This window comes from Cucumis sativus, chromosome 3 (assembly GCF_000004075.3).
Source record: "Cucumis sativus cultivar 9930 chromosome 3, Cucumber_9930_V3, whole genome shotgun sequence".
Lineage (NCBI taxonomy): Eukaryota > Viridiplantae > Streptophyta > Magnoliopsida > Cucurbitales > Cucurbitaceae > Cucumis > Cucumis sativus.
The window spans coordinates 1000944-1123825 of NC_026657.2; the positions used below are offsets into that span (position 1 = coordinate 1000944).

The 122882-nt window shown below is 29.9% G+C and overlaps 9 protein-coding genes across 19 annotated transcripts; 2 read left to right on the plus strand and 7 right to left on the minus strand.

Annotated features, from left to right (window-relative positions):
• Positions 1–586: 586 nt before the first annotated feature.
• On the minus strand, positions 587–5324 carry LOC101206874. 2 transcript variants are annotated; one of them, XR_004215587.1, is made up of 4 exons: positions 4645–5324; positions 2294–3432; positions 918–1123; positions 587–759 (listed from the first exon to the last, which is right to left on the minus strand). XR_004215587.1 is itself a non-coding variant. In XM_004146056.3 (3 exons), exons 1-3 carry the CDS (start codon positions 5045–5047, stop codon positions 1049–1051), a joined length of 1617 nt encoding a protein of 538 aa, XP_004146104.1. In that variant the 5' UTR covers positions 5048–5324; the 3' UTR covers positions 588–1048. The 2 variants fall into 2 exon arrangements, 1 of the variants encoding a protein (XP_004146104.1); XM_004146056.3 differs by having other exon boundaries at positions 588–1123.
• Positions 5325–6687: 1363 nt separating this feature from the next.
• On the plus strand, positions 6688–11612 carry LOC101206627 (bZIP transcription factor 16). Its single transcript, XM_004146055.3, has 13 exons — positions 6688–7065; positions 7326–7508; positions 7884–7940; positions 8062–8136; positions 8750–8839; positions 8956–9015; positions 9093–9262; positions 9646–9700; positions 10107–10149; positions 10229–10494; positions 10572–10649; positions 10744–10869; positions 11135–11612. Exons 2-13 carry the CDS (start codon positions 7437–7439, stop codon positions 11258–11260), a joined length of 1218 nt encoding a protein of 405 aa, XP_004146103.1. The 5' UTR covers positions 6688–7065; positions 7326–7436; the 3' UTR covers positions 11261–11612.
• A 218-nt stretch (positions 11613–11830) lies between these two features.
• Positions 11831–16475, minus strand: LOC101206393 (alpha/beta hydrolase domain-containing protein 17B). The gene is made up of 5 exons (XM_004146054.3): positions 15822–16475; positions 13887–13923; positions 13143–13379; positions 13014–13061; positions 11831–12633 (listed from the first exon to the last, which is right to left on the minus strand). The coding sequence occupies exons 1-5, from the start codon at positions 16142–16144 to the stop codon at positions 12106–12108; spliced, it is 1173 nt and encodes a 390-aa protein (XP_004146102.1). The 5' UTR covers positions 16145–16475; the 3' UTR covers positions 11831–12105.
• A 17247-nt stretch (positions 16476–33722) lies between these two features.
• On the minus strand, positions 33723–36127 carry LOC101204006 (dolichyl-diphosphooligosaccharide--protein glycosyltransferase subunit DAD1). 2 transcript variants are annotated; one of them, XM_004150618.3, is made up of 5 exons: positions 35900–36127; positions 35779–35826; positions 34589–34676; positions 34454–34497; positions 33723–34024 (listed from the first exon to the last, which is right to left on the minus strand). In XM_004150618.3, exons 1-5 carry the CDS (start codon positions 35981–35983, stop codon positions 33941–33943), a joined length of 348 nt encoding a protein of 115 aa, XP_004150666.1. In that variant the 5' UTR covers positions 35984–36127; the 3' UTR covers positions 33723–33940. The 2 variants fall into 2 exon arrangements, with proteins under 2 accessions (XP_004150666.1, XP_031737487.1); XM_031881627.1 differs by lacking the exon at positions 35779–35826 and having other exon boundaries at positions 35900–36072.
• Positions 36128–37184: 1057 nt separating this feature from the next.
• On the minus strand, positions 37185–43863 carry LOC101203762. Of its 3 annotated transcripts, none has more exons than XM_031883612.1 (6): positions 43740–43863; positions 43383–43468; positions 40606–41048; positions 40411–40509; positions 38816–38927; positions 37185–37464 (listed from the first exon to the last, which is right to left on the minus strand). In XM_031883612.1, the coding sequence occupies exons 2-6, from the start codon at positions 43463–43465 to the stop codon at positions 37425–37427; spliced, it is 777 nt and encodes a 258-aa protein (XP_031739472.1). In that variant the 5' UTR covers positions 43466–43468; positions 43740–43863; the 3' UTR covers positions 37185–37424. The 3 variants fall into 3 exon arrangements, with proteins under 3 accessions (XP_031739472.1, XP_004150665.1, XP_031739471.1); XM_004150617.3 differs by having other exon boundaries at positions 37185–37396; positions 43614–43773; XM_031883611.1 differs by having other exon boundaries at positions 43614–43773.
• Positions 43864–48776: 4913 nt separating this feature from the next.
• On the plus strand, positions 48777–56387 carry LOC101203515 (inactive poly [ADP-ribose] polymerase RCD1). 4 transcript variants are annotated; one of them, XM_031882760.1, is made up of 9 exons: positions 48777–48937; positions 50109–50137; positions 50374–51661; positions 52423–52664; positions 53152–53243; positions 53446–53631; positions 53716–53808; positions 56021–56090; positions 56295–56387. In XM_031882760.1, the coding sequence occupies exons 3-8, from the start codon at positions 50496–50498 to the stop codon at positions 56045–56047; spliced, it is 1806 nt and encodes a 601-aa protein (XP_031738620.1). In that variant the 5' UTR covers positions 48777–48937; positions 50109–50137; positions 50374–50495; the 3' UTR covers positions 56048–56090; positions 56295–56387. The 4 variants fall into 4 exon arrangements, with proteins under 4 accessions (XP_031738620.1, XP_004150664.1, XP_031738619.1 ...); XM_004150616.3 differs by having other exon boundaries at positions 56021–56385; XM_031882759.1 differs by lacking the exons at positions 56021–56090; positions 56295–56387 and adding an exon at positions 53945–54740.
• A 463-nt stretch (positions 56388–56850) lies between these two features.
• Positions 56851–62674, minus strand: LOC101203272 (probable inactive shikimate kinase like 2, chloroplastic). Its single transcript, XM_004150615.3, has 9 exons — positions 62364–62674; positions 61526–61716; positions 61249–61443; positions 60414–60475; positions 59202–59268; positions 58999–59117; positions 58185–58361; positions 57223–57385; positions 56851–57017 (listed from the first exon to the last, which is right to left on the minus strand). Exons 1-8 carry the CDS (start codon positions 62595–62597, stop codon positions 57276–57278), a joined length of 1155 nt encoding a protein of 384 aa, XP_004150663.1. The 5' UTR covers positions 62598–62674; the 3' UTR covers positions 56851–57017; positions 57223–57275.
• Positions 62675–76892: 14218 nt separating this feature from the next.
• Positions 76893–82189, minus strand: LOC101204405 (probable transcription factor KAN2). Of its 2 annotated transcripts, none has more exons than XM_004150620.3 (6): positions 81133–82189; positions 80076–80152; positions 79045–79096; positions 78693–78906; positions 78186–78252; positions 76893–77568 (listed from the first exon to the last, which is right to left on the minus strand). In XM_004150620.3, the coding sequence occupies exons 1-6, from the start codon at positions 81740–81742 to the stop codon at positions 77452–77454; spliced, it is 1137 nt and encodes a 378-aa protein (XP_004150668.1). In that variant the 5' UTR covers positions 81743–82189; the 3' UTR covers positions 76893–77451. The 2 variants fall into 2 exon arrangements, with proteins under 2 accessions (XP_004150668.1, XP_011650330.1); XM_011652028.2 differs by having other exon boundaries at positions 78186–78249; positions 81133–82187.
• Positions 82190–95078: 12889 nt separating this feature from the next.
• On the minus strand, positions 95079–103491 carry LOC101211852 (lysine-specific demethylase JMJ706). Of its 3 annotated transcripts, none has more exons than XM_011652030.2 (11): positions 103022–103491; positions 101542–101929; positions 100123–100279; positions 99831–100050; positions 99366–99419; positions 99197–99276; positions 98750–99027; positions 98248–98643; positions 97567–97976; positions 97195–97434; positions 95079–96265 (listed from the first exon to the last, which is right to left on the minus strand). In XM_011652030.2, the coding sequence occupies exons 1-11, from the start codon at positions 103022–103024 to the stop codon at positions 95879–95881; spliced, it is 2613 nt and encodes an 870-aa protein (XP_011650332.1). In that variant the 5' UTR covers positions 103025–103491; the 3' UTR covers positions 95079–95878. The 3 variants fall into 3 exon arrangements, with proteins under 3 accessions (XP_011650332.1, XP_011650333.1, XP_031738647.1); XM_011652031.2 differs by having other exon boundaries at positions 95079–96262; positions 103022–103490; XM_031882787.1 differs by lacking the exon at positions 103022–103491 and adding an exon at positions 102704–102849.
• Between the last annotated feature and the right edge of the window lie 19391 nt (positions 103492–122882).

The following is a 122882-nucleotide window of genomic DNA, read 5'->3' on the forward strand; positions in this document are numbered from 1 at the left end:
ACCCCAACTTGAACTCGAAAAAAAGTACACTTGAGTGCTAAAATAACCATTTTCTACCTTTACACTTTCCATTCTACTTCCCAGCTTCATCTTTCACAATTTACTTCTTTCTTTGTAACTACCTTCCTTTTTGACAAAAGGATTTAACCAGCTGAAGAAAAACATCAATGGGATCAAGCCTTATGTGATGGAAGGGTTGGAAGGAAGAGAGAATGGTCGGTTTAGTAGAGGGCTGTTTGGAGTATTGAGTTGGTTTACTATAGTATGTGAGTTATAAGTGTTGTCGTCGAGGTACAAACTATTTTAGTTTGGATCAAATAAGGAGGGAGAATAGTTACAAAATGGTAAACACCATAGACAACGAGGATTTTCAAATAGTCTAATTGTTATAATAACCAAGAACTCCAACTATTGTAATAGGAGACCCAAACATTGAATGAGTAGTCCACTCCTCCCAAGGCAAGTTAGAGGCTCAAACGCCCCCTTAGAATCTAATTTTTAATCCTGTGGATCATATTATTCCATAAATGCTATATCTACTAATTGCGATGTACGAGTAAGAAATTTTAATCACCTAGCACAAGAGAAACCGGAACCAATAATTTTTGCGAACCAGATTCAGAATTGAATTGAGTCTATTTACAAACAATACAAAAACTAAACATATTTGTTCTACCGAAAAAGGAAGCAAAAGTGGTAACTGACCTGAGCTTCTAAGTTCTAATCCTCATATATTCCTGATCAGCAACATATTACAATCTAAGAACAATAATACAATTCAATGGTAATTCGTTAGTTAGCATATGAGTAATTGTATTCTATGAGAAAGAAATATGTTTAACGAAAGGCTATAAGTTAACTTGATAGCATGTAATGTACAACGAACTTGTGGCATATTGCATCATTTCTTGCCTTACCAATACACGTTCGATCTTGTGCTTGTATCTGTTGGTAAAATTAAGCTTGTCGGTAGCTACAACGGTTTCAGAAGGTAGATCCGGTCTACTTTCACTGCTGAATATATCTCATACTAACAAAGCTTCGTTCTTCATTCCCTCTTAGCAAACAGCCATTTCATCCAAGAAGCCATACAATACTTTGATAAGTGTTCGGGTAGATCCTTCTACAAGAAAGCAATATAATCAGTACACTGCAGAACTTCGTTTCCTTTTATTAGGGAACTAATTCCATTGAATTCATGAAGTATGTGAAGGAAGGAAACACAAAAGAAAAAATGAAACTATTTTTGTCTTCAAGTAAAGGATCGCATGCAATCAAGCATTTCAAAATAACCATAAACCAAATACAGTTGATCATTATTTTCTTTTTATTTCACTTCTTAAAAAATGAAAAACATATAAAAGGCAGTACAAAAGATCCACCCACGTCAAACAGAGCCCAAACATAAACATCAGGGAATGCCAAACAAGAAAATTAAAAAAAGGATTTTCAAATATTTAGAACAAGAAAGAAAGGATAATGTTAGGATACTAACAATAATTTAGACCGAAAGGACTGTATAAATGGCTTAAACAGAGGCGGTACTCTGGTTTACTTTATTTATATATAAAGCCAAATGATCCAGATTCACAAGATGAAAAGAAATAACAAGAAACAACAAGGAAAAATGCAGAAAAGATCATACCAGCCTCTTGGTTTTAAGAGACCCTGGTGGCTGCTGTAGCCCTACCTCCTAAAAGATAAAAAATACCCTAGCTACTCCAACCTAATAATCCTATTTATAGACTCACATATTCCTCAGCCCAGTGGGCCCTACCACTCAGAACGTCCTTCCAATCATTTCTCCATAATAATTCCCTGTGCAGTTACTTTTCTACCCTTCCTCCTATAAGTATGGATAATTGGGGGTCTTACAGATAAACAGGGAGCTCTTGTGATACCAACACCCAGAGGGAAGATATTGAATATCACTGTAAACCAATCCTCCCCTCAACAACTCTCGTACCTAAATATCTTCATGTTCCTGTCAAGGCATTGCTTCAAGATAACCCCCCCGTAGGAATTCTCTTTAGTTGATTTTTTTTTTCCTATTAAGAACTAAGAATTGAATACAGAACCTTGATTTAAATTATGAAAGTTACACAAGCAACAACTAAGGTAGACCCTAAAACCAAAGAAATAAAATGATTCCCCTGAAAATTTATTAAGCAAACACATTCGACTGGGACATTAGAACTTAGTAGTGTGTGCCCTCATACCATGACCATGTACTTTAAACTACAATGAGATACAGAAATGTGGTCAAATGTAGGTTGACAACCAAAGTACTTACAGCATTCCATGGTACAGTGTAGTCATCAGTGGAAAGCAACCAACTTCCAGTGTTTAACTTCAAGTCCATCCTATCATTTTTAATATCAAAGTCCAACAGCTCGTCATCACAGCTATCCTGGCTGTCAAAGTTCCCTTTTCTTCTTTTTCTACCTTTCCCCCCCTTTTTTCGCTTCTTAGATTGAGCTCGTGCTCTATTATACAGTTCAAACCCATCATCTTCTGACGAGCAACTGTGATCCAACAACAAATATTCATTAGATTTTCGGAATCCTATGCCGTTATCAACAAACAAGGACTCCCATAACTCAGGAGTCTGGCATTCCTCTGACATTCTATAGTGAAGAACCCAAGACTGAAGCCCTAGCCATTTTATCATCTCTATTGTCTTTTTCCTCCCGTCACACTCCTTTAACAATGGGAACAAACAATGACAGTTGCTTGAGATCGATGAAATTTTGTGGACAATAGCCTTGATTTCATCCAATTGTTCTTCCCCATCTTCATCACGTAAAAGGCGTAGAAGTTGGCGTCCTTGATTAATGACAGCATTTAATAGTAAAATCTGATCAATAGATTCAGAGTCACCATACTTGGTAAGTATGACCTCAAACATGAAAGACGAATTACCAAAATCCTTGGTTTCTATTCTAGGCCTAAGAAGTTTGCATAACATTTTTAGGAAGTTGCAGAAATCAGCCTCTTCAAGAGTAACAAGGAGATGTTGACACAGTGAAGAAAATGACTCATGCGTCAGGAACTCATTAATGACTTCCCAAACATCTTTTGGATCATCTTTAAGCATCAGATCAACAAAATATTTCACAAAGAATTTCGTGTCAAGAAACAAAATTTCACCATCTTTTAGTGACTCAGCAAATTCATTGGAAGACCAAAACTCTGGTACATTCTGAATGAAATTCTTCACAGTTTGATGCACATCCAGATCAAGAAAATAATGGGGCTTTGTTGCAACCACGGCAGGTGACTGCCCATGTTTCCCCTTCCACTCAAGCTCCTCCCAACAAATGTCTCTATTTACAAAAGCAAACTGTGCCAAGGCCTTGGCACCTTTTCCATGATCTGATGCACCATTTGTGGCAAAATTGGAAAACCACTGAGATATTCGTCTTGGGTTTCCTGCAGAATCAAGAGTGATAGCATTATCAGGAATTTCCATGGAAAGTGAAAACAAATCATTGAAGACAGAACTAGAGAAAACACTCCATTTATGATTGGGCAGTATGCTGTGCCATTAATACACAAACTCCTCTGTCAAGGAAAGCAGTTGTAATATCTTAAATTAAGGTTAAAATCTGTTGATAAAGAAGAAAACTAAACACAAGATAAATTACAAGATGGGAATAACCATAAAAGGAACGAAACATAGCAACGGCATTTCCACAATAGACAAACCATACATACTCTGAATCTATTAGCCAAATTCGTGTGAAACTATATTTTAGAGAGGCTTTGGTAAACAATTTACGTCGATAAAGCACAAGCACACTTGTTTTAATAAGAATTTACTTCCATTGATAGATGAAAATACAGAGGGGAAAAAGCCCAAAGCCAAAGGAGTTAAACATTTCTCCAATTGGTTATGAGAAACATGAGGTCGTACAAATCGAAAAAATAACATTTGAATATTTCTCCATGTCAGTTGGCACTTTCACAATAGTTATATGCTTGTTAAACAAAAATAGACATGTGTCAGATGCTGGTTTGACAATTGAAATCCAAATCTGATACTTGTTGGAACCAAACACTTGATAAGCACAAGAAACAATGAACATTCGTGAATATTTTAGAATGAACTACATTAAATACATAACCAGTGTTGATTTTAAATTCTTTATGTTAAGTAGTTATTTCATTTTAAAACTGATAACATAAAGTGTTAAATCATAAATGCACAATTATCCCAAACTACAACAAGCTTTTAGCAAGAGAATGGTTGAGATGTATCAAAATAATATACACTTAAAAAATGTACATCCTAATTACATGTACAAGGCTCTAAGCTTTGTCGTCTCCATGTCTCATAAGTCATATCTATGCCCATGCTCTTAAATCTACATAAATACATAGCGGGTCCTTAAGAACAAGGTTCAGGGTATTATTTTCCAGCCAGAGAATATTGTTTAAAAAATAAATGCCTTGCCAAACACAGAAAATCAAATCAAATCTAGAAAGATATACTCGAAATAGCAAAATGTGATTTGGGTTCTCTTTCTTAGTGTTCATCTACTAAACCAACTTGAAAGAATGAAGATTTGATAAAGTGTTCTTACTACCAGCTAGAATTTCTATCGCTAAATTTGACGATGAGTAAGCAAACAGAACAGTCACCTTCGAAAAACTTTTCCATTATGTAGCTTCTCTTAGCAATGAGAATCCCTGCCTCCCTTGATCTCTTTTCAAATAACATTTGCAGTAATTGAGAAGCAAAGGCCCACTTCAATGGCTTCCGTCTCAGTAATGTCATAAACAGGTCCCGCTGATGCTGGGGACTGATCGATGTCACACTGGCTATGGTATTAGAAAGCCATAATCGAACCTCCGACCGTCCTCCACAAGTCAGCAACTTCCATAAAACAGATTCTAATTCACTTAACAGAGAAATTCTCAACTTCTCAGAGCTAACATCCTGTTCGTCATTGAAGGTGGACTCTTGTAGAAACAGATCGATCATTCTATACCTATACAACTTCCTATTGAACGCTTTCTTTCTCGATTGAGAACCAAAACTCATACGAAAATGAATTCAAGCAGGAATCAAAGACAGGAACGATAACTGGTTGATCAAAGTGTGGCAATCCATTGGTATAGTAAGGATTTAACGACAGAATCTCAAATTCATACCGATTCTAGCGTGAAATCGTAGCTAAATTTCTTGATTTTCCAATCGCTGCTTCCTGAAATTTCAAAATCGCCGGGACCAGCTTCAGCAATACTATTCCACTTTCCAACTTCCTTCTGTTTCCCAGCTCTATTCTTTTGTATATCCTTCCAACAATTTAGAGAAATTATTTTAAAGCAAAACTTTTATAGCTATAGAATTTTTGTTTTTTGGGTTTTCTCAAAAATGAAAAAAGAAAAGACAAAATATCTTTTACAGTTTTCTTTTTGAGGTTTCAAATCATATATTTCCATATTAGTACATACAAATGTCAATTGAACAAATGTTTGAATAATATAACTACAGATACTTATAGACATCGATGTATATATACATTAGATCAGTATCTCTCTATGTTTATTGGTGATGTTTATTATATTAAATTGACAAAAAGCTTATAAGTTATTTTGATGTTATAATTGATATAATTTACATGTGAGAGGTGAGAAGTTCGATCCTCTTTTTCGTTGTAATTGTACTAACAAGATTTTAGTTATTTTAAAATATAGCAAAATTAATCAAAATATTTACAAACATTGCAAAATATCATTGATAGATACCATATTGCTATCGTCTATCAATGTTGTTAGAAACCGATGGTATCTATGACTCTATACCACTAGTAGACAGTGAAATTTTGCTATATTCCTAAAGTATTTTTAATAATGTTATCATTAAGAGGAAAAACTCCATCGTACGTTGTCTCAAATATTTATCTACAATTTGTAATTTTGTATTTTGCACTATAATAAATCCTATATACAAACATGATTAACCATTTTAATTTAAATGAAAAAAATCTATCGCTTATAGATCATGTTGTAAATATTTGTCTATCATCCATAAACCATAAAAATCTATCACTATAGAATTCTATCAATATATTTGAAGTTTATCACCGTTAGATTTTAGTGCGTATATATATAGTTTTGTTTACAATGTTGCCAATGTAATTTGACTATCCTATAATTTCGGGATAATTGCAAATTTAGCAATTAAATTCAAAATAATTAAGTATATAACAACATTTTAAAAAATTTACAAATATAACAATATCTGTCCAATTCTATCAATTATAGAAGTCTATCATGCATAGACCGTATTGTAAATATTGAAGTATCATTGATAGACCATATCAGTCTATCGTCAATATAAGTTTGCTATAGTTTTGCTATATTTACAAAATTTTTAAATATTACAATATAATTTAGGGATGATTGTAAATTTAGCAATTAAATGCAAAATAATTAAGTATATAGCACCATTTTAAGAAAATGCAAATATAACAAAGTTTGTCAAATTCTATAAATGATAAAATAATAGACTATATTATATATATTGGTCTATACAAATTTACAAGCGATACAAGTCTACCAAGTTTATCAACCATAATTCTGGATTCGTATGAAAACGGATGGGCAGCCCAATGTATTAGGCCCAACAAAATTGAACTGGGCTTCGGCCCAGGAATATCGGTCATGCCGAAGGAATGAGAGAGGGAGAGAGAGAATGGAGTGGCGTGGCTTGCCCTGAGGCTGAAGGGCGAGACGGCGATTTCGCAACTTTTCCTGAGAGAGAAAGAGAAAGAGAAAGAACAGTAACTCCGTACGACGACTCTCATCGTCAAATCTCTTGTAATTTCCACTTCTGATCTTTTCATTTCCCAGACACAAAATCGAAAGCTTCAATCTTTCTTTCAATTTCTGTCTCCCTTCATTCATCTCAACTTTGTTTCTCTTCAATTCTTCGCTCCGCTGTTCTTACTCATCCTCTAATTCCTACCTCCTTTCGTCATTTGATCACCTTTCGAGGCTCAGAATCGAGTCTCGAATTCTTCTCCTCCAGGGGTTTTTTTGAAGTTTCGACTTTTGGTAAGTGAAATGCTCCTTCTTGTTTAAATTTGAATTGTGAGTGATGTCGTGTTTTTGTTTATTCCCCCATTTTTGTTAGGGTTTTTGGTTTTGTTCGTTATTGTTTAGCTTCATGCATGTTGGAAATGGATAGTGTGCTTGTTTTCCTAGCAACTTCGCAGCTCAAACGGAATTCTGAATTGTGGGAATTATTTTGTTTTTATCTTCTCATTCGATTTGTACCGGACTTTAAAATTTGAAGTTGTTGATTTTTGTTAAAGGAAATTCATCACCGTTAGGTTGCGGCTCGTTCAGTTTAGAGTGTTGCAGAGATTAGGATTCGTGTTGTTGGAAAGGCTTGGAGGATGGCTGGAAGATGGTGAAGCAGAACCATGAGTGGCAGTGAGATGGAGAAACCACCAAAAGACAGGGAGACGAAGACACCGCCTCCTACTACTACACAGGTTTATTTTAGGCTTATTTTGGAGTTTTATTTTATTTGTTAAGTGAAATATGTGTGTGTATTTTATTGTGTTCCTATAACGACCAAGTTATTCTTAAATAAAAATATGGGCTGAGAGACAAGTAAATATCAAGATCAAATTAGTGTTGAGTGTTAAATGGAACCATTTTTCTTCCTCTGCAGAACTGTTCTATTAAAAAAAACTTAGAATTTGTATGACAGAAACAAGCGTATGAGCAAACAGTTTGCTAGAAGCATACCTCAAATTAGTATATGTGTTCAAAGGAACCTGATCACGGATCCAGTTTGTAAAACAACTTAAATTTTCTATCAAGTATCACAACATGGGCCTCAGTCTATAAAGTTTGTTTTACAGGAGCAGACTACAACCACTAGTGCTGGCACGGTTAATCCTGATTGGTCGGGTTTTCAGGTTACACTTTGGCAAAAGCTTTTAGTTTAATAATCTTGTATTTTGGGATGGCATTGTGGTTAGATTGTTACATATATACATATAAGTATATACACATGTATTTATTTTTTTTGGTTTTCAGGCATATTCACCTATTCCTCCGCATGGTTTCTTGGCGTCAAGCCCCCAGGCTCACCCATATATGTGGGGAGTTCAGGTACATGTACCACCACTGGAATGATAGATCAGTTTTTAGTCCTCCTCCTCCTATTCATCTTCTTCTTATTATTAGTATTATTAGTATTTTAGTTAAGGCACTAGTAACGTACTTGTGGATCATGGCGTTAAGGCTGTGTCTCTTAAATGAACTTTTCTGGAAACTTTATGCTATTGCTACACGTGACATGTCAATGCTCGATCATGAAGCTTTTTTGTCCTGGCTTTACTGAGTTATAGTGAAGTTTTGATTTTAACAAAAGGGTTGCAATGGATGTTTAGATCAGTCAATGAATATAGAGAATACAATATCCTTCATCATCTGTAAATTGGCTCTTGCTTCTTTATTTTCCTTCTCCTGATTTATTGAGCTACCTTTGTAACTTTTTGTAAGGATAATTTGCTTTAGTTTTTGTCTTAAATTCCATTTGGTAGCATTTCAGATGTTTATCTCTGTGGGTTGGAAATTAGAAAGCGCTTCTTTAATTTCTAACTTTTAGTTCAGAGCATTGGAATTGGCTGATTCATGGCTTCCAGAAATCTTCTCTTTTCCTTTTTCCTTTTAGGAAAGAAGTGCATCGTGTGTTTATCTAAACATGAGTTTTTACTTGCAGCATATTATGCCTCCTTATGGCACGCCTCCACATCCATATGTTGCAATGTATCCACCTGGTGGCATATATGCTCACCCTTCCATGCCCCCGGTATTTCTTGGCATGATGGTTTTATATTTTTTTTAAATTACGTTCAAAACTTCTATATTATGCTTTGTCTGACGCTTCTGCTTTAATTGTATGCTACATTCCAACATGTATAACAGGGATCATATCCTTTTAGCCCATTTGCAATGCCTTCTCCGAATGGCGTCACTGAGGCCTCTGTGAGTTTCCTCTTTATTTTATAATGATGTATAATTGTCTTTAAGCGGGTAAAAATGACATGTGAAGACGTATATAGGGTAATACAGCAGGAAGTTTGGAGGGAGACGTTAAGCCACCTGAAGTAAAGGAAAAGTTGCCAATTAAAAGATCGAAAGGAAGTTTGGGCAGTTTGAACATGATTACAGGGAAGAACAATGAGCTGGGTAAAACATCTGGAACATCTGCCAACGGAGCATACTCTAAGAGGTTGTTTAACTTTTCTATAAATTTCTTATCATTTCCTAAAGAAGAAGAGAAGAAAAAGAAAATACAAAAGAGAAAACGAAAACTGTTTCTTTGAAGTTTCATACCTAAATTATCAAAATAATGTCATAACCACTCGGGCCTTTTTCTGTGCTTTTGTTTTTTTGGGTGGGAGAGGAAACTCTGCAATTGAGTGAACATTTATCATGGTTGTGAGGACTGACTAACATGGGAAATTCTAGATTTTTAATGCAGTGGTGATTGAACAAGAATATAGATGGTTCATAAAAACTTCACTTTCTTCAGAACTGTAGTCCTACAAATTTTTTGATGGGTCATTGGACCCTTTGGACCTTTGGTGATTTTAATCTGACCTGGTTTTGTAGTGCTGAGAGTGGCAGTGAAGGTACAAGTGAAGGAAGTGATGCCAATTCTCAAAATGTAAGTAGTGGTCATTGCTTATCTATTGACATTTTCCTCTCTAATGGATCAATTTATTTATTTTTGGATGTGGCTTAGATAGATTCTGTTTCTGTAGTTGAGTCAAATGTTGTTATGGGTTTTTTTTAGACTGTCAGAAGAAATGAAGTATAAGTAGTCAACCCCCTGATTTCTTTCAACTGAGGAAACCTGAGAATGAAAGTTAGAGAGTTCGTATAAGTCGAGTTGGAATGTTAAACTAGATTGATTGAGGGGGAAAATGAAATGAGAGAGTGGAAAGTATGTTGATACTGCTTATTACTTGGATAGTTGTGATGCCAAATTTGTTTGGTTGCCATTTTTTTCCAACTGTTTTTCCAGTCTTTCTTTCTAGATAAATTGATTGTGTAGTATTTTAATTTTGTAGGAATCACAACCTAAGTTAGGTTCCAGGCAAGACAGTTTGGAAGGTTTGGTTCTTTTTTCTTTGGTCTTGACAATATCTCATGTCAGACATGGTAAAAAAAAAAATGCATCTTCCTGTTGCAGTTGAAGTATCTCAGAACGGTAACTCAGTGCATGGTACTCAAAATGGAGGATCTAATACTCAGGCTATGGCTGTCATCCCATTGGCAACTGCTGGGGCCCCAGGAGTTGTTCCCGGTCCAACAACCAACTTAAATATTGGAATGGACTATTGGGGCGCATCATCCGCTATCCCTGCAATGCGTGGGAAGGTTCAATCAACTCCAGTTGCTGGAGGACTAGTTACCACTGGATCTCGGGATAGCATACAGTCACAGCTTTGGCTGCAGGTAAGCTCTAATATAATTCAAAATCTTGGACTTCAAAGTCGAAAAAAAAAAGAATAATGATCAAATTTTGGATTTAGGATGAGAGAGAGCTTAAAAGACAGAGAAGAAAGCAATCAAATAGAGAATCTGCACGACGATCCCGGTTACGCAAGCAGGTATTGAAAAGCTTCTGGAAACTATTAATCTCGTTGGTAAACCTGGTTTCTCGTGTTCTCCTATAACCATTGGTCCTGAACTCATGTTTTTCAGGCAGAATGTGATGAATTAGCCCACCGAGCAGAAGCCTTACAAGAAGAAAATGCCAGTCTTAGGTCTGAAGTTAACCGGATAAGGAGTGAATATGAACAGCTACTTTCGGAGAACGCTTCTCTGAAGGTAATACTGAAAATATTTATTTTCCTATTTCTCAATTTATTCTCAGTCAACATGTCGTCTCACCCTGACCATCACACTTCATTACTAATTACTTTATGATGTTGATATCTATATATATATAAATAATTAATTACTTTATGTACATAGTATATATACAAAATGGAGCAAGCTGTTCTTTGAATAATATTGTAATCTATTTCATCGTACATGCAGTTACCCCCCCTCCCCCCATCCCCATCTTATAGGCTAGATTTTGTTTATGCAGGAAAGACTCGGAGAAGTTTCGGGAAACGAAGAACTAAGGACCAGCAGGAATGGCCAGCGTACAAATAATGAAACCACCACAAAAACTACAGAGTCAGAGGTCGTGCAAGTTGGTAACAAGAATTGAATCTTCCCTCCCTGCTTGCTGCTGCATTTTTTAGGCGCATAACCTTAACTAATTTGTCAACAACCCCAAAATTTTAGTTCTCATGGCTTGTAGTGTAGTTGAGTTATTATGTAAGCTGCTGACCTGTTATAGTTTTAGGACTATTTACTCCTGTGATCAATTAATTATATCTCTATGATGGGGTGTATCCTTAACTTGTCAAAGCCCCCAAAGATTAGATATTTGGTGTGTGAAAGTATTCTTGTAGCATGTACACTTTCACTTTAGCTTCTGTACTAAAACCATCCACATTAATTGTTAACTTGGAGAAAAAAATTAATATATCTGGCGAAGGCTTTACTTGTTTGTACTTTTCTTATCTGTATTTGTGGTTTTTCTTCTTGAAATTTGGTTGACCATCCTGATTTGACACAATTATTTTTTCAGTGTTTTTCTTGTTGGACACAAATGTTGTAGGAGCAACCATTTTTGTTTTTGTTTTTATTCTCATTTCATCCAATAGACTGATTAAGATTCATGTAAGATCAAACAAAGGAGTGGTGGGCGAACTCAAGCATAGCTCAACAAACAAGGAAATCAATATGCCACCATGATCCTACGATCACGATTTGATGATATAAATGATGACATTGGGATATTGAGAAGGGCTAGTTTTCACATTCTGAAGATAACAAATTGAAAGGAATAATATAATTAAATAAAATCTTCTTCCCCCCAAAGAATTTATCTGATAAAAATACTCTCTTCCTCTTGTTCTATAAAGCTACTGCACAATTTTAGAAAGGGGTGTTAATAAAAGCAAAGCATTCTATACAAACCCACCATTGAAAAATCCTTCCCTTTTCTCACTCATTGGACGACCTTCTTTCACAACAGCAGCTCCATTGAAAACAGCTGCTACAACAACAGTCACTGCTGCATCTCCATTGCAAACAACTAGTGCAGCAGCAGCATTTCCAACTAAAGCAATTAGTGGACGGGCAGCTGAAGCAGCACCTCAGCGTCGGGCATTTCGGGCATCTAGGTTTACAGGATGCAGGACATTTCAACCGTACTGAGCAGCAACTCGCACAGCTTGGTCTCGAGCATTTTGGTTGCCAACATTTGACTTTGCAGCACCATCCATGACAAGAAACTGAACAACAACAGGATCTTTTTTGCAGGTCAAGAGTTTGTCGAATTCTTTTAAGGCGAATTTTTGTGGTTATGTTCTCCATTTCGTGAATGAACTTGCAAAGATGGCGGATATAGTCAGGATAAAGTTCTAAGTTGCAGTGTCCTCCTCCTTTTATCCATAGAGGGTCGTATGGTTCTCTCGACATTTTCCATAATCCATTTCCATGGAGCCAATTGACAACATCATCTTCGGTGCCCTGCGAATTACATTCGAAAACATCAAAAGTCACAAATTTATACAGCAATTGGATGGTGGAATCCAAAAACTCCATTCTTACATCCTAGATGAAACTCATCGACATTGATACAACAATTGATTGGGTAATTAGAGCCATTTTATGATATGTTACCACAAAGTCAGTGATTAAGTGACAGGAAAAGGAATAGTTATCCATACATATATTCACGTACGCCGAAACGCACCCGACAATCTAATCAAACATCCGGTTCGAAACCACTGGGAACAAGTTCGAGTTGAAGCAAAGTGAAAAATGTTGTTAATTGCTTTATGTTTAAGTTAATTTCCTAGTATATTCATGAAAGATATCCAAAAGAGAGAATGAGAGAATGAACTTACATGTATTACAAGCACAGGACACTTCACCTTCTTAATTTTATTAATGTTCTGCAAGAAAAGAGAGAACTCACAAGCTTAATGCACAGATGAAAGTATCAAATCCATAAATGTCGAAGATAGGCATGTTACCTTATAAATATCAAAGCAAAAGGTGAACTTAACGTGACATAGAACTCGTAGACCTGAAAGGATCGCGCTATGCAGGACGACACCCCTCAACCTCGGCAATTTAGAAGCCAAATGCAATGTTGGTCCACTTCCAACAGACTGTCCATACAAGATCAAATCTTCTTGGCTAACTCCGTACTCGGTTTCAAGGCACTCGTACACTGCTTCGATATCAGCATACGTATTCGATTCGCTAGGCTGGATTTCACAAATAACGTTAATTCAACTAGCCAACAGCGACTGCAATTTAAGTTTTTGGTAGACAGCATAGAGCAATGATAAAAAACTGAACGAGAGCTAGCTAATTCAGCCTTCTAACAATGATCCAACCTTTTTTGTAACGAGCGCCAATGAATCATCGTCACAAAAGGCTCGAATAAAATGCTAAGGAGTTCAAATTCATCAAAATTTCATTCACAAGCAGCCTAGATTACTGCCCTTGTATTTTGGGTTAATCTCATGCCCTCGTCAAACCGCAATTTTTTTGACGTGACGCAGAAATGTTAAGTCTTACCCTTTCATTTCTAGATTTTGTTTGTAACAGGTTTTAAACACTTTATCACAACTTCAACAAATTGAAATCAATGTAGAGATTAACCCCTAAACACTAAACTCACAAACAGTCAAATCTAAGGCATAAACTGTTTACTTAAATGATAGAGTCAAATACAACAGATTGGGGTGTAGAGTGAAACAGCAACATACCTTACCAGTTGAAGCTCCATAGCCAGAATAGTCGTATCTGCATAAAAAGATTACAAAAAGTTTAGATACGAAAACATGTAAGCATGTAACAGGCGAAAACAACCAAATCCATCGAAATAGTACCAAAAAAAGCTCAACAAAATCCATAGCAAATGAAAACAGGTCCGAGATTATGGTATAATGTCTTAGTGCAACATTTTTTTGCAACAACCATGACTGCTTAAGGCAACTTACGCACACTTGGACTAATTATCTCAAAGGTCCAACGATCATAACATACAACATTCGACTCCAAGAAACTAGTAGAATTCAATATTCTGAGTAAACAACCAGAAAAACGCACATCTCGTTCTTCCGACTACTCGACCAAAACTATGGTTGTTACATGTAAACCAACAAATAGGACAATTACATAAATGTCAGTAAGTTTATAAAACAAAATTTCTAGAAAACAAAAGTTGAGTAATTGAAATTTATTCCAAAAGAGAAAAAAATCATATTATATGGAAAAGGAAAGCAAATCTTGAGAGAAAAGAAGAATGGAAAAGGAAGTAAAAAGCAAAAGTTTCACAGAACTCCATCAAAAGAAAAAAAAAATCACATTTTGCAACTAAAAGAGGAGAGAAAATGGGTGCTTTTTTTCAGGGGAAAAGGTAAGAAAGAAGGTTAAAAAAATGACCTGAAAAAGAAACCAACTTTGGAACTATTAAACTAACCCTTCTCTTGTTTCACTTTACACTTTCCACTCAATCATCTATGTGGTAAATAATTGATGTAAAAATGTAAAATCTTCAAACACAAATGCAAAAACAACAGTAAATTTCAAAATCCCATTCGGATGAAACATTCAAAAGTAAAAGGAAAAAGAGAGGATTGAACCCAGTAATAACTAAAGCCTTCTAATTTCTATTTTCTTTTTTTAAATGACAGAGAAAGAGAAGCCACGGCCAAAAATAGAAACAAAGTTCCATAAATCAGAATAAAGTGAAAGAGAAGATTGAACCCATGAGATTGAAACCAATTTCATAAAATAAAAAAGATAAAAAAAAATCCTTGTAAGTATCAAACATGGCAGAGAAAGAGAAACAATAGCCACACAAAAGAAAAAGTTAAGAAAACCCTCCAGTTCTCAAAGTAATAAAACTCCAAAAAAAGCTTCAACAAAAACAGAGCTCCATTAATCAGAAGGAACTTAAAAGAGAGGGTGAGAATAGAAACCAATTCCTAAAATGTAATAATACAAAATAATAATGAAAACAACATAAACAAAGCTTCATAAATCAGAACAAAATTAAGAAGACTAAGTGAAAGGAAGGGTAATTTTATTTATTTATTTATTTTGTAAATAAATAAATCCCAACTCCTTCGAAGTAATAAAAAAAGCCCAAAAAAACATTTTAAAAAAACTCAATTAATCAGAAGAAATAAAAACAGAGTAAATAATATGAACTCCAAAAACTTCATTAAAAAAGCAGAGCTCCATTAATTAGAACAAAATTAAGAGCAAAACTAATTTAATTTATTTTAAAAAAACACAACTCCCTCAACATGCTAAAAAAAACCCAAAAATATCTTTTAATCTCAATTAATCCTAAAAAATATGATAATTAAGAAGAAAGTAAAATAAAAAAAATAAAAAAACCATATCCTTCAATATACTTTTAGAAAAAGAAAAAGAAAAAGAAACCACAATTCCTTCCATGTAATAGAAACTCAAAAAAGTTTTTAAAAAAAACAGAGCTCCAATTACTCAATACCCATAAGAACCTTAAACAGAGAGAATAACACATAAAGTAAAAACCCCAACTCCTTGAAAATGGAGGGGAAAAACAGTAGCAAATGTTTGAGTGAGGGGAAAAAACCACCAAGTAACCAAAAACCTTCTCTAAACCTCAAATTTCCACCCAAAGAACTAGAGAGAGAGAGAGAACAAACCCCATAAGATTAACTCTAAGATTAACTTTAAGCTGAAGAAAAAGATCATAGAGTTGACCAAGATCAGCGGCATTTCCATGTGAATAAAGCAGAGTTAGTCTCGCACAAGGATTCTTCAAGTAAAATCCCACTATCTTATTCCCACGTTTGGTATCTATCATCAATACATCCAACAAACTATCCTCCACTGCCGTCCCGGCCGCCGCCGACACCACCGTCAGCCTCCGCTCCCCTTCCCCTTCTCCTTTTCTGATCTGATACGTCGCCGGCGACGGCGGAAAGAAGGCAAATTTTGAAGCCAATTGAGAGAACATGCAACCCATTCACCACTGAAACACCTTATTGAACTTAAACTCATGAGATTCATTCACAACATTTTTTGGTTTTTTTTCTTTTTTTTTTTTTTTTGGAGGAGAGGGTGGTGAAAGTTTTGAAAAAAAACAGAGAAGGAGAGAGAAAATGGGGTTTAGACAGAGAGAAATAGAGAGAGAGAGAGAGATGAGTAATGGAGAAATGAAATGAAATGGGTTTTGAAAATGAAGGAAATGGGATTTGGATGTTTAGCTATATTTGTGTAAGATCATTGTTTGTAATGTAAAGTTTTCAGATTTCTAAACACAGAAAGAGAGAGAAAGAGAGAGAGAGAGAGAGAAAGCAGAGTGGCAGAAGAACACAGAGCCATTATATTATTAAACTAATTAAGCAAACTCTTGTTTTCCTTTTTTAATTTTAATTTGCATTTTTCTAATTGGTGCTTTCCTTCTTGATTTGGGTTAAACAACCCAATTCGACCCAACTACTCGAGACTATAATAACCCCTCTCCGTTATAGTAAATACTATTTAAAAATTTTCTCTAAGTCTACGTCTTAGTTCTCAATACAAAGAGATCCTTCTACAACCAGATTGGATTTCATAATCTTACTCGACTACTTTATTCTTCTTTCTCTGATTAAGCTCTTAGAGTTGTCCGATTTACGGACGTTGGCGCTAAAGAAAGAGTCTGAGTATAGGAATTTTTCTTGAACAAGAGTTCAATAAGTAACTTATTGAAGTTTTCCGATAAAGAAACCACTAAGTGGATTATCCGTTTAAAGTTTAAAGAAAGAGAGGAAAAATTTATGAACATGAAAAAAAAATTAGATTGTTTAAAACAAAAAAATTAAAAAGATTTTAGAATTATGTTAATAAATTTTACTATATTTTGTAAATAGTTTCACTATTTTATTGTTTTTTAAAACGTCTCCATTTATTATTTGTTACTATTTTTGCTAACTCTTTATTATTTTTTATTCTTTGCTATATTATTTACTATTTTCTTCTTTAACTGAATTAGTTTATACTTCAAATATATATTATAATTTAAATTAAAATAATTTACACTTAAAACACGTAAGGTTATAATTTAATTATAATAACCTATGACCAAAGTAACTCAATTCTTGTCCTAAACGTTTTTTTAGTATTTTCTTTTAATTTTATTAAGATGGTGGATTAAACCTTAAACCGAGCTTACTTACTTTGTCATTTGAGGTATTAAATATTGATATTGGGAAAACTATTGAATTCTCAGTTTAATAAACAATATAGATAAAAATATGAATAATATCCAAATAAATTAGATTAAACGATGAATTATGCAGATAAAGTTATAATTTAATTCCTAATAAAAATATTGGTTTCTATCGATAAAATTATTTATGAATTTTTTATCACATTGTATAAATCATTTATAAAGGTTATGATTAAATTGTAAATTTCTATAAATCACAGACATAGATATTGTTATTTGTTGTAAATACAACAAATTCTTAATAACTTTTAATTTCAGAATACAATATAAGCCTATTGATTCATTGTTTTTTCTTAATATAAACTTTTACTAAATTGTTACAAATAAACTTTTACTAAATTGTTACAAATAAACTTTTACTAAATTGTTACAAATTTTAAATTACAACATTTCCTAATTGTCATATAGATATTTTACCTGACATATTTAAATTATAATTAATAAGATTTAACCAAACACAAGTGTCAATTTGAATCTAAATCCAAATAATTATGGTTAAATTAGTCATTTAACCTTTATTATTTTAAGCTTTTCAAATTAATTTGGAATCCAACCCGTTTATTTAATTCACTCTTTTTATTTAAACAATGTTCTTGTCTACCTATAAAGTTAATAAAACAAAACAAAATTTATTTATTATATATATATATACACATTTTTTTTTACAAAACCCAACTGAATTATTTATATTATAAATGGTAATAAAACAAAAAAAAAAGTGTAATTTTTTAAATATGTATTTAAAAGTGAAGAGAGAGAAAAATAAATTTGTTTGTGCATGACTTCATTGCTTTGTCAGTTCCACAGACATTAGGTCAAAATATATATATATATATATATATGTATGTATATGTTTCTCTCTCTATCTACTAAAAGCCAAAATTTGAAGTTAAAATTATTATTTATTTATTACCCCAACTTGATTTGATTATTTATTTATTTAGAGTTAAATCTTAAACTCATTTTTGGATCTGGATTTGAAAAGGTTTGAATTTGTATAGGTTAAGTATAAAAAGCAATAGACTGACCCATCTCATATTAATGTACACATTATTAGATATTCAAATTTATTAGTAGCTTCTGATTATATTATCATAATTTTGGAAATATTTGATTTCCAAACTCATTTACTAACTGTGCCAACGCACATGAAAAACTAGCGCTAATTGGTTTAATTGATTTGTGGTGAAAGAATTTAAATTTTGATCGTATTTTGTTTATATAAGCACGAACGAATTTAACATGGGTCTGTACTTTGTGTCATTTTAATTTTACATTATTTACAATGACAGTAAACGTTAAATTTATAATATAATAAATGTAAGTAAATTTGAACCAATTTTTTTTAATTACTAACGTGTTATATTTTAATTGAATTGGACTTGTTTTATCGTTAGAGTGAGTTATCATAATTTTTCATTCTTTATCTATGATTACTCAATAATTTATAAATGGTGTTATGACTATTTAATTTATCTCTAGATTTGTTTGAAGCCATTAGGAAGAAAAAAACGAGATGTTAAAAAAAATACATAAAACTTTTTTTTGAATGTTGTAAGGAAGCTAAGACATTAGAACGATTAAATTCGTTTATGTTTGTAAGCTTTTATAGTTTAAAAATAATTTAGGACGGAAGTTATTTAATTTAGAGATTTTTTCAAAATATAAAAAGAAATTGCCCTCCATAGAATAAACCAATAGTGATAAATTTTATTTTAGTTGATTTTTATATTGAGTGTAAATATTTTATCAAATATTCTATTTATTACTATTTTTTTTGCATGATAAAGAACGCGAAAAAATCACACGTATCTCAATCTCTCTTTTTCTCTTCTTCATTCTAAAGAAAATGGAAGGCGTGTAATGCAATTTTGAACGGACAAATTGAGTTCTCTGTTTAACCTCTCTAAAAGGAAAGAAAAATTGTTTGTTATTTCAAATCTAATTCTGGTTCCGACAACTCAAAACCTCGAAATACTAATATGATAGAAGATGCTTCAAGTGGTTGTGTTAGTGATTACAAACTTGGAGAATTGTAGATTCAAGGACGGAAATGGAAGTAGTTGATTCCATAATTATTTTATGTTTATATATTTGTCAATGTACTTGTATTTCTAATTCTCAAATTAATATTGAAAAATGTTTTGTAAATGTTTCCGCTGCGTTAAGGCTATTATGCATTTAAAATGAACAGTTTTCAAAAAAAGCTATCACAAGCTTAGCTTAAGTATATTTCCGACAAGAAGTCTCGAGTTCAAATTCTCAATCTCTTAAAAAAAACCATTTAAAAAATTATATATAGAGAGAGTAAAAGAAACTATTTAAAAAATTATATATATATATAGAGTAAAAATTTGTAAAGACTCCTAATAAACGATAGGTTGATAGACTTGTGTTTATTATTTTCGAACATTGATAAATTTTTATTAGTGTTTATTAAAGGTCTATCGATATCTATATCAATGTTAACTTTGTATTACCTTTTATTAGTACAATTAATTTCTTGAAAATTATTCTAAATTATCTTTACAAGTTGCAAACAAATTAAATGTTAAATGTAATATTTAAAAATGAGAAACAATTCTCATAACTAAGGGGTGAAAGTTGAATTTTTGTAGAAGCAAATTAAACTTAGTATTATTCTTAAAGAATATATATAATATGAAGGGAAGGGAAGGCATGGGTTTGTTTCTAAGATGCTATGAATGTTTTTGTTGATGATTTTGTATGATTAGTTTTTATTTTTCATGCATAATGGAGACATAATCATTTCATTTTCAACATTTTTCTTCCCATACATTATCATACAAAACAATATCATATTTATAATATATGCTCTCTTCCACCCTCCTATATACTTTTCATTTTAATGTTTTTTAAATGCCCTAATGAATTTATACTTTTGTTTTTATGTGACAAATAAATCAAAACTTAAATAAATAAATCATAAGGTTGTAATTGCTACCCTTCTTTTTCCTTTTAGTTTCCTTTCTCTAGTGTAATGGTATTTATTTGGATTTTTTTTTTTCAATTATAGAGTAGTGGATGGAGGTCTAACTTTACCGTTTGAATATCGAGATTGATAGAGCATACTCATTATAATTGAATTATATTCATGCTGACTTAAATATTTTATCGTATAACTATTAAAATATTCAACTTAAAAGATAAATTTTTAAAAAGTTAAAATAAAATAAACAAAACATATATTATTGACCAAAATATCACATGTTCAGTATTATCTCACCACTACGTGTTATTGAATTAAAAAAAAAAAACCGTACATATAGAGCTTTCATTTGAACATAGCAAAATTTTAGATTTTGTCGTTAAAATAGCAAACGCTTTTCTTGAAATTGAAACCACCCTACATAGAAAATGAAAAAGAGAGAAATTGCGTATAAGTGTATATAGAGTTCTTGAGTTATTATTGATAGTAAATTTTCCCTTTATAGATTATAGATTAGTTTGTATTCAACTTTTATTTAAAGAAATTTGAATTAATTATTTTTACATTTGAAACTTTTATAATTTTAATTTTAACTCGTTCGAACGACATGCATTAAACATGTTTCACAACGTTAAAAATAAAATGGACTTTGTATAGATAGAATATCTTTGTAGGAATAAAATACATACTAAAACTATTTCAAAAAACAATTAATGTATAAACTAATTAGACTAACGATGCTTTTCCAATCACGATTTGTCCTAAATTTAGATCATATTCATAATTAATTATTTCATAACGTGTAGTTTTAATAAGTATCTAATTTGCATTGATTCGGATATAAACTAAATTTCCGCTAAAAGAATTATTTGATTTTTTTAATATTTAATTATCGCATAAATTAATTTTGAATAATTTTTTTGAATCATATTCTACTTTAAATTTATATTATAAAACCTAATTATAATTTTTATTTATAATGCATCTCTAACCAATTTGAATCTTTTTAATGTGAATCATACGAATTATTTATATTATATTAAAACATCAATACGAATTATTTATATTATATTAAAATATCAATATTTGGATGAAAATTTATTACTATCAATCAAACTTTGCCTTCCTTTATAACAATCCTAAATTTCAATTTTTTTTTTAAGTTTAGTTACGAATTCTATTTATATTTTAATTTGTTAAATACCATGTTTGATTTGGGAATATATTTTAAAATAATATAAGCTTTGAGATAGTTAATGTAAGTACATGGGCCATAGTTTTCTTACGGATGAAAACATTTAAAAGGCCATTTAATTTTTTATTATCAAGAATATTAAAATTAAATGTCATTGAAAATAGTCAGATGCCATTTTATTAGGGATTTGAATCCGTATTTGAATATTTAATGCATAAAATAAATACTAAAATAGAAAAAAAAAAATAAGAGGTATTTTTAAAAGTAACAAAATAAATTAAAATATTTAGAAGGTATAGCAAAATTTCTATCACTATAACATATAAATGACTCTAAGTGATAGAATTTGTTATAGGGGTAGATATTTTGTAAAATTTGTTATTTTTTAAAATATTTCAAAAATTAAATATAACAACAAAATAGATGAGTGATTAACTATAACTTTTTTAAAAAATAGAAAAATTAACTAACTATTTACCTTTCACATAGAAAAACTATAAAAAATAAATTTTATTATACTTGATTTTTATATGAATTGTAAATATTTTGGTAAATTATATAAGATGACGAAAACATTTAGAAAAAAATAGCTCATGAGACTTTTTTTCTTTTGCCTATTGTGAATATCACTAATGTTAATGTGTCTGACTCCTCCAATTTAATTATAAGAGGAATCGTTGGAGCATCAATATATGAAGAATCTGAGCAAAATTCTTTGCACTGCTCCGTGGGTCGCAAAGTTTCAATAATGGAACTGTTTTTTATCCATATTCATGAACCAAATCCCCATATTCATTAGGCGAAGCGAAGCGATTTCCAAGCGCAAAGAATATTGCGAGGAGTGCAAGTAAAGAAATCCATATTTATATGTGGATAATAGATGTTATCTAAAGAATATTTGTTATCGACTTTTAAATTTGATACTTTTATAATTTAAAAAATGTAGTTATATAGACTTTATTGTCATATCACTAATTACTGATCATATTTGTCATGTTCACAATATAAAAAAATAGGTGTCATCAGATGTTTTTCCTAAATGTTTTGGTTATCTGGTGTAATTTCTCACAATAATATCTATTTTTTTTAATATAATAAAATGAACCTAGATGTTTTTAAATGGAGCAAGATGTAAATATTTTTTTACTTTTATATTTTGGTAATTTAAATAAATAGTATGGTAAAAGGTGGGACCAAGAAAATAGTGGAAGCAGAAGTTTACGTGTAGTGGGAAACTTTGCTGTGAGGCGCAGTGTACAATCACTACAGCGTAAACGGCAAACGCTTCGCATTGGATCCTCTTCCTTCATCCTTTCAATCTTCGCCGTCCATTTTCTATTTTACTTAAAATCCTTCAATCATATCTATTTTATTTTAAATATTTTAAATCATAAAAATTACAAATATATATATATAACAAAATATCTTAATCTATGACGGTTTGAATTATATTTTAAAGTACTTAATTTATAAAATAAATTATTTTGAAAAGAAAACAAAACTAAAGTTTTGGAAACACTCGAAATACATTTTTAAATATATTTTAACTATTTTTATAAAAAATAGTTCAATCAAATTTGAGTTTCTTAAAAAAAATCTTTTAAATAATTTAAATCGAATTATAAACCGACCCTTAGATATATTAAAATAAACTACTATGATAAATATAGATAGTAGACGAAATTTTAACTCAGTGTTTTAAGTGGACACAACCACTATACCAAAGACATCATATAATAAAAACAAAGCATTGTTTAAAATATATTGTAATTTAACACTTTCAAATTAATATTAAAAATATAAAAATAAAAAATACGAGGGAACATGTATCTCCTGCCCGTTGTAGATCCGCCCGTAGATACGGTAGGTTATCTAAATTGCAATCTTTCTTTATATTTATAAATAGTGGAGATTTTGTATTTTATATTGTCTTCCATAAATTACATTATGCCCTATTTTTTAAAAGAAAAAACGAGTATCATTAATTTTCATTACTATTTTGTTCTATGATATATTCTATTAGTAAGAATAATGGCTAGCGATCATTTATTATATAGGTTGCCCTATCCTCTAAAAAATTATATAATATATATATTATTAGGTTACTTTATAAATTTCCAAAGTTTATATTTAATTTCTTTTTTATCTAAGAAATTTATATTATAGATTTTGGAGATGGGTTATAAATAAGTATATGATTTATGGATTGTGTGGCTAGTACTAATTTCACTATTTAAATACTATAAAATTTAAAAGTTAATCGATAGTTTATATTAAAAAAAAATTGAATTGCTAAATAAAACTTCTAATTATGTATGGACAAATATGTTAAACAATATATTTTAAAATTTAAAAATCTATCGAACACAAATACAATGTACTTTTGAAAGTTTAGAAAAAAAATAAACAAAGATGAACAAGTTCTACGTGTATATTGTAACGAAACGTTTAATGAGCTATACAAAACTCTTAATTACAATAAAAGAAACTGAACTATTACTTAATTGACCTAATGAGATCGAGATGTGCTTTTGTAAAATAATTTGACATGACAATTGTTTCACATGTATTGTACTTATTCGAAATCAAGCATAATCACTCAATGAAATTTTCTATAGCCATCTTCAATCATTAAATAATCATTTAATATTAATGTACAATGCTATTGTTCTTGACACGACGTAACACTAGTGAATAACACACATTTGAAAGATTGAGCAAAAAAAAGAAAAAAACACAGCTAATTGAAATATATGTCTCACGTGAAGTATTTTAATACTGCAAAAGTATCATTTTTTTCGATACTATTACATAAGTACATTTTTTCGATATCGCAAAAGTCTATGTCTCACATGAAGTATTTTTAATACCGCAAAAGTATCATTTTCTTAATACTATTGCATAAGTACAATATTTTATTTGTTGGAACCAATCGATTTTATGTTTTATAAACACATTTAAAAACTTGATAGACTTAATATGCATTTCCAAATAATACGAACTAACAATCAACGATAATGAAACGAGTTACATTCCTTTTGTAACCAATTTGTTTTTCTCAAAAAACTATTGCCAACTTAATCAATCGGGCAACTCTCTCGTCTCGCGTGTCATTCATCATATTATTATTAATAATAATAAAGCTACCAAAGTACAAGAACATAGGTACTACTCTATATTAATTGCAGTCATACTAACATTATTTGAGAATGATATAGAGTTCATCAACATCAAACAATTATTATTGGTCAATGAATTTATTCGTAATATCAGTTGATACAATAGGTATTATTCATATTTATTGTGATTTAAAGTTGTGTTAATTTAGTGGTAGGAGTTGGGGAAGTGTTGAGTACGAATTCGAATCTGATTTGATTTGATGGTTGAACTGTACAATCAATGAACGATTGATAGAAGGGAACTGTATGAGCTTATGGTGTGAGTACACCGCACTGAATCCGGCCCTCCCCGCTTCGTGTCTTCTTTATCCCCCGCCAATTATATCCGGGCCCCACGCGCTTCTCTTCGCGTGCTTCCAATACGCCAAAACCAACGAAATAAAGTGAGAAGAAAAAAAACTCCATAAACCCATCAAAATGGAAAATTTAATAATAATAATAATTATTATTATTGTTAATATCCATTGGAAGTATAAAATATTGGATTTTTTTAATTCTTGAGTTCGAATTTTGTATATCTTTATGTTATTTTATTTTATTCTACTACATGATTGAGTTAACGAGTTAACGAGTTAGCTATAATAGAAGATTTAGAAGATAGATTATTTTAGTTTGAATTACAATATTAAGTGTTTGTGATGTTGATTGTTTTAATTTTAAATAGAATAGTAAACACGATACCAAATAATTAGAAAAAAAAACCATGAATGTTAAATAGTAAAAATTGTAATAAATAGTAAATACGGTAGCAAATGAGGCACTTTGAAATAGTGTTTACTTACGTAATTAGAATTTTTTACCTAATATTTATGGTAATTAAATATGGTTATTATAGCATTGCGTAATTATATTTTCAAAAAAACCATTTATAAAGATAAATATTTTATTTTGAAGATACAAATATTCACTTTTATGATTAGTAAACTAGAATTGAGAAGATAAAAATTGTAAATTAAACATCATTCTCTTTAATATAATTATATATAATGTGACTTGAAAGAAATGAATTTTGTTAAAGGATAAATAATATTGGGTATTAGACAAAAATCATCCGTTGGTGATAATGTAATATTTGAATGACATGTTCTTGATTGTAAATATATTAGCATAACACAATTTAATAATCTATCAAACTTTTGTTGACTAATTAAGTGAGATTTCTAAGTTTCCTTTCATTTTTAGTTCTACTTGTTTTTTTTCTTTAATTACCAAGAACAACAATAGTAATAAAAAAAATATTAAAATATCATTTTGGTTTTTATACTTTAAAGTTGTTCAATTTTAGTTATTGTACTTTCAAACGTTAAATTTACAGTCTTTAAGACTTTTAATAAATCTTAAATTTAGTCTTCACTGTTATTTTATTATAGATATTTTCTGTACTGTATTAACATTTTCACTACAAAATTTAAAAATATACTCATTTATTGGGTTTATTGCATGAAAATTGTACGATTGTTTAATTAATTCCAATAAAAAATAAGTTTAAGAGACTAAATTAAAAATTTAGTAAGAGAATAACTAAAATAGAACATTTAAAGGACAGTTTGAGACAATGATTATCTAGGATTATAATAATCATCTCTTACTACAGTAAATATTATTTCAAAGTTTGCAACTATTCAATAAACACTATTTACTATTTTCTACGATTTGACATTTATAATATTTTTTAATTTTTGTTACAATATTAATATTTATTTATCAAACTAAAATAATCTTTAACACCCTACACTTATTTTTATAATTCAAACTAAAACAATTTATACGTTAAAGGGAAGCTATAATAATTTTGTTATTGCCTTCCAACGTAATATTTTTAACCATGGAAGGGAAGGAGAGGACCCGGGCGGCGGGGAGTGAGGGTGACGGCACGTGGAAGTCACGCAGCCGTGAGAAGTCAGTAGTAGTACGTCTACGTGTACATATTCATTTTGTTTTTTGACTTAAAACGCATTGGGCGTGGTGGGGTCCAAGCGGTCAAATCAACGGTAGTGATTCTCTTTGGGTTTTGTTCATCTGACGGCTACAACGAGGCCCTACATGCCTGCTCTTCACAGAACCCGCTAACGTGTCTTCTTATTATCTCAACTTAGACTATCCCAACCCTTCCAAATATTGGCTAAAATTCACTTTTTTAAAATAACCCCTTTTTTTTTACTAATTTAGTCCCAAAAATTCAATCCAAAATGTTAATTCTTTTATAATAATCTTTATAACATAACATTTATCGCATAAATAAATTGGTAAATTTATAACTACCTCATAGAATAACAAAAAAAAAATATTGACTAAGTCACCCTATACTAAAATTTAAAAGTACGTGACTATGTATTTTATGTTTATATTGTAATATGCTTTTGTAAAATTATATGAAAGAAAAACATCTTTAACCTATGGATAATTGTGAATTGTTGGTATACTTTGATATATTTATCGATGTATGTGTAATTAAAAGGTTAAATATCGATATTAAAGATCAATAGTTATATATTCGTAAAATTAAAATACCAATATTAATATTTTCACACAATCTCAAATTTGGATTTTAATATTAGTAATTAGCAACAATGACCACTAACATCAATCACCTAAACTAAAGAGATGGAAGTTTATAGATAAGACTGAAACAAAGTGTGGAAGGATATAAATAAATATAATCTACAAAATATGAAAAAGAGAGTAAGTAAATAACAAAAGAAAGATAATTAAGAGAAACACCTTTAGTTAAAGCAAAGGACAAATGAGACAAAATCTTTTTGACTTAAGAATCATTAGAGTGCATAAGACATTATTATGCAAATCTTAAATAAAGGGAGAAAATGGTTAAAGGAAGTTGGTTATATTTGACTTCTTTGTTTCTATTTTTCTTTTTATAAAAAAAGTAGCTTTAATTAGTATACATTCTTTGATAATTCCTCTTTTTTTGTTAATGGGTTCACATTAAACCTTTTGGACTTTTCTACTCTAACACAGAATTTCAGATATTTTCCTGACAAATATCGATAGACTATATTAGTATCTATCACGAGTAGATTCTCAAAATTTTGATACATTTTATAAAAATTTTAACAGCCATCTCATATTTCAATTATAGCAATTATCTTGGATTTTTTTTAAAAATAATGTAAAATTTGAAACATATTTCAAAAATAGGGTAGTTGCAAAACTATTTTCAAAAATAGGTGTTTTGAGGTGAAGTCGTGGACGGGGTACACGACTTCCATGCAGTGGCCCCCACATACTTCTATTTTTTCCTTATTTTTATATTTATACTACACTGGGCCCCACATTTTTTAATTTTCTCATTATTTATATACGTGGGTCCCACACACTTCACTTTTTCTCATTATTTATATATACATACTCACATATAATATAATATATATATTATACATTTAAATTCTAAAAATATCTTTCTTTATTAAATTAATTTATTTTTTTATTTTTTTCTTTATATATATTTAAATATCACAATCTTCAATCTTCAATTTTTCTTATTAAATTCATTTTTCTAATTTAATTTAATTCTTTCTTAATCAAAATTATACATATATTTTTTTTCCAATTTTCAATTTTTTTAAAAAAAATCTCATATATTAACAAAACATGTTATTAAAAATATATTAAACAAATTAAAAGAGTAATAATAATAATTGAGATAAGTTAAAATTACTAAAAAAAATAATAATAATAACACTTGAAGCCACACACATTGATAATTGAATAAAAAGAAATTCATGTTTATGGTAAAAGGAAAAAAACAAGAATTAGTTCGATTACAAATTAAATTTAAAAACTTAATGGATAATTTTGAATTGCAAATTTATTGTTATTATTATTTTTAGAGTACGTTTCAACTTCTTTCAATTACTATTATTATTTTTATTTGTTTAATGTATTTTTTAATAACATATTTGGTTAATATATGTGTTTTTTTAAACAGAAAATTAGAAAAAGATATATATAATTTTGGTTAAGAAATAATTAAATTAAATTAGAAAAGATGAATTAATAAGAAAATTTGAAGATTGAGATATTAAATAAATAAATATATATATATATATATATATATATAAATTATTATTATTATTACACTTTTAATTTGTTTAATATATTTTTAATAACATGTTTGGTTAATATATGAGATTTTTTTAAAAAAAATTGAAAATTGGAAAAAAAATATATGTATAATTTTGATTAAGAAAGAATTAAATTAAATTAGAAAAATGAATTTAATAAGAAAAATTGAAGATTGAAGATTGTGATATTTAAATATATATAAAGAAAAAAATAAAAAAAATAAATTAATTTAATAAAGAAAGATATTTTTAGAATTTGAATGTATAATATATATATTATATTATATGTGAGTATGTATATATAAATAATGAGAAAAAATGAAGTGTGTGGGACCCACGTATATAAATAATGAGAAAATTAAAAAATGTGGGGCCCAGTGTAGTATAAATATAAAAATAAGGAAAAAATAGAGTATGTGGGGGCCACTACATGGAAGTCGTGTACCCCGTCCACGACTTCACCTCAAAACACCTATTTTTGAAAATAGTTTTGTAACTACCCTATTTTTGAAATATGTTTCAAATTTTACATTATTTTAAAAAAAAATCCCAATTATCTTACATACTTTTATTTATTTAATTAATTAATTGACTTTTTAAATAAATTTAATAAATTATTGAAGGTTGTTTTAAATAAATAAATAAATATATATATATATATATATATATTGATAATTACCTTTTTAAAATCTAAATTTGTATTTATTGCTTGATTAAATGACGAGTTGTGTTATTAAAATTTGAATTTATGTCGATTTGATTAGTGAAATTTGTGTTGGTTTATTAGATACAAATAGACATAATTATAAGAAGAACTAAAAAGCCATACAAAAAGGAGAAAGTTGAGATACTTTATAAGTTTACTTTTCAAACCAAATATGGTAAAAAAAAAAAAGAAAGATTATTTTTCGAGAATTGCATGTTTAAAAATTATCGACCATTCTATTAATAATCAAAATTAGTACACGTTTTCTACGTTCACACAATGAATTTTTGTTGGTAAGTATCGTCTAGTGTTGTTACATTTCATATAATAATTATTATTAAATAACATTAATGTTCCTAAAAATGAATGAGAAGTACAATATATGTGTTATTTTAATATTCTCTAAATGTAATTGGGTGTGTTGATTCAAATTACATACTTCACAGTTATCACTAACATATCCTATCCATGTTAGTTGAATTAATATGAACAACATAAATAAAACGACACTAATGAAACTCTTAAAAAGTTAAGAATTATCTTTTGAAATAAACTACAAAATACAGGAGTATATTTCACAATCTTCAACATGAAAAATTTTAATTAGTGGTTTCGGTTGATAAGTTTTTATATGGATGACTAAAGTTCAGTTTCTCTAATAACGTTAAATCACTTGAATTCTAATAACAATGCTACGTACTTACGTCATAAAGTACCATCTAATGTCAAATTGCCCATTCACTATCATCAGTGACACCCATTACTAACTGACAAAACCCTAACTGTATTTTTACGTTTTAAAAAAATTAATTATGTTTTTATAAAAATTACGTCTCCCTTAAAACCGGGTGTTGGTTCTCATCAATTCACAAAGTATACGAACACGAATCATAGGTTAGTTTGATGATACGTTAGGAGAAGTATTCTAATAGGACATAAACAAAAGGTTAGTTTTCAAAATCGAGATATTTCGATAAAAGCGTAGTGAGAAATGTGTCGATAATAAGGAAGGATTAGAAATAAATAAAAAGCAAATAAATAGAAAGGGAAATAGGGAAATAGATTTTCTTGGGAAACCTAAAAGGGGGAATTGATTTTTCTTGGGAAACTAACACAATTTAAAACAACGGTGTTTAAAGCAAAGCAGCCACGGCACGCCTTCTCATTAAGATTTATGATCATATGGTCATGGACTCATGGTAATGGTCATGGTGTGGTCCATTTTTAATTCATTTTCCTCCATCAATTTTAATAATTAATAATTTCTTTATTTCTTTATTAAATTATAACTTCTTTTTTAATGTTTGAAAAAATTTCAAACAAATCCCTAGATTTTTCAAGATTAGAGGTTAAAAAGTGGTATCAGAGTCATGCATCTAACTTAACCATGTTAGTATGATTCTCAGGTGTCAAACAAAGATATAGTAGAAGAATCTTGAAAGTCTAAAAAATAGGTTGTGATGAGATTCATGGTTAGACTCTCTATTGGATAGACAGTGTGCTATGAAAAGAGGAGTTTACTTGGATATAGCTTGACAGATGAATGACTATATGAGGGGAGGATTATAATGCGACCAAAGTCCTAGATGGTTAGATAAGGGATGGTTTTGAACATGTAAAGGATGATACTAAAAATAAAGCTATGAAAGTGTATATCTAAAGTGGACAATATCATATCACTGTGGAGATATTTAGAGGGTTTGTTTAGTATGTGACGTTATTGTAAATACTTTGTTTATAATAAGATATTTGAAAATAGTTATAAATGAACAATACAAATGTGAAAGGTTAGGATTTGTAATTTTTCTAATTTAAAATTTAAAAGAAGAAAAAAGGAAAAGGGTAAAGAGAATGTGAGATTATTCCAAAGTAAGTTTAGTGCATGAAAGCATTATTTAATTAATTAGGGGGGAAACAAAAGAAAGAGTGGAAGAGTGATCCACGTGGAGAACGACGTCGTTTATGCATGTGTTATCTGATTGTTTAATGTTAACGCAACTCTCTTGTCTTTTTGTTGTGTAAATCTACCTTTTCTCTGATGCCCACTACACCTATTAATTCTTTTTTAGTATATATTATTTAAATATTTAATTATCGACCTTGGAAATGATAATCGGTAAAAAAAAATATTTATTATGTATTTATTATTAGTGTATATATTTTTATTTATATGTTAATGTATCGAAAATGAATCAAATTATTTAAAAATATAGCGAAATATCGTGTTTGTATGGTATGAGTAAATCATGCCTAAAATTGAAGAAGACGTGATAAAGGGAGATGAGTTGTTTAGTCGTGTGTTTATAGTAAAGTATAAAAGATCAATATAGTGTGAAATTAATAATTTTTTAAAAAAGATTTGTTTGTTCATAATTAGATTTAATTTTTTATTTATTGTTTTTGTAATTTTTCATAAATTTTAATTAGTAACGAAATTAAGATGATACCGTTTCGTTGACATCAACATTTGAAATCCCTATTCGGTTCACATTGAAAAAAGTTGATAACGGATGTGATCAGCTAAATTCATCTTGCTAACTCACTCCTCTTGGAAACATCCTTACAAAAAGTTTAAAAATTAAAATAATATTGATTTAAAAGCATGAAAAATAAACAATGTTAAGTACCAAATGCATATTTAAAAAATGATAGAAAACAGAGAAAAAGGAGAGTTGTGTATTAATCTTTGTTCAGTGAATAAACTTGTAAAGGAAGAGAGAGAAGTGGTGGATGGAACAGTGGATTTGGCTGTGAAGATTCTCACCTCTCTCTCTCTCTCCCTTCCAATGAATCTCTTTATTTTTCAGTGATAATTTAAACCACCAAGAATTTTACACGTGTCATTTTGATTTTGAAAATTTTCTGCAAAGGAAATGTAACTACAAGTAAAAAAATTATAATATATATATATATATATATATACACACATAAACAATAAAATAAACTATTTACAAAATAGGACAACTTTTTACTATATTATAATTTTTTTCCATATAATGTGAAGTTTTCATGTTTTGGTTGGAAAGAACATACGAAAGAAATAGGTTAAAATAATTATTTTTTATTCCACTTTGATCGAGGTGTATTTAAAGATGTTTCAATTTGAGTACTTGTAAATAAATTTGAGATAGTTTACTTGGTACTAAATACTAGCAATGGTACTATCAAATTAATATTCACGAGTTATCAACCAATGGGCTGCAGCAAGGCCCAAGAACTGATGCAAAGTTAGACCATTAACCTTTAGATTTGAAAAATAAAATAAATTTTTTCTATTTAATATTCATTCTTTTATTCTTCGCTACTATTTTTTTATAAAACTAAAATACGCTACACACCAAACACATATCAATATAATCTAAATTAAAATAATCTACGCCACAAACACAATCTATTCTAATCAAACTATAATAATCGAAGATAATAATAACTCACTCATGGCCCCAAACACTCTATTTGAAATTATAATATCTTGCTACAATATACCCTATTTCAAAATCCACATTTATTACGATTTTTACTATTTTATTCTTTACCTTTGTATTTTACTATTCCCTTCCCGAACAAAAATAATTTACACCTCAAACAGATTATAATTAATAACCAACTCTGGCCTTAAACACCCAATACTATATAGTTCAACCATCCGTCCCAATGGCAACCATAATTTTCTTTGCCCACATTAAATATAAATTAACCAATCATGTAACATGTAACGACCTATAATGTAAATTAGTAAATCATATGCAAAGATAAATACCAAATTAGAGGGGGAAACAAAAACCTATTGAAATAAAACCTCAAGAACTTAATTCGCAAATATATCTTCTAGCACTTACAAGATTTTAAACCTGCTGTCTTCAATCATGATTTGTTTACTTTTTTTTTCTTTTTTGGGGTGAGCATATAGTTTGGAAAATGGAACAAACCAAACCGAAGGCAGTCGGTTGATGAAGATAAGGGACTAGTATCTGCTCATTTTTTTTAAAGAATAAAATCGACCAATCGATTGACGACCAGTTTATACTCTTTGATGATCTACTCTTTGATGGTCGAGATCAATTTGAACATTTCCTAAACTAACACTAATCGGCTCTGCAGCAGTTTGCTTTGAAAACAGACTCTGACCAACCTTTGCACACCCATACTTTTTCTTACTTTTATGTTATGTTCATTATTTAAGTGAGAGTATAAAAGTAGTTTCTCACCTTTGCAATATAATGGCCAGAAAACTGTTGACGTATTTGATTTACTGGAAAAACATGGTGTAGAAAATAACTCAGAACGTCATTATAACTAAGATGTAGCAATTCTCTCTTTTTCTCTTTCTAAAATGCTAAGTTTGATGGGGAATTTCTAGCATAAGCTATTTCCTGGGCTGAAATAAATTCTCCAAAAGGAAACAAGAAAAGAAGTAGAATCCAAAATGAGGTATTTTAACCAAGGAAGTTGATAATCACCAAATGGAGAACCAAGTTGCACAGGACGAAATCTGCAAAAGCTCGCTCCGGTGCCAAATCCTGAAAATTTAAAAGGACGATACGTTAGCCACTTCAAAATGTTATATGCTGTAACCAGATCTGGATTCTATGATAGGAACTTCACTTATTATTAGTTTTTCAGATGATAAATGGAGGGTCGAGGAGGCAGTGCAGAAAGAGTAATGCTTGATCAGACAATTTGCTTTCTAAAAGATTAATGCCTTTCATTTTAAATTGTGTGAGTGATAAGCACTTGAAATGAATTAGTATAAAATTTAATTGTTTGAATGTTCGTTAGAAATGAAAAGAAAATAGGGATTTTACCTAAACCCTTTCCTAATATGTAAATGAAATATGAAAAGAACAGAATTCAAATTCCCATTTTGATTTCAAATCTCTTCTAATCTCGTGGGAAAAAATACCAGGTAAAGAAACTTGGGTGAAAGTTCAAAGGCATGAAGAAATTACCTTGAATTCCTTGTTTTCTTTATTAACTTGGATCCGGAGACAAACTGCAAATTAAGAATTGGATCAGAATAAGAACTGTTCTTCCGTTTTACATTATTTTTGTGCTTTGGTCATGAAGATACACATTCTGCTTACCAGCAAGGACAGCTGTCCCGATACAAGAAAGAACACCTGAGAGGAAAGAGTTGAATGGGAAAGATCCTACAATTGCCATGTATGCTACCTGTTTACAAGGACTTATCAGTTTCTAATTCAAAACATATTTAAAAACTTGAAGACATATTTTGAAAGAGTGCCAAAACGATGAGCAAGATGAAGGCACCACACCTCCTCAGAACACCCCAAACCTCTTAAAATTTTTATTTTATTGTTGCACCCTACCAAAAAAATTTCTTTGAACTTTGTGCTTAAGTCTCACAAAACTATTTCGCTTTAGGTAGGTGTCACCGTTCAAGACCATAAACTCAACAACATTCAAATGTTAACGCCAACAATACAGACACCAAAATTATGATACAACAAAGATCAAATGCCAATAATTGAGTGCCTTGACTCTTGAGATTATGGGGCATGACATAAATTACTAAAATCTCCCACTCCTAGATTAAAAATTTTAGTCCAAAAGCCGATAATCTCTCTTTGTAGAGCACCTTTTGTGGGTAAAAATTTGGCTGTAAGCGAAACAAACTCAAGTATTCAATTAAAAGACAGAGTTCTAACTCACCAAGAAAATCAGAGCGAGTGAACTAATCTTTTATAATGAAGATTCAATTACAGCTTTATAAAAAGGAAGGGACCAAATGTTGAATTGAACAGACGAAATATATAATAGGTGCAATTATGCTAAGGGTGTCAAAATAACAACACAACATTCCCCCACAAACGGGCTCAACAAGTAAGGCTGATGACTATCTTCGATCCTTGATAGAAAAGAAATTCTCAAGATGTTTAGATTTAGGCAACTATTGCTTTCCTCTTCACGAAACACTTATTTTTGTAATTATAAGCTTGCATTACACTGTTAGAACTGGGGAAATTTCTGCAAGCTGGATTCCCATTCTTTTGTGTCCTTCCATTTCCAATGAATGTTTGCTTGTAGAAAACAATGATATACACATGACAATGAAATTTAGCTGTACACAGGCGATATCCTAACAATAAATCAAAGTCACCCTCGAATCACATTACAATGCTCTCTCCAAAGGTAGTAATCAAGAGAGAGAGGAAAATTGGATGGAAATCCATTCCAAAAAAGAACCAGCAACAAAAAATTGCAACAACCATCAAGGAAATGGCACCAGAAGAAGGATCTAAAACACACAAACCTGGATCAGAGCGGTGAACACAGCATAAATCACATAAAGATCAATGATCTGCGAAGAAGACGAACTAGGTCAAAGTTTTCCACCGTGAATCTAGAGAGAGAGAGTGAAAAGATATAGATACCTTGAGAGTTGTTGGAGTGGCAGCATAAGCTGAAAAAAGTGATTGGAAAAGAGCTTGAGCGTCCTTGCTCGTGGATCTCGCCATGGCTGAGAAGTATGGAGCTCTGTAATCTCAGGAAACGAAGAAGAACAAATGAAAATTTCTCGTCCAAAAATCAAAATCCTAAGGAAACCTCAATAGTTTTTTGTGAGTGAAAAGTCTTTTGTACCCTTATATTAAAACCCAGCCCTAATGCCTAATTATCTGAATAAATCTCCTCGATTCTTCTCCGTCAAGCTGCAATGCGGACGTGGCGGAAACTTACTCCACGGCGAACGGGCGGACGACAAGTCGGAAGCTCGTGGGCCTTTCGATGAATAAGAAAGGATATAGCATATTTTTTAGGGGTTATTTTGAAAAAAAAAGAAGTTATTTATAACATTAGATTCATAAATTGATTAACTTAATTTGTTTATGAATTAAATAGGAGAGTAAAAAGACTAAATCCTTACCCTTTTAAAGTTGGGTTAAAAGCACTTTGTTGTTACAAAATTGAAACTTGACAGCTAAATCGTTTCAAATCAAAATATAGAATTAAATTTTAGTAACCAAAAGTGATTTTATTAAATTGTTGCTCATATAAAAATTTAATGTCATATTATATTTTATATGACTTTTTAAAAATCTGCTCATTATGTTTGTCATTTGGTTGATAAGAGATATTATGACTCTTGCTTCCTTAGTTGGTTTTTGGATGTTGTCAAGAATAACTTTGTTCCTCCTTTGCCCTCTCGAGTCGCAATTGTGAGACATTGAAGATTAACCCATCCCCTTTAAATTGTAATTTGTGAATTGTGGGATTTCAATTTTATTTGACCAAATATTCTATTTAATTCTTTTTGTATGAAATGTTAGAGTTAGAGAAATGTTGTTAAACTATTTAAATCCTACAACTTTTAAAATTCTAAAATTTATTGTAAAGCTATAAATTTGACATGTTTTTTCTTTTTTAACTATTGAAAGTTTAAAACTTCTGAAATTATAAAATTATAAATATGATTGTTTAGAGAAAATTTTGAAATAAAAAACTTATGTGTGAAAGAAATCTAACTTTTCATACATTCCCGTTCATAGGATAAAGCTCCACTCTGATTTTTTTTCACGTGAGAGTAGGAAAATTGCAACATCTGACTTCTCGGTCGAGAGTATACACCTTAAGCAATTGAGATATCCTCAAGTTAACGATTATGGGTTGGTGACGTTTTGCATTAGTGAATGATAGATATTTTACGAAAGAGACAAGATATAAAAATACTGCAAAATTCAAACTCATTTAGACAAAAGTTAGGCTTTCCTTTGTACAAGCAAAGTTCGGTGAAAGGAGATTTATAGAGTTGTAGCATAGCCACACATATATCATGAATGTGAAAAGCGGGAAAAATTGGTAACACGAGCTAAGCAAGAATGAGGAAACATGGTTTTCACTAGTTCTTGGCATGAGATTGCTCCATAAGGTATCTGCAACAACAGATCCAGTTTTGAGAAATTAAGGCCTTGCATTTCGGCATAGCAATGGGAGTTGATTGCTAGCAAAATCTCAAAGAACAAACAAATACTTCAATCAAAGATTTAAGTTGGCAGCTCAAGAAAACAAAGAAGTGAAAGAAAACTGTGCGGCCTAGGAGATAATAGGATTATTTTTGGGGTTATCTTAACATATTAGTAATATTATTAGCTAGTAAGTTCCTCAGGATTTTTGGATTATAAATATAGGGTGTCAGAATTTGCGGTGTGTGAATTATCTCGGTAGAAATTTTCATGTTCTCGAAAAGCGCTATATTGTAATTTAAATGGATATTGCAATATACATTTCGATCTTTTATTATTTTTTGTGTTCTTTGTTGTTCTTGAATTTGTTAAGTGGTATTTTAAGAGAACATAAATCTTTGAAATGATAGATATATCTATGCCTATGTTTGCAGCATTGTGAAGCTGAGATGTACAATTCCACATGCAAATTCCGAACAAATCAATATAAACAGAAAACGGGGACGGGGACGAGGATGCTAAGGGATGGAGGTTGAAGAGGGTAGGAGCCTAAAGCTCAAGATCTGCCTTTTTGGCCATTTCTGAGAGCATTCTTAGGAGGTAAAGGGGCATGAACTGGGTATAAAGCGATTTGAAGCCCAAAATTTCCAAGACAGTGAAGTTTTATCTTTAGTCGGTGATGTATTGAAGCCTTAATACTGCTGAGAGCTTCAGAAGAGGCTCTCCAGTCGGACCTTAGGGCTGTCGTGTAGTAGGGAAGAGGAAACCATTGACCGCCTTCTGTTGCATTGTATGTTTGCTATGGGTTCAGGTAGATGAATTTTGCTATGTGCTTACCCTACAGAGTTGAGGATTGGCTAATGGCTAATGGAATCCCTGACAGGATGGAATTTTAGAAGGAAAGCCAAGGTGCGGTAGAAATGGCTGTGAGTACCACCACTGCAGTTTTTTTTTTTTTTTTTTGATATTAGCGAGTGTTTGATCCAACGCGCACCTCGACTAATTTTACGGAAAAACTAGCATAACCCTACAAAATTTAGGTGTCAAGGAAACTCGTAGGAAATTAATTCTTAGGTAGGTGGCTACTACGGATGGGTCCCATGATCTTTTAGTTATTGAGATTGTCTCCTTACGTTAATAGTATTCTTTTCACAAGGAGTTCTTTTGTAATTACAGTCTCTCAATAGTTGTTAGAAATTGGAAGGAATTTTTGGATTAGTTTTCTCTTTTCGGTGGGGGTTATCTTATCTCTACTCCAGCCTTAAAGTATGTGGCCTTCTTGCTAATTTTTTCTTTCTTAAATACATATACAAAGTAAGAAACATCCATGAACAAAAAAGATAGGTAGCATGCAAGTCTTGAGAGAGAGTGAAACTATGCAAAACTTACTTGCCAGTGTGGAAGCCTGCAGAATACCAAGCATTTAAAACAGTAGCAAGGTCTGTTTGAGAGCTATCACCACTTCGACGCATTATCCCATCATCCCTATCACTCTCTTTCCCTATATGAACAGATCCAAAAGGAAAAAAAATGTCACAAGGTATTAAAGCATGCAAGCTAAAGGCCAACCGCATACGTTTTAGTATAATTACAGACATGAGAAGCAAGGCCATATGGATGAGGCAGAGTGTTAAAAAGGATAAGATGAAAACATACAGCTCGTAACCTGATGGGAAGTTCATGTTTCCTGTCATCACTAGTTACAAAAACTTATACATTTGAACCATTAAACATGAAGTCCCTGTAATCTTATCTAAAGCTAAAGAAAAATTATATAGAAACAAACTGTGCAAGATGATCATTTTGAAAGTAGACGGTGGCATGCAGCAACATACGTGTTCCAACATCGTAGGATGAGCATCAAGTGGTTTGTTGTCCATGTTCACCATATAATCATTTAGCAAATATGACACTACAAAAAATCCCCTGAACTATAGTTGGTGACTATAGAGTTTATCGGTGAAACTGAAAGGGAACGTAACTAAACAAGGATAGAAGGAGGGCAGACCTATAAAAACAACAGCCGAGAAGGAACCAAACAAGGACAAACCTAGCAACCTAGAAAGGGACTCAAATCCAACAGGTAATTGCAAAGTCCTTAGATACCGAACATCCAAAGGGAGGCATCCGCACCCTTTTGGTTCTTTAGTTCTTATTGTGTGGATTGAAATAATAATAATATATATCAAACACAAAATAAATATCTCTCAAGATACATTCTATCATCTTTCCTTTTGTAGAGTTTTTGCAGAGAAGAGAAGAGTTGTTATAATTCTTTTTATCAGCTTTCTTTTGCTTTGCATTGTTTCTTTTAGGCCTTCGGGAGGTCTTTTACTTTTGCCTCTAGTTTGTTTTTTTTTAATGAATGTCATGATTCTTAAGGAAAAATTAAAAAAAAAAAAAGAAGATAATAACTTCTATCTCCTTGCAGTAAAATAATAGTACTAAATTGTATGTAGATTCTATGGGTTAAATTCAAATATATGACTAGAAAATCAATTAAACTGAATCTAAATACAACTAACTTGGATGTTATACAAAAATATAATTTAAAAGACCAACAAATTTTCGTGGGTATTCCATCCGATGCCTGCAAGCTTTCTTCGGGAGTTACATTTGAAGGGAACCATAAGAGTTCTTGGATAAGAGTAAATCTTCTAATAAATTTATGCTCCAGGTAACTTAAGGCATTAATTTGTTTACTTTATCCTAGATGTTTTATACTTACATATCTTCAATAATTAATTCCTTCCCTAACAGTGTTCTTTAAGCTTCTCCAGAGTGGGGATTCACTCCACTCGACTCCTCTCTCCTTTTCTTAAGGAAGTTTATAATGTCTTAACTTGTTAAGCTATGTACAATAAATTTTGTTGCTTGTACATAACATCTATGTCATCAACATAGATTAAAAAAATCTTCGATTAAAGAGTAAAAAGAAATTCAGATAATCTGAAAAAAATTCGGTTCCATAAAATCATGCCTACCTTTATTTACAGTCTCCATGGAAGAAGATATGGCTCTTGTTGCAGAATCCATTGCAGTTTTGATAATGTCACCATCATCAAGGGACGTACTTTGAGGACCTGTAGCCAATGAAGGAATAATGATTAATGGGGAGACAGTGTTGACAACAACAAGCACTCCAAACAAGGAACAAATGGAGAATCGAGATCACATACCAACAACAATTGGATAACTAGTGGGCAAATAGGAGGGCATTGCTGGGTAGTAAGAAGGCTGGCTTGCAGAGACTGGGTGTTCTTGATTAGCAGCATATGCTCCCCATTGAGTTCCAACGTTAGAACCTGCATTGACATTCTGGTAGTTCCAACCACCAGCACCACATTGATAAAGCTGTTCTAGAATCTTCTGTCTCTTCTCTTCAAGCTCATAATACTGCTTGAGTAGACGGTTATACTCTTCACCTTTTAAATTTAAATTGGAGTCCTCAACGGGCTCTTCTTGTGTCTCTTCCACTTCCACATGTAGAGCATCTGAAAAATCTGTACAAGCCATAGATGGTTCTACACCGATGTTTTCCTTAGCTTCTAAGGTACTTGTAGTCTCTTCGACTCCAAACTCAACATTGTTTTCTCCAATATAGCTCTCTTCATCTACACTCCTGTTCTTTTGAGATGCAAGAATTTGAGAGAGTAATAAAATATTAACCATGATAACTTTAAAGAAGACACTCAGGACTAATTATACGTTGTTTTCCCTGTATTTTCCCTAATGGAAATTATTCAAGGGAAGTTACAGTATATCCCACAGAACAAAAAGGGGACTAGCTACAGCAATTCATCAAAATAAGCTACAATTTATTAATGAGAAAAAGATACGACTGCTCTTCATTGATGAAAAGGAGATATCACTACTCAGAAAAATAAAAGAACTGCGTCTAGGGGCCAGACCTCACAATAAGACTTAGGGAGATTGATAAAAAGAATAACCCAAAAACTATAGGACTCATTCCATAACTTACCTGAATCCGAAATCTAGTGTCCTTTGAGATTAGTCAAACAAATCCATAGAGCATATATGACAAGTATCAAAATAAAAGATTACACACAAGGATCTTTTAAAATTCATGTCAATTACAGGCTGGGCATTTTTCTAATTGAAGATCAGTGTGTTTTCTCTTTGTGATGGAACAACTGTCCACTAGGGTTGAGTAACTTGGTAGCTTACAAGAGTAGTAACTTTGAATGAATGCATTCAAATCCTGCCTCATAATATTATCTTTTTGTCCATAAATATATAAGAAAAAAATTCTTCCGCAAGACAAAATAGACAGCCTAAAGAACAACCAAACGGACAAAACAAAAGGCTAAAGCACCTCTTTCGATAATGAACTAAAGAAACTCTCAATCTGTCATATAGTAGGCTTATTAAAACTCAATCTTCGTTGATCACACAGCCCTTGTTTTTACAGATATGGTCACCAACCACCTCGCCTGCAATAAGATGTAGTCTACAGTTTATTTGTCACTGATAAACACAAACTGGTTTCTTAGAAATAATCATTGGAGGGCCTTCTTTGGCCAATCAATAGAAGTTAGAAAGTCAGGGTGTCAACAAAACTGGCGGGATTGGGAATCATCCCCATTTTCATCCCTGCAAAATTAAAATCCTTTGTAGAAAGAGGCAAGATTGAGTTCGGAATGGAGACTCCCTAGATGAATTTGAGACGGGCTCTTGATGAAGAGATTCCCAACTAAACTTCCCAAATGAAGCTTTTCCACCTTTTCTAGGTAAAATTCATTCAAAACCTACTTGCAAAGATGAAAGTCAATGACTTTAGAATGTTTACAAAAGTCTTTTAAGAGAGGTTTCATGCTAAAGGCGAAGCATTCTCTTACCAGATCCATTTATCCCGTATTATTCACCTAAAGTTTCACATAAAAAGAAATCCAAGTTCTAAGAGACTTGAATCTCTTCCTCTTATCTCATTTATGAGAAACATAACAAAAAAAGATCTTATGATGCTTCATCAAAGCCTTCTTTTGACTCATTTGGAACGGACAGAATAGTCGTATTTTTAACAATAGGGAATTTGAGTTCAACCACTTCTTTGATCACCTTTGGATCTTTCAGTAACTTGGTGTAAATTCACCCAAGACTTTCGTGATTACAACCTTACTTCTCTTATTTCACTATGGCATAGTATCATGTAATCCCACACGGCTAATTCTTTAGTAATTTCATCAGATCAATTAAATTATTTACATGTTTCTCACAACAAAACAAAGGGAAAAAAAAACATAGACAGAAACAACTTTTGAAAAACAACTAAATAGGAAGGCTTGTACTATCTGCCAGTGTAGATATTTGTAACGTAGACAAGAAAGTTTCATGTCCTTACCACATGTCCTCCTAAAAGTATATGTTCTTTCCATTTCCAATAGCCAGCTTATCTCTAGTACTAGTAACAAGGTATTCATCTTTAATTAGACATACATTATGGTCTCTTGTAGTATTTGAAAGTAACAGGATTGATCCACAAACCACGTCTAAAAAACTCCATAATTAGTAGCCAAACCGTAAACTTCAAAGTATTCACAAACAAATAACCAATTTGCAAAAGGAATTCCACCCATCCAAACACTCATAAACATTATCCAATAACAAGAAATAACTAAGTTATAAATCAAGCGAAAAACAATAACAACAAGCAACCAAGCTTTCACTTCCATTTCAACTCAAAGGGTCAAACAAAACAAGAACGTTCGCGGTTACCGTGATGACAAAACTTCGAAAAAATGTCAACGTAATCATAAATGATAAGGTACCCTCGACCAAAATCTCAGAAGTTTGAATCAAATTCTAAAGAATTTTCAGAATTTTATATAATTATAATGAGATTTCAACCACCATAAGTATTAATTACAATAGAAGATACCAAAAAGAAAAAATAAAGAAAGAAAGAAAAAGACTCAATAGTAAAAAAGCTATGGACCTTTTCAGTTCGTCGCTCTTGCCGCAACCATTAACAACTCCTCCTCCCTCGGATGAAACACGGGGGACTTCATGTCCATGCATTATCTAAAAAACGGTAATATCTGATCAGATATAACCCAGAAATTAAAGAAAAAAAAAATCCAAAGAAACTCAACAAAAAGCAAGACTGTTGATTAGAACAGCACAAAAGAAAAAAAAATTAGCATCCGGGTAAAAAGAGATAGAAAACCTTATACTTCCACATAGCTTCATCCATGGCTTTGACAATCATGGAATCATCCCAATACATTTTGTCTAGCCCCATATCCTTGATTAAATTCTTAGAGTAAAACGATTGTAAGTAAGAGAGAAAAACCTGAAGGAAATGTGTTCCCGCCTCGGCTGGCCGCGACCTGTTGATACGGAACTGTACGTTGCAATGCGCTATGACTGTTTTCGGATCGGGTCGATCCGGCCCCGACTATTTAATATTGTTAGGGTATTTAACTGACCTAAAATGGTATAGTATATTAAGATATTGACCTAAATTTCTCAAAAGTTCCAAAAAAAAAAAAAAAAAAAAAAAAAAAAAAAAAACTAAATTGACTAATATTTTATAGAGTACAAATAATCAATTTATTCATATTTATTATTAATATTATATTTAAAACATAAAAAACAATTTATAGGTCTAAATAATCAATTTATCTATATTTATTATTAATATTATATTTAAAAAATAAAAAATGAAAGTCAACCATGATTAAAATTTACATTTATTGGATATTATGAATAAGTATAAGTGATTAATTCTATTATGTTAATAATAATAAAAATTGTCTCTTAGCTAATTTTTTTTGTGATTTTGTTAAAAAATTCTTTGCTCCTAATCTCTCTCACTTTACAATTTCTCTCTCCATTCATTCTTTATTTCGTTTTTCATATATTCCACGTAATTATAGTATATATTGAATAATACAATGTATATTTTAGTTGTTATCTTGTACATGTAATGTGGAGAAGTACTGAATATGTTTGCGATGTATGAACTTTGATAAAAGAATTGAAAATTTAGGGAATTATATGAAAAATTGGTTGAATGAAAAATTGGTTTATGAATAGTATATATGAAATAATACATTGTATACTTTATGAATGAAATGCTATGCTATCAATTTGTTAAACTAGTTTATAAATAGTATGTATAAAATATATGTATTATGCAGTAGTATGAATATATGTAATAATTTAAAAAAATTACTGATACGTTACATAATATGTGTATGCAATGGTATATAATTTTAGTAAGAAAAAATTACATAACTAAAAAAAAAGTTGTGTATGTATTATTGAATATATGGTGTAGTATATATATGAATAAAAAAATGCATAACGAATATATAATTCATGTATGAAGTGGTATATCGAACATGATAGGAAGATAAACTGAAAAATATAAAATTAAACAAAATATGAGGAATATGACTGTAATATATGCAGACGTTGTCGAAAGAAAAGATCAAAAAAATTGAAGGATGAAGTCGTTGCCAACGACTGATGGAAGCACTCAGGTTATTAACATGATATAAATAATATGAAGTCGTTGCGACCGGAAGAAAAGACGTAAAAAGTTGAACGATGAAAACATTGCCGGCAACGAATGAAAGCACTAAATATAGTTATACTTAATTATTGAATTATTTCATATTAAAAAAATTGTTTTATACTTAATTAAAAAACTAATTCAAATTTATTTACACAAGAAAGTGAGACATTAAATAAATGCATAAATAAGGAAATTATCATTTCATAATGAAGAAGGAAATAATTTAAATTTAATTTTGAAAATCATAAATAATTAATAATAGTGATAGGGTTAAAATTGTCCAAACAAATATACAAAATCCTGATCAATAAAATAAATTTTAATTCAACACATTTGTGAAATTTAATCATCAAATTAGGTCTTTTATCTAAATCTTTCATATTTTTAATACATACTAAATATTATATTGGGTTTGTTAAAATTATATATATATATATATATATATATATATATATAATACACTTTTAAAAATAGTAAAATAAATTAAAATATTTATATACTATAGCAAAAAAATTTATTATATAAATTATATTATTCTATTACTATAGTATATCAATGACTATCAACATAAAATTTGTTATAGATGGTAAATATTCTAGAAAATTTACTATTTTTGAAAAAAAATTATAAAAAAACCACGATGAAATAGAATAATTTCAAAAAGAGAAAAAGTCCACGATTCACAATAAAAAATATAAAAATATTCCATTATTAATTGCTATTCATAGTGAAATATATTTGGTAAATTTTCGTTTAGATTTGAATATTGCATTTTTTTCTTAAATTTTATGGTCGAGGCAAATCTAAATTTTAAAATTTTATCCAACTATTGTTTTTTTTTTTCTTTAACGTTATGGGACATTTTTCTTAAATGTTATCTATAGCATATTTACCATAAAATGTTAAAAACATAACTGCTATTGTAACACGTAAATTATGGCTATTATCGAGTTATTTCCATAAAAATCAACTTCGGGATGATTTCTACAACATTTAGACTAAAATTCAATAATTTGAACCATTTGTTAACCAAAATGGTATTTCAATCCATATATATCTTTACGGGGCTATTTAAAAAAATATAATGACAAAATATTTAAATCATTTTAAAAACGGAAAAAAACAATAATTTAATAATTTTGAAAACGAAAAAAAGATACTAACCAAATTGTATATTGTTAGCCAATCCATAGTATATTTGTATTATCTAAACGATTTTATAAGAAAATGATTTTTTTCAAATAAATAAATCTGAAATATTAAGAAAAATACGAGAAAAACAAAAGGTCAATTCTTAAATATTTAATAAAATAATAGACTTATTAATTATATTATCGTAAATATATTTAAATATTTGATTATATGTATGAAAATTAGCTCTTTTTATATAATTATATCTTCAAATACTAAGAAATTAGAGATATTGTTTCCCATTGGTTAAAGAAAATGTGAGCACAAAATAGGTGGAGAATATAATATAATTACGACGTTTAAATTTGACCTTTCTTTTTGTTTTTTTTATCTGTTATTCAAATTAATTAATCACGATGGGTGTGACTTTATTTTGGCTAAAGTATTAATTCAAATTTTGAACAAACACACCTACTCTCGTGGGATCCAATTTTATAGAATTTTTCACAGATTGAATATTCAAAATTCACACAACTATTCAATTTTAGAAAAAAGTAGAGTTGTTTTAAATGAGAAGACCCAATCAATAAAAATAGTTGTTAGTGATAGATAAAAAGTAGTCTATCGACCCAATCGATAATAGTTTGATATATTTATAAATGTTTTGAAATTGACTCATCAACCTTTGAGATAGCAATTAGTGTACTTGTCTATTGAACTATACGTTAGCTCTTGATTGACACGTTTTGACTCTGGTATTGTGCAAAATGGATATATTTGTTTTTGTTCGAAGTTTCAATACATAATTATTTGAATAGTTAAATATCATATGGATCATGTGCTATAGTTTTTTTTTTTATTTGTTAATTTTAGTCCATGTATTTTGTGCAAAAATGAATGAAAGTTTAATTATTGGTATTCTCTCTTTTCTTAATTGTTTATAAGAAAAAAACAAAACGTTTTTCATTCAATTGTAAATTTGAAGGTTACAAAATATATTTTAGTCAACCACCGTTCTTTGTTTTTGTTTTTAATTACTCCTTAACTAAGGGAATCAAAGTAACTCATGTTAAAAAAAAAAACTATTAATTTTTTTACAATTGTAGGTTACTTATGCTCTTCACTATTTTTCTTCATAACAATCCTGTCTATAAATTCATTGGGAAGTTGCAAAGCAAAATAGGAAAGGAAAACTCATAATATTTACCAAGATCAAAATGGGAAAGACAAGCAACTCAACTGGAGCACTATTACTGGTGGTGATGCTCTCGCTACTTGTGGTAGACTCATTGGCCTTAGTTCATCCTTCTATAATAGACGACAATGGCATATCATCGATATGGAGTGGTTGGATAGATAAAGATAGAGCACCTATTCTAGCATCGTGTTTGTACCTGATGAAGAGTGATAAATGCCAAGTGGAACTTTATAATTATTACTTTAATAAAAGCAAGAAGGAAGTGGATCTAAGTTGTTGCGTATATGTTAATTACATTGGCGAGGAATGTGCTGCATCATTTGAGTCTTGGTTCTCATCTCTTGGTTTCAAAGCCTTAAAGCCTAATCCAATGAAGCTTTACAACAATTGTTTTAAGAGACTGACTGTTCCAGCACCACCGACACTTTAAGCCTTACGTTTATTTTATGTTTTTAGATTATTTGATCAATAAATGTAAGCTAATAACTATCTGAGACTAATTTAATGTCACCCTTTAAGAATAATCTTTTATTATCTTCTTTGTGACCACCTCACATTTAAATGTAGAATGTATTTTAGCCCATATGGAGTTGCCTAACCATATATGGCGAATTTTAAATCATCTAAAATATACAACATTCTTATTTTGGTTCACAATTTAGATCATTGTATTTCAACAGTAGGCACAAAGAAACACAACGACAATGTTTATTGTAAGAACACAATTCATTTAAATTTGGAAAGAGACGAAATGCCACAATATAAACCGACTGTTGTACATCACACATTTCAATTCCTTTCTTCCTTTCGAACTAAACTTACTGATTATTAGTTGGTAAATAAGCCATTACGTACAATTTAGTTTTTGTCAATCCAACTATGCTTATTTGAAAATTTTGACAAATTTTTGTTGTGATTAACTTTATGTACATTGATAGAATATGTCACCACTTTATACGTGCGTGACATTGGGTACATTTTATATCTAAAGTCATTCTTTGGTCTTTTTTATTATGTTAAATTATTTAAAGTGAGAAACACATCTATATATATTTATAAGTACAACAAAATTTCAGAACCTATAAATGATAGACCGACATAATAGACACCAATAGGGTCAACTAGTATCTATCGATATTTATTACGGATGGATTATGAAAAATTGTTATTTTGATTCATTTGAACTACATTAGACAACAACACTTTAGTTTAATTAAGTAATTAATATTTTTTTCAAGAATGGTTCATTATGGTTAAACCACATACTTAGTTGATGAACTTTTAGGTATATATATATTTATTAGAGACCAAGTAAAGTTTGTGAACTAAAAACTAAAAACGAAAAGTCGAGGGACTAAATAAAAATAAATGCGAAACTTGAAGGACTAAAAATAAAATGTCTAGGGACTTAAATAATGACCTCGCCGACTTATGGGGAGTAGTACGACGCCGTTTTGGTTTCATATATATGCCATTTTCATAATTTGTCGTAATAACCTTTTTTTTTTCCTTTTTTTTCCTTTTTTTTTTTCTTCTCTTTCCTCTCGTGTGTTCTTCGTCCCATGACCTGCTCATCTACTGCAAATTGAAATCCATCACATGTTATGTTAATTTTTTTTGTTACATGTGAAAGTTGATGGTAAGATTTTAGTTCTATTGTCTTCTGTTAATTTTTCTGAAGTTTCTATTTGTGTTTCGGTTGTGATTTCAGGTTTTAATCATCCTGTTTATGGCAGCATCTAGATTTTTGGGTTTGGAGTATTAATTATGCAGTCAAAGATGATAAAATCCTGCAGATGATTCTGATCTGTTCGGTCTGAGCTGTTTTGATTAATTTTTTATTGCAATTTTAGGTTATCTTTTGTGATTTTTTGTTTGGTTTGAGATTTTGAGTTGAATGATTGGTTAGGGTATTCCTAACTTAGGTTTAGCAATTTTCATTAATTATTGAATTTTTCAGCTCATAGCAAGGTTTTAGCATCAGTATAGGATGGGAATCTGGGATGAAATTTATCTTGGGAGGAGAAGGATTATTTTGACTGTCAATTTTAAAATTAGTGTAACATCAATTGTTGAAGTTCTGCTTGTGTTATATTGGTTTTTTTCCTCTTTATTTTTTCACTTTTCGATGAATCAATCAACTTTAAGACTTTTAGTGGCACCTGGTCTTTTGCTGTAACAACACAATTCCGTTTTGTCTTCCCCTTCCTTCTTATCTTCTTTTTAGTAATGCCTTCTCATCGAAGATTTAGCATAGATTTCCTCCAACACTAATCTATGGACTTGCTCTTTTGAAACCCACATGAATGGATATACTATTTTTTATATTTCCATTTTAATGATTTATTTTTTCAAGAGCCCTACCTGAATGGCTTGGTTGATTCTTGCTGTGCTCAAATATTTATGGTTCTCCTAGTGATAAGTGTTCTACATATGATTTATTTGGATGCTCGTCATAAAACTTATGTTTCAAAGGTTTTAGGACAGAGTTTAGCATCTTAATTTTGATTGGAAGATCATGCATGTCGTAGAAGCCAAATTTTTAGAAAATTAGTAGCTTTCATTTTGGCTCAGAGTACTAAATATGTACAAGCTTTGTAGTCTAATGATATGATTATCACGGTTTTTTAATTGCTTGGAGGTATCTAAAATTTTTCTGCATGTCATGGTTGTATTATGTATTATTGGAAAACCAGTATTCGTCCTTTGATACCCTTCTGAAATATAAATTTGTTTTAAACTGGAATCGCATTATTTTCTAACTTTATAGCTTTATTTTTGTTGGCCTTTTCCTCTATATTGCTTTACAGTCTGGCAGCTTGCTTCTCGACACTTCCTGGTATGTTCTAACTCTCCGAGCTAAAGTTCTTGTACACACACCATAATTACATAGTAAACTTGGTAGATGAGCGACCAATATGAGTTTTAAGCTCAAGTCCTCATACATGAAGATGGGAAAATAAACTAGTATCACGTTTCTTAATTTTTCTCCCTGACGCTTGCCCACATAATATAGTCTAGTATTTATGACTGTTCAATGTTGACTCATTCAATAGCCATATTTTCACTTTCCAGGGTTTTCCAAGTTCTTCGCATGGCTTTCTTCACAAGTCCCGTGACTGTTTAGGGCGTGCTCTGGATTTGTGACACACTTTTTGATTTGAAGTTGGATTTAGGTCTTAGTGTAGTCAGTAAAAATGGAAGACAAGATCGCAAAGGTATTGGGTAGCCAGAGAGTTTCACTTGCCTTAAAAAGGAAGCGATCAGCACAGTTTGGTGCATATTCACCAGAACCAGTCTGCATGGCACAGCGGCCTACCATGACTCCATTAAATAGGGTGGAAAAGAGACAGAAGCTAGGTGGATGTAGTGGAGTACTTCCAAACACTGAAACTCGTTTTAGACACTTGTACAGAGGTTATTCAAATTTTAGGAAAAGTGGGACACCGAAACACATTATGTTATATGAAAATGATGAGTGGATTAAATTTCCCCGTGATCTTCTTGATTTGGTTGTGGATGATCTACAAGCAAAGAAAGCATCCCTGGAAATTAAGTTTAATGAACAGCACTGTGTGCTAGATTTTTTGCATATGTTTTTCTTGGACTTAAATACAGGGTTGCAACAACCTCTTGCATGGATTGATGCAGCAGGGCGCTGCTTCTTTCCTGAGATTTCTGGTGCAGATACAAGTGAATGCTGCCATTCTAATAATTTTGAAAATGAAGAACCACAGGTTGAAGAAGCTCATGAGTCTGACATAATCAAGTTGCAGTTGGAAATTGAAATAAGTGGAATTGCGCAATCGAGTTTGAAGGTGTGTAGTGGGGAGTCGAATGATTGCATCAAGGGGTCCCAAACTGATGAAGAACTTGCTTATGACCGTGGTATTGAAGAAATTGAGGATAGTTGTGGTAGAATACCTATTGAAAAAGCGTATGACGTTGTACCTGAACATAAAGAGTTGGATGAGAATCTCATCTCTGGGATTCAAGAACTTAAAGAGCTGGATGTGAACCTCATTTCTGGGATTAAATTTTCAAACGGAAGATTGGATACTAGTACAGTGGAAAAAATATTTCGTGATAGAATGATGAGATCACTCGATAGTATAGAGATACTTAATATAAAACACTGCAATGACACTTTAATGCAATCTCAATTAGAGCTTTTCAATAAGCAAATAGAAATGACCAAACTGTACAGAGGGGATGCGAATGTTCGTTTTGCTTGGCTTGCTGTTTCTGAAACAGAATTATCTAACTTGATGATGCATGGAATTGGGCATTCTGCTGTTTCTTCAATCAAATCTATGTATGGCACAGGTGTTCACCTCACAGCCATCAATTGCTCAAATGTCAGGTGGTTAGACTTTTTGATGTATACCGAATGAGAAAATTTTATTAATGTTTCAAAGTTGGGAATACAAGAAGACAAATACTCTGTTTATGATTGAAAGGGAAACTAATCTTAATCCTAATTAATAAAAGAAATTAGTCCTAATCCGAATAAATTGAGAATTTAAAACAATACCCTGGTTCCTACTACATCAAAGTGCTTGAAAACACATTTTAAGCATATAGAAAATAATTAGAAACAAGCTGAATTCTATACTTGTGTTGAATAGAAAACTAAAACTTCGCCACTTAATGGTCATTCTACTTGATTAGATGATTCCAACCTCTTAACATTTTGAATGGCTTGGAGGACCCCACGATTCAAGTGCTCAAATTTGCCTTTTCATGAGGAATGCAAAGTTTTGTAGCATGCTAGCTTTTGTGTTCGTGTCCTAATTTTTTTTTTTTTAATATAAAAGATGATATCGACACTATCCATGTTGTGTTTGTGTCTCGTGTCCATTTCCATGCTTCATTGCCAACCATAAATTTTACCGAGAGCAGATGGCCGCCATGGTATACATGTTCTTTGTCATATTTGCCATTGGGTCTGCATAACCTGTACAACTCAGTAAAATTTCCTCCTTATTATACATCCACTTTCCCTATATTTTTTGCTTATTGTTCATCTGGTCATGACAATTTCATATAATGTTTCTATGTTGACTGGTATTTCTCATGATTTTTTTGTCCTTTCAGAAGGTCTGATCTTATGTTTATTTACAGTGCAAGTCATTGTGATATTGATGATAACGGGGTGCAGCATCTGGTATTTTGCCGTGTAATATTGGGAAACATGGAACTTCTTCGCTCTGGAAGCAGACAATTCTATCCAAGTAGCAAGGATTTTGACAGTGGAGTGGACAACCTTACAAAACCAACATATTACGTTATATGGAGAATGAATATGAACACCCACATCTATCCCGAATCTGTTGTTACCTTTAAGGTTGCTCCCAATCCCAAAGGTGATAATCTTCTTTGGGTGCACTGTTTGTTGGAAGAGTCCGTGACTTAAGTCTTGTTTTCCTCTATTAGTTGTACAAAGTCTTGCCACAAGTGCTAAATCATCATAGGTTGACCTAGTGGTAAAAATGGTTATATGGTCTCAATATTTAACTAAGAGGTCATGAGTTCAATCCATGGTGGCCACCTACCCAGGAATTAATTTCCTACGAGTTTCCTTGACACCCAAATGTTGTAGGGTCAGACGGGTTGTCCCGAGAGATTAGTCGAGGTGCGTGTAAACTGGCTCGAACACACACACACATATATATATATATATAAAAAGTCTGCCCCAAGTGCTAGGACAGCCATATTTTGCCTACAGATGTTACTGCACTGATGGTTGGAAATGAAATTGTTGATTACAGTTTGTTATTTGAAGTAGTCGGAATCTAATGAATACTCATAATGTTATTCTGAGCACTTATTGATGTTGATCCATTTGTGCAGTTGAAAGCCGGACTAACGATGTTTTGGGGATCACTGCATCTCGTCAAGGGTCTCCCAACCAAATACAGTTGGAATCTTCTGTAGTTAATGCGGTAAGCCTTCACATTTGTCAATTGGTTTATGTCTGTTGCAATGCAGGCATTCATTATAAAGGTTTGAAATATGGGCCATGGGACACGTTTATTGTTTGCCTGAAGATGGCATTTGGTGAATTGTGCCAAAAATATGAAACCTTTATTTATGTTTGATCTTTTCACACGTGGCTTAACTTGCAAATATTAAACTATCATGTAGGTTTGTGGCGATGGTCAACCTTCAGATGTTTGTCGATCTAATGAAAGAGCAGTTAGTGTGGGTTCCAACTCTGTGAAAACACCCAAGTCTCCATGGATGTCTTTCTCCATGTTGTTTGCTGCCATCTCTAATAAGGTCCCTTCTAAAGATATGGAGCTTATCAATATGCAATACGAACAATTCAGGGTAATTTATGCCACATCATTTCGTTTCATGGTTCTTTTTCTCCATGTCTTTTCTTGTTATTTATATATGTATACTGTTTTCTAGGCTAAGAAGATGAATCGTGATGATTTTGTACGAATGCTGAGACTGACAGTTGGAGATTCTTTGTTGTGGACTACAATATCAAGTCTTTGCAAGGTCTTCTGCTTCCTCCATTCTTTTTCTTATAAAAACTTTCTTCTGATTTTCAATTCCCTAAATTCATTCTACTTTTTTGAAACTTCAACCTCAGTATAAATGAAAAGTCAGTGTACTGTTTCTCTTTTCGTACTAGAAAGGAAACATTTCAATGTTAACGGAAAAAAAAATCAAAGACAAAAACACCCAAGTAGCGCAGACAACGACTGACCAAACCAGAAAAGGAAGACCTCCCAAGAAATACTGAAGGTTAGATAGAACAAGAAGGAACAAGACGTCCTTGGGAGAAACAAATAACAAGAAAGCAAGGCTGTCTAACCAAAGAGAGAATCTAAATCGAATCCATCAATATTCCTCTTTGACCTCTGTACTTAAAAATTCAACGTTTCTTTTTCATGTCTTGAAAAGGAAACCACAAGGCCTTAATGTTATGTAGAAACTAAAAATAAACATTCAACTATAAGATGTAAACTAAATTTAACAGAGAAGATGAACTCAGTCCTATTCAATCAAAGAAACGTGAACTAGTTGCTGAGTTTTTCTTGTCCCCAATAATGGGGGGGTTGATATTCAACTTCCTGGTCGAAAAACTCTCTAATTGTTCAATTTGTCTCAGTGATAGTTGACTAGATTCTAGAGTCTCAAGCGTTCATCTTCTTGGAGAAAGAGAAAATCTTCTTCAGGCGTGGCCCATTCATGTTGATTCTACTGGTCCTTATTTGGGCCTATATGAAGTCCTTCGGTCAGTTGATTTCAATTGGTGAGGATCATGTATAACCTTGACTCTTTGTTGGAAACCACACACACACAAAAAGAAGAAAAAAAACAATTTATACTCCTAAACTTTTAGGGTTGTATCAATTATTACTTCAAACCAATAATTGTATCAACTCAAACACTAAATTTTACCAGTGAATTCAGTTTAGACCCTATGTTAGTGACTTAATAACTGTTTTTGCTTGATTCTATTAAAATCAACTAAAAACCACCAAAGTAAAAAGCACGTTCACTCCTGTTCTAACTTTTTGATTGTTTAAAAAAATTTGGCTTCCCAAAATTCTAGTTAAGTAGCAAGAAAAATATTCACATTGGAAGATGAAAATCCACTTGCACAACTAAATTAAATGTGCGTTTAAAAATAATCACTATATTCATTTATGTTCAACATCTCTCGAATATTTTGTTGATTTCTGCATTTAAAAGTAGACCTTATACATGCCCTCGACTTATAAATTAACAGCTTTAAATGAAATCTTAGTGGAGGGTCTAAATTGGTTCATTTGCAAAAATAATTTAAGGTTTTACTTATACAATAATGATTAATTCGAGGCTTTAATTGACGTTTAGGATATATATTTCCCTCTCTGCCCCGGTTGAACTATATACAAATCCACATTGAATATTGATATTAACGAATGAAATTGATGTTATATCTGTAACAACTTGATTTACCTCATTTTGTGTTGTCCCTTGCTGCAGTTTCCGGGCGATGACGTTTTGTTTATTGTATAGTCTAATATGCATCACCTATGAGTTCAGCTCTATGCTTGTAGAAATGAGATGAGACTATTGATTTGTCTTTGCATTTTCCCTATGCTAATCTTTTTTGTTATTAAATTACAAATCGATGCTTTAAACTCTTGACAGTCTCGATTTTTAGTCCCCAAACTTTATCAAGTTTCATTCACATTCTTGAGCTTTTAGTTTTGTTTCCACCTAGTTCTTGTCATTGACATCATTATTCAAATTTTTGTCATGACACATTGTTTGTATTAATGAGTGGTGATTTGGCCCAATAGTTGGATAAAATAAGGGCACGTGAGCTACACAAATACGAAATTTAGTATTTGGTTGCTCATAGTGTCCAACCAACTAACTTTTTCATGCTACGTGCTCTACATTGTGTCAAATTATCACTCATTTGTTTGATTAATGTGCGTCTGACTAAAAGTAACAGTGTTAAGCTAGGACTAATGTAGAGCCAACATCAAAACTTCGATGATGTTATTGGAACTTCTTGAAGATTGGGGACTAAGATTGTGATAATCATCAAAAGTTTGAGCAGTTTAATTTGTAATTTGACCAAAGAAAAATAACTTCATTTGGTCCTTTCTTTGAAAATTTGATTCCGTCGTTGTGTAAGAAATCTGCTTTTGGTAGGTATGTCCAATGTTTTTTTTTTCTTTCTATTGAAACGTCCTCTTTGCTGCAGGTGCCGCCGAGATCAAATAGCCCATAACGAAAGGATTTTGAACGAATGAGGATTGAAAGTGCTTTTAACGGTAACGGTTATGTGATGCTTTTGGTTAGAATGCGTCGGCTTAAAATTGTGAATATGCTCGTCATTTCTCAAGAACTTATGATTTTCTGTTTTGGACTCTTGAAATGTACTTTGTTGTGGTTTATTTACTTCAAACATTATGTTTCTAAGTTTTTATTTATATGTAAAAGGCTTTGGATTTTTGAATGTTTACTGTATTGGTCAGGTTATCAGGAAGTTGTTGGCAATGATACGGGCAATGTACTTTGTGATTTCACATCATATTTGAAATGGAAGTTATTGAAGTTCATATTAAATACCTCTTCTCTTATCCATCTTTTTTTATCTCAAAGTGCTTTGTCAACATGCCATGTGACACGTTCTCCAAAGATCTTCAATTTGTTTTCAGCAAATTCAATTGATAAATTTGAATTTTGCAATCGTGAAGTTCAAAGATCTTTAAAGCTAAATTTGTTTAGAAACCAAATGAACACAATATTTTATATATAATTTGTCAAGTTCAAGACTCAATGAAGATTTAGTTACAATGTTGTGGCTAAAATGGTTCTTGACATCTGAGTAACAAATTGGAAATTTTCAAGTGTTATTTGATATAAATTGATTGATAAAATATCTTATTGTAATGAAAAAAATGTTTAGAAAATATTTTAAAACATATTTATAAACTTTAATCGATACCTATCATTTATAAAATATTTTTTTACTATATTTTTTGAAAATATTTTGGCTGGTTAAGTTATTTTAAAAAATCTTCCAAATAATTTCCGATTGAAGTGTGAATCTTAATATGGAAAAAAAAAAAAGGTAATTAGGGGATTAAGTTTATAGAAAACTAAACTAATGGACACAAATCTCGAAATTAAATACATAATTTAGTCGAATTTAAATCTCAGTGAAGGATGCAGTCCGCAATGTTGCGAGCGAAGACCTGAACGTGTAGAGAAAACAGGTAATGTTAGTAATTTCTTTTTTAACAATTTAATTCCACCCAACGAACAGTAATTAAAAAGGAATAACAATAAATACAAAAACGGGACTCTTCGTTCTTCCATTTTAAAACGATCAAATTATGAATTTAAGGAACACTTTTCTTGCGCTGAGGTACAATTGAAGATGGAAGAGATGGAAATCACCTGAAATTTTGTTACTTTCTGCAAACTTCTTAATGGCAAAAGAAAAGTTGTTTTCAGGTACTGATGTTGTTTGCTATTCCATCGGAAGCAGGATCCCAACCTGGAGGTTTGATGTTTGGCCAATCGCCACGGCATCCCAACCGGATATAAAGACTTTTCTTATCTACAATAACATAGCACAGCAAAGCAAATCGCTCAATCAAAATATACACAACTTATTTTAGAAAATCGACAGTATCGGTGTTGCCAACTTTAATATGAAATCAGATCACAAGATCGAAAGTTATTTATTTAGGTGGTTCTACTACATAAAAGGAATTCATGGCTACAATTGGTATATCACATGGTTGATGGATGCATTGTTGAAATCGGGTTAAAAGTATGAAATGGATTACAAATCTGGAAAGATGTGCAGCACCTAGAAAGATGATGATGAGTTATTTCTAGGCTGCCCCATCAAAACAATGTTGTGAACTAAACATTCTTGTTGGTTGAGAGTGTTTTGAGTCATAACTAACACCACAAAGTTCAAGCCAAACAATGGCAACAGCCTAAAAACTTTGCTAAGAGATTATATTTAGAAATAAAACTACACTCACACTTCAATACTCTTCTGCTTTTGAGCTTGAAATTTTGTGGAGGATTCAACAAGTGAAAGATTAATACTAATTAGCTTACATGATGCGCTCAAGTACTATCTTTAAGTCACCAATCAATTCAAAAATTTAAGTTGAAGGGGGTCAAGCTAAATTTAGGTACATTAAAATTTTATCTTATCAGTCAATATGAGAACATAGTGGTGAGGATCATAATTTTGATGGAATCAAATCTTTAGGGAATTGGAAAACGCTTTTTGAACTAACAACTTTGATATATATATGTATATACACACAGACACTCCTAACTATATCTTTGACATGTAGAAAAGCGTTTCTGTATGAATTTGAGATTGCAATTTGTACCTGGGAGGCTTTTGTCTGAGAGAATAAGTTGCTTAAGGGCACTTAAAGCTGCCTGAGCCACTACTTTGGAATGAGCATCATCCCAACCCTGAAGTTTAACTACGACTTCAGCATTTGAGTAAGCTAGCTGACTGTCTTGCATGTGTCTCTTAGCTTCTTCCTTAGCTGCACTTTCATCTGCATTTAGAGCACCAACAAGAAAAGTTTCGTGTGTCAGTGCCATTTTGAGTCCCCAACTCATTTATTTGTACGTTGTCCTTTTGCTTCTCATTTCTGGTCGATTGTTTTGGAAGCTTTTTGTTGGTCTCTAATGTGTTCTGATGACATCTTTAATCTCCTTGCGTCTACATTGGTGGGTTGTTTTTTTGATGGGATTAAGAAAATGGTTTGATTGGCAATAACACATGCTTTGCTTTGGAGTCTTTGGTGCAAGCACAATGGTTGTCTTTTCAAGGATTACTTTTCGTCTTTTGATTTGTTTTGTTCTAACTACTTTCTATCGGTGCAAAAATAAGTCCCTTTTACTCATTCTAGTGTATCTTATTTAGTTTCCAAATAGAGATGTTTGTTGTAATCACCCATAGGCGTTGGGGTTTTCCCTACTTCATTTGTCAATGAAATATTTCTTATTCCAGAAAAGTTCCAAGAGGATGTACAGTAAAAGGAATCTAGAAATGGACCTCATGCTATCTTGTAGATAGAAAGTTCTGCAAGACTTTGAAACTGGGTTTCCATCAACTAGTGGGAAAGAAAGGCTAAAATCAAGATGAACATGAAAACTTTGGAACTAAATGGAAAAGGTATGGAAGCTAACCTGTGGCCTCAGTTTGTGAAAGCCAGACAGTGAATCCTGCATATAGATGTCTCCACGTATCTGTTCTTCCTGCAGCTCCCAGTCGACCTCCTAACGTTGCAACAACAGCACGGACATGGCTGTGTAATCAACAGGAAAAACATACATCCTCCAGTTCAATTAATCAACCAAATGCTTAAAGACAGGGTAAGTATTTAAAATACCTGCTCAAACTTTCTATTACAGTGTTTTCTACTTGTGCTACAGCATCAGAGCCTTCAGCAAGCATCCCTGGAATTGATTAGTCATTAACACACTGCAAAATCGGGGATAAAAGTCATTTTAAGCATGTAACACAATTTTGGTTCTCTGGTCTGAGTTAGCACTATCAAATTTTGAGGTAAATGGTAAATCATAGGGACTTGGTGTTAAGTCTCCCATTGTAAATATGCATGCGAGGAAGGGTGAAAGGAAACCAAGGATTACTAGTATTTCTATCACTAGAATCCTTTTTGTCATTTTTCATATTTTTAGTTCTTACTTTGTTTTCCAATTCACCATAAATATGTAGAAAGATAAAGAAATCCTCAATTATCCACTTTAGGGAAAAACCTTCGTGGCTTTACTTTGGAACCACCCAAAACGCCTCATATCAATGAAGATAATTGTCCTTATTAAAGTTTATGTTTAAAATGATATTGTCCAAAATGCATAGCTCACATCATCACAAACCTTATTAAAGGCTGTTTAAAATGATACCTTCTTCTTACGTTTATATATATAATCCTCAGCAGCTCTATTATCTTTTAAAATATGATATAGAATATGTCGCCTCCCAACAAACTGTGATAGTACTGCTAAGGGATATATTGGGAATGCTACTAGGATAGTAGTAAGGGCATAATGGTAATTAACTAGTGATGATTTGGTTATAAACAAGGGGAGTTAGACGCCTTATAGGGGAGAATGATTTTGGTATTGTAGAGTGTAGGACTTTAGAGAGGAACAGGGCCAAGAGGAACAGGGCCATTCAAGAAAAGGAAGTTGCATGAGGAGGCAGCACAATAGCACTTCCTTCTGGACTCTTTGTTCAAATTTATTTTTTCAATCTATGATTAACTCTATTTTTTACTACTAAAAGTTAGGGATCTTTTTATGCGAGTTTCTGTACTTCCCTTTTGACTTTGTGGCCCTCCTTCCAGGTGGAGGTCTTCCGTTCTACACTTTTCTAAGAGAGGAGAAACAGAGATCAGGCACACAACATTCTGATCTCAAAAATCATTATATAGACCAAACTATAAAATTGTTAGAAGTTAAGGGAATCCATCACCTCTCTAGAAAAACTCCCCGAGGTGATTATTGGGAAAAGAGACAAAAGTTTATAAGACCCTGACAGTGATTAGTGCCACAGCATGTCTAGGGTAAATAGTACTTACATGAATCAATAGTCTGCTTGGAGAGTGTTTCCAGCAATTCTTTTGTACTCAATGGAGTATACCTAAGAATCATGCCAAAAAAAAATTCCCAGATGAAAGTTTGATAAAATTAGCAGGAATAGTTCTAAAAAGGGCTAGTGTTTTTAAAAGTTTGAGGCACACTACCACAATAGCCCTCCAATGCTTATGTGTGTGGCAAAAATAAAATGGAGGCATTTTTTTTCTATGAGCTCACAAAAGACAATATGTATGTATGTGTGTATGCACGTACATATGTATATACTGTTATGCAAAATAATAAGATGATGCAAAATTTAAGCAATTATAGTTTTTTATTTGCGATTGTGAGGAGAAGAGGACCTTTAAGAATCTTCCTGAATTTCTTCCTCCAGAATCAAGTTGATTATATCAATTTAACCCTAAATTGTCGTGAGTGAATAAACTTAGATCATTGGCTAGTGATTTATAACTATTTTCACTTCATTTCATTGAGAAAGTAAAGTGAGGCATTGAGGCCGTGCCTTGGGCCTAAGTACACGGTTCAGTGTACATTTTCAAACAATAAGGAGGGCATTAATTTCTCAGTTTTTAACGCTGGTAATCGAAAAGGGGAAGTTAATGTTCTTTTTGCCTATGATAACTGATGAAGTATCTGGCAATAAAATATTTTCATGGTTTAAGTTGTGACATTACAAGGCTACAATTCAGTTGAAAATCATTACCTGGCAATCATGAATCATTTGTTTCAGATAAACTGACATTTTACGTGATGACCAATATTGATTTAGACCATTGGGAAATGAAATGACCTGAGATAGAGAAAAAAACGCCATACCCAAGTCCAACTGCGAGTTCATGAGCAACTTTTTGGTTAATATCTGTCGAATCCCCTATCAAAAATATAGAAGTTCCTTTTAGAAGCTGTGCAAATCCTGCTGTTAGGGATTCCCAAGACTCTACAATATCGGGCCATTTCAAGTCCGGATCATGCTTCTTTAAATTTATGACTAGTTGATCTTCATCAATATACCTGTTCAACATAGAAAATGCCATATTTAGACATTGAAATTCATACTGGTTGTAGGAGGTCATCTACCATGACAACAACAAACCATATAGTTTCTGCAGGTTTTATTTTCTCAAATAGTTGCTTTGTTTCCAGAAGAGTTATGATAGACCCCGGGCGTTGTACTCTAATAGTCAAAGAGGTATCATTTGCATCCACATAAACATCTTTAGAACTACGAATGTCTTGAGTCCCAAGTTGTAACCTCAGTTCCACTTCAGAAGAACTATCGGTAAACTGCACAAACTTTCGTCCAGTAAGTATGGGGTAAAAGGCAACTCCAGATGCAGGGTGAATAGGAAAATCGTCCTTACCGAGTGTAAGCAAGAAATATGAAGTGCTAAGGCCTATATGATATAAGAACTCATCATCTGATGGCCACAACACATGCAACCATAACAATTATTATAACTCCTCGTGCCATTTCTTATCTTATTCTAGGGGGTTATGATAATTGAAGAATATATAAACCAATTTGTTTCAAACATTATGTGCCTTAAATTGATGCAAATGGATTGTTTGTTCATTTTCCAATAAACTATTTACTTGTGTACAAATTCTCACCAGCTTCAACGAGACATCTGCATGCAAAACTTCAACTCTCTAACCTCTAGTACCTCAACTTATGCTGATCAAATACGCTGTTTCTAAAGACAGCGAACGGAAAAGAGAAGCATATTCCTCTTCCATTCACAAAATTCTAGTCTAGATGCAATCCTTCTCGCTTTACGAAGGAAATACGAAAGGTTATCCTAGAAATACTTCATAAGAATCTGAACGCAGCTAGTACATACGATGGACTACAAAGAAATTCAACGATATAAAAGAAGCCAGAGCCACATACAATTTACAATCCTTTTTTCTTTTTTTTGCAGAAGAAGTACCTCGTAATCCAAAGTGCGAACTGGAGCGGTGCTGGAGGAACAATTACGAGTGAAACGGGAACTGAAACGAGTATTTGAAGGCGAGAGGCTGAAGCAGGAAGTAAGAGCGGTGGAAATGGAAGCAAATGCGACGCCACTGGAGCTAGAAGAGAAGATCGGCGAAGAAAATTGGAGGTTTCTGATAGGGTTTTGAGAAGAAAAACACAAAGCGCTGGTAAAGCTCGTCGAAGCCATTAGAGAGAGCTTCGCGCGATGAAAAGGGAAAAAAATGGATAAGGAGATTGGTGAAGGCGGGATCGCCCGACGATGGCCGGAATCTTTTGAATCTCATATTGGGCCCTATAAGGCCCATTATTAACTCATTTTTCAGCCCAATCTTAACATTTACTGGATCATCGATGGCCCAACTTCTTATCTTTCCTAAAAGGGGAAATTTCTCTCTTTGAACTTAAAAGCCTTTTTAGTCCTTAACCATTAACACATACATCTACGCATACAACAAACATCTATTACGATTTGGTATTTTACAAAAAAATCGAACCTCAAACCTCGTGGCTAATTACTCATTTCTGGTTACACGACATTGATTGAATAACAATAACACAAAATTTTAGTTGGTTTAAGCATACATATATCATTGATCAAAATATACGATACACGCGTTTTAAATACAAAGAAAGATATGAATTTTGAGAACTTAAAACGAGTTTAGTTTGCAATTAGCTTTCTATGTGTCACGTGGATGAGGTATCTTTTATTGGTATAAGTTTTGAATATTTTATGTTAGTTTAAGTTCAATTTAATAAAGTAATACTTTCTACAAATAGGCATGGCCCATAATAGTTGGCATTTTATTGAATGTCAAACGTGGTCCATAGTCCCTTTAATGTGGATTATCTATCACTCAATAATTTTATTAACTAATGTATGTTTTCTCATACACTCATTTTCCACATCTTTCAATTATTCTTTCTATTACTATAAAGTTTGATATGACCACCAAACAATTATATATCATTTCGATTTTGGTTTCGTTGGTCAAATTTGAACAATTTCTAAATCGAATGGTTTTATCTATATTATCGTATACTCTTGAGTTTAACCATTGATTTCCACTTTGTCGTAGAAAACAAGTAATGAGTTATTAAGCCACTATTATGAATATAATGTAAATAATAAGTAGTTTAAAATTATTTCCATTGACGAAATTGACATTTTATCGACGTTTTCATTGAAAGTATTTTTATACAATTGAGACTTCAACATTTTCATCATATTGTATGTTTTACACGTCGAATACACATACCAAAATAATGTTTTTAACGTAAAGTTGAACCAATCAAAACCCTATTGTTGGATAACGACATTTGATAATAGATGTTGTTTTATTTGTTGAATGTTAGCATGGTGGATGTATATGTACCCAACAAGTTAACTTTATACATGAATAGTAAATGGACAATTATACCAAGTCCCCATGCCATATTTTTTAAGAACATATAATAAACTTTTTAAGTCCAACAATATAATAGGAAATAAACTAATGTTTAGTTTGCTTAATGGCATCAATTTTACTCTTAATCCAAGTCAGGAGTATGATATTAATAATTTTTAACATAATTAAACATCCTACATAAATTCTCTATTTTGGTTGAATTATAAGTTTAATATCAAAACTTTACAAGTTCATGTCTAAAAAAACCATATGTACTTTGAAAACTATACACAATAAACCTCAAACAAAATTTGATCACAATAAAAGATTAATCGATCATATAATTATGTCCACTTTGACCTAAATTTTCAACTTATTCTTACGAAACTTTATGAATTTTATATACAAAAAAAAAAATCTCACCAAATAGATAATGTACTAAAAATATATCCAAAGCTAAAATTAATTGAAAATCTAAAAATTTTAGTATAAATTTTGTTCAAAATTCATAGATTGATGTACTACAAAGCTCGAACATTTATGAAACATATTTGAACGGTAAAAAACTAAATAAACTCAAATTCTAAAAGTTTAGATTAAACTTGAAATTTAGAAAATCATTATATAATTTTGTTTAGAAACAAAGCGTATTTTATCTCAATTTTTTACTATAGTTATTTTTAAAATAAAATACTTGAATATTTTAATCAAATTTATGCATCAAAGAGAAACAAAAAATATATATATATAGTTTTCGAAAACATTGATACGTTATGAAATGTAAGTGATGTTTAGCGAATTAAAACGAAAAATCAAAATGGTTATTATATAGTTTATTTCAAGTTATTAATAATAAGAGAGTTATTATTGTTATTTTTTTTTTAAGAAAAAGAAGGAAGAAGTGTGTCCCAAATAGATGAGGTGTGGCAGAAATGAGAGAAGAGGAGTGATAATATATACAATTCAGCACATGTCACATCATCCATCCTCTTTTCATACTATGCATTTTCCAAAAGCTAGTCATTATGAATGAATGATTCACTGCAGACTTTGGGATATAATTTTTATACTCATTATTATTATTATTATTATTTCTTTCTTTCTTTATTTAATCTCATTTTTTTATTTTTAAATTATAATTCCATGTCAGTGTCAGAGTGTGTCACAGGTTCTGACAACTTATATATATTTTTATTTATTTATTTTCCATCCACCCCTCTTCATTTTGGGATTTTCAAATTCATCCCTCTTGCCTCTTTTCCATCTTCTATTGTTATTCTAGTCTTTAATCAATCTATTAATAACATCAAGTTTGAGTTTTTTTCTTTTATTATAATGCTTATAATCAATGCATGAAAAGTAAATTTATGAGTGTATTTTTATATGTTTATACGATAGATGATCACCAAAAAGGGTGTTGGGTTTTGAATTTATGATCTCATAAATACTTTAAAGAAAATGATAGGAAAAAATTCCAACCATAATTTTAGTATGAATACATAGGAGAAGCATGTGAAAATAATATCTAATTTAGGCTATTTATTTTAAAAGATTGTAAACCTAACAAAATCTATTAGAATCAACCAACGATAGAGGTCGATTGCTGAGATAACGATACCCATTTTTTTAGAGAGAGAGAAAACCTAACACAAAAAATCAAAGACATATTCTGACATGTTCGAAGAAGGTGCTTTCTGGAGCTAATTAAAATAGGTATGGAATTTGCTATCATACCATAAATCAGTAAAACCATATTGTAAAAAGAAAAAGAGTTGTCACAATTATTTACCATAAAGTTAGGCAACGTACTAAAAAAACGTTGAATTTGATAGCTATATAAAGAGCTTTCAGTACACGAAAAAAGCTAGCTTATCAATAATAGTCCAATTGAAAAAGGTCAACCGATGTTAAAAAGAGAAGAAATCTACCTCATTCATCCACATTTCGTTCAAACCCCCCAATAGATGCAGCAGTACAATACAAAATCATATTTGGACCAAGGAAGAAATAAAAGAGAAAAAAGAGGTACTTAAAAGTAACTTACACATCTAATCCCTAAATAATTTGTTAAAATACCATCTTAATCTTCAACATACATCATAGCTTTCATCAACAAAATAAACAAATATATTTTTAAAATTCATAGTACAGATAATATAAATAACAGAAAATTATTTTAAGTGTACTGAATTTAAAGTTTACTAAAATTTAATCGATGAGCGGATCTGATTTTCCAACCAAATCGTCATCACAATTGACTATGAAGTTTTTGAAAAATTTTAACAAATCGATCGACAATAATCGAACTCTTCTTTATCTTTGAAGGATTGATTCAATCATGCTGGTCGTAATTGGTTTAAAGTCGAAAGAAAATGTTATTTTAATTTATAATGATAAGAGGAGGAGTGAAAAAAGAAAAATGAAAAAAAAAAAAAATAGCCCGCCTTGAATGCCGGGTAGAAAAGGAAATGACTGCCCGAAAGGACAGGACTAAGAAGGAATGGTCGCAATCAGTTTCTCTCGTAGGCATAGGAGTTGCCCGAGCTGCCCGAAAGTAAAGGGGGGAAAGGACAAAGGAGCGACACTGGTGCTAGAGTGACAGGGCGGTCAGCGAGGCGTCAATCATAAAGCAATGGATTACAAAATGATTTCGAAATAATAAATAAAATAAAATAAATATAAAGAACCTCGATTGTCTCGCAGTACTTTTTTCTTTCTCTCTCTTTTTTAATATATACAAAATTTTAATTATTAATTATAATTGTTTTGCTTTTTACCATTCTCGACGCTGATTGGCGGTGACGCTGGACGCTGTGTCTTTGACCGTGTCGCTTAGCCACTGCGCCTCTTTACGAGATGTCACTTTCACACGTGCGAACCATTTCAAAGCGTGTGTATACTTCAAAAAAAAAAAGAAAAAACTTTATTATTATTATTTCTGAAATTAAAAATAAAAAAATGTATTTTTGTGACCGTGGGGAAGAATAATAAAGCCTTTGGCCCCCGCGAGAATATCGCCTTATAATGCGTTGTGTTATGTGTTATGACAATTTTACAATTTTAACTTTTTTTCCTTTCCCATCTTTTGTTTTTTTATTTGTTTTCAACCCTTGTCCTCTTTCCCCCATCACTTTTTCTTTCAACCTTCAACCTTCAAACAGATAACATTATAATTATTATACACAAACTTGAAATTTGAGTCAAAAAGTTATTAGGGTTTAAGATATTTTTTTTAATAATTTATAACATTTATTGTAAAGAAAAACACTTAATTGAATATATTTGAATAATGTGGTTGGAAATGATGAGGTAAGAAGAAGAATTGTGGCTAGAAATTATCTCTCTCTCTCTCTCAAAATGTTCACTACAATAAATAGGAAGGAGAAATGTGTCATTATAATAAATATTTTATGAGAAACTCGCCACTAACAATAAATACGTACGAGACAAACTATATGCTTAACGAAACCTTGTCATTACAATAAATATATACTTATGAGGTAGCTCAACCTTTGTAATACGTAATTTTTCTTTTTCTTTTTCACTATACAACAAACAATTAACAAATGTAGGGTTTAGCAATTTAAATCGCGAAATTGTTAGCATAAGAGTAAATAAAAATCAACGCAGTGTGTCTAGTGTGTCTCTTTAGTGTTACTATTAAATTCGATCTTTTTTTGAAAGAGTGAGTGTCGAGTTGAGCTTCAGAAGATTAGGATATTATGTTAGTGAAACATAAGAGTTTGTTTCAAAATTAATTGATGGTATGAGGATCAATTAATAAATCTTTAATGAACGTGAAGGTGTTGTTTATAACTTGTCTTTTCAACGTGCGATCTTCAACTTTTGTTATATAACTAATTGCGCCTTAATTAAAGCTTAAGTTGATGAGTTGTAGAAATTTAAATATATAAACATTTTAGCTAGCCATCTTCACCGGTGAGTTAATAAGTTACAAGGTGCCTAACAAGTGGACATCAATATTAATTAAGGGAGAAATGACATTACATGGTTTGAGAACCTCTTTGGCTTAGCTAGTTCGGGAAAAATATTTTAACAAAATAAGTCATTTTTTATAACTCTTTCAATAGAAATAAAATGTAAAATAACCTTAGAAATAAGTGTTTTAAGCTATTTGAAGTGGTTGTCGGAGACTTTAATTTTTCTCAAAATAATTTATTTTAGAAAACTAAACGCCTCAAAGGCAATATCAAACACATTCTAAACATATGGGCACCCCAACTTTGACAGTATGTTAACTTCATCACCATAAAAAGCATAAAGCAATTGCTCATGTAACATTTAAGTTAGGGTGAGTATGATAGACCGATAAACTGAACTGATGGATTGAACCAAATTCGATTAATCGTAGAACCAAATTAGAAAAAAAAATAAAAAAGTTAAACTGATCGATCAATTTTTACTCCTTGATGGTCGAGGTTAGCTTGAACTTTTACTAAATTGACCATAGTTGATTTTGTGATGATTTGGTCAAAAAGTGAAGTTCCACCGATCCATTATCAGCCCTAATTAATAACAATAACTCATCTATTCAGTGAATTCTCCCCTAAGTAATTTTTTTTAAAAAATAATTTGTTGATATATTCATAATCATACATGCTATTTTATTTTATTTTCTTCATTTAACTTTTTCAAATATTTATTTTCAAAATAGTCATAGTAGACATGTGGAGGAATGTGAATTATTGAAGGAATGAAGTATAGGTCGACAAAATATCATATTCAAGTTGATTGCGGAATTACATTATTTGTATAGGTAGGGTGATAAATAAAGGCTTTTTGTTATCATCTTTTGTAAAGTCACAATCAAACCATTGAGTTCATCCTCTTCATAATCTTTCATATATATGTATATGCAAGTTGATGGAATTTTCAAGGAATATATAAAAGCTTCACCAAATCTACAACTTTTGGTATCTAAAATTTAAATTAGGCTATATTTATTGAAATTTTTATAAGATTTAATTTGTTTTCATCTTTTTTTTTCACGTAGAACAATTTAAATGACAGACTCAAAAGCTTAAGTATGTCACGACTTCAATAAATCACTTCTAATAGAAAATCCTAAAAATACTTTTTCATTTCAAGAATAAGACCTACTTAAAAACAATAAATTTAAATACTAAACTAAATGAATTTGGATCTCATTTGCAACAAAAAACGATTTATTCATGATGAACTTTCTGATATAAATCTATAACTAAAACGTAATGGATTGAAACGTTACTTTAAATAACGAGACGGAAATTAAAGAAAAACTAAAATATAACATTTGTAATTCTATATGTGTTTGGTTTGTAATAACATTTAAACCTATATAATTTTTTAAAAATATTTATGGATTAATTTATTTACCATAGGATAAAAAATGTAAAAAAGAGAGAAAATGTATAAGAAAATACAAAATGAAGGGGAAAAAAAGGAAGTAAATAAAACAACTTTTCTTATGAGTTCAAGAATGGGAAAAAGTCTATTTTAGTGAAATTCCAAGCCCTAGATAGAGGAAGGAAAGAGCATAAGAAAGATTTCCACTTTTAAAAACAAGACAAATATATTACATTAGAAAGGAGTAGGAGAAGTTTTTCACCAAATAACTTTAATTGAATAACTTCAAATCAATCGTTTTTCTTTTCTAATTTTTATTTTCCTAAATGCAAGTTATATATAAATATATATATCATCTAAGTATAAAATGATTAATTTTAAAAGAATATTAAAATAACAAAATAAATTAATTCTCGAAACACCATAGACTCTCTACAACCATATTAGTCTCTCTACAACCATATTGTTTAATTAAAAATGCCCTAAACGGTCGGTAGGTACACTAAAATATTTCGATTAAATGAACATTTTTTTATTTATCATTGCAGATAAAAAAAGTCATAATTGAATTTTTCCTAAGCTGATCTTGTTTAAAGAAAAATAAAAGTAATCAAATATAGTAACTTTATTTTAATATCCTTCTTATTTTTATCTAAAAATATTTGTTTAGCAATATATACCATAATTAACCTACAATGTTTATCAAATATAGGTTTTACCAATAAAATAAAAAGAATTTAATTATCTTATATATATAATTTCAAATATTTGCAAATTTTCAAATATATATTATAATACAATATGTAAATAATTTATTATGCATTAGTTATATTATTAGGAAATTTACAATTGAACTAATTTAAATTAGGTTAAAAGTAATATTTAATTTGTAAGAAAAGAAATAAGTTTTAGCACAAAATTAAAATTGATATATAGCACTAGAAGGGAAGCAACCATTTATTTAACAACAATAATTTATTAGAAGAGAAAAAAGAAAAAAGAAAAGAAAGAAAAGGGAGGTGGAGTTGGGTGAAATCAAGGACGGTAGGGTTCAGCAGAAGACGTCGCTTTCTCAGATCTGACGGCAGACAGGGACTGAACGGCACGAAAATCAAGTGAGTTTGATGAAGCCACGTGTAAAGGAAGTGGACCCGGTTAAAGGGCAAATGTAATGATGGTTAAATAATTTGACATTCTCTTCTGCGAATGAATGTTATTGACTGACGTTGGTGTGTTTTGTAAAAAGGCATTTCCGAAACAAAGCTGTAAAAATCAAATAAAATCATACTTATAAATTATATTTAAAATTAATTCTGCAACCATACGGAGATGACGCTCCACCTGAACCTGTACGACGTCGCTTTGATGCGTCTCCTAATTTTTTTTTATTACATATATATATATTTGGGAATTGTCAGTTTTTGTCTGCTCTATACTCCAAAATGCCTAAACATTTATAAATTAAAATTATAAAAAATTATCTATTTTCTTTTTTCAAATATTTAATGCTGCCTAATATTTTGGGTAATATTGGGTTCTTTTTTATGTCTAAAATAGCATTAATATCTCAGTAGAACAAAAATTAAATTAAATTACGAAGACTAAATAGGACTATATTTCCAATTTAATAATAATAAAAAACAATAGCTAAACTTTTAAGGTATTTTTAAAAATACAACCAAACGACAAAATATTTACATGATATAAAACAAGCTCAAAACCGGAAAAGATCTACATACTCATAAAGAAAAGTAGAAAAATACAAAAAGATGTTATATGATTAATTGACATCTCACACATGTAATATATTTAGGAAACGACCGTTTAGATATAATCACCCGAATCTAATCAAATAACAATTTAAAAACGGACGGTATAGAAAAAAAAAAGGCAAAAAAAGAAGAAAGATGATGGAAAAAAAAAGGTAAAACTGAATTATTTTGAAAAAAAATACTCAATTTAATAGATTTTTTATGTTTGTTATACGGATCATAATCGGACTGTTATATTATGAAAATGTAATTAATAACTAATGGATGTGATTTATAACGTTGGAGAAATATATGAAATTTTGAAATGAGAATTTAAAATTTTGAAAATGGTGAATGTAAAATTGATATGAAATAATGTGATAGTAGATTTTATGATTAATAAAATAATGTTGGGTCCTACATTTCATTAATATGATGATGTTATGTACAAATTTTAAAATCACAAATAATTTTGTAATTTTGTGTTGTGGGGTTCAAGGAAGGCTGCACAATTTTGTGAAAAAAGTGAAAGCTGGTTGTCTTCTGCACAGTAAAAAAAGAAGGGGAAAAAATAGTCAATATTTGAAGAGAATTGTAATAAATTTAAACCCTATATCCTTATAGCCTCTAATCTTTGTTTAATGAATGTGATCTATTCATTGTTTTGAAGCAAAAAGAGTCAATCCAATGGTTCATAGGTATTTTATTTATTATATGTTGACTAACTCTCCTTCCCTAAGTTATATTTCCATGCATTTTATATATCTATTTGTCTATATATTAATGGAACAAAAATTGACGATGGTGCTGCAGATGTCCACCTAGTGAAGATGTCTCGATGTACATGCTACTATTTTTGTATCTTTTTAAAAAGAACTTATATATATTTTAAGTACGTGGTTATTTAAATAAAAGATATTACTTAAAGAGATATTATTCGTAATATGAATCTTTTATCTATATCTATCTTTTCATAAAGAAAGGTATATTATCGTGATTTTTAAATAGCTAAGCCATGGACTTAGTTCGGTGTGTATATTGATGAAAAATTAATTTCGGAGAAGTTCTCTCTTGAAAAATGATTATTTGGGAAGATATTTGAATTGTCTTTTTTATGAAGATGGATTGGTGAAGTTTGCAAGTGGTATTTATGTTGCACTTGTTGATAAGAAATATGAAAAAATACTAAAATAGTTGAACTGTGGTCAATGAATTCACGGGAAGTATGAGTTTATCTTCAAGTAGATTCAAACACAAATTCACGAAAGCATGTCTTTGATTAAGTTTATGTTATAACTTAAGAGTGAGGTTGATTACTCATTTGAATCTTAATAATATTTTTTATTTAAGGGAAGAAGCTCCCCAAACATAACACGAATTTGTCGAACTGGGTTAACAAAGTCGTCAGTGTTATTTGTTCTTTCTGTTTCTTTTGCTATTCTTTCAGTTAATTACTTTTCATATAGCTGGAGGATATTATTCATCGTCTCGCCTATTTTTCAAAGTAGAATTATACAAACATATGATACAAAACGTAATATAAGAGGGTTTAAAGAAAAACAACTTTTGAGGTGGTAGATATTTGTTGAATTTAAAGGTGTATATGAGAGAGATAATACAATAATTGCATGTAAAAGTATTATTAAAAATTAACAACTAATAAACTTGGAGTGTTTTTGAGTGATTATGAACTTTTCAAAATCTCTTCCAAACATACATTGACAGAATGATTAGTGAGTATTAATCAACTAAAAAACTAAACAAAACATGGTACGCCGTTGAAATGAATGAGTTTATAGGGATTGATAAGATAAGTGATTGATTTCGTGAAATTTAAGAGTACAGATTGACTTTTTAAAAATTTCTTTTTCTTCACCTCCTAGAAGTTAAGACGTGAATATGCAAATAAAAGCAACTCAATCATATGATCAGATTAAATAGGACCAAGAGGTAGACTCGATTTGAAAGAAATGTCTCATACGTTGTAAACCATAATCATTCATGAACATCCGAAACATTTCGTTGAATCGTATAAATCCACGTAATTAGTAAAATAAAAAAAAAGTTTATTTAAACTTCTAAAAAATAAAATTAGAGAAATTAAACTATAGAATTTAAGTAAAAAAGAAAAAGGTGAGAAGGTTATTGAGTTTTCTTTTCTTTTCTTTTGGAGGAAGGGAAAGCTTAAAGACGTCAAACGCTTTTAAAAGCTAACTTTCAACGGTCGTATTTTGATTTTTAAACAACTCGATGTGAGGTGAGAAGTGGATTATAAAGCACTTCTAATTTTCAACACAAAGAATCGATGGTTTGACTTTCCACTTTCCTACTTTTGTATTAATTTACAAATTTCATTATGTTTCGTTTGAAAAAACCTAATCTAAAACTTACGATTGTATCAATTGATCAGCGTTGTAAGCTATCATAAACGAACCAATATATGTACTTACTTTATCATATTTGTTTTCTTGAATCGTCTACTTATTTTAAATAGTCAATTTTGTAAAACCAACATTTGAAGAAGTCTATACGCGTTTGAGAACTATTTGACAGACGGTTTTCATAAAGGTAATCATGATTAATTAAGAATTTAAATTTCACCTCTTTAATTGACTCAAATTACAAGTTTCACACCATATGAATATAACAAAATCAAAAGGAGAGTATAAATCGGTACACTTTTCAAAGTTACTATTACGAAAAATCAACAATTAAGCAATATGAGGAATGTATATATTGACAAACAAATATACGTGGTTCACTAATAGTATGTAAATTATACGTACATATATAAAGATAACAAATATTATTAGAGAGAATATAATATTTTAGAATACAATAGAACGACACTAAGTTAAAGAGTTTATATATTGCATTTCTCTAAACCCTATAGTAAAAGTCGTATATAACTATATATGATCGATTCTAATATTTATAATCTAAATCGGTACACCTATTAGTTTAGAATTTTAATTGATATATACAACTCGGAAGACTTTTTACCCTACCATTGATTATTTTATTTATATATTTTTGGAGAAAGATGATGTTATTATTATTTTGAAGAAAGAAAGATTATATATAAAGGTGAAAAACTAAAGCAAATGCTATAACTTTCTCTTTCTCTTTTTTTTTTTTAATCTCTTTTTCTAAAAACACTTTTTTTAATGCTAAACTACTTTTCAATCCTTACGTGCAAGTTTATTTTTTTAAAATAACAATAATATATTTTAGAAAGAAATAAAAGCTAAAAGAAAAACAATTTCATTTAATTTATTGTATTAATAAGTTATCCTAGACTTTAATTTTGTCAGTACTAAAACAATAAAAAGTAAAGTTGGCATTGCCATTCTTACTTTTTGGATATATGCTTTCCATCCCCTTCTCTTTTTATTATTATTTTTTAATGAATAATTTTCTGTTTGTGAAATAAATGAGAAATATGTTTTGTCATTGTCATTATTCTGCAATATTAATTCTTTATTTTCAAATTTCAAGTTTTCAAGTGACTTTTATTTATATATATATATATATATATAAAGTGAAATTTTGCTTAAAATATTTAGTCAAATATCATTAGATTATTTCTACTTTTCTTAATCAATGCTCATAATGTAGAAACACTTTTTCTTTTCTAAAAAATTGTTTAATATTTTAATATATTTTATATCATTATTTCTTTTAAAAAATCTCAACTTTGGATTTGGTTTTTTTAACTTACTGTTTTATAAGCCTATTTTCAAAAAACTTTTTTAAACAAGATACTAATAAGAGAAAGAGATTAATCGGTGCATGTGAAGGTATTTTAGCTAGACTAACATATTTATAGTACCATCGATTATCATACTCCAAACCCTAAAAGAGAGATATCCTTCGAGCCGAGTTATAGTGAAAAGCCAAAGCGGAAAGTAAAGTCCTCCAATGAAGAGCCGAAAGTAAATATAGTGCAAAATTAACTACAAAATAAAGAACACCGGAGAGCTTGAAGTAGCGACCAATAACAATAATGGATAAAAGACAAACAATTATTATTTCAAAGATTGATGGTTCAATATTCCATCTCCTAAGAATAGTTTTTAGGGTATTTTTGTTTTGATGAAAAGTCACATGGGTTTCTTGGTATAACAATATTATTCCATAAGGAAAGGAAATTAAAAAAAGAGAATAGTACAATAATTAAACAAAAGAAAAAAAGTGGTGCATAGAAATTCAATAAAGAGAAACAGTGTTAAAGCTAAACTCATTTTACTCAATGTCTATGTTGAAATTGATCAACAAATATGCTCTTTTTTCTATTCTTTTGTTTTTGTTTTTGTTTTTTATACCCACGAGAGATTGTCTTTACATATATGATATATATTTTTTAATTTGATAAATAGATCAATAAAAACTTTTGATTTGCACTAAATTCCATGTTCAAAAAAGCTATATATGCAATATATACTTTTCTTTTTGTTCGTGTGTTTCTTTATTCTTTCTTTCAAACTTAAATGGTTGACATCATTCATCTCTTTAAAAACTAAATGATTGAGGATTTGAACAAAAATTCTACTCATAACCGACTTATTTCTATCTTGTATTAAAATTGGTGCATGAAAACGACTCATCAATACATACATCGTTTACAAAAAAAAAAATTTAGATAACGTTGTTAGTGACTAATTTCACGTAATAATAATTGTAAATTTACAACAAATAATAATAGTTTTGATGCTAAAAGTCAATAACAAGTTAAAAATTTACGTTTATCTTCTAATTCTACCGAGACGATGTTGATATACGTCGTTTTTCTTAATATCTAACAAGTTAGAGTCAAATGAGCTTGTTATATATATTTTCGATTTGTGGCTTGTTTGGTCGAGTTCAAAGTCACCCTTAACATTGTTTATTGTTCGATTTTTTTAATGGGAAAGAAAGAGATTGTGATGAATGAAATGCTAAGTGTGAAATAAAAAAAAAAAAAAGAAAACTGACAACTACTTTGTTCCCACTTTGAGAGAAGCTTCCCTTTGTTGGTGAAATGGCATTCAAAACCACAATTGAGAACCATTCTTTTTGAAAAAGTAAAATGTGGCATTTTAAGCCTTTTATCCATTCCCAATATTTAAAGTGCAATCACTAAAGTAATCATTTTGATAAAGACCCTCAAACTCTTTCCTCTCTTTCCTCAACTACCCCTTTGGCAATAAACTTTGGCATCATTTGAGAACATTAAATAAACACCTTTGCTCACTACTTCTTAGACCTACATTATTATTGGTAAATGATAAATTGAAATCACTAGCTCGATCCATTTGGGTCAAATTATCTATTTGGTCAAAAACATATATATTGAATAGGATGAACATTCAAATCTTTTAAGTTGTTCTTGTAAAAAATACCCCTAAAAAGTCAACTATATCAATGCTTAGAATTAACTTTGTGACCTTTTTAAGAAAAATGTCCCATAGCAAAATGACAATTCAAAATTATATACTAGCTAGGTCACCACCACGTCATTGTACTAAGTTTCACTTTTTATCTAAAATTCTAAATATATTTTTACTCAAACGTAGGTGAGAGTTCAAGGGTAATATTGCAATAATTTCTAAAAGAATATATGTATTTTTTTTTAGAAACAAATTACACAGTTTTAATGGGTATTTTTAAAAATTTATCTTCGTAAAAATAATTGAAAAAATCATGATACTAATTTCATCAAACTAAAAGTTTAATTCATTAAGATATTAGCAACAACACAACTTGTTCAGTTAATCTTATTTTAATACAACAATTATTTTTTTCTAACACAACAATTACGAAGATAGACGATTAAACGTCTAATCTAAAGATAAGCATATATTAGTTACCATTAAATTAAACTCAACTATAGATACAACACAAACACATGTAAAGGTCAAAGTCAAACTTTTTTTTTTTTTGGCAAGGAATATTTATAAAGAAAAGATTTGCTCCTCTCTTCATGAAAATGTAGTGCATGCATGAGAAAGTTAGATATCATTAAAAAAACAAATTCTTTGTTAAATGCAAAGTGATTTCCATTACAATTACCAAAGTTTCTCTTTCTTTCTTTTTTTCTCTTTTCTCTCTCTCTCTCTCTCTCTCCCTTCCTTTTCTCTTTCTAGCCCCTTAGAAAGAAACAAAATCATAGGTCTTGATTTTCATGTATTTACATGGAACAATATTTTTCTTTTTTCCTTTTTAAAAAATACATTGTTGATTTGGATCTCACAAAAAGAGATATATATATATATAAATATATATATATATAATAGCTAAGCCCTAGCTTAACTTGATGGGCAAAAAAAAAACATGCTTTTTCCCAACCCTTTTCTTCTTTTGGTTGCTTTCTGTCTTTCTTGTCTCCCTTTGTCTTTTTCCTTTTCCTTTTCTTTTTTTTTTCTCTTCACTTTGATGGGTTTTCTCTTCTTTTCTCAAAAAAATTCATGACCCAAAAAAAGAGGAAAGGAAAAAAAAAAAAAAAAAACAAGAAAGACAAATTTCTCTAACTCATCACATGAAATTGTAATTTTTCTTTTTACAAATTTAGATGATCTTAAATTGATATTCCTAATGTGAATTCCAAATTGGGTTTTTCTGGGCTTGTTCCTGCTGAAAGATTTGTCAATGAGCTTCCATCTGATGTTCTTTCATGACTTGAGCATTTGGCTTCCTAATATTGAAAAAAATAACAATCATCAGAATATATATATTCAAAATAACTCTTAAGACTTTGTGTGTGTATGTTTGTGGACTGTGCATTTGGGAATCAAAGGACATTTTGACTCAGGGAATAATTGAAGTACTATAATATCATTGAAAATATGAAAGGAAGAAATTTTCATTTTTTTTTTTAAACGTTTGCTTTTGTACAAAAAATATACTAAAAGCTTGCAAAAATTTTATAAAAAAAAGTTCAAAATTGAAGTACATTTTTTACAACTCCCCAAAATCCTCTTATTCTAATTGTGTAATGAAAAACAACTTTTAAATTGTTTGCTTTTTTTTTTAAAAAAAAAGAAAAAGTAGTATACTTTTTGTGTTAATAAACAAGATTATTGAAGACATGGGTAGTGAAAAAGTTTTGATTTTTCATGTATAATTATCCTTTTTAGTGATTTATAAGAAATGGGTAGGGTCTAATTTTGCAAAATATAAATTGTGAGAACTAGATTTCATGTGAACATATAAAAGGCTTCCACAAATGGTGTATCAAATTGAAAGACAAAATTTTCATTTTGGGAACCTAAAATGGTTTATTTATTCAAACAAAAAAAAAAAAAAAAGTACCTGATCAAGCTGAGAGGGTTGGTTTTCAGAGGAATCATTTGGTATGCCTTGGAACAAAGCTTCTCTGCTAAAATAAATAAATAAATAAATTTATATATATATACACACACATACACAGAAGGAATAAGTTCTTTGAGCATTGGAATATATGAATCATTTTTAAAATTTTAAAAAAAGTTTCAAAATGATGTCAAAAATAGATAGATAGATAGAGAGAGAAGAAAAAGGGCTTTATCTATAAAATTTTGAAAATATTCTGTTGAAAAATCTTTGAGAATTAATAAAAAGTTGGAAGAACCAAAAACCCTTCAATATAATTTTTCCCTTTTATGGTACTATGAAGAGATGCCAAATAGATCACTTAGAAACTACTAGGAAGTTTCAAAGAGAACATCTCTTTTTGCCACTAAAATTCCCACTCAAAAGGGTTTTCTTATTCCCTCTTATGTTTTATACATGTAACGATATCGAATAATTTCACAAGAAAAGTCGTTTAGTATTTTTTACCTTGAAGAATTACTCCACAAAGCATGTAAGTCCTTATGAGATCGATGATGATCTTCTCCAACTACAACCGTTTGTCGAAATCGTCCATGTGTTAACGGATCACCAATCGGAGCATCAAGCCTCATTCTCGACGACTTTTCATTTTCATACGTTGCATCTTCGTTTGTTGTATCTCCTGATGATCCGTTTTGATCATAAACATCATCTGAATTCCCTACATTCGTATCAGAACCGAAAATCTTATTAATTATAAAGATGTGTAACTTTATATTCTTCCGATGAGAAAAGGGTTAAATTTAATAAAAAGGAAAGAAAACAAAGAAATGTTATTAATGAACGAAGATGGTTTTACCAGAAGAAGCTGCAGCAGCAGCTCTGTCAGTGGTCTTCACAGTTCTATACATCTGCAAAAAGAGATTAAGTGATATATTATATATAAACAACCATTTTGTTTTCTTCTAAATTAGGGAAATATATATATAAGAAGGAAAAATAAATAAATATTTTTTTTCCTCCTAATTTTTTAATGTCTATTAATAAAATATTGTGTTCTGAGTAATGTATCATTGAGAAATGATAGTGTTTTTGTACTTTTTTTTAGACTTCATTCACAACATTTTATTTTATTTAACTTTCCTCTCTCTTCTCTTTGTGATCACCAAAATCATTTTACCATTGAAAAACTACTCAGATACAAATTTGAGCCATTATCTCAATTAGTTTTTTCTGTAAAAATACTATCAAAGTGTATAAAAATACGTAGTCACATTGTGAGACCAACTTATGAATACTGTTTTTACTCATTATCTGTTACGTCGTACAACTTTAAAAGAAAAATTTATAGTCAATAGAATGAAGGTGAAAAGAAGTATAGATTAGGGAGAAGCAATTTTTTTTTGGGAGAAATTTATTTATTCCTAATTTCTCAAACCATTTTTTTTTCCTTTTGTTTCTTTATCTCTCTCTCTTACTTTGGAGCAAGGTTCAATCTCCCAAGCAAAAAAGCTGTTTATTAGGTTTCAGAATATAGCAGAAAAAAGCCCATAACAGATCTAATTTTATCCCAGAAAAAAGGAAAAAAATATTTTTTTTAAAAAGGAAGTAACTATTGCTGCAGAGCCCTTATCACTGCAAGAAATTTATTAAAACCCCTTGAAGTTTGTAAAATAATTATATATATATATATATATAAATTCAAGTACAATAATGCATAACTTTCTTCATAATCTTACCAGCTTGCTACCTACCCCAGCTTACTTCTAATTATTTTAATAAAAATTTGAATCTAACAAGATTGAGTTTCTTTTAATTTAAAAAAAAAATGGTGGGGTTTAATTTTTATTTTTGCATAAATAAAGGAAAGAAGAATTAATTGAAAATTACCTGCAAATGGGATTTGACATGAGCCAAGGTGAGATCTTTGACATCCATAAGCTCAAGAACTGATTTTGGTGTTGCTCCTTAATTATCAAAATCCCCACAAGGAGTAAGAATAAAAAATAATTAGAATTTTTAGATACAAAATCAGGAAAATATATAGTTGAAATTTTTCGTGTATATTTTGAGATATAATTTTTCTTTCTTTCTAAGATTCAACTTATCTCTCTTGTTTTACCTGATGGTAAGAGATGAAAAGAAAGGTTCTGAGAGGGAAAAAAAAAGGATGAAAAGAAAGGAAATGAAATGAACCCAAAAAAAGGGAAAACTATTTAAGAGATTTTAAAGAAAAATGTTTGTTCAGGTTATTGTATAGTACAATAAACAAAGAAAAAGAAGAGCAGAAGAGGACAGAGAAAATAAAGGTGAAATTACAAAAGGAAAAATTGGAAAAATATAACTTTAAGAAATGGAGGTTTTTGCCACCACTTCCATCCATCATTCTTCAAGAAATTATGAATTTTTTTCTTTAAATTTCATCTGTCACAAGCCTAAATCAAAGAGATCAACTTTTGAGTGAGAGAGAGTGTGAAAAATAAAAATAAAAGGAAAAAGAAAAAAGAAAAAAGAAAAAAATGTTTTTCTTTTTTCAATCTCATCTCCTACAAACCTAAGCAGAGAAATTTGCAGAAAAAAAATGACAGAGAGAGAGAAAGAGAAGGATATAAAATTTTGAAGCTTTTTAGTGAGGGAATAAATAATAATAATAATAATAAAAAGAAATAAAATAAAATCTAGGTTTTTTTCAATCTCATCTCTTACCCAAGCCAAAACAAGAGAAATTAAAAGAAAAATATTGGAGAGGAATAAAAATTTGTAAGCTTTTTAGAAAGAGAGAAAAATGGGAAGAAAAGAAAAGTATTTTTATATCTGATTTTCCTTTTTTTTTTTTTTTCATTTTCATCTCCTAAAGCCTAAGCAAAGAAAGATTGAAATGAAAAGGAAGAAAAGAAGAAAAGGAAAAGAGAGAGAAAGAGAGATATGAGTGTAAGCTTTTGCTTACTTTCATGGCCACCCAAAAGCTCTACAGCATGAACAAAACGAGCATGGAGAGTAGTGGTCCACCGCATTCTTGGCGCTCGGATGCTCCGTTTTGCTGGAAACCTCGCCAAAAATCTCGATCGGAGACAATTATAACTAAACTGACTACCACCGCTGCCACCGCCACCGCCACCGCCACCACTCCCTCCGAATATCGGATAAGAAGATGAGGAAGAAGACGTGGATGAAGAAGGAGGGTTTTGATAAACAGGAATTCCTCTGATGGGTCTCAAGAAACCAAGCCCTTGAGGGTGAAGATCGTGGAGATGGCGGTGGAAAAGGGCAGCGCCACCGCCGCCATTGACGGCGGGAGGAAAATGATGGGGGAGGAAATTGGAGGAATTAGAAAGAGATGGGTCAAAATTAGAAGAATTAGAAGAAGAATTATGAGAAGGAAAACTTTTATTATTATTGTTGTTATTCCAAAACATCAAATCTAAAGGATGTTGTGGAGAAATAGAAGAAATGGGTTGTGTTCTCCAATTGGAATTGGGAGAGGGTTTTGAATTTGTTGATGAATTTGGTGGGCTAATTTGAAGAGACAAATCTGGTTGAGCTGGAAAAAGTTCCATTTTTTTCTTGCTTCTTGTTCTTGATGATGATGATGATTAAAAATTTGATTTTTTTTGGGGGGGAGAGATATTCTTTAGATTTGGATTCTTGTAGCTAAGAAGAAGAAGAAGAAGAAGAAGAAGAAGAAGAAGAAGAAGAAGAAGAAGAAGAAGATGGAAAAGATTGGAAGGGTTTTTTATAATTTGTTGGGAGAGAAAGAGAGAATATAACTGATTTCTTTTGTGATTTTTGGAAGATGGGGTTTTCAATTGAAACCTAATATTTGCGATGAGAGAGAGAGAGGGAGAGAGGGAGAGAGGGAGAGAGGAGAGAGATTTTGGGTAAATGTTTAGTGATGGAGTTTGATGAAATTTAAGAGAGTGGTTGAAGAGATTTGAGAGAGAGAGAGAAAAGAGAGGACAAAGGTATATGAAGTGAATGGTTGTTTCTTTTGTGTGAAGTATATGTGAGAAAATGACACTTGAGAGGACTGTGGAGAGAGAGAGTGAGAGAGTGAGAGAGAGAGAGCTTTTTAATAAAAGAAATTAGGATTAAAATATCCTTTTAGTCCCTGTAGTTTTATATATTTATATTTAGTTTCTATACTTTTAATAAATCAATATATAGTTGATATAAAATTGATTTATGTATTACTATGTCTCGAGTCAGTGCATGCGACGTAAATGCTAAAAATGTATTAACCTAGTTGAAATACTCTAGTGAATTTATCATTCTTAATTGTCATAATCTTTAAGAAAAAAATGGTTTTTTTTTCTTTTTTTGTAAAATTTATGAAAATAATAATAATTGTTATTTAGTAAAGGATGAAATACAGATGCAATTCCAAAATTTACAAGGAAATTAAATACAATAGACTAAAGTTTAGGAAAAGTTGGTCAATAAACTATTAGTAAAGAGATTGATGCTACGAAGACTAAATTTGAATATTGATTAAGATTAAAAAATAGGTTGAGGATCCCACCCATTAAAAGAGGGAGAGACTTTATAGTCTAAGATTGATGGATTACTTTTTTTTTTTAATTGGATAACTAATGATTTTGAGATGAAATCTGGGGTTTGTAATATATGATATTGGAGTGTATATACTCTATGAAGTCCAAACTAGAGGTGATTATTAGTTGGACGAAGTATTTTTGTACATAAATTATGACTCAAAACCAACCTAGCTGGTTTTCCTTTAAGTTTTCAAGGTTTTCAATTCGATCGGTTTGGTTTATTTAATATTAAATAAATATTCGGTTGGTTTTGGTCGGTTTCGGGTAACAAGGCAGTCGATTTTAATTTGGTCAGTTTTTTAAAACCGACCATCGACCGTATTTTTAATGCGAATATCAAGTGTCAACTAGGTCAACTTTTGTTGTTTGGATCGATTTTTCGGTTGTCCATGCTAACTGGTAGTCCAAACAGTTGTTTCATTGTAAAAAAATTATTTAAGAATTGTGAAGAATCAAAGAGGTATCGTCTTAATGGGACATGTTGAGAATATCCCACCAAGAAAATATGAAAATACCTTGCAACTTTTAAAAGATCGACTAATTTACATTATTTAAAAGTACATTTTGACTAATGTTGTTGTGTAATTATTAACGTTTGCTTTGATATCATATCAAAACGTCGATTGATCCACAACCTTAAGTTGATGGGTGAAGATAAATTTAATATTTTATCATCTAAATCTATTTCCTTTCCATTTACTACAATAATTACACGTACATTTCTTAAGTACAATAGTTGAATTCTTAGTCAAATTCTAAAAATAAAAACAAAAATTTAAAAGCTATTTTTTCTTATAGTTTCGAAAATCTAGCTCGATTTTTTTAAACCTAAAAAGTAGATATAGCAAAAGAAGAAAATTTAAAGACATAAACCGTATCAAACTTTTAATTTTGTATCCATAAATCTATGAACAAGTGTGAAACTAAATTTGTAATTTAACTATAATAATATTATTAGTATTAGGATTAGTAGTAATTTTGGAGAAAAGATAGAGAGATGGTTTTGCTTTTTATGGGTGTGGGGAAGGAAAGAAATGAGAAAAAGGGTTATAGAGAGGATGATAAAGCAAAAAAAAAGGCAAAATAAGTTTAGGGACTTGATTCCTTTTTACTTCACCTTTTACTTTTTTTTTTTTCTTTTTTAAAAAAATTTAAAAACAATATATATATTTTTATCCTTTTTCTTTTCTTTGTAAGAATAAAAAAGAAAAAAAAGGAAAAGAATTTTTTTTGCCCTTTTCTTTTAGACTTAAAACTTTAATGTGTGGATTTGTCCCTTAACAACTCATTCTCTTACCTTTCTAGCTTCCTCTCACTCACAAATGCTTTCCTTTCCTTTCCTTTGCTTTTCCCTTCATTTTCATCATTCCTTTTTCCTTTCTCTCTTAATTCATCAAAATAATTAATTCCCTCTCTTTTCAAAGTTAAGAAGACCAACTTTCTCATTTTTTTCTTCTACCTGATTTAATAACAATTTCATTTTTATAAAATTTTTTTTTATATTACAAATATGACAAGTAATTAGATATATCAAAAGACTATGAGAGGGCTATTCGTTTTTAAATTTGCTGCTTTTGAAATTTAGAAAATGTATATTTTATTTTTTTTGCTATTTTTGCAAAGGTCCCTTGCTTTTATGTCTTAAATTTGGCTCAAATTTTCAAACAAAATGGTTATCAAAGAGTGTCTAAATGACCAAACTATCCATATTACCTTTAATTTTAATGTTGAAGAAAAAGCTCATCTAAAATAAATTTGTTTATAATAATCTTCTTTTAGGCATGCAACATGAGGACTTCTTTAAGTAGTCACTCAACTTAGTACTACTCTCGTTAAACACGCTTAGCTGCAGAACTTCGAAGAAATTTAGTGTATTAGTGCGGGTATGATTGCACCCTATTTATAATAATCTTTGTAATCTCATATAGATTCGTCATTGCAATGTTATTGGTTAAAGACATGTTTTGAACCAAAAAATTAGATATTATTCAAATTAAATCATTCCCTCCATTATTGTTTTTGTTCTTAAAATATATATATACATTTTAGTACCCCACATTTTCCCTAATATATAGGCTCCAAATCCTAAATACAAACTCTTGAAAACAATATTTAAACCTAACAAACATTGATTGTTTAAAAATAGAAAAAAATGGAATAATCTCAATCCAAAATTTCCCCAATTTGTTTTAGGTTAGATCTACAAAATGCAAAACTATGGAAATTAAACCATCTAAATAGTTTTTCCTTGATAAATCAAAAGAAGCAAAATTCCCATTTCATTGAAAACCCTAATTTTGAAGAAAAAAGAGGAAAAAGAATTCTAGGGTTTTTGCTTATTTCCAAAAAGGGTAAAAGTTAGTTTCCCCCTTTTGTTTATATATTCAACTCATGATTAATTTCCCAAGAGGTTAAAAATGGTATATTTGGAAAAATGGTAGGGCTCTATATATATTATCATATAGACACATAATTAGTTTTTCAATAAATTGATCATTAAGAACTTTATTTGATGAAATTGATAAAATATTGCTATTTATGAACACAAACTAATTAATTTGCATCTTCAAATATTGTTTACATTAATGGCATTACCATATTATAATTGGTAATAGTTTACATAAACTAAATCTACTTTTGACTCATTAATTTGCAACTATTAATTGATAGTTCATTGTTCTTCCATTTATAACGGCTAGTTTCGAGATGAAAAACCAATCAACGGTTTTAATATTTTACTTTATTTTTTAAAAGGAATACAAGAATTACGTAAAACATGTACATCCGGTAGTTTGAGATAATCAATTGACTTAAATATTTTTAGATGTTATAAAACATGTCAAGTTAAGGCATAATGATCAAAATCATTAGATATGTTTTACTTACACATCTAAAACTCGATCAAAATGAGTGAGCTAAACTTTTAGATCGTTAACATATATTTTATGTTAAGTGAGTTAAATTCACTTAACAATCAATTTTACAAATGGGGGATTAAACTAAAAGAAAGAAAAAAAAAAGGTACATTTTTTAGATAGACGATCCAAATGGGTTTGAGTTACCAAAAACTAACCTACCCAAATTTTCACTAAAATATCTCATTCAATGTTTACATGATAAAAGCTAAACAATCATTTACAAAAAGAAGAAAAAGAGAAGGACTTAGACAATCATTTAGGTCATATTTTGAAGTTATGTACGAGAAAAAAATGCATAATGTTTTAGTGTAAGAATAGTAAATTCTTAATTTATCAAGTGGTTAAATTATTACTTGGGATGCAAAAATATTGGTGAAATGATTAATTAGTGTGGTCTTTTCTTAACCAAATATATATATATATATATATATATATATATATATATATATATATATATATAAAGGTGAAAAAGTTGGAAACTTTTAACCATTGATTTAGCTCTCACATGCTATTTAGGGCTTAAAAGAAAAGAGAAATACATTTTGTGTAAAATCTATTTCATATAAAAAGAAGACATAAACTTTTTTATTTTTGTCCTTCATTCCTTATTTTTATTACTATTTTTCTCATAATTTGAGGACCCACATCCCCTTCTCATTGGTTAAAAACAATTATATATATACACACACATATATATATGAAAATCCCTTTTTATTTAACATTGTTTTCATCTAACTTCTCAACCATAAAACCATTAGATTTCATTTTTGTAAAGAATAATCTTTTGGTACATTTAATTTAATAGTTTATACAATTTAAATTTATATGATTTATTTTAATGGATCAAATTAATACATAAAGCAGCAAAAATCAATATAAAAAAGTAGAGTAATTAATATAATTTTACATTTTCTTTTTTACCAATAAATAAGAGATCGGGTTAGGGATCACAAGTGAGTCCAACTATGTCAGCTCTAGAAGGATAGAAAATCGTTAAATTTTATCTTCAATTACTCACTTCCATTAAATTTACTTCATTATCAATATTTGTATTTGAAAGATCTTCTTCAAATATATATTCTATTTAAATCTACTATTTTTTTTATAAAAAAATATAGAATTAAAAGGCGGTAAAAAAGTACATCTTTTCTATAGACCAAAAGTATGAATATTTTCATCAAAATAGTTATCTTGGACTATTAGTTAAGCGGTCAATAAAAGTCATAGTTTAATAAAATAAATAAATAACTTCATTCGCAATCAAATATTGTAAGGGGAGATAGATTGTCGTTTTCCAATTAAATTAGACGAAAAATTCATAAGTTTATCCAAACACTCACCGTATAAAAAAATTATAAAAAACTAAGAACAACAAATATTCACGATGATACTTACCCTAAAGTTACGATACTAAAGTTTGTTATATTTACCTTCCTACATATAATTTTTTATATATTAAACTTTGGGTATTAGTATATTGATAACTTCACTACATATATTATGTTTATAGAAAGATAATTTGGTCAAAAGCTCATTTGCAAATGTGATTTTCTTTAAATAAAGCTAAATAGGTAGAGGCAATGAGCATTTTAATTAGAGTTTGTTGAACCCTATGTGTAGGATATCTCTATATATATATTTATAGCCTTAGGAAGGTCATCCTAAATTTTTAACATTTTCTCTTTTTTCTTCTTCTTTGTTTTATTTTTTTATTTACTTTATTTTATTGAAAAAAGTTAATACCCTATTTGTCACCACAATAATTAAATTATAGTATATTCTTAGTATTGTAGCATATAAAGTTTGTTCCATCAATTCATGTCCAAATAATTAATTAGATTTTGAGAGAGAGTTACTTAATTTTGAGGAATATAATATATATAACCTAGGTTTGAATTATTGAATCATAAGTTTTGTTTTCAATTTGTCATTCCAATAAACGTTATTGAAATAATACAATAAGTGGTAGAACTTTCAAACCAAACTCAACTAGTATATGTTTGCCTTATCAAATTTAAGGTCGAGTTTGATTTGATAACGCTACCTATTGTGAAAGGAATAACATAAATAATTGTTTTATTGAAATTTTTTAATTTATTTATAATAAAGTCTAAAATTTAAAGTTTAAATCCATATATTATTAGTTTGAGTTTTTTTAGAAATAGTCATTAATAATTTGGAGGTTAATTGATTAACTTGTAAAGTATAGAATATAAGTTATTGTTTTTCATTATTTCGATTTTAAAATAGTTAGTCCTTTGTAAAATTTATATATATAAAATTAAAATAACTTAATAATAATAATATAAAATTTAGAGAAAATTTGAATAGTTTTGCTCTAACTTTAGTTAGATTTTTCTGAACACTTTTTGCTCCTCAAGATGTGAGATTTTCTTTTTAATCATTTGCAATATTTAAATAAGTAGAGAGCTTCAAAGCAAGGTAACATATTTTCAAAGGAAGAAAAGTTATATTACATCATCTTTCTTTTTTTTTTTTTTTATAAAGAATGGCTTGTGTTTTTCTAATTATTTTAAGGTATTATATTTTACATAAACACGAAAAAAAGGTTATTAGACAATATTTTAATTAAAAAAATATTAGATGGTTTTTTTAACACGAGTAAAATAATCAAACATTTGACCTTGAGTTTGATAGTATACAAAATTTTTATAATACAACAATTAGAGATTTAGGAAATACAAATCTCTCACCACTAAGATAAGAAGTCGTGTTAATTATCACTAAACTAAGCTCGCTTTGACGATACTATATGTTCATTTTATTATAACGTGTATGAGTTGCTTGTGTTAGACTTTGAACATATATCATGTGTTGTAAATCAAGTTATCTTAGCAAATAGGTTATTAACAATAAAACATGATAAAAAAGATTTGTGATTTGAATCTCATACTTAATTAAGCCATGGTTAATTTAAATGAGTATATGAACTAATAATTAAAATATTTAGAGAACTAGTTTAAAAATGGAAGATTAAACCAACAAAAAAGTTAATTAATTAAAGAAATATTTGACAATTTGTGGAGGCAAAATCCTTGTATATGGGGACAAAAAATTTATTTTATTTATGAGTAATTAAGATTAGGGTGTGTTTGCATAAGTTAGGGCTTCTTCTAGAGCCATGAAAATATTAAAAAAACATAGATTAAACAAAAAGAAGATTTTATTTAAGATATAAAAAAGAAAATAACAATAATAAAAAGATATAAATAATTATACTAATAAAATATAATAATAAGGTTATTTTTGGATGTATTTGATTTTGGAATTACATTATGATATGAAATAATCTTGGGAGCGATCAATGCGGAAATTTAATATTAATTAAATTATAAATTTAAGACTGACATTTTTGTTAATCATGTCAATTAAATAATTAATTAAGACAAATCAACCTTTTAATTTATTGTTGTTATTATTATTATTTAGTAATTATGGAATCAAATGTCAACCATTCCTTGGAATTCTACATTAGGGTTTCTAAATTTGTATATTTATGGAACAAAATTCAAAGCATTTAAAAATTAATATTTTTTTTTCCAATAAAAAATTTTGTTGTTACGTTAGGAGAACTTTTGATTTTTTTTTAATAATTAAAAACAATTACATTTTATAAAATATTTGTAAACTTCCAACATATTTTGTATCATCCTTATCAATTGTTTAGTACAATAATTGCATTTTTAAGATAAAAATTTGATATATCAATTATAATTAGTTAAAGCTAAACTCACTTTCGAACGTGATTTATATTCGAATTTTAACGAACAATAGTTTAAACAAAGCTTTTCATTTTAAATAAATAGATTGTTTTTATGTATTAATATAAATATTTTTAAAGTGCTTTTTCTTAGGGCTAAGAGTATTAATGCAAAATAATTTTAAGTTTTCAATTAACATAATAAATGCAACTATATATTTTACTTCAAGTGGCGATTTTTTAACGCAAAACCTTGAGGAATAATATTTTCTTATAACATTGAAACTTTGAAAGTATATATATATATATATAATATATATAGAGGTGACATAATTGACATTAAGTATTAAGTTTAAAGTTTAAGCTAAGTTTAATGGATTAAAATGGTAAAAAGAAAAGACTAAGAAAATAATTAATAGTATTTTAAAAGATGGGGTTGGAGAGAACAAAGAAATTCAAACCTTATTTTAAGAACATTGATTTGGTCTAATTTTTTTTGGAGGAGTGTGAAGAGAAGTCAAAGGGAGAATCTCACATTAATATCTTATAATTTTCATGGTGTGTCCATTAGTGATTAATTATAATTATTACTTAGTAAAATTGTTTAATTAATTGATTTAATAATGTTTGTGATTTGGTTAATTTACAATATTATTCATCCCCTGTTTTATGGGATTTGGTCACATCTCAACAAAATACCCAAAGTTCCATACCTACTTTACTTTGCTACTATTGAGAATCCAAAATCAATTCCAATAATTATTTCCTTCATTTACTATTTTCTTTTTTGAGAATATTTGTTTTTTTTATTGCATTTTCTTAGCTTATCTTATCGTTATATGTGTATGTACATATATATATATATATATATATGTTCTTGAAAAGGGATAAATTTAGTTTTAAGGTAATTTATTATCACATGAAGTTAACACTTAAAAAGATACAAAGGTACAAAGACTTTTAAAGTATGAAATTATAATATTAGTATTCTTACCCTTTATTAAATTAATAAAGAAAATAATTGTGTAGATATTGCCATAAAATTTGTTATATCATCAAGTAGATTGTAGTGATAGTATTTTTTTAAAAAATGTAGAAAATTAGAAATCAAATCAGTATAAAAGATTTGACGTATAATATGAAGTATTTAATTTAAAATAAATAAATATATATATATATATATAGTGTTTGACAACAATTTTAAAAAAATTTAATCAAAAGAATTTAAATAAAAATACGTTATTTTAAATAATTTTTTCTTAAAACAATCTAAACGGGTCTAAAATTGTCACAATTTTCTTTACCACTTCGTCATTTTTTAAATTCAATATTCGTGCAAATAAACATTGAACCATCACCTTTTCTCATATAGTTATTGATATTTTATTAATTTTACTATATTTAAGTTAATAGAATTAACTTTCACCATGTATTTATTCAAGTATATTTTGTTTGATTAAATAAAAAAAAATTAAAAATCTCTATTGATAAAAAATTTAAATAAACTATTAAAATGATTTTTTAAAAAAAGTTCAGACACTTTAATCAAATACTATCCTTAATTAGTTATTTTTGTGGTATAATGAATAATTGATTGATTTATTTATTTTTATTTCAATAATTAATTTAAAAAGATAACAATAAATATATATATAAAAAACAGATTGGTGGGTTGAGAATGTGAAAGTGCTTATTTTAAATCAATTAATCAATGAATTTGTGGAAGAGAATTCCTTTAGATTTGTAAAGAGTATTTAATGTCACGTGATGCAACTAATTTATGCAAAATAAGAAAAATATCAAAAGAATGCGATCTGTTTTTGACTTTTCTTTTATCAAAAACAAATTTTAGTAAATATGGGAATAATATAATGCAACTTCTTCTTAATACTTCTTTTTAATGATCATTAATTAATTCAATTCTTTTCATTATTTAGCAATTTTTTGGGATTGATTATATGCACAATTAAGCATAATGGTTAACATAAAATTGTCCTATATACTGCTTTGTTCTCTTTTTAAAACAAACCAAACATCAGCAATATCTCATAATATGATCATTGGTTTTTTTTTTAATTTCTTATTTTTTAAAGAATATGGAAGAAAATATATCAAAATTTCAAATTCTATTCGGGTTCTATTAGTAGATTTGTAGATACTGATAGAAGTCTACGGATGACTATCAGACTATCACTGTTGTTGGATAAGAAATTTTGAAACCAATCACAAATTGTCATGACTTTTACTAAATTAATGATAAAAAATATATATATAAAAATTGAACTTGTGACTAGTTAAAAATTGACATGTGTCCCAAATTAAAATTGAAGACATAAACTAGTTAATTATGATGATGATGATGCCGCTTGTTTTTGTTATAATCGTTTGATCAAGCTAATTACTTTTTTGTCCAATTAAATCTTACTCACTTGCGCTAAAGTTCATTTGAGCCGCAAATAATTTTAATTTAGTCCAAAAGCTAAAATACGACCCAAATCTAGTTGAGCTCATAGCTCTTGTCTATAAATATAAGGGTGTGTTTTGTTGAGATTCTTAAGTGTTCAATTTTGTAAAAAAAAACTACTTTGAAAAAAACGGTAGTGTTTGGCAAATTAATATAATGTATTTTTTAAAAATTCATTTATAATATAATATATTTTGGAGAAATCTTTAAAAACCAAATTCACATATAAACACTTATAAAAAATGTAATCAAACATTAAGTGTATAAATTTTAAACTCATTTCAAAGTGTTTAAAATAAAATGTATTATTAAAAAACATTTTATTCTTAATTCAATTCAAATGGACCCCAAGAGTTCTTCTCATTTGTAGAGTTGAGAATTTTTTACTTCAAAAGGTCTAGAGAGAATTCTTATAAGAGTTAGAAGATTTCATAACTACTGAAGTCGACCGTCCTTGGAGAATGAAGTTTCTTTAAAGATACAAACTTTCTTCCAACACTCAAACTTCAAGAACATTATGTGCTCCACTTCATCCAACCAAGAGAGAATCAAATACTATAGATCAAACCCTAAACCACATTTCATAAATACGACATCAACTCAAGTTCAACTCTACGAATTAAATTTCTTCAGAAATCTCATGTGAACAAGTATCTATCATTAATAGAATTTAAAGTAAAGTTTTACTATAATTTATAAATATTTTGGTTCAGTTTATTGTTTAAAATTGCTCCTAATTTATTAATCTCTAGTATTCACCTTATCCTCCATGACTAAAATTAAATTATAAATCTTTTATTAATGAAGTTAGTTAAGTAGTAATTGATATAATTTTATTTGGTAAAAGTTGAAGGTTAGATACTCATACAATAATTGTTTTACAAAAGAAAAAAAATTAGATTAGGAAAGGAAGTTAATAAAGAAGACATCCATCTAGTGATCTAGGAGTTCCAAGTTCAAATAAATAGTTTTAAAAGGAAAATTTATTGTTATTATTTTTACAAAAATAGATGAAACTGAATAAACTTAATTGGCTTTAGCCTTATCTGTGGATGAATACATTAGGTTTTTAAGGCATAAAACCAAGAATAGTTAGGCCAATTTGGTGGAATAAACTTTGTCAATTTCAATCCATTCTAATTGAATTTGGTGGGATCTTTTATCAATTCAACCAATTTTGTAAGTTTGGTTTTCAAAAATTTGATTTTGAGATCAACTTTCCTTCTTTCCTAAATCTTTTTGTAGGTTAAATGACATTTAAGAAAGTCAAACAAAAACAAAAACACAATCTACTTTGAATTGGAAGGTGTTTGGAATTTCTTTTGACGATCCTAAAAGGGAGTACACAAATTTTTTTTAACCATTTTGAGTGTCGGAAAAGATTGATAAAATAAATAGTTAAAATTCAACCGCGGGTTAATTTAATTTTTAAACATTACACCCTACAAGAAAATAAATTTTCCATTTCAAATTTGGTTTAAGTATGATAGTGCATGTTTAGTATATTTCTCAAATCATCTCAACTTGATGAGTTGAAAGCAATGTTCTTTTTAAAAACTTAAAAACAAAAAATATAAATTTAAGTTGAAAGCTTATGTGACATTTAAAATAATTAATTAAAGTGTAAATTATATATATAATAAGAGAAACGAGAGGTAGAGAGAAAGAATCTTGCTTAAATGGGCTTTCGTGTAATATTGGGCCTTGAAATGGAACGTCCACGACGGCCCAACTTTTATGCTATCGAATCTTAGCAAGAAATGAGGGTGCAAACAAAAAGTGGGAAAATGTAAATAGTAGAAGCGTACTTAATTATTATTTGATAATATTTTTCTATTTTTGAAATATAATATGAGGTAATCATTCACGAAAAAAGAAAAAAGAAAAAAAAAAAGAGAAGAATAATTTGTTGAAAATTGTGAATATTTTGAAGGGGGGAAAAAGGAAAGGAAAGAACTTTTAAAAGACATCATAGTGTTGCTGACCGATGGTAGGATTATCAGATTTTTTTTTTTTTTTTTTGTAATTAAATTAAATACAAAAAAAGCTAGTTGGCAAAGTGATGGAATGCCAACAATTTAAGCAAATAAAGTAAAGATAACAACAAAAATAAAAGAGGAAACATTTTGAATCTTTTGCAAAGACTTCTAGTACAAAAGCTGGTTACCTCAAATTACGTATCCAATAAATCTACGAGAAAGAACTTATATATATATGAAAAAGGAATAAGTTAATTAGTGAAAGATACACGCAAGAGCTCTTTGAAAAGAAACCATTACCTATTCTCTTTTTTCTTTTTCGTTTCATCTTTATTTTATAATAAAATTCTTGGTTAAACACAAGTGTAGTGTAGTTTAATTCATGCATAAGTTCCAAAAAATTCTAAACACACATAATCTTTACTAAAGACATCGTATTAAATCCCACAAACCTATGCTAAAAGGAACTTTTAAACACAAGATCAAAAGTTCCCAGAACTTATTAAATTGAACATTGGTTGAATTTAACATGAAACCAATCTCACTCAAGCCTCATCTATATCTCACACGTATCTAACTGCTTAAAACTAGAATGTCCAAATTCATGTAATCATATTTCAGTAATACAAAACAACACACTTTTTGAGCCTAAATCTTTACAAAAATAACAATTTTAGTCCATAAATAATGAAACTTTAATTGCTTTGTCAATTTACTTGTGCAAGAGATTCTATTAACAGTAACACTTATTTATACGATAGGAATGAACACGTTACAAATTTTTATGTACAAAAACTGAATTGTTACACCACAAGGTTTACTTACTAAATTATATTGAAGAAAGTTTTGGACTAAAAGTGATTTTTAACCTAATTAATAAATGAACCCTTGGTTCCTACACCCACTGTCGACTTGACAAGAACACCAAGTGTATTTCAGATCTAATTATTATGGGAAGAGTAGATTTCAAGGGGCAGCCAAAAAATTCAAGCTGGTGGACTAAACTTCCCCATAATTGAACAAAGCTATTTTCAAAAGGAGAAAAAGAAAAAGGTTCCTTTCTCATTCTAAAAAACAATGGTTTTATTTTATACCTTCCCACCATTCAAACCAATATATATTCTCTTTTTATCTTTAGGAAAGAAGAGAAAAAAAAAGGTTGGAATGGAAATGATTTGTGGGTGGGGGATAGTAATGTCCCACACAACCATCCTTTCAAAACAGAATAAAATAATATCACCACTCATTCAGATATGTCTTTTACCTGGGACTGGGAGCAGCAGCATAGCGCTTTGCCTTTTGCCCCCACAAGAATATATATATATATATGAGACCCAAAAAAATTGCGTCTCTCTGCATCATTTCAAATAACAGTTAATATTCTTCACATTCTTTACCAATTCAAATGGATTAAGCAAAGAAGAAACCTAGCTGTTCGTGTCTAGATTCTAAGTGTTGTTACCTACAAGTGACAAAGAAGAAACTTCTTTGTATTTTATTCAAGTAGTCCAAGGTAGTACATGTACCCATTGCTACAGAAAGAATAAAGAACGTGAAAATGGAAGCAGCAAGAGCTATATATCTTTCTTTCTTTCTTTCTTTTTTTCTTTTTTTCAAATGAAGTATGTGGGAATCCCCACTTACCTCACAAAAATGGAAGTGAGAAGAAAAATAGGAACTAAACATCAAATTGACTAAACCATCTACCTGCTTAAAGCAGAGAACTGCAGCAAAGGTTGTCCCAGGACGGCGGGATAAATGGCCCAGTACCGACTTGGGTTGCCTTGAAGAATCTGAATCATCATCACCACCCGTGTGTGCGAATGGCCTCGATTTTTTAAGGCCTGCACAAAGAATGTTAAAATGTTGCAATCTAGGTTAAATGTTGTATCACTGCTCCCAGAAGTTCATCATCAAATCATCTATTATGGCTTTTCCATGGTGTGTTGTTAGACCCCCCCATTAGTGAAGAATAAGATTAGCAAAGTCAGGCTCTATGATATGCTGCTGTACAGAGAGAGAGAGAAAGAGAGAGAGGCAAGGTCACCACAGCCCAGTTTAGGCCCATTTGGAATCAATATGATCTGGTATTGGGCCACTGAATGTTGGGCCTCTGATTTTGAGACGCTTAGGCCCAATTTCCATAGAGGGATGTGGATGATGAACCCTTTTGGGCTTCGCCATATCATGCTGAAACCGTTCCCTTCTGCGGTTGTTGAGTTCGTAGGCGCGCTGTCTATTCATTAGTTTCTCGTTGCTGAATCTCTGGCACTTGATACTTCCTCTGCCACACTTTTCAATTGCATCACTTTCTGCAGAGTCTTTATGAGCAGTAGAAGGGTAGAATTTATAACGTGATTTGTCGGTTCCATGGCAATCCAATGGCTTTAGGTGCTCAGAGTTCCCATTTGTTTGGATTCTCTTCAATCTTTTGCGGCCATCCTGCTAACAATGATGAACACATATATCCAAAACTTCAGAAAGAATTAAAAATAATGTGCCACTATAGCAACAAGTGCACAAGTTTTAAGAATAGAGTTGAGCCATGTAATTGGGAGTCATACTTTTTCAAAGGGTAAAATTAAATATTAAATTGAGTGATTAAAGATATTGATTTTGAGCATGACAAAATGTAATTTTGACAATTTTAAAATTACTTCTACGAGTCCTCGTGTTCATTATTTTCAAATATTTTGCTAAATGCTTGATAAAGAAATTGTTCGTATGAACTCTGAAATGATGAAGAATGGTGTTAAATAACTATTGTACGCACAAAAAGCTAAAGATTCAAAGCATGAAAAAAAAGGGTAAAAGATGAAAAATACAAAAGGTACTTTTTCAATCAGTCGTCTGAAAAAGTACGTACAAGCCAATCTTGAAAAAAAAAAAAATAATAAGAAACGTTCTTTGTTTTTTCAGTAAAAGACATTTCATATAAAGAAATCATGGGGGAAATCCCAGGCACCAACTTATTCGAAAAATATTCTCTCTTTCAAAAGCTCCAATGATGCCATTTGACCATTCATCAACATATAAAAACCATACCCTTAAATTAGAAATCGATTAGAATTTTGGATAGAAATTGGGACCTGCGACGCGATCTGCAATAATGCGGCAGTGTCCAAGTCTCGGTTTCCGTTAATGATCCTAGTCCCAATTTATATCAAGCTTCAAACAAATTCCTACTTTATGGGTGATTCTGATATGTTTATGAAAGGTGAAAGGACTCGGGGTAACATGGCAACTTTCGAAAAGTAAATAGCAAAGCTCATGGGAATTTTATTGTAATTAATTTTCAGGAAATACATGCAAACAAACCCAAAATTTTTCCAGAATAAATCAATCATGGCCAGAAATGGCTAAGACAACAGTACCTGGCCAGCAAACTGCTTTAAAGACGTGGCATCACTCCCGGTCTTTTTATCCAGCTTCAGCGGGCGACGCTTGACCCTAAAAATTTCTGCATCAGAATCATCACTTTCTCGATCTACTAAAGTGGTTAGCTCCGATGCACGTACACTGCCTAGAGATGAACTCGAGCAATTATTACGTGATGGCTCAAGTACACGGTTAGAAATATCAGAAGAGTGCTCAAAACTTGAATTTCTTGGTACCTGTTCGAGAAATAATACAATCATTATTATTTAATATTCATAACAGGGCAATCCTGACCAAAAATTCACTTCGACGGACACAATTATGTAACAAAAATGAATGAGTTGAGCTCGAAATCAGATCTATCTTACATGGCTAGTAGTGGACAATGTTTCATTATAGTCTACAACCGAACAAAGAGTTGACGCTTCACAAGAGAGAGAAAGATCTGATGGTTCAGGTCTATGGTTTTCAGTGATACAACTTTGTGTAGGCTGGCTACTGGAAACACATTCATTTTCTCCCAAGCGACAAATCGCAGCAGCAGCAGCAGTAAATTCGGAATCTAACTGCACTTCTATTTCGCAATAAGGAGTGTATCCATCCGAATCAGCTCCCTTAAATAAATTTAACAGAGGATAAGAATACAATTCTTCAACGTAATTAGTTTGGCCTCCACATTCCTGCTCGAATTTCTGAGCTGCGGATTCCATTTCAAAAATATCCTCACACAGGATGAGTGTGCGGTTGCTACCACATGAGAAGTTCAGAGATTTGATATCTGGTTAAGAAAGCTTGTAATCAGTAACAACCAAAAGCATAAAACGTTATGCTTTTTTAACCTAATTATTTCAAACATCTTCAATATTTTGTCATTTTTTCGGGGTCAATTCTACAAAATCAAACTGCTGATATATCCACATACTGCATAAATTTTAAGCTTCATAAATATAAGTTAATGAAAAAGAAAATAACAATTACAGTAGAGGAAAATCAAGCTCAATGAATACTCATCAAATAATTAATTAAATCAACAAGTGATATGAGCATACCATGACGAAGACACACTGGATGTCCATAACAACTGCAGTTGATATAAGATATATAGCAGTCACGTTTGCATAAGCTGCATAGGATGGTTCCATGAAGATTTGATGATACACCAGTGCATGTTCTTGATTTCATCAATGACCATCGGGCGCGATGCTGGAAGCGAATCAGACTTACAAAAGAAGTCTTAATAGAATAATGAGAGGCTAACTCTGCAGAAGCATAATGTGGGTCTTCAAATTCTGAATTTGTGTAGAGAAGCATTGCTTCTTTACACAGAAGCTCTTCATGAGGAATTAGAGGCATCCTGTTTAGAAGTGCATAACGCTGACTAGCAACAGCTCCCAAGGGGAACCAATCACCCATCGCAAAGTTCACTGCTTCACCACAATTGAAGCCTGTGCATTTCAAAGGAGGGGGAAAATTAAAAGGATGATAAATTTTCAATTCGTCAATCATAATACATGACATTAATCAGAAAAACCGTAGTCTAAAATGTCTTACCATGGCTGAATCCAGCATGATATGCTCTGGGGAAGGTAATTACAAACTCTCCAGGTTGCTGGACAGCTCTGTATACAGGCACCTTATGATCCAACAAAATACTTGGTGGAAACAACGTCGTTTTCCCCAGAAGAACGTCAAATGCTCCATCCTCTCCACCAGTTGATAAGATATCACGGGTGTACACATGCTCCCTGACCACATTTTCAAACTGCAAAGCTGCTTGACCAGGAATGCCATACCAAGTTTTAGATGCCCCACAATGATGATAATTAATACTGCAACAAGTACATAATTGACATGGTGAAGGACTAGCAGAAACTAGAAGGTGTCACTTAGTAGCTCAAAACTACAAACATAAAACTGTGGGTGCCAGAAAAAATGAAAAATATAATACAAACCAAAAAATTATCTGATCTCCTAAAACGGTAATATCAGCACACCTACCTGTATAGATAATGATCCTCCACATGCCAAGCAAACATACTAAACAGCATTCCAATATAAAGCATGGGGTCCGTTACTCCCTGTTATAGGTGCCAATAAAAGATACATTAACACATGAAGTGCAAGCATGTTACATGATGATGCACCATATATAAAGTAACCACCCTACCGGTATTGGATTTTCCAAAAGGCGCAATATGGACTTGGGTAGCCGTGAAAGGTTCTGGAACAAAAGGAAACATACAATAATAAGCTAACAGATATTCAGGAGACAAGTAAATCAACCACTTCAAATGTTACTTCGAAGGGGTGAAATTCTTTGTTGACCATTTTTATTTTCTTAAATGTTCCTGAAGTTCGTTTCAAAATACAGAAGCATGCAATTGAAATTAAGTGGCAAGAGACTAGAGATTAGATGAGGCTATGAAAGTCCTATAGTAAAACGAAGACCTTTAACTTTGGAAAAATGTCATACAAAGACTTGGGAGTGAGCTTTAGCAACAAAATTTAATGATTGTTTCAAGGTGTATCAACTCTTTTACAGATATGTATACATCACAAATATCTAATTAATTGGTTTCTTGTTTAGCTTCCTTTTGCCGCTTAGCAAACACAAAAAAAGAAAGAGAACGACCTTCAAATTCCATTTACTTGTTCCAAGCTCATCAGATGGAGAAGACGAAAACGCACTACCATCAACATCGCAAGCATATTCAACACTTTCTGTCTTCCCACAAGCAATTTCACGCCAAAATTCCTTTTCCATATATGACGCAGGTAGACATCCAGAACTACTATATCTACGAGCATATATCTTGTTTGCAATTTTTTCAAAATCGCGAAATGTATAGTTCCTAAAATGACAAGTTACATATTCAGTACCAGACATATAATCCGAATTACATGTGTACACAAAGAATGCTCACCTTCCACTCATGTAAAAGGTAACCTGATCATCAGTATCCCATTCAGCAAAACGAAAAGGTTGCACTCTCGTTGTAAACTTGAACCCTGGTTTCTCCTTCATTAATACAGCCCCAGCAGTAACAGAAGCAATCAGTGGGGAAACAATCTTGCATATGCCTGAAAGTTCCAGTTTAGTAACGAAAGTAAATATCAGTCACATTAGCCAACACATAGAACAATAAAGACGATTTTTTTGTTTTGAAAAGCTGCAAAAGACAACAAAGATGATTATATGCTGGGAAAGAAGTCCAAAAAGAAAATGGAAAATAATAGTTATTCAGCCACCTAACAAAACCAATCACAAAATGAATTAACTTGGCTGAAGACGAATATACCAATTGCTGAGAAACTAAATTCTCCAAAGAAAAACTAGCCTACATACGGATCCTAAAATGTGACAACTAACCTTGTAGGATTAGGGTTTCATATTCAATGATCACCAATCTGAGAAACTTATATTAGAATAATTTCTAACTATAAATGTTGGTAAGGATGGAGATGGTGCACAAAGTAGCCAAAATAATCGCATAAGCAACAAAGTAAACATCATTAGCAGCAGTAAGAGAAATCTTGGTAAATACTCGTGCAATAAACCAAAAATGTCAAAACAAAAAGAATCCACGTGATGCCCTAGTGGTATTGCAAACCATTAGGCTGTGTGCCAAGAGGTTATTTTAACCCTTTTCTTTTTATCTTTTCAAAGGCTAATAACAGAATTGCTTGTATGCTTTTAAACACCTTCACTGACAAAACCCTCATGCATAACTTCTTTCTTCCATTTTCTTTTAATTATACATGAGCTTCACAAATTTGTTATGCATTGCACTCCACAATTAAGCTCAATTGCTCAAGTGTCAGTGCACATGGCAATTTAAAAGGCACTGTTTGACATAATCAGGAGAGACAAATAAGCTTCTTGATATATTTTTGGCTCAAGTGTCATTCCAACTTTCAAAAACTTCCTTAGCTCTTCCCGTATCCAACTGCATACTAAGTCACTGAATGTTTAATTATTCCCATCATCAATTCCAAGAAGACAGAATGGACCCTTTTTAATTTCTTTTGTAGCATGAAAAAAAAATGGTCGTGGCATTAATTACATGAAAATCCAATTCAGCCATACCCAATAGGTGTGATTGGTGATCAAATTTTAAATGATGTTTTTTGTTTGCGCAAAACAAAATGTTATGTTCCACTCTTCCAATAAAAATAGAAGAGACATCATTTCATCAGGCAAAACAAGACAGCATATTTTTCCATGAAAACATTTCATGCATACGAAGGTCAGACTTCAAAGGTCAAAGCAACTTCTAAGCCAAAATCAAATATGATAACTGATCGGGCGTTTACAATCTAGAGGGAGGAAGCAAGTATCTCACCATATTTTGAGGCTTCAGGAGCTATCTTTTGCAAATAGACCAAAGGATCCTCAAATTCCTCCTTTGAGGGAGAATACACGGGGCATTCTGGAATCTTCTTCGTCCACTCTAAATCATCATATTCAAACTTGTCTACTCTCCTTTTTGAAAAGACATCCCTCTCATGTGACATGCCACTTGAACGAGAAAAGGTTTCTGCATTGCCACCAAGTAATCTCACACCACAAGGAGTTGAGGCCCTTAAAGCATCACCTCCACTTCTGTTCATCATATTCTTGACAGTTGAAGTTTTGTTGGCAGTTTCAGAATTTGTTGGCTGAAGCCTCTTAAGCTTCAGAAGAGCTAACCCATTTCTATCCTCTCTCGATGAACATATTCTTCCCTCCACCTGTCAAAAGCCAACGTGTCAGACACAGTTATTATCATATGTAGGAAAACAAAGTACTAATTGAATGAATTACATGAAGGTACAAGCCCCTCCCTATCAATCAAAAAATTCAAATGGACCAATTTAAGGAAGTCGTTTGGTCCAAATTTCAATATAATATTCAGCTAGGCAATTCAAACTTTCAAAGCAGAGGAACTCTTGTCAAGTAAAAGCCGCCGGGCATCAAATTACCACAAGAAAGTGACGGCAATGCGTCTGACCACTATCTAATGCATGCAATTAGATTGCTACAAAACGGAATACATCTCATGAACCCCAGAAGGTCAACCTACGCATTTCATCTTCAACATAGAGATATCACTAGCCACCAGGAAGTACCCACTTGACGATATTATGAAAGTCAAAGAACCGTAAATAGCTTGGTAATATTATTCATTCATATACCTCAACGAATTTCCAGACTTTCAATAATCTTAAAGAAAAATATAGCATGGTCCTAACAAATCGAATTAGCCAAAAATCTTCAATTCCGCCAAATTTGCACAAATAACTCGTCGCCGTACCATTTGAATAAGAAATTCAACTGATACAACAAACAGAACTCTCTTGAGATAACCAAGTCAAATCTTCCTCCTCAACGAAGGTGTAACAGTAACCAACGATTTCAGGATAAATAGTGCCGATGAGGAAAATGAAAATTTCGACCCGTGACAATACATGAACGAAAATATTAACGCCGAAACAACGAAAATAAGTCAACGGAAATGGTATTACAGCAAAAAATTGTAGGCCGAAATCCAACGACGAATTCTCCAATCATACAAATTCGACGACCAGAAATCAACTCTTTGACCTCGTAAAAACAAAGAGGACAGAGGAAAGCAAATAACAAAAATAATATTATAAAAAATTACAAAAATGATGCAAAACAAGAACAATGTACTAGATCTGAAAAGTAAAACATAAGAAGATAAATTCGTCAAAGTTCAAACCGAACACGAAATAATTTTGTATTCAGCAAAAAGTAAACAAAAAAAAAGACAAAAGAAATCAAAAACCAAAAACCAAAAACGAGAAAACCGAAATGCGTACCATCTCATCCCGAAACAGCGTCTTATTCTTACACGCCTCCGTCTTTGTTCGCTTCGCCGAAACAACACCACCGCAGAGCAAAAAGTAAAAACAAATCAAAAATCCAGAAACCGAAACCCTAGATCACGGTACACGCAGGAGCCGTCAAGCGCGAGAGCGAAAGGAGGAGAAGTCGGACCACATTCTCGAAAGAGACGAAGAGGAAGAAGAACCGCAGTCAGATTCAGAGATCCAGAGGTTCCGGAGCGGAATCAGAGGAAAGCGACAAGAACACGCAAGCAGCAATAAAGAGAGAATCTCCTAAGGTCGGAGACGGCGGCGGTCGGAAACGGCGAGCACTTTTCCGGCGAGAGGAAAAAGGAGATTCACCGGCGAGAGAGAAGGAGAGAGAGAGAGAGAAACTGGAGGGAGAGAACAGTAGAAAATGAAAGAGAGGAAAAAGGAGCGAAAGGCTTAGAAAACCAAAAAAGTTGCTAGAAGAGGATAATTTATACTTTTATACCTCAGGAATATTAACGCTTTAATGAGTAAACTAACTCCCAATAAAAAAAATTTATAAATATTATTATTTATTTGTTTTTGTTTATAAATATTGTATTATATTATAAAAATAAAAGGGAGAGAGAAGTGTGAAGGAAAGTGGTTGTTGTTAGGTGGTTCAATTCAACCAAACCCCCTCCCCAAAAGCCGAAACGCGTTTTTCTCCGTCCGAGTTTCTGTTGCTCACTGTTTATGAAGATTCCTTTTTACTCTTTTACCCCTACAATATTTTACTATTTACTATTTCATTATTTCGTTACCTTTTGATTCCTTATGGTCCTATTTGGGTCTTTTCCGAGGCTAAAATTAAAAGAAATTAAAATTAAAAAGTTCCTTCAAAACCTTACTCCAAATTAATAATTTAGCATCTAACACCATAATTCATAGATCTTAGTCGAAAATTGGGCTCCACTAATTCAATTTGATTGGGGAGCAGTGATCGATCTAATTGTGTTACAAAAAACTTGTAGCATTACCGATTAACAGTAAAAAAAAATAGTATGTCGTGTAATGTCGAGTTAACAGTCTTGATTACAATCACATTATATTTGCAACATATTAAATTTTGAACGTAGTCATGTACAATCCAATTAAGTTTTTAATGATTGTTTTATTTTCTGATAGTAGAACTTGCTAGGTTCACGTTGTTGTGCCCAAACATTATAATTGTGGAAAAGAAAAACCGTACCGAAATAATAATAAAAAAATTATGTGATACATATAACTTTTGATGCTTAAATCAATAATTAGTTACCAGAGTAGCTAGAAATTAGAAGATTAAAAAAACATATATTGTACCATGCCTAGTAGAAAGTGGCTCATCTCGCCCTCTATGGGTTTCAAATAGGACAAGTTCGACCATTTGGTCCAACAAATCAGTCACTTCTTTTGCCCTTGACTTTCACTATTTTGTTCTTACATTTAACTAGGGACGAGCACGATCGACCGACTAAACCAAACGCGGCCAGTCAGGATCGGTTTTGAAAAGTTTCAAATCAAGAATTTCTAAAATGTATTTATAAGTGTTAAACCGACCAAATGACCTTACTCATCGATGTCGAGGTCGGTTTGAACATTTATTAAATTGACTATGGTATATTCATAGTTGGTTTTGTAAAAATAATGGCTTCGACAAATGATGATTAGATAAACCCTACATTTAACATTTAAGGCTTGTGATTCTTGGTCTATTACTCGTAACAACAACTTTCACTCCCTAGCTAGTTGGGATGTTAAATAACAAATGCACCGAATTTGGTCTTCATTGGTCTAGACTTAGGAGTAAGTCCTATATGTCATATGGTGTGCACTTAACTTTTTCTTTTAAATGTTATTTAAAACAACTCGTCACTTGATTTAAGAGTTTACTTATCATATGAGTTTTTAGGTTATACAAGAATTGTTCTAACAACTGTTATTTTGGGTTTTAGATCATCCCTTGAAAATGACTTCAGGTTCTTTAGGGATATTGATTTAGGTTTTTCTGAGCGAATATAATCTACATAAATTTTCTACAAGTCTATACAAAAGAGAGTTTGCCTAACCCAATTTTTTTACTATCTTACCATCTTAAATCAATATTAGATTAGAATTTTTGTCTAAACACAAATTTATTTACCTTCCTTTTAAAAAAAACTCCAAATCAAAATAATAGAACACAATATGATTTAAAATGAATGGGTGAAATTGTAACAAATGGGGAATTTGTTGGATAACCTTTTTTCTTTTTTTTTTGAGCTAAAGGATTTAATATCTATTTTAAACTATAGGCAAAACACTTTTGAAACTTTATTATTTGTTATCTTAACATATAGTTGAGTCACAATGATGTTTTTGTAACCAATTGCCATATAGTTAGGATGTTGTCAAAACTTTTCAAATATCAATGACTACATTAAATAGAGTCCACACTTCAAAGTACAAAAATATGTACTAATTTATTAATTAATATAATTCAACATATTTAACTATAATGAACCCAATGTCTTTTTTTTCCTTTTTCAAAAGTGATATTCAATGTATAAATAGACAACTTTAATTATTATTTATGATAAGTTAAATAAGATAAAAGATATTTATAATTTTACAAAGACGAAAGATAGGTCGATATATAAAGAAACTGATTCAACTAACTAGATAAATAAAAAGTCAACAAAATTAACTTCAACTACATGAAAATAATAATAATAATTCATTGGGGGAAAAAACATATTTCATTTTTTAGAACAATATACAGAAGTAGTAGACTTAAACATCCAGCCTCAAAAATTACAGTAAGTAGGTCGATTACCAATGTGGTTTATACTCACAATGACATGGTATTGGTTACATGTAGCTCTCCTAAATGACATTAGTTGGAGGTTATTGACCCAATTGTTTCTTTCCAAATTTTCTTAAAAAAAAGTTTATTCCAAACAAGTTGGAAAGGTTTACTCAAATTAGTATATTCTATTCAAGTAAATATTAGTTGGTCGTCCGATTTTATATTAGGTGTGGAAGTGAGTTGTCACTTTTCAAAATATATATAAAGAAAAAATAATACACATCTTAAATTAATATTGTCCAACCAACTGATAGACTTTAAATAAAAAGGACCTTTTTCTTTTTAGAAAGATTAATTTGTTATTTGGTTTCTTGATACTATCAATTATACCGTTAATCTATTAACTACTAAATATCATGTTGTTGTCCAACATTTGTATGTATAATAGTTTGATTGACATTTATATGTATAATTAACTTCACAAGTTTGACTGTATTTTTTATATAATTATTTTCAATATTTTTCATGTTCAGGGTATATCTTCTTTAGATTTTTGTTACCATTGTTTTTCTCGAATATACATACACACATGCATACACATATACACATACATATTTGAATTTTTTTTTTTCATTTTATTATTAGCGTTTCGACTAGAGTATTAAAAAAAATCATCACAAAGACTGAAATTTAAATTTTAAATTGAATGATCATTACAGTATGTAAATGGTATCATTTAATAAATTACTAAATCTTACTTTATGTGTACTTTAGATCATCGTCAGATTCACTTCCTTACGAGAAATTATCAAAAATAATAAATTTGACAAAAAAAATTACAACATATAGCAAAATTTTCAGATTATATCAATAACAGACATAGATAGACACTAATATACTTCTATCAGTAAGTAGAATTCAAGATGTTAAGTAAATACTTTAATTTATTTTACTATTTTTAAAAATGTATCTTAATTTATTAAGTAAATTTGAATTTAAATTGATTTTATCCGTCCACACTATTTACTAATATAACAAAATATAAAAATACTTTCTAACATTTTTTATTCAAAACAGAAAAAATGTTTATTTTTTAAAAAAAGAGGAAAAAAATAAGTTATGGTATTTATTTATTTAATTTGATAAAATAATGTTTTGTAATAGAGAGAGAGATAAGGTTGGTTTTCGTTGAGGAGATGGACCCATCGCGTGAACGAATTAACTGAAGAGAGACGATGAAAGAAGAATCCCCACGGCGCGAGTAAGATAAGTAACTGAACACTCGCTCCGTGAAAGGAACACGTAGGATGGTGGAAAGGAGAGAGAAGGCGAGTGTAAGGAAAGAGCGAAAGGAGAAGCGCGTGTGGGGAGTGGAAAGTAGTAATTAAGAAAGGGATTCTGGAAGGTTCTGGAATTGACGAAAATGCCAAGGGAAAGGTACGAAATCACATGAAGACCCTTCATTACATTTCGGGGGCAAACCGGATATATTGGGGGACTCCCAAATGTCCTTTAGAAAAATAAATAAATAAATAAATTATAATTATAAAAAAAAGGGGGGATGTGGGACCCGCATGAGTTTGTTGCTGTTGCTTGACATTTCGAAAACTTTGATGACCTGATCTGATGCACTGCCAAGATTCTGCACCCGCTTTCTCCACCGTCCGATCCTCTGCTTCTCTATTTCTCTCATTTTTATTTCCTTTTTTTCTTATTTTAATTATTAATTATACCACTAACTTGGATTTGGATTATAACAATTTAAATCCAAGTCAATTAATTTAGACTATATGTTACGTTTGTATTTCAAAATTATTGTTGATTAAGATAAATGTATGGATGATTCTCACTCGATTTGATTTAACTTCAATGGTTTGATTGATTCGATACAATTACCTACTTTGGATGAGGTTTAAATTAATATATTATAGAAGTTTGTATACATCAAATTATTTACGATTTTAAATGAGATGACTCGTAAAGTTTAAGGATATATATTGATTTTTTTTCAATCAAAAAATGCAATTTAAAATAAAGTGTTGTTTTTGTGATTATACTTCCAAAATTATATTTTATTTTAAAATATTTAAATAATAATAATTTGATTTCAACCACCAATATAAACTTAGTTAAATCTAAAGATATATGTGTTTAAGGATAAGAGATCTAGCGTTTAAATCTTCCACTTTAAAATAAAACATTAATAATAATAAAATTTGTAAATCGAGAAAAATGTATTTTTTCTTGATAATTTGTACAAATTTTGTTATATTTCATAAATAATTTTAATATTTTATTATTTTTTTCAATTTTAGAAATGGAAGTTGTTTAAAAATTTCAAAAGACATCAAAATATTGAGAAGTACTTTTGTAAAATTTATTTCCAACATTTCATTTCAAAACATGCTAAATATATATATATATAGTAGTGTTTTACATATATGTCAATTACATATTTAAATTGGTACCCAATGTACTTTTTATTTAATACATTATTTCAAAGTTATTTAAGCCATGTCCATATCATCAAAATTTCAAACTATTCATGTTAAACAAATAGTGGTTGGAACCAACATTATTATTATTATTATTATTATATTTTAAAGGACTATAGATGATATTTAGTGACTACAGATGAATGGTTTGAAAGTTAAATCAAATTATAATAATGTTTAAAGTTTATGCACACTAATAAAAGTTCTTTTTAAAGAGAAAAGAGAGTTCATTGTATATTTTGTTTGAATTCAATAATTGCCCAAAGTGGAAATTTAAAATTTGATCTTTACAAAAATGAAAGTTATATACTTTTTTATCAACTTAATTATGTTTATATTAGCTAGAATAATGATTTGTTTGTTTGTTTTTTTAAAATTCAAATGGATAAATTTATGTGGGATAATTATTTTATTTTTTAAAATTAAGTTTTCATTTTTGTTTTTATACTTTATAAATATTTGTTTTTTTTTTTTTTCATTTACAATCACTTTTCTTTTATGATTATATTTTAAATACAAAGCATGGGTGGTTGTAAAATCGTTTATTTATTTATTTCTCTTTAATTTAATAAAGTATGGAAGCATTGCCCAATAATGTCCCCAACATTATACAATAATTATTTCATGTTTATTAACGTAATAAACCAAAACAAATGTTGTATTGTGTACAATACATCATAACATATACAAGTGGGATATAATTAAAAATTGTGTTCCAATTATTTTTCTTTTCCAGTTCAACATTTGTTTGATGATCGACCCACACACCTTAAGGTAAGCAATCAGTTACAGCTAGTTTTTTTAACCAAATAATTATTAAATCAATTACTGTGGTTGATTTAGTAAATATTCAAGTCAATCTTTACCATGAAGTAGCACAAACCAAATGTTCAAATCGACTTTTGATTTCTTTTAAATGTCGTCGAACAAACTGAATCAACCATCCTTCTTAAAAAAAACTAACACCAATTGAATTCCTCGTTATCTCTAATCAATTGTTGTCGGTTTGATCAATTTTTCTGGTTGATCGACTCAATTTTTCGGTATATCATGCTACTTTAATATGATAGAAGGTCGTGTCAGTTACTATTAAACTAAACTTAGTATGACTGTGTCTCTCGTAGAAACGTATATGTTTAATTAATTGAAAATTTAATCATTTTTAGAATAAATTGAAATTTTAATATAATGAACGTAATTCACATTATAACACACACTCAACTCAATCTAGCTACAACATGTTTTCACTTCTACTTTGCTTTGTGAGAAGGAGAGTGCATTTTTTCTTTTTCTTTTATTTATATTTTTATATTTGATCGATCAATTTCAAAACGAAGCTTTAATTTAAAAGTGACAATAACTAATATATTCAAGTTTTATTACTTTCAAATGGGAGGTTTAGTTTATCCATCTTCCATCAATCTTAAAACTACTACTAGTTGTTAGTTTGAATAATTTAAATTTTGTGTTAAGTCTTTTTCAACACAAGAGTAGAGGGAGATATTTGAACTATAAACAAATTTTTTTTGTTGTTAACACGTACTATGCATTAGTTGAGTATACTTACTTTGATTTTTTTTTTCTCAATCACAATATAAACAAATAATAATACAAAGTTGGAAAGTGTGAAGTTACATAGCTTCACCCATTGTTTGATCCAAAAGAGTTTGTGGGTTCTACGACTAATATTGTTAACTTTTTTACACACTATATAACCATGTTGCTCACAAAGTGTCAATTCACGAATTCCGATCAAATGGTCATAGCACTTGGACATCTAACACCTGCAAATTAATTTATTCAAGTCGACAAAGAAGACGGGTCTAATGTTGTTTGCTAGGCTTTTGGTTTAGGATTGTTATATATAACGCTCTTTTACCTCTGTAATGCTTTAAAAATTGTTTATACTAAATTAACAATTTTTCGACTTTTCAATTTTACTTCTTACCCTAAATTTCTCGCAAACGTATAGGCGAATCGTAATATGGTTTTACAACGAGCAATTAATTTTGGAAACATGATAGATTACTTTTGTATATTTGAATGTATATATAATTAACTATTAAAATAAATTAAATACACATACCAAAATAAGTACTTTGACCTATATATATATAAATATATATTGACACAAATTTTCATCATACTTCAAGTCAAAGCTATTTCAAACAAGAGAGAGAGAGGAATAGGCTGTCATAGCTGAAAGTACTTTCACATCAATCTACTTTGAAGATGTAGACTTCTATCTATAAACAGTTGAGATATCAAGCTTTCAAATAGTTAATGTGACCCCTTTTTAAGCAATGCCAAGATTTCAAATTGTTCATAATAAATCTTCTAAAATATTTTTGTGTTGCCCCAACCTTTTCTTTTATTGATTTTGATTCAATGAATCAACAATAATGTTTTTAATCAAACTCATTATTTAATTTAGAATAACATGTCGTATTTCTAGCCCAATGTTTGACAACGAAATTGAGTGTAACTTTTTGTTGTATTTTACTAACATCTGTGATATGGTCATTAATTGTTATCAATGTGTTACTGAGATCTTCAATATTTTATTACTATGTGAATAAAATTTTGATTACGTGTCGTCGTTGGTTGTATGAACTGTTTAAATTTTAAATTAGTGAATCTAAATTCGAAAAAAATGAAATAGTGTAAAAACGTGCTTTTTAGTATCTTGATTTTTAATTCTATTTCGATTGGATCGTGAGTTTTCAAAACCAATACTTTTGGTCTTGAAGGATTAGGTATGATTGCCTCTCAGTAGAGTTAGCTTAACAACATGACCAATGAACAGTAATATGAGTGATCAAACTAGATTTTGCTATAACCTATAACTCTTAAATGAGCTCGTTTTTATTTTATTTATATATTCAATTTCTTACAAAATTCATTTTAAAATTTATTGACATACCAAAAATCAAATTCAAACGTCATATACTAAACACGTCGTCTTAAAATATAAACGATCAAATACTAACTAAATTCAAATTTCAATAAGTCATGTTAAAAATTCAGAGACAAAGTATAAACCAAATTTAAATTTCATACACTCTCACAATTAATCATATAAACTCTTCTCACCCATTAATTAAATTTTCAAAAATTGAAAATGAGAAGAAAAAAAAAACCCAATTATTTCACATTGGAATAACTCCAAATTTGAAAGTGCATCATCCTCCCAACATCATATATATATATATATATATATATATATATATATATATAATAGTTTATGAAAGAAAATGTTTTTCACATCATATAGTACAAACAATTTATTTTAATGTACTATGTATATACACTTGAGAAACTTTTATTTTATAAATCAATCATCCTTGAAAAGTTACTTTAAAAATACTCTTATAAAGTCCACCCCTTTGATATCTCTTTGGGGCATGTGGCTACTAATTGGAATCTATATTGAGTTGGGTGCCACTCTTTTAAGTATACTCTAATTAATTATTTAGCAATAATTAAATCCTAATTAACATATATAATGCAACTCCAATTATTTGCATAGTTTACAATGTTCATTAATTAAAGCTTTGGACATGACATGAGTTAGGTCAATGTCCTTAAGATTAAGATAATTTCAAGTTGTACCTTATCTTCGTTTACTTTAAGATCATATCAAGTTGCTAATCAAATCAAATTGTGTATGTTTAGCTTTTTAGTTTATTGAATTAATTTTGCTAGTTTTATTTATTTACTTTGAGAGTGAATCTAATTCATTCTTTGATTATTGTGTCGGATCGACATATGTTGGGTGCCTTCGTAAAACCTTTTACTACTGTTTATTCATCTTTCTTGGTTGAATTTTAGAGTTTTCTCGAAGGGGTTCGTTTTGCACCTAAGCTTTTCATCTTGGTTCGATCGTGGTGGCTTCAGGTTGGCTTGTTCTTTATTAAACTAGTTCAAAGTCAACATCATTCGTTTGCTGAATTTGGTATATGGATTTAAGATATCTACAGTGAGATGTCTTCCTTTCATTTTTCAGAGGTGGGGCATATTATTTTATCCAATGAGGCTAATTGGGTTGCACACATGCTAGCAAATAATGGCATTCTGCTCGACAAGTCCTCTTGGTTTCTTTTTTTTTTTTCATTATTTGTTAAAAATGACTTTTTTGAATTTTTCTTCTTTTATCTTTTGTCGCCTTTGAGGTTTTCTTTTCTCTTTATATTTTTCTAAAAAATATTTATCATTACACGTATTTTCTATAACATTTAAAAAATGTTTTTAATTACTAAAGACAAATTACCCGTATTTGTCAAAATCTACTTTATATATATATATAACCATGGTTATCAATAAATTGTCTACGAATACAATACAAATGCAAAACTTGTTTTATCGACTTTAAGATTAGATATTAAATTTTCTTTTCCATGTTATCAAAATTTGTTATCTATACTAATTTGTTAAAGAAAAAAAAAAGAGACGGAGATGGCAATTTTTTATTTTAAAAATCATATCGTTAACATAATTCATAAATCTTAGGGTTGATGTTGAGATTTTTTCAAACTATATTAAATATGAATATAACTTAAAATGTATGCAAAAGAAAAAAAAATAAAGTTTTTAATTTATATATCCTTCAAAATAGTGGTCCATAATATTCAAAGAGGACAAATAATGAGACTTAAAGTATTATATTTATCTCGTGAATTGATGTGACATGTATTTATTGGTATAAATATATCGAACTTTTTTGAGATAGATAGCATAAGTTCATATATTTTCTACTTTTCAAAGAATGCTAATGTCACTAAAATCATGTTCATGGTATAGCAAAGATACGGTTACTAACGTAATAATGAAGTTTATACCTTGAATTTGCTACAACAGTTTTTAAAATTATAATTCATAACCCTTTTTCAAAGTCCAATAAAAAAACAAAAATAATAATTCAAAGCTATATTGTCGTGTGAAAGTGAGTTTTGCTCAATAATATTAACTACAAATTAAACCTGAATATTTTTAAAGCGTTAAAAGAATAAAATAAACCAAAACTAAACCAAAAAAAAAGATAAAATGTACTACAAAATAATAAATTAAGAAAAAGAAAATAAAGAAAATTGTGAAGGGATCTTTTTCATTTAATTTGTTTCTTTAGCTTTAATAATATTTGTCTATTTCCCCCCAAATAAAATAGATAAAAGGAGAAATCATGAGGATGAAAGTATCTTTCTCTATCCATTATATATATAATATAATTTTATTGATATAAAAATGAGATGTTGAATCCAAGCAAATCAAATCAAATCATATAGTTCTTAAATAGAAATTTAAAAAGAAAAAAAGATAGGGTGTTATAAAAGAAGGCCATATTGTAATGTCACATTCCCAATGGATGATTCCAAAAGAGGAATCTTACATGGAAAGAGTCAAGTTCTGTAAGCCAATCACAAAGGCCACACAAAAATGAAATTAAATCAAAGTATATATAAAATATGTATTTAATCATTAACCCCAACATCACACTCTTCACCTACTTTATCCAATTGTATTTTATACATTATCCAATTCAATTAAATAAACAATTCATACATACATACATATATATATATATATATATATATATATATAAACCCTTCAAACTAACACATACACACACCAATTATTTTTAGGAAATTCAATATGTTTTAGTTGAAAAAACTAAACAAACTTTTAAGACCATATTCAATAGGTTTAGTTGAAAACTTCACAAATTTTAATTAATTTACAAAATCATTGGAAAAGAGAAACTAAAATAATGAAAGGTTGCAAAAACCAATACCATAATTGTAATTATAAGCTTAAACTTTTAAAATTAAAAATCGAGTTCTCAAACCCAACCTTTAACCTCACACCTAAAATGTATAAATATATTGTAGTGAGTATATAGAGTTTGAGATTTTTTTAAAAATTATTTATATGGGTCTAGTTTTCATGAATGGTGTAATTGCAGCTACTACTATATTTTATGGGTGGTTTTTTAATTTACCTTAAAAATATATATATTAATTTTGCATAAGTACATAAAGGTGTCAGTTGAGCTGAACTCGTGTTAACAGAAAAATCATTAAATCATGAATGAATTAAAAATGTTGGTTAATTAGATGAGTCACGATATAGTTTCTTTCAATTGACTTCTTAAGGGTCGTTTGTCTCACTGTCTTCTTAAATTGACATAAACAACTCATCAACTTTAATACCAAATGCTACTTAAACTTAACTCCATCGTCGCACCTTTTATATACTTTTCATAATTACATTACAAAGAAACTCAATATATTTGTTTATCTCTACTTTTCACACATACCAAGTAACTCAATCTTACTTTTTCTCAAAACAACTATACACCTCAAACAAAAACTTAACTCCAATCGATAGACCAGACATCTCTTAAAAGTTTAAAAGCAGTTTTAAGTATGGTCAATTCAAACAAGTATAAGAGATTAATTAATTTAAAGAATAAACGTAAGAGTTAAAATACGAAAAAATAAGATTAAAACATGCCAACCGACGACACTAAACTAATTTATTCCCCCAACTAACAAGAAAAAGATTAGTGAAGTCTAATCAATGAGTAAGGTAATAAGGTGCAATTACACGTACGGACAAGTTGCCATTGGAGCAATGTCAATTAGGTATACACATTCATTTGTTTATGGCTATCAACAGCTTGAGGACCCACCCTTTGTTTATTTCCTTTTATAAAATTACAAAGTTGGCATTAGGAGGCTAAAAAAGGAAAACAAAAAAGTTATGTGCTTTTTCTAAAAGTAAAAGCTCAACACTCAAACCCAAAACCCAACCCTACTTTCAATTCCAAATCCTTAAAAAGAAAGAAAGAAAGAAAAAAAAAACTTAAACGAGAAGAAATTTCTTCCGTTTTGATTACTTACTAAGATACACCTTTCTTTAGTAACAATTTCTTAAAAGTTAAAAAAACGACCGTTTTCTTTTTTAATCTTCTACGTTAACATCATCATTTGGTTTTTCCATTCATCTTTATTATTGTAGAAATGACGACATTATATCTTTTATTGTATCGTTAACTCTTGAAAAGTTTATTCTCTAAGCATCGACGCTTGCAACGATAGAAGTTTCTAAGAATTTTAAGTGCTTAGTTGGTTGTTCTTTCTCGGGTTTGCTTTTACTCATCTTGCATTGTTTTGTGTTGTTTCGTAGAAGATTGTTCGGGCATTTCTTTTTTATTCTTATGTGCAGAATATATTTTTTTCCTTTTGAATCATATGCTAAATTTGCTGTATTTCCAAAAAAGTTGTTTGTTCTTGTGTTCCTTTGTTCTTTTTAAGTATTTTTTTTTAATTATTATTCTTATGCTTGGATTCTCACATTTTTTAGAATAAACAAAAGCCATATTATAAATTATATTAATACTATTCTATAATTTCGTGTAATAAATAAATAAAAGTACAAAATTATTAACATCTTAAAATAATTGATTTAACTATTTGTTGAAATCAAACATACTTATAATTATAGGACAAAAAATAAATTTATTACCAATAATAATGTACGAAAATTGTGTAATTCAGAAAGAAAAAAAAAGTACAGAAATCAACAGCATTTTTTTTAACTATTTAATAATAAATGGGGTTGGACAGTAGTAGTGTATAAAACACTTTTTGGAACACTTTTAGTAAAATCAATTTTGGGAAAATAAAAAGATAAAAAAAGGTAATTGGATTTTCTTTTTGTTATTATTATTGTTTGTTTGTTTTTATTTTCTAGTTGTGGAAATGAGAATTTTGGGAAATAGAGAGTGAATGGTTGGTGATGATGAAGTAGCTTTTCTTTTAGATTGCGTAATTTTAATTTTCAATGCCTATATCCATTATATCCATAGAACATTCTTCAATTATTTCACAAACATTGACATTTCATTTTTTTTATATATTTAGTAGTTGGAAAATTATTGTAAATAAAAAATATATATAACAATTAATTTATATCAATTGAAATATGTTGATGAAAATTATTTGATAAGGTTTTTTAATTTTTTTAATAATATTGTGATTAGATCGAGACTAAAATAAAATATCGAGAGTAGTAAAAATGTATCGTGCATTTTGAAGCTTGACCATATTATAAATTAAACTAAAAATTTTAGAAGTAGGATTATATATTTTTTTAAAATTATTGTAAGTAACGAATTGGTGAAAATATTTACAAAATACAGTAAAATTTTAGATTTTATATATTATAAATAATGACACAAATAGAAACTTGTCGACTATCATTGATATAATCTAAATTTTTTTTTTGTTTTTTTAAACGTTTTGATTTGTTTTGTTGTATTTGAAAATGTATTTTATTTGTTTATTTATATTATTTTGGTTGAGTTTGATAAAAAAATAAAAGGATGGATATATTAAATTTATGTTTTCTTTGATAATGCACAACTATATCCAATTACAACTTTCCACGTGGCTTCTTAAGGATAATGGAAAATAGAAAAGAAAAAGAAAAAGAAAATTGGTCCACAGTTAGACTTTTCTTCCCAACCGAACAAAATCTCCCATTGTAAATTCTAACATAAATTAATGAAAATTGCGTGAAATAGTTAGAAAAAAATAGCTCATGATACTTTTTTTTTTTGTTTATTGCAAATATGACAAAGTTAGTGATATCATACGATAATCATAGAATCAGTAATCACTTTTAAATTTGCTACTTTTACAATTTAGAAAATGTTACGAGAGAAAAAATCGGTCAATTTATAAAATATAATGTAAGTAAATTAATACGAAAACATCCCTTCAATATTTTATTTCAATTGGAAGATGTAGATCAAACATTCGGTTACCTTCATAATGAAAAGTTATGTCAATTAATATTCAATTATCTCACTTTGATTACATTTTAAAAAATGCATGTTAACGATACATTCAGATGAATATTGTTAGTTTTATTTAAATACAATTTAATATTTCATTAGATTCAATATATAAAAAACATCTTAGAAGCGAAAGAGTGTAGCTAAAGTGATCAAAACATGTTAACTGCAAAGTTTTAGTTATTTGGTTGAAATTTTGAATCTCTTACGTTCATCTACGTTGTTGTATACTTATACTTTACTTTTACAATGTTGTACACTTGTACTTAAAGAAAATCGACAAATACTGTTATACTTTATTTTTATAACATTGCACACGCAAAGTTGATGTAATTTTAATATTGTAATATGAAGTATCCCAACAATCATGATTTGTCATGCGAAAAATTTTGCTTTATTCATTTCTTAAATAGTTGAGTATTATATCTTGATGTAAGTAGTGAGAAAAGATGCATAAATATAGGTGATGTCGAGGATGTACCTAACCATTCACTTTGACAATTTTCGTTTACATATAATTGAAAAGTCAAATTTATAACTCAACCAATCAGATATCAATCTATCAATATTAGTCCAATGTGTCACTACAAAGAATACACAAATATATTTAAATAATTTTGTGGGTTTGTGAAACATATGGTGTTAAAACCAAATGAAAGTGACCAAGTTTAGATATATAAGATCTAAAGTTGAAAGAAATGAGAAGGGTTGACACGTCTTTTTGTAGTTGAAAAGGTCACATTAAATCAAATAAAATCATGAGAACACAAATATGAAAAGAGAAAGGATCAAACAATTAAATAAGATTGTCAAAATTTTACAAAAGTTACAACTTTGTTTCTTTCTTTCTTTATTTATTTTGCACAATCACCCACACATTTATCTCTACACAAATTTAATAATTTACATACTCAATTATGCCCTTACGCTTAGAAGAGAAATATGAATCAACCGGTATCATATCTGAATGAACTAGAGAGATCCTGAAGACGTAAAAAACAAAGTTAAGATAGATTTAAAAAAATTAAAAGTTACTACCTATATCAACAAGATGCACCTTCATTTTCGGTGGCTCGATCATAAGAACTCAAAAGTTAAGCGTGTTTAGTTTGAAGTAATATATTCTACATTGAACGGTGCATGTGAGTGACGACAAAACATCCTAAAATGACTTGTGTTTGCTTGTGGAAACAACTTTCACTCTAACAATTCTTTAAGACAAGTAAGGATAACGTTGCTAAATCATGAGGTATGCATGGAAATGTCACAAATTCCTGAACTTGGGGCTTCTAATTTCATCCTCAATTCAAATAGTAAAATTGGTAAAAATATTTATAAAATATAACAAAATTTAACATTTAGAGCTATAAACTGATTTTCTCGTGCTTTCTATTTTCAAGTTAATTTCGTAAAATGAACTAAATAATATAACAAAACATTGATATGTGTCTATGTGTATCATACATATATCATAAATATTTTTAGATATTTTATTATTTAAAATAATTTGTTCGAAATAAATAGAAATAGGTAATGATTGGTTAGCCGTAATTTAAACAATGGGGAAGGAAAAAAATAAAATTAGATAGAAATAGAGGAGCCGACACGTAAGTTTGAAAAGTTGAAGGGGGTGAATAAGAAACGACACGTCGTTTTAGTCAAAAACGTATGAAAAGAATTGGAGTGTGCGGCGGGTTGGAAAGGGTCAAAGAAAGGAATATAAGAAAATGATATGAAGGCGGCCACCGTCTCACCACCCAACGTTTGAATTTCCTCTTCCCTTCTTTCTTCCTTCCCACCCCCCAACAACATTTTCAAATTACGTTCAACCTTATAAAGTATCATTTTATAGTTCTTATATTTTAAATTCTTTTCCAATTCATATACTCTCAATAAATATTTCATCTAATATATTGTTTAAATTAATACACGCTTACAAATTTAGAGTTCAAATTGATATCATCTCGATATTTAGAGGTATAAATTGATATTTGCTCTAATAGTATTATTCATGCGAGAAAATAGATAGTGAAAAATGTTTTGAAAAATCAACAATTATATTTTGTAAAAGCACATTAATAAAAATGGGACAATGGAGAGTTTTAGATACTAAATTTGATATTCGTACGTGAATTATATTATAAATTCATGCGCTTTTATACTCATAATGAAAATATTTATCGAGATGTGTGTTGAATACTTTATATTAATATAGGAACTTCACATCAAAATACATAATTACTGTTTTTTTTTTGCCATCAATCGCCCTTGGGATAAAATTTCACGTTTGTTATGATATAATAACAAAATTTGTGAAACTCAAATCGATGTTCGATTTAAAATTGAGATTCATCACAATGGTTGTGAACCTAAAAGGATATCGTATTGATATGACATGTTGTAAATCTCATATTTAGAACGTGGAAAGATTACATAACATTTATATGAATGTGAAAACGACGACTTAATCATTAAATATGTTAAAATAAATTATTTTTGTTGATTTACAAAAGTATCTCACGATATCAAATGTTCAATTGATGATTATCTTTTAGTTTAACGACATTATATAGGGAGGAAAGTCATATTTTTTTTTTGTATCTATCTATGCTTTATCTTACTTGCTTCTAGCACGAAAGGAGACTAAGAGAACATACTTCATTATCTAGTGAAAGTCTCGGGTGGCATCAACAATAAAATTCTAAAACAAAATCAAATGAGCCAATAAAACAAAAATATGGAGAGGATCGAAACCATCTTTAAATGGAGTACATAAATTTTATTCCAAAACAAAGTTACAAAGTTGAAAGAACTGGAATTTCTTCTAGTTTCTCCACAAAATCTAAATATGTGAGAGAATTCAAATGATTTGAAAATTAAAAAGGTATTACATTAGTTTACGTACATTTAAGTGGAAAGAATTAAAAGAGTAAAATGAAAATTCTCAAAAGACTTAACGATATAAAGGGAAGGTAAAAACTCTCCTTTTATCGTCAATTTTTGATTACATCGTACTAAAAAGTTGGTATAATTACAAAAGTTTAGAATTTAAAAGCACACAATTATTAGTTTTAGTTTAAATCGATACAATCTTCCAAATCTAAAGGTATGGATTGATAATCTTTCGTAAATAAATAGTGCGATCATTAACCCTCTCTAATTCTGGTAAACTTTCTAAAATAAACCTATTAAGATAGAAACTTATTATTGAGAAATCTAAAAAGAAAAAACCCAATAATTTGCAAAAGTAAATTGCTGGTATTGAAAAGATGCCCACAAAAGCCATTGATGAGCTTTGGGATATACTTATTTTTTTAAGAAAAACTCTGGGAATCACTTCTCAATTCACACCCAACAAAATGGCCTCTTTTTCAGTGCATTTCACTTGGAATTAAAAATCAATATATATATATATATATATATATATATATATATATCAAGCCCTTTCCACCTTTCAATTGTGTAATAAAAAAGTAAATTAAAAAATAAATAAAAGTGCAAAATCCCACATTGCCCCACAAATTGGAGTTGACATTATTATATGTTTTCTTTCTTTCCTTATGCATACTTTTAAAAAGAAAATTATGCATTACATGTAAAACCATTTACTTCCCCTCTTCTTTTTTTTTTTTGGATCCCATTAACATTAAACGGTCACTCTTGTACAATTATATAAGTTTGAGAGTTCAATTTATATAACTATGATAAGTTTGAATCTTCAATCACAACATTTGTATAGATTTAAGGACCAAATTTTTATAAACGAAAGTCTAAGGGTATGATTGCAATTACATGGTACTTTTTTGCCGTTTGTTTCATTTCTTTTTATTATTTAAGTGATTTTAAATTTGAATAATTTTATGTTCTAGATTGACTAAAGTTCGTAACCACTAATTTTATAGAGTTATTAGAATCAAATTTTAGAGAGAATGATCAAACATGAGTGTAATTTTTTTTGGATGATTTGTACTTTTAACATTTTAATCTTTTGTTTTTTTCTTTGCATCAAAAAGTAAAAAATAAATAAAATTATGAATTGTTGTCCCTTGGAGATTCTTTGACACGTCAGCAAATCTTTCCAATCTACTTTAGGATAAAAAAATACATATACAAAATTTAATTTAAAAAGGTTCTATCTTTTTTTTTTTTTTTCTCATTCACATCATATCTTTTTAATTTACATTATATTTAAAAGACAAATAATAAATTCAAAATTAAATTCTCTTGGTTGGTATTGATACACAAATCAAACCCTTTTTTTTTCTTTCTTTTTTTTGCTCTCTCCCTCTAAGCTTTGAATAATCTCATCAACTTCTCTTTTGGGGCACATTGCCAACAATTTGTTGCCACATTTTGTATCAATTTTACTCTTTTTCAGGAACAATATTCAAATTCCTTTGACTTTAAAAAGGGAAAAAAAGTTTATAAACCCAATATTTTTATTATATTTTTGTACATTACTTTTATTTTTGGGGACAAAATTTAGGCAAAATTACCATTTGGGGTCCTACCCAAATCATTATTTTGCCCCAAAAATAAACACCAATTAGTCTAAAAGTTAGAGAAAATGGATTTTTGGAGAGTTGAAATTTGACCAAAATGGCACTTTTTTTCCCCTTTTTGTTGTTCTTTGGTGGGTTTTATAGGCCCAAAAAGAGAGAAAAAAAAAAGAGATAAACCTAAGTCATAGGATTCAATGAACATTGAAAATAATAATTTAAGGAATGTAATATTCAATAAATAAATCAAAGAAAATGTCATTCAAACTTTGGGGAAAGAAGTTGTTTTGAATTGGAATTGTGGAGCCCAAATGAGAACAAAGATTTATGAGAATTTTTCAAATGGGTTTTATTAAAGCTATTTTTGGATTTAGCCATTTTTGTGAATTTTCAAAAGTAGAAATTTTCATTCTTTTTTTTTTCCTTTCAAAATCATATAATTATAGCATATGTGATGATATAACATGAAAAATTAAAGGAAAAAATGGTATAGATTATAAAATAAATGAAGTCAATGATTTGATGTTAGAAATATATATAGTACTTGTAAAGAATGTTGAAACTAAATGAAATATTAACCCAAAATTCAAAGTTGAGTCAATTAGTCAAAGAGAAAACTCTTCCATTTTCAAACCATCAAAGAAAATTCACACTTTTTAATCATTCACCATCCCCTCTTTCACCTCATAAAAGAAAAGTTAGCCACTTTAAAAAAATATATATTTGAATTCAAACTATTTGATTTCATTTGAAAAATAACAAGACGTTATCAGTTAAAAAAACACGAACTTAGCACAATCAACTAGTAACTGACATAGGTTTTATCTCAAAGATAGAATGTTCAAATCTTCAACCCCAATTGTTATACTCAACTAAGTAAAAATATCCAATCTTTAATATTTGTAAAAAAACGAGCATAATCTATAATGTGTTTGGATTACCTATTCAAATGTTTAATTTTAAAAATGAGTTATTTTGAAAAAACTAAAGTGTCTGGAAATCACTTTCCAAACAAATAGTGGTTAATTTCGAACTTTTGGATTTGGGAGGAAGTTCAAAAAAGAACTTTCGATTTAATCAAATCATTAGAATGATAAGACTTGGGGACGACTTCTCCTATCTCAAGAAGTTTCTTTAAAATTGTTTTTTCTTAAGTCAATCCAAACATATTCCCGAACATACTATGGAGATTCCATTTTAGGGTTAG

What these genes read in the sequence shown, in the direction of transcription:
- LOC101203272 (XM_004150615.3), bottom strand. Translation starts at nt 62,597, where the DNA reads ATGGCTTCGACGAGCTTTACCAGCGCTTTGTGTTTTTCTTCTCAAAAC. An exon ending in CAAGCAGACTATTGATTCAT is followed by an intron (nt 59,269 to 60,413) that starts GTAAGTACTATT and finishes AATCAATTCCAG; the next exon opens with GGATGCTTGCTGAAGGCTCT. An exon ending in GTAATAGAAAGTTTGAGCAG is followed by an intron (nt 59,118 to 59,201) that starts GTATTTTAAATA and finishes TTGATTACACAG; the next exon opens with CCATGTCCGTGCTGTTGTTG.
- LOC101204405 (XM_004150620.3), bottom strand. Translation starts at nt 81,742, where the DNA reads ATGGAACTTTTTCCAGCTCAACCAGATTTGTCTCTTCAAATTAGCCCA. An exon ending in ATGTCAAATCCCATTTGCAG is followed by an intron (nt 79,097 to 80,075) that starts GTAATTTTCAAT and finishes CTCTTTTTGCAG; the next exon opens with ATGTATAGAACTGTGAAGAC. An exon ending in AACCCTCTCAGCTTGATCAG is followed by an intron (nt 77,569 to 78,185) that starts GTACTTTTTTTT and finishes TTTCAATATTAG; the next exon opens with GAAGCCAAATGCTCAAGTCA.
- LOC101206393 (XM_004146054.3), bottom strand. Translation starts at nt 16,144, where the DNA reads ATGGGTTGCATGTTCTCTCAATTGGCTTCAAAATTTGCCTTCTTTCCG. An exon ending in CTTAGAGTTAATCTTATGGG is followed by an intron (nt 13,924 to 15,821) that starts GTTTGTTCTCTC and finishes CTTTTTATGCAG; the next exon opens with ATACGACTATTCTGGCTATG. An exon ending in GTCCTGTGCTTGTAATACAT is followed by an intron (nt 12,634 to 13,013) that starts GTAAGTTCATTC and finishes TGTAATTCGCAG; the next exon opens with GGCACCGAAGATGATGTTGT.
- LOC101206627 (XM_004146055.3), top strand. Translation starts at nt 7,437, where the DNA reads ATGAGTGGCAGTGAGATGGAGAAACCACCAAAAGACAGGGAGACGAAG. An exon ending in CAGGCAAGACAGTTTGGAAG is followed by an intron (nt 10,150 to 10,228) that starts GTTTGGTTCTTT and finishes TTCCTGTTGCAG; the next exon opens with TTGAAGTATCTCAGAACGGT. An exon ending in GATCCCGGTTACGCAAGCAG is followed by an intron (nt 10,650 to 10,743) that starts GTATTGAAAAGC and finishes CATGTTTTTCAG; the next exon opens with GCAGAATGTGATGAATTAGC.
- LOC101206874 (XM_004146056.3), bottom strand. Translation starts at nt 5,047, where the DNA reads ATGAGTTTTGGTTCTCAATCGAGAAAGAAAGCGTTCAATAGGAAGTTG. An exon ending in AATGGAAAAGTTTTTCGAAG is followed by an intron (nt 3,433 to 4,644) that starts GTGACTGTTCTG and finishes TTGATTCTGCAG; the next exon opens with GAAACCCAAGACGAATATCT. An exon ending in ACACTGTACCATGGAATGCT is followed by an intron (nt 1,124 to 2,293) that starts GTAAGTACTTTG and finishes GCTTTCTTGTAG; the next exon opens with AAGGATCTACCCGAACACTT.
- LOC101203515 (XM_031882759.1), top strand. Translation starts at nt 50,496, where the DNA reads ATGGAAGACAAGATCGCAAAGGTATTGGGTAGCCAGAGAGTTTCACTT. An exon ending in AATCTTCTGTAGTTAATGCG is followed by an intron (nt 53,244 to 53,445) that starts GTAAGCCTTCAC and finishes ACTATCATGTAG; the next exon opens with GTTTGTGGCGATGGTCAACC. An exon ending in CAATATCAAGTCTTTGCAAG is followed by an intron (nt 53,809 to 53,944) that starts GTCTTCTGCTTC and finishes TTTTCGTACTAG; the next exon opens with AAAGGAAACATTTCAATGTT.
- LOC101211852 (XM_011652030.2), bottom strand. An exon ending in TCATGCTGGATTCAGCCATG is followed by an intron (nt 98,644 to 98,749) that starts GTAAGACATTTT and finishes TGAAATGCACAG; the next exon opens with GCTTCAATTGTGGTGAAGCA. An exon ending in TAAAGCAGTTTGCTGGCCAG is followed by an intron (nt 96,266 to 97,194) that starts GTACTGTTGTCT and finishes CATCATTGTTAG; the next exon opens with CAGGATGGCCGCAAAAGATT.
- LOC101204006 (XM_004150618.3), bottom strand. Translation starts at nt 35,983, where the DNA reads ATGGCGAGATCCACGAGCAAGGACGCTCAAGCTCTTTTCCAATCACTT. An exon ending in CCACTCCAACAACTCTCAAG is followed by an intron (nt 35,827 to 35,899) that starts GTATCTATATCT and finishes TCTTCTTCGCAG; the next exon opens with ATCATTGATCTTTATGTGAT. An exon ending in CGGGACAGCTGTCCTTGCTG is followed by an intron (nt 34,498 to 34,588) that starts GTAAGCAGAATG and finishes CTTAATTTGCAG; the next exon opens with TTTGTCTCCGGATCCAAGTT.
- LOC101203762 (XM_031883611.1), bottom strand. Translation starts at nt 43,688, where the DNA reads ATGGGGCTAGACAAAATGTATTGGGATGATTCCATGATTGTCAAAGCC. An exon ending in CATGGAGACTGTAAATAAAG is followed by an intron (nt 38,928 to 40,410) that starts GTAGGCATGATT and finishes CTGTTCATATAG; the next exon opens with GGAAAGAGAGTGATAGGGAT. An exon ending in GCAGGCTTCCACACTGGCAA is followed by an intron (nt 37,465 to 38,815) that starts GTAAGTTTTGCA and finishes AGATTTTGCTAG; the next exon opens with CAATCAACTCCCATTGCTAT.